Here is a 133,992-nt window from a genome sequence, read left to right as displayed (position 1 = left end):
TCGTTTACCATCTAATGCTGCCCGGTAAGATGTAAACAGATAATCCGTCCGATGATATCAAATCTTGAGCTGTATCTTCTCTTTTCTTCATTGTAGATGCCGAGACCAACGATCATTTCAGCTCCAGCATAATTTTACGTGATAACTGATGAAATTTCCTATTATGATTTATTAAGATTTGAAACCTCTTTTGTTTAACACTATCACAAAATTTCACAAAAAAGTTAAATATCTTCATTACGGCAACAAAAGAGCAACAAGTGATTACTGAGCTGCTAGATACAAGAAAATCACATAGTAAGACACGCACGCTAGCAGTAAAATTTATTATACAGAAACTTATACAATTATGCAGCGAACGATATCGTTTGAGCGCGAATTTCTATTTTTAAAACTACTTCATTGTACGCCTATTGCATTTCTGGCTCGCACATACAGGCTTGCTTTTTTCTTTCATTCGTTTTCTTTCTTCCGCACGCATGCATTTGCCTTCCGGTGCAGCGATGCGAGTTGAAAAAAAGCAAAAAAGAACTAACGACGTGAAGCACATGCCATATCTATTCCGACTGTATAAATTGTATAAATAAATTCGTTCGAAGAAAAAGATATCTCGTCCATAAATTCCAAGATTTTGTGAATATAAAAAAAATTAAGAAAAAAAATTTTCGATCGAAAACAGTTTTGTCTCATGTGGGTTTAAAAATATAATCCATAAGGCATATTCGTTTATACACATACAAGAGACTTTTTAAGTATGCGTGAAAGGCAAGCGCTCGTTTCGAAAATGACTTTTTTTGCTCTTCCCCTCGCTCATCGTCTCTTTCAGATTCTTCCACTTTTTTTTCTTTAAGAATGCGAGATACGAGTCCGAAATAGGTAAGCTTCAACTTACGAATCGCAATCTGCTGGCGTTAATTTTGGGTATGAGGCGTACATTTCTACTTTTTTTTCGACATAAAAGTCGGTGAAATATTGCCGATAAATTTCGATGAATCGCGAGAGATTCACGATAAAATTATTAATCAAAAGTGAGAAAAGGAAAAAGTTACCGAATGACTGTTAATGAGAGAGAATAATATTTGAGAACGTCGCGAGGGCAGAGCAACGAGCGCTTGCGGGTACAAACGGGTGTGCAGTTATTTCGGTAGTCGAGAGTCGAGCGCGCGCGAGAGTCAACGACCCTTTTCAAGGTGATGCGCAGATGAAAGCTTAATACGGTCGCCGGTTAACGTACAACTCTTCTACGACCAGGCAGACGCGTCGGCTTTGACGAGACTTGTTTAAAATTGGAAAAATTCACAAAAGTTCATTGTTGCTCCGTCGTATCGCAAATACAAGTAACAAAGGAACGTAATATCTAAATGCACTGAACGAAGTTTAAAAAAAGAAAAAATCTGAAACAAAATTCAACAAAGAACTACGAATATTCCGGTTCTGTTGGCAATAATAGATTTCCGCCGAGCACGCATTAGACCCAGAGCAAGTTGCTCGTCGAAACCGGCTTTGTAGAAAAACATGCGAGAGGGGTCAAGGTACGACCGACTGTTTAAGATTCGGTGAAAAATCCGGAACATTTTTCGCCAAGACGAGAAAAGCGTAATGCGCGATGTGCAATGTGAGTATGAAAGGCGTAATTTATGTATGCAGCGAAATGAGAGGGGCCCTGGTATGAAGACACTACAGCAACTACTGCAGAGCACAAGTTCAGAAAGGTCGGCGTTGAATAGATCTTTGAAAAGTACCACAGTGTCGAAGAGGGGAAAGACAGGTGTCGGGCAGAGGATAATGCAAGTATTCACGTTGAGAAAAAGTGCTGCTGTATGTGTCGTCTAGTAAAAGAGAAATTTGTCTCTCTCTCTCTTCGAGCAAGAATACGAACATATATCCATGCGGAGATTCGCGAGAAACCAGACGAAGAGAATCGATAAATAAAAAATAAGAAATAAAAAACAAAAATTGCGATTTCAAAAGCTCAAACTGTACGAAAAGACGATAAGATTAGTGAGAGGTCGAGATTGCTCAAGAAAAAAAAAGAAATAAAAAAAGCGATAGCCGAGAGCGAACGCAAGCATTATCGCGAGCGGCCAATGAAATACCATATATCATCCTTCTATATATAATAATTCAATGATAAATTTCTTTTAGCCGTTTCACTCGAAACTTCGAAATCGATGAATTTTTCCACGCGCGCTTGTTACTGATTATTTAAACGCGATCGGTTACGCAAATTTAGAGAATTGACGATTGTATCTGTAGCAGCTGCCGATAGATAACGACTCTCAGTTGGTCAAACAACGAGCGATATTTTTGTAGCAAGAAATAAAAACTCGAGTATTTTTTGCGCCAAGAAGCAATAAAATGATTTCAAAATATATTCGCGACCGACCAAGTTCAAATCGTCGACCTGTAATTTTTCACGCACGCAAATACATGCACAGCACAGAGAATAAGCTTATAAATGTGACACGCGATGACTTTGCACATACATGTAACAGCAGGCCAGAAATGAACAGAAAGCAATAGAGAGAAAAGCCTTGACTATGTAACGAGTTTGTGACGAGTATCGGGGATTTTTGATGCACATTACGCGCGTATTACAGCCAAATCGTTAGATAAATTATGGCAAGCAGAATGAAAAATCGTGTCATCGTAAAAACGATAAACTGTAGAGAAAAGCCGTCTTTCGAGGCAACGAGCCAAATATGGCGCGACTTTGCAGAGTGATCGACCTTAATGAATTCTCCTCTTTTGCGCGCACATATGCACTCACATCCTCGTCCGTGACCAGGATGGATAGGCGGTTCAGCGGCTGGAGAGAAGATGGAACTTTTTATTTCGAACGAAAATTACTGCTGCATCTGTCCGATGCTTTGAAAATTGAACCTTGCTTAAAGAAGCGTAATCGGAGGGGTCCCTCGACGCGCGTACCGGCAATGACCGAGCATGTGCAGAATTAAACGATGATTATGGGCTTTTGCCGCTTGTGAGCAGTCCAATTTTGTTAGTTCGTTAACGATATGATCGATGCAACGCGCACCACACGTTTAGCACCTCGAAATCGTACCGAGTTGAGAAATAGTCAAATAAGTAAGGCAGGAATATTTTACTCGATTCTCAGCAGGCGAGTTCTCGGTAAAACACGCTCACGCGCGCGTAGACGAGATGGAAACAGAAGTAAAAAATATATACTAGACATGCAAAGCGTATGCAGAGAGTGAAGCCCAAAAAACGCTCAAAATGGCCGGCGTTCGTTTCCGAGTTTCTTTCATACCGCGAGAGGCCATAAAAAATCATTTACGAAATCGAAAATATTGTGCGAATTTAAAATGAAAAAAAAAAAAAGAAAAAAAAAACTTTGAAAATAAAAAGCGCGGGAAAATCGCGAATGTCTCTCTATATTAAATATAGGATAGATAGAATAGAGGCCTGTATTTTTGGAGATTTGAACGCCCGTATGGTTCTAATTTCGGCACTGCTAATTCACGGCGAATTAAAAAATTCCAGTCCATCGTCCAGAGTTCTTCGTATAAACACATATCAGCACGCACGGCATAGAAAATGAAGGCAGAAAAAAGAAACTGAGAACCGGCTTTCGCTTTTACGTAATATAACTCGTTGGCCGAGACGAACGATAGAAGAGGAGACGAGACCGCAGCGAAGAAAGCCGAGACACACGTAGAGTTGGTCTCATGCTATTAATAGTCTTTGAAAAGAAGCATGTGCGAGCGCGATCTAATAAACAACGAGACGCTATTTAATCATTAAAAGAATCGTATCGAAAGTGAGAAAGTTATTTACTTAACAAAACGGCGAGTTGAGATAGGATTTTCGCGTAATTAGGTGAGAAAAAACGTACCCAAACGCTGGTCGGTCCGATGCCAAGAGTCAGAAATACGTCTTGCACGTGTCTGCTTCTCTCAACGAGCGAGGCAACACTGCTGAAATCGCCGTATGGCATGGCGCGCTCCAACTACCTATATATCGAAGCGCCGGACGAAGCGACGAGCAGCGGCTCGATATATACGCGCGTTGGGCATGTGCGAGGCGACGACGACTGCGGCAGCTGCAGCCACGCTCGCAGCGAAATAAAATTGAGGAAAAAAAGACGAGTTGAGAACGCCGTGGAATTCGTGAGCTCGTGCGTGTGTGTGCGAGTAAGCTGGCGTTGCTTTATATGGAGAGAAAGAGATCGCGATCGACTTGTGCGACGACGAAAGATGCTTCGCACGCCGCAACAGATCGACAAGTTCTCGGGTGAATTATTAGAATAGATCATGAGGGATAGGATAAGAGAGTTATACTATAGAGAAGCCTAAAGCTGAAAAGAATAATAAAAAGTACGTAATGAGTGAAATCGTATACCTTACACTTCTTATGAATGAAGAAGATAGTGCGAGCTAGAATTATGTGGCACTTTATTCGCGTAGCACACGGGTATTATTTTCCGTTTTTCAACGGACACTCGTGATTGCGATATCCGATGCGATGATCGAATCGGCCGGCGACGACCGAATCTGCCACGTGTCAAGCTGCGAGGAGTAACCAACATTGCTTTTTGGTTACTGCGAGTTCGTGCGAGTTGAAACTCTCTTTCAAAGTTCAAGTTGAAGCCGAACGTTGAGCCGAGTTGAGTACAACACTCGCGAGTGAAAATAAAGAAGCAAAAAAAAATTAGTCCGAGTTTAACCCGATCCCGAGCGAATTGCTAGCCGAGCAGAACGAGTACACGGCACTGAGGCTGCCGGAGAACTGAATTGACTGGCGACCCGTCTGTAGCTTGCTGGCTGGTTCTTGCCTCTCCCACCTTTCTCCCTCTCCGTGTCGTCCCGGCCCGTGTGTAACGTTTCGCGGTGTATACCGAGAGCGAAGAGGGGGTCCTGTAAAAGACAAAATACAAGTATAGCAGAGAAGGAGGCTGATTAATTATAATAAAAAACATATCCATGTAGCAAGCATTAAATTCGTAATTATATGAAAGTAAGCGCGTTGAATGGAAAAAGAATGTGGCCAGCTGGACCCGCTTAAACGATGCGTTAAATTTTGTATTTCACCAGTTAGGAAAAATTTCCACGTGTTTTTCGAAATTTTCGTTTAAAACTCACCAAGCGGCAAAATATTAATGGAAGTTTTGGAAGATACTTATGGTGGTCGATAGAATATGGTGACAAAAGTGGGCAGAAAAGAGATAATTTTGATTTTCTTTTCTTTTTCTATTGGTATATCACTTTCGCTACTCGAAACTTTGATCAACCTGTAACAGAAAAATAGAAAAAAAAATTAAAATGATATCTTGAGTAATATTTAGGTGGTGAGCTTTGTAGAAAAATTGTGGACGATTGCTAACATGACCAGGAACATTAAAGATGTATGACTCTACTAAAATATACAGAGTGATTTCGAGTACATAATAAATGACAAAATAAGTGTAATTATTTTTCATCGATAAACACGGCGTTCTATTATTGTAACAAATAGTACACGTAGCAACGCTTGCAACGAATCGATAATAAATGCGGCAAGCAATGATAAAATGTTACTTCGTTCTATGAAAATAACTTCAAAAAGGTGTATGGTTTTTGGTTTTTAATACTAGAAAAGATCGGTTGGGAACCGCAGTATGCATCCGCACAGAGCCTGCTCAATTTTGTAATTAATTCCGTGTTTGAAAAACGCCTTAAAATTCAAATTTTGAAATTCAAAAGTGTAATGAATTTAGGTGATTCTCAACGAACAAGTTTCGGAAAAATTTGAAATTCATTCAGACTAAATGTCAATAAATGTATGATGAATGTATTTAGAGAAATAGTATACGTGGGTATCGGTGTATCAATTGGCCAAGGGATTGGACAAGGGATAGAGTAAAAAATGTATTTGTTACACAGTTTTCCTATGGGCAAATGACTTACGTGTTCAACAGTCCTGCACATATCCGTTAAAAATTGACAAGACAGTAGTGATAACCTTAACAATTTTTATCGGGCTCTGAACAAGTAGACGTGCAACGGAGTTGACTCAAGACATCGTTTTACAATCGCTTTTCGAGGATTTTGAATTTAAAAAGGTTAAAAGCAACTTTATTGACACGTTCACATCAGAATCGAACTGTATCGGTGGAAAATTAATAATAAATTGACTACCAATCCAGTGCTTCGCTACCGTGTCAACGAGAAACAGGAAGGTATAAGATTATAGTAAGTATAAGTATAAGATTTATAGAAATATACTCGGAAACGAACTGATTTTAATTCATTCAATGATGATGATGAAGAATGATGAGTTGTGCTTGAATTCTTCAACGGCTGCAAGAAGAGTTTTTAACTTGGAAAATGAAATTTAAAATTTTACGTGAAATCGAATTACTTGGGAAATTCTCTTCTTTGCGAATGAAAATATTCATTTCAGAGTATTATAAAAGGGTGCAAAGGGAATATACCAGCGTGCATCGTGATTTCAAATTAATAATTTTAATAGTATCAAACACAAAAATTGTATAAAGGTTTTGAAGTTATTATCTTATGCACAATAATTCAAAAAGACTATCACGAATTTACTAAAATAGGTATCGAGAAAATATGATCAGGGCCATGAGGACGACCAGAAGTCTCAGAAGTCTCGAAATAACGGTAAGAACACGTGCTTGCAAAAAAACCGAGGTTATGTAAAAATAGTACGTCATTTAAATTGTTAAATAATCATGATGCCTAATGGAGCATCAATTGAAATATGAAATAAAAATTTGAACTTACATGAGTGAAACGATTTTTGCATGATCATCTGAATAGAAGTAGTATTCAAATGATAATTAGTCCAACTCAGTCTCACATGAAAGTTGTTCGCTCACTGTGCGTGCTTATACGTTGTCGGCTTTCAAAAGAGAAGCGTAAAGGACAGCAACCTATGTCTCTGGAGTCTGAGCCGGCTTCCTACTCTTACTTGTTTGCCGCTAGAGTTCGCTATTGTACACAATATACACCAGAATTATACATTGCTCAATTTCAAAAATATATTTCGAGAACTCTGAACATAAGGTATTGCGTGGCATGAAGCAAGTTAGTATTGCGGGATGTAGACATCTAATATCGTGTAATTCTTTCATTTCCCAATAAGAAAATTCCATTTCTTTGTCCTTTACTCGAGAATATATTTACAGAAAAATTAGTATTTTTACTAAAGTCGTTATGAAGAATTAATGATGGGATAAACATTTAGTCCGAGGGCTCAGAGGATTATCGTAGACTAGAATCGGATAGATTTTATTTTTACATGTTTATTCACCTCAAAGTGAATGTTCCGAGTGAATTTGCGTGGAAGGGCCTAAATATTTTCTATGAAAAAAAAAATTATTTAAACAATCCAAAATTTTCTTTCGTTACTTAAAAATCATTTCCAGGTTCCTTGAACGATTCTCAATAAAAAATTACTATTATGATTTTTTCGCTTGAGGCTTCGTTTTAGCCCCGTGTGGACCCTGTTGAAAAAAATCAGCAGAAAAATCAGCAGAAAAATCAGCTGAAAAATCACGCCAAAACGTCAGCTGATTTTTTTGAAAATTGGAAAACGCTCGTAGATGACATCACTGCGGCCATTTCTAAAGACTAGATAAGATTTTATATTTTTTCATGGTAATTTTGTAATTTTTTGGACTTCATGAGAACTTTCATGAGAAAGTTAGAGATTCGATATTCAATGTAAAATTGAATGAGGAATTGAAATTTGTTGTCAAAAATCATATTCATAAGCTTCTGCTCCATTAAAAAGTGAAAATGGCATAAAAATCAGAAAATACATGTGTTCGTCTCCAGCGATTGGACCAATATTGCAATATGTTCATCTGTACATCAAAATACAACTTCTGATAAATTTTCAACCGATGATCAAAACTTGTAAGAGGTTGAATTTTGATGCATCAATGTACATATTACAATATTAGCCTAATCTGTGGAGATAAACACATAAAACCACATTAACACATTAAACCACATAAAACCAAGTAGATTGATGTGATCACTTGGAAGTGACAACCGGTTCCTTAAATGTATCAAATGCTTGGCGTTAAAGGTCTCTAGTCTTATAACATTTCAATTATCTGTTGTTATATATCTGACTGGACAAAGCACTTTTAATTGATTATTCAAATAGACTATTATGCCTGTTTTTCAGAAAATAATTTCAATAACTTTTACAGCCTAATAAATAAAAATACTAGGTCATATTATAAAAGTGTAGATGGTTCCAAAAGTGAAATTGGAACATGAGGAATTCAGATTTGTTGTCAAAAATCATATTTATAATCTTTTGCCCTATTATAAAATCAAAACACCATAAAAGTCAAAAAATAAATTTTTTTATCTCCACAGATTAGGCTAATATTGTAATATGTTCATTGATACATCAAAATTCAACCTCTTACAAGTTTTGATCATCGGTTGAAAATTTATCAGAAGTTGTATTTTGATGTATAGATGAACATATTACAATATTGGTTCAATCGCTGGAGAGGAACGTGAGGAGTGTGTATGTATTTAAAAGTTTGACGCTTTAATGTATTTTATGAAAAAATAAATTCATGGAAAAACGTCTTATGAATAAAATTAATTATGAAAAATGGTTTCGGAAAAATGTACTACAAACATTTGAATGACACCCAAAGAATAACTGTTGTTTTAAATGTTTCATTTTTAAATAATTAGAAGTTTGTATGTCTGTTGCTTAATTCCAAAGAGAATGGTACATCTCATTTTCGCCTAACTTTCAGATATCGACAACAATCATGATACCCTATTAACATTCAACGTTGTCTAAACGTTTATTAAAAGTTTAATTTGCAACCTTTGAACGTTTAAGAGAAGGGTTGAATAGACGTTGAAGCAAAGTTGTATAAATGTTTAAATGTCCGCTTCCTAAAATCTTCTAAACGATGTATCAACGTTATAACTAGGGCAGTGCGAGTACTCGAGTTTTTTCGAGTAATCGAGTTTTTTCGAATACTCGCAATATATTTAAGTTTTGAATGAATAAATGATGAATTAACAGTCTCTAGACCCCTCCTTTTGTGTGTACGTGCTTGTAAGTGTGATGAAGTGCGGTACAATTAAATTATTTTCTTCTTACAATCCAATCCGCTGCGAATATCACACTTATAAGCATGTACACATAAACAGAGGTGGTCTAGAGACTGTTAAATCACCATTTATTTACTTAAAGTTTAAATACATTGCGAGTACTCGAAAAAAATCGATTACTCGAACAAATTCGAGTACTCGAATTTTCCCGACTCGACTCGAACTCGAAAAATCGGATACTCGCACAGCCCTAGTTATAACAACGTTGAGTAAACCTTAATTAAAAGTGTTAATCAATCAACTATAGTTTCAATCAACTATAGTTTCAATCAACTATATTCAACGTATACGCGTTCAGAAAATTGCAAAATTAAGCACTTTTTAATTATAAACGTGCTGACTCCTTCAGAAACTGTGAACTGCTCGGTGTACCTTGACCAACGCTTTCATTAAGTACATGTATGTGTACGTATAAATTTCCTTAAATTACTTTTTGTGTAAATCCGAATCAATTGATTATATCAAATGGTTTTAAGAGGAGAATTTGATACCATAAATACACTATTACCTAAAAGATGTCTCGTATTTTTCAGTTAAATCAAAAAAATCCATTAGCCGAATTTTTAATCTAGATTATTTGGAAGTAACGAATTATGGTCATAATTTAAAAGTGAGTATTGATCATTTAATAATTGCAACCACAAACACTTTCCAAACATAGAATAACAATACCTAAACTACTCGATATATAGTATCAGATGCTCCTCTAAAAGTCCAACTACTCAATTGTATAATCAATTGATTCGGATTTACACAAAAAGTAATTCAAGGGAAGTTATACGTACACATGCATGTACTTAATGAAAGCGCTGGTCAGGGTACACCGAGCAGTTCACAGTTTAAGGAGGAATCGGCACGTTTATAATTAAAAAGTGCTTAATTTTGCAATTTTCTGAACGCGTAGTTGATTGATTAAAACTTTTAATTAAGGTTTATACTCAACGTTGTTATAACGTTGATACATCGTTTAGAAGATTTTAGGAAGCGGACATTTAAACGTTTATACAACGTTGCTTTAACGTTTATTCAACTCTTCTCTTAAACGTTCAAAGGTTGCAAATTAAACGTTTAAAAAACCTTAGGCAACGTTAAATGTTAATAGGGTAATGATAATTTGAAATTTGAAAAAATATAAACATTCTGTACCAAAGAAGGGCATAGTGGCTTGATAATTTTTCGATCCTGCTATCTTAGCATGCCATATAATTGAAAATTTACTGATCGATTGATCAAAAACTGCTGTGAAATTTTCATCTTAATACTTCAAGAAACACAGAAATGAGTTAAAAAAACTATAATTCAGGACTTAGGGATCCAGTCGTTTGTATATTATACATTTCATTACAAAATGAAAAGTTGTCAATGAATCAAACTGAAATTTTTCCAGTTAATCTATCACACTGAGTAGCATTTACTGTATGAATTTCAGTTGGAACGCCTAAAAAACCCAGGAATAACATCAAAAAAAGTATAATGGAAAATTTACTGATCGATTGGGATGAAAAATTTGAGCCCGGATTCTGAAAGGGCATTAAATTTTACATAAAATTATGTATGCGCAAAGTCTTTTTGCGTCTCAAAATATGAAAAAAATCGCGTCGATCGCGAATGGTTTCATCATCGTTTAAATGGTCTTAGAGTCTAAATGGCTGCCTCTACATAGAGCGTTTCGGCTGTGTTTTTGTGCGTGGCGCAAAAACGCAGAGTAAATATCGTATGCGCAAAACGCGGAATTGGGAGATACCAAATTTAAAATAATTCTTCAGAACTTAACCTCATACACGTTCAATATAGGGTAAACCAGCCAGTTACCGGACACTGCTAGTTTTCGGACACTTTCAACTTTGAGTTAGAATAATAAGATAACGCCTACTTCTAGCGATGCGCGGTTTTTTTTAATGAATTCAGCATGCAATTTTCTTCAAAATGACATAGATTAATAAAAGATTGGTTCATTATATCAATCATAATTTAGTTAGATTTGCAGGCTACTTTAACAATGTATGATAAATTGCCAAAATTAACGAAAATCATTTAGTAAGTGGTTTTCGTAAATCTGACTTAATTACTTGAAATGTTAATTATTCATAAAAAAAAAAACTATTGGAGCATGATCAGAAGCCTTTTTTCAACAATTTCCCATAGTTTTATTATTTTCAACGGGTCAAATTGAATAAAAATTTTGGTGTCCGGTTATTGACCGAAGAAAATGAAGAAAATTTAGTTTTCGGACAGGTGTCCGAAAACTAGATTTAATAATTATTCTAATATGCTAGTTATCGGACAACCCGAAAATAGCGTTTATATCTATCCTCGCAGCATAAACGTGGGTCCCCAAGTCATCTTGTCATTCGACAACTTTGGTGAAAAATTGTAGCGGTACTTCCCAATGCTCTAGTACTCTATTTCCATACCTGCTGACTAGCTAAACCTCGAAAATTGCGCACTGCTTTTCCCTTATGCATTTTGAATGAATATTTTTTTAACTTTGCCAATAGTTTTTCTAAAATATAATATAAACATTTTGTAGAAAGATGTTAATTTTTTTTATAATATAAGAAAATTCAAAAAGCTGAAGACCAAATTGAAGCAGAATTATTCAAAAAAATTAAAAGGAAAGTAGGTCCAAAGCGACAAAAGATTCAAAAAAACCATTAAAAAATTTGAAAAAGTAAGAACAACGATTTCATCAAGGGATCAATTAGTAGTATGTACATGAGAAAAAAATTAAAAGGGAAATTATTGATGAATTTTAAAAGCCGAAAAAAGAAGGATCGAGAGAGAGAAAAAAAGTTGTAAAATTAAATTTGTAAATAATTTTTTATTGTTAATAACATAATAAAATGGTTCAGTATATAATTTTTTACCCTTTTTAGTTTATTAATTTCATTTCTATTACTCACATCAACATTATTATTGATTTACAACCTAATTTTTAGGGTGTCCGAAAACTAACATTTTCGGTTTTTTTTAGAAATTCCTCTTAAAATAGCTGAAAAAATTATTTTAGGTAAAAATAAACATATGCATTAGAAAGAGCAGAAAATTTCCTAAAAGATGGTATATTCAAAAAAAATTTTTATCAAACGAGTAAGCTCCCCCAATCGATTATAATAGGAAATTTCCTTAAGTGTCCGATAACTGGCTGGTTTACCCTATATTGGAGTTTGAGCTTTTCGTATCTCCCAATTCCGCGTTTTGCGCATACCTACGATATTTACACTGCGTTTTTGCGCCACGCGCTAAAACGCAGCCAAAACGCTCTACGTAGAGGCAGCCAATGAATTGCTAAAAACTTGGTCTCTAAAGTTTAGTAAGTTTTTATTGGCATCATAGTTGATATACATTGCCATAGCGCTAACTTGGTCTCTAGTAGTAGTAGTGTATTTTTTTTAACACTGCGTGCGCGAAACACGGGCTTTCTAACCTTGAAGCGTCAGAAAACCCTAGTTTCTCGCAAGCAGAGTTAAAAAATATCGTTTGCAACTAGTCCGCGAGGAAGTTGACTCACCCAGGAGTCTTTGCACCCTCGCTACGCTCGGGTGAAAACAACTCCTGGGTGAGTCAACTGCTTCGCGCACTTGTTACAAAATATACTATATTGGACTTGATCGTATGATGATACATTGCCAGAACACTATATACAGATGGCGCTTATACATATAATACATTTTGGTGGACAAAATTTAGAATTCAAACATATCTGAAACTTAAACTATAGTAAATCTGAGGTGCATCTGGTAAGATGTCAGAGAGAATATGATACTACACATTAATATGTATTCAATATGGAATATAAGGGTATTAATAATGATAATTAAATTTTTAAATTAATATGGCACAGAAAGTCTGTAATCGGAATTAAAGTTTCGGCTTTAAGCCTAGAGATAAATGCAATTGTAGAGTAGGGTTCGTGATAATTGTTTTTCTTTAAGTTATCGATCAATTTCAGTCTTTCTTTGTCAAATTTTTTACATTTCCATAGAACATGGTCTATGGTGTCTTCAGTTTGACCATGACAGTCACAATATTTGGTATTCGTTATTTTAAACCTCCCAAGACTGCTGTTTAGTGACGTATGATTAGATCTTATTCTATTTATTATTACAATGGCTTTCCTAGATAAATTTTTAAAATCGGTGAACCACAACTTAGTGCTAGCTTTATAGTAGTTTTCAAAGAAGTGTTTACCCTTGTCGTGTGAGTTGTTTAATATGTCGTTCAAATCGGCTCTAATGCACTTAAGTTTTATGTCATTGAAAATATCAGAGTACGGAATCTCTGTTTGACTGTAGGCTATTCTCGAACTCGCCCCCGCCCTCGCAGCAGAATCTGCATGTTCATTGCCGGTGATGCCAGTGTGAGACGGAATCCAGATGAAATTTACTATCTTATTTTGTATGTTTAAATTGTAAATTTTTTCTTTTATTTTAGTAATCAGTGAGGACTCTGTTTTTGAACTAGATGGCGAGGACAGTGCTTTCAAAACAGATTCTGAATCGGAAAAAATTCTAAAATTGTAGGCGTCACAGTTACTTATTTTGTCCAATGCGGCAGAAATGGCAAGAGACTCCGCTGTGAAGATTGAGGCGAGATCGTGAATCCTGAAAGCGAACTGAAAGGATTCGTGTGACGACCAGGCTGCAAAACCCGTGCAACTTACATTGCCATTTTCATTTTTTTCCTCCAGAGACAATTTTGAGCCGTCCGTAAAAATATCTATACAATCGTTATCACAGTTATTATTGAATTTACTTATAAATGCCATATTAGGGTCATCTGATTTTCTTATTAATTTTCCAGAAACGAGGTCTATTGGTGGGTCGACGAATGCGGACTTGAAGGGGCTGCAGTAGTGATAATGTCGATCAAATTGATTAATAGAGAGATTGTAAAACCATACGTCGTCATAGCATTCCGAAAGCAGCGATTTTTGGTGATTGTTTGAGTATATAAGGGTTTCGGAGAGATCTTTGATACTTTCTAGTTGATCAATTATACGATTATTGTACATTGACATTTTTTTAAGGACGTAGTTGTATCCAAGAGTTTTGAATCTACAAAACAGAGAGGGAATCTTAGTTTCGGCAGCAATTACGTTCAGCGGGGTGCTATTTCGATAGCCCATTGCAATACGCAAGCACACGTTTTGCAACTGTTGCAGCCTGTCAAAATTGCTCTTTGAGCACGGCTGTGTCAAAAATCCACAATATTCAAACCTGGAACAGACGAGAGATTTGTAGAGCATTAACAGGACTTGTGGGTCGGCACCCCACCAAGTGCCTCGTAGGCAACTGAGTATGCTCACTGTGTTTCGCGATTTCATTATAATTTGATTGATATGGGCCTTCCAATTAAGCCTCTTACCCCGACGGAAATTTTTCTCACGAGAAAGTTTTACAAAGTCTAAAAAAGTCTAAAAATGTCTTAAAAAGTCTTACAAATGTTCAGATTTCGCACACCTGATTGATAATTTTAAAGAGTTAATAAGAGTTTTTGAAAATTCATAAAACCTTTTGGAGACTCAATTTTTTAGAAAAAATGTTAAGATTTTTTTTTCATTTTTTTTTTTCTATATTGTTCATATAGTTGCTTGTATAGTTTTTTCACCGTGACTTTTGGTGAGCGTGGATACCGATCAAAAAAGTCTTTAAGAATATTGAAAACTTTCATCAAAACTATATAACTCTTAATAACTCTTCATAACTCTTTATAAAAATTATTGTAACTTGTAAATATTTTTTAAAATTCAAAAAGGGATTGCCTTACCCGTCTGAATATTTCTATTTATATCATTTAAAACTCTTATAAAGTTTTATTAACTCTTAAAAATCATGGTACGAAATCCGAACATTTATAAGAATTTTTAGTACTTATTTAGACTTTTAAAGAGTTTTTAAGAGTTTTTAAGAATTAGAGTGGCGCTGAAATTTTCGTAGGGGTATCTAGGGTCACTCCTAAAAACTTAACAGATTCCGATGGGAAGATGGTGGAATCATTGACGTTAAGTGAATGGAGTCTTATTTTTTTCGAGCTTTTATTGAATATGAAACTTGGTCTCTTGGTTTAGTAAGTTTTTATTGGCATCATAGTTGGTATACATTGCCATAGCGCTGCTGAAAACTTGGTCTCTGGCACAAAGTGAACGTCAGTGACATCTGCTTGAATCTGCTCGTGTTTCAATTGAAGTTACCATTCATCGCTCCATTATCGATCGAGTATAAATATACAAATTAATGAACCATAGTATTTGACTGTCACAGCAGCAATGGCCGCGGCATGTCTACTTGTAATGATCACTTAGCTAATGAGAAATAGGAGCGTAACTAAGTACAGATAAACAAAACATATAGTTCATTAAGATTTAGAGAACCGGGAAGGTCATGTTTTGCATCTTTGTTTAGTTATGATCAAATGATAACCTGAAATGGGAATCATTTTAGAAGGGCTTCCAGTAAGTCAACAGAGTTGTAATACTTCGTATCAAGACATGACATGCAGAAGCTAAAAAAGCGACATCTGCAGCAAAAATAGCAGCTAATTTAAAATACTGTTCAAATTTACTAGTATTTTAAATTTTTAAATATCATAATATAGCGTATGGTAAAAACATGATTGCCATACGCTAAGTCAGCTTACCAAAGCTAAAAAGTTAATTTCCATTTCTTTTAATCACTCTCATTATGTTTCTACTTAATGATCAATAACTTAATGACCAATAATTGGTAATTGTATAGTGGTAATTATTATAAATTCAATTTACGAATTATTTTAGAAAATTGATTAATAAGTTAATTAAAAAAGAGCCAATGCATGCCGTAAAATTTGAAACTGTCATGTGCTAGGGGGCTTAAAAAGATTCTCGAGGAACTCGGTTAATGATCCAAACTCTCCGTAAAATTGGAGAATGAATGACGAATGAAAGTCAAGACACGAATAAAATTCGAAGTGTTAATGAGACGCCTACACTATTTCAATGTAACAATAGATAAGATTTAATAATACGTAATACATAAAATTCTTCAGATCGTACAGGTCCACTCAAAGAAATACGCCATTTATTATCAAAACAAGCTCTGACAAGTTTGAGCTAGTTGCGCGATCCCGCGATTTCGCACTTCGCATTAGAGAGGCATCATATGAAATTTATACTGGTGCAAATCAGCTTGACCATCCGATGACTGTATACAAGACAGACAAAGCACGATCAGTAAAACTCGAAATTATTGTAATGTTTTTCTGTCATTCCAAGCAGGGGGGGGCGTGAGGAATTAAGTTCAATCTAGTAGTGATGAATAATTTGTTATTTAAGGCACCGCGATCATGAGCCAGGCCATCGGAGAAAATTCTCGCTCACCAGAGGGCGCTGCATTCGACGGTACTCCCACCATGCGCTCACCCTGCTTCGTCGTCTAGCAATCCACTAAACTTGTCTTTAGTAGGCAAACCGTCGAGTCGAACGGACTGCCCAGCGCGAGCGGCTGCCAAGCTATCCCGTGCCAAAAACGACTGTATTGTCAGTGGCGCTAGTGCATCATCGCCAAATATACGTATAGATATACACCTAGTACATCTCTCTGTATGTACACAAGCGTATGTCTATATACATACTTATGTACACAGGTATATAAAAGTATACATATATATATATATATTCGCACAACAGTGCGTCGATAGAGCCCCATCGCTTCAACATAGCCCTATACTGGACTTGTATTACTGCCGAGGTTGCAGCAATTAAGTCTTTTTATCACGAGGTAAGTGCAATTATCGATTTTTTTAGCCCATTCATATATTTAACGTCATTTTTACGTGAAATTCGACGAATGGTTAAATCTATGTGTTATTATATGACAGACAATGACTGAGACATGTTTGCAAAATCGAAAATACGCATGCGTTTGAACGCTAAATGGCGCTGTGTTTAATTAATGTTGCTTTTCGGGACAATCGTTGCGTTTTGTTTTTTTTTCTTTTCAAATGTTCGACCTGATTTCTTATAGTAAGCTTATTTTTTCGCGAATATTTATTTTCGATAACTATTTTATTTTTTTCCCAAATTTTTTATGCTTCATTGTATTATTTTCTAAAACTTGATTCTCCGAAAATTTAATCGCTATTTTTTTCATTAGAAATTTCTCCCTATGTGTTCTTTAAGAATCTTAATTGATATTTTTCCCATAAGTCTTATGTAGTAACTATATCTATTTTATTTTATTGTTAATTTCTTCTGCTTTCGATATTTCGTTAGAAAATATGCATATCAAAAATTTGTTGGTCAATATTTTAATCATATATTTTACATATTTGTCCTTAAAATATGTTCGAAACAATTATTACGTGATTATGAATCATTTTTTATTTTTCTTATTAATGACTATCAAATCCTTAAGTACTAATAGAGAAAAAATTTTAAAATGAGTGAAGCATAATTCGATGCTGTTAAGGAAAAGTAGCACGTTTACATTTGAAAATGTATAGAAACGTGCTACTCTTCTTTAACAGCGTCGAATTTTCAATTAAGCAAATTTATATTTTTTTGTAATAATATATGGGCTAAATCGCGTCAACTGTCCCCCCCCCCCTCATTTTGTTTTGATTTTTCATATGTTATTCTGCTTTCCAAGAGTGAATAAGAAAAAATGATTGAAACATGATTTTTGACATCAAATTTGAATTCCTCATCAAATTTTACATAAAAATCATGTTTCAATCATTTTTTCATATTCGCTCTTGGAAAGCAGAATAAAATATGAAAAATCAAATTACAACTTTGATCCAAGGGGGGGGGGGGGACAGTTGACGCGATATAGCCCATATATACTTATATTTACATATTCTAATTTTATTTATTATTTTTCAGATTTAAAATGTCAGTTTTGGCTCTTGATATTTCTACAAAGATGTCATTACCACCAACAACGCCTACCAAATATAAGAAAAAGAGAAACAGAAATAGAGGCCAGAAGGCAAAAAAATACAAACCTAGTTGTGCACATGTTACACCAAAAAAATTTTTGCTTGGTGGAACTATTTCAGATCCTTTGAATTTAAAAGGATTGAGTAATACTGATGATCAAAAAGTTAATAATACCTCTTCACCAAAGTCCAGTCCTTCAAATGTACAGGGTTCCAATACAGCAATCAATTATCAGCCTTTACCAATACCAATTCATCAAAGTGATCCTTTAAAATTAATGAGTTGTCCAGACGATGAAGAGTATCGAAAACATCCACCTCTACCTCTGCATGATAATCCTCCAACAAGTAAGAAGAAAAATAAAAAACGTAAAAGGGTAATGAGTACTTTTGAAGAGAATGAATCCAATTGTAATGAACAGGTAAATAATGAAAAAACTTTTAAAGAGCCATCAGAGGAAACTCAGGAACTTCCAGCCCAAGTCATTTGTACTCAGTCCAAAGCTTCGGCACCTGAAGATGAATTTAATCGAGCTAAAAAACAAATAAAGCGATTAAAAACACCAATGCCAGAAGATTATATAGTGAGCCCTGTTGTTCCTCAACCAGGGGCTTTTCTATCCAGAACTGTGAAATATCCGAAATTCAATAAAAAAAATGAAAAATTTGAATATGGAAACTATAATAAATACTATGGGTACCGTAATAATTTACAACCTCATGATATCAGGCTAACTGTATTTAGGCAAAGACCAGATTTATTTTATGACAAAGATATTTTAGATATTGGTTGCAATATAGGTACCATCACTGTTGGTGTAGCCAGAACCTTTTATATCAGAAGTATCATGGGTATTGATATTGATAAAAAGTTAATCGATATTGCTAAAAAAACGATCAAAAATTATATACAAGTAAATCAACCTGAATTTGAATCTAGTTTATTTCCTATTTCTATGAGTTTAACTTACGGACCCATTCATCCTCCTAGAATATCTCACAACAGTGGACTATTTCCACATAATATCAAATTTAGTCAAGTAAGTGTTTTCATTTTTTAGTTGATAGATTCATAATTTTATTAAATGATCTGAATAAAAATTAAAATGTGAATATAATATTGATATATTTTATTTTTCAGGGTAACTATGCATTGGAAGATGATTCTGGACTTGAATATCAAAAACCTGAGTATGATACAATTTTGTGTTTATCGGTCACCAAGTGGATTCATCTTAATAATGGAGATGAAGGTTTAAAACGATGTTTCAGGAGAATGTACAAACAATTACGGCCTGGTGGAGTATTGATTCTTGAACCACAAAGTTGGTCTAGTTATGGACGAAAAAAAAATTTAACCGTAAGTAGTTGATAAAAAATGTTCATTATTAAAGAATAATTGTATAATAAAAGTAATTAATTTAACTATTCTCATTTAAGGAACGAATCTATCAAAACTACCGCAAAATTACATTTTTACCGGAGAAATTTACACCGTATCTTCTGTCTATTGGTTTTGAAAAGTGTGAGGAACTTTCCACACCGCCACATCCATTCAAAGGTTTCCAGCGACCAATTTATCTTTACACCAAAAAGAATGAGCCGGAAATGGCAGAGGATGCAGTAGCTGGTCCATCTGCAAAAAGGATATCTGAGGAAGCGGGGTAAGTAGTCAATAGGATCGCAAGAGAAAAATAATTATGAATCAGTAGAGTAAAATGAAAACAAATAGTTTACATATTGAAGTCGACGTTCAGCGCCAGAGCGAGAGAGAGGTTTGTTAGAAAGAGCGTTTCGCGCCAAACTTTCTTTTTGAAAGAGCTGTAATTGTATGGAACAGCGAGAGTCACAAATCACTCTTTCGATCGTCATAAATCACTCTTTGATTCTGAGTGCGCAGTAATGAATGTAAAACTTTTTCAATTGCTTGAAAGGTTAATATTCGGAATAAATTCTTAATAGAATTATTTAAATTTCAGATCTCCTCAAAAAATTTTCCCAGGAAGCGTGCAAAGTGATACTACATCCTTCTATGATAATTTGCCATATATGTATGCACCGGGGATGGGAAATGATAGTCCAATTTACTCAAATTCTCGCATGATGGCGTTTCGAGGTAGATACGATGGTTATTCACCAGATTATTCACCTTACATTCAAGACAGAAGTTATGGCATCATGTCACCTGCACCACGACGATTTGTTTATGCATCGAATGATTCCCCACGTAATAACTGCCATCAATTTCAACCACATACTTCAACCATCGAAACCGATGGTTCTTCACCGTATCAACCGCCCCCATTCGGTATGTTTCATATTTACTTTAGATTTTCATTAAATTTTTTACTGTACTGTTAAAAACAAAGAATTCGTTCAATCTATGCAAAAAAAATTATTTTAATCTATTTTCTTTCCAAAGAGTTACCGAAAAAGGAAGAGCGGGCTCCTGGAACCTCTTCAAATTCTCCGAAAATTCCAGAAATGGAAGCAGGAGCGACCAAGTGTAAGCCACCAAGTCCAGAAATGGAAGGAGACGCGGCCAAGTTTAGTCCACCAAATCCACAAATAGAATCAAGAGAAATGATTCTTTCAAGGAAATCTACCTCTGAGAATCAAACGAACAAAGATGAATCATTCAACGCTCTGAATGAAGTTGAAGATCAAAGATGAACAGTATGGCTTTTATTCAAATTAAAAACAGTGAATCCCTATTTTACGTTATTAATCTGCGAAAGTGAATTTGTAAAATATATCCGATATCATAAACATTGAATCGCAGTTATCGGGTCTCGATAATGATCACTATTGTAATCTTTATTCCATAATCTCGATTATTAACCCCTTAGTTAGTTCTTTGTTGAAATTATTGAATAGTGTAACTAAAATAAACTCCCTTTGATTATAAATGTATTAACCATTACAGATAAATGTACACAAAGCAAACACTTATTAGATGTAAAATGAAGAATCCTTCAGTAGTTATTCAGTAGTTAAGATATTTAGTTCTAAATGAGATACGACTTAATAATTAAAGTATGAATGATACACATTACTCCGTCGTTTTTTTCTTTGAGTTTATCCATTCGTTATGTTTGCTATATTTTGTTTACAAGAATCGAAAACATTCCTGTGGAACAGAGTTTGGCTAAATATATAAGTAATTCACCTTATTTATCGATATAGTTTTTTTATTTTCATTTAAGAAGGCTTATGCATAGTAATTATATAATAAGATTTGGATTATGAGGTGCATTATTTCAGAATGTATGGATGTGTTAGTCTAAGTTTGTGTAGATATTAGGAGTACATCATTTTGCTCGACGTAATTGTGAATATTTTTTATTCTCTGAGTAAAATTATTTTTAATCGTCTATCTGCGTTGACCTGCAACAGCATGAACACATCTACATTTTCAATAATAATGAGTGCTTTTGCCAAAGAATAGGGTTGAGTTTGAGAATTCAACAAAATTCTTAATTTTATTTTTTAATTATAGTAATTTCATGAACAAAAAAGTTTCTTTAAATGTGATATAATTTTAGATGAAAGTTGGCAAAAAAAAACATTAACGTAACATCAAAGTCAAGTATTAGTTTAGGCATGTGAGATGTAAATTGAAACTCAACTCTATTCTTCACTTGTTTCATAAAATTGTCACTATTAAAGTATTATACTAATTTCACAAGATATTATCCATATGTTTGAATTACTATTAAAAAGAGACGCCAGCGCCTCGAATTGGAGAGGATTACTCTTTCATTTTATTTTACTGCTGATACAGTCATTCTAATATTTTTAGCGTTCATACAATCACATTTGCTTTGTAATGATTTTTCTGTATCAATTGTACAAATTTTCTCATTACTAATGCCGCTTATTCATTATGCATTTTTCTAAGTTCAATAATATAAATGAATTTTTAGTTTTTTTTTTTTTTTTTTAACGTTTGATTTTTGGATTATGATTTTTCAAATCATTCATCTGCCCGAATGATTTTGCAATCAAATTGTTAAATACTATGTAAATTTTAATCTACGTTGTACATTAAAATAAAATATATAAAACATCACAATGTATTTGGAAAAAATGTATATGCGGCAAAATTTAAGTAACCAGTACTCTAAATGATGTCTCTCAGTACTGTTCGTAAAATAAACATATTGGAATACAAGATTTTGCTGGTATTTGATGACTTGATATTTTATTTAACCATGACCGACTAGATAAACAATGGAGGAACAACTAATATTTATTTTGTAAGTTTTGCAAAATATAAGTTATAAACATCAAACTTTCAACCGTTGAAAGAAATTATGATCATTGTAAGTATGTACAAAATTACACAGCGTCTAAAATGGAAAATATATAAATATATAAATAAGTTAATTAGTATTTAACTACTCAATTTTGTTGAGTTTTTCGTTGCAATAATTGATTGGAACTTATGTTTTAAATTTCATAAGTAAACATGAATATTAAAATGACCTTATGTTTGTATTCGCTTGTGGTAAGTTTGACAATTTTTATGATATTTTTAACAAATAAATTCGCAATGTTTACTTTGGTTTATAATAAAAATACTCGGAGGGTATAGATGAAAGAGTTACACGTGGTTATTACACTTCGTACAATCATTATGAAAGTATCGAATACATTTTCCTTTTTGCTGTTTGTATGCAAAATACAAGAAAGACAAAATAAAAAAATATTCTTATAAAAATGTTCGAGCATCGTGCGAGCATTTTTATTGAAATTCATATTATTTATTCGATAGCGGATATTCGCACGAACTTTTTCGTCTTGAATTTATTTCATTATCTGTTGTAGATGTAATGAATGTTGAGAGGAGCGATAGGAAGAGAAGGGACTTGATATTACATTAAGAAATACTAGGACAGTATTTTAATTTGGATTAGTGGGCACTGGAATATTTGAAATTATGGTGGGGACCACAGGCGGTGCACATCAATTATCTCGGCTAATCAAGTGGCGGTAGCGTATAATACACCAATATGTATACTTTTGCCAGTCAACGCGTTTCTAATAACAGCTTCACGCAATATCGATCTATATAAATATGGGTGACTTTTCACCCGACCTCAATCAATCGCTCGACCAATCGAACAAATTGCTTCGATATTTTTTTTACACAAATTATTGTTATGACGCTCTTACGATTGACAACCAAATATTTTACACGATTGAGTATTCCAAAGTACATTCATCGAAGCCAACTTTGTAATCGAATTATTTACACGAAAAGAGGCGAAAATTAATTGCATATAAAAACGAAACGACGGCTGAAAAGTAATCGGTACGATCGAGTCCAGTTATTGTCACTCGACAGGCTCGTTTTTAGCGCTGCACAAATTAATTCGATAAAGTTAAGCAGCCTATCTACGCGTGGTACAATAACATGGAGGATTTCTCGGTCTCTCTCGCGAGAATTTATACACTTCAGGGACATATGTATACGGGCGAGTAGCTCGTGGGCGTGGTGCGCGACTCGGGCTACTCGTCGACGAGCTCCCAGAGCATGAGGGCCGCGTCTGTTCCGCCGACGGTCACGACGTTCTGGTCGTTGTAGAGGAAACGGGCGCAGGCCACCAGCGAGCTGTACACCTTCTCCTCGACGTACTCGCTCTTGGCGCTCGTGCACGGGTAGCGGAAGAGGCGCAGGTAGCCCTCGGCGTCGCCGCTCACCAACATGTCGTGGGCCGCGGACCGGCTCGAGGTCGTCACCACCGTCGTTAGCGGATAGTAACGATTGTTCCACATTCCTGCGACGACAAATTCAATTGGGTTACTCTTCGATCTTATTTTTGTAAGGCAACACCGGGGCTGCGGCTTTGGCTTTACTTACCGGATACCATGTAGCCAACTGTGCAATTGTGCGTGTACCACTTTACGTCTTTCATGATTAAGGGACTCTTTTCCGAGGATAAGGCCTTGACATCCCCTACGAAACGAGATTAGATTGTAGTGGTTAATTATCGTTGGAAAAATAACGTATAGACTTACAGAAAACGAGGTCGTAGTCTTGAGTGACAGTTTGTAAAAATCGACTGTCGGAGCTCCAGTCGAGCTGCACAAGCGGCTGCGTGCCTCGGATTTTGTTGCTCTTTTTGTACGAGAAACCGTCTCTCGACACTCGGAACAAATAAATACTTCCGTTTTGCGAGCCCATAGCTACCATCTCGCCAGCTAAAAAGCAGCAAATATTTATCGCCGTTAAAACAATTTTTCAAAGTTATTTGTGGTTTATATGAAAAAATAATATTTTCCTAAAGAATAAATCAAAGCAAAAAATTTATTTGCTTATATTAGGTATTTTAAAATAAAAAATACTCATGAAAAAACATAATTAATATTATCTCATGAGTAAAGCTATTGTGTGGTTTGATCAAAAAAGATGTTTGAATAGAAGTTTAATGAGCCAAGATCATCAATCAAGTCCACTCAACACCAAAGAAACATAATAGGCGCATGTGAGGCATGTAATAGATGTAACAGATGCCGACACTTGAAAAAGTGAAAGTAGGTAAAATGTTACACTAAAAAAGTGCTGATGAGTAATTACTTTCTCATTATTACAATCTGAATAAGGTATTTATGAGTGGGCGTGGCTGGTCGAGTGTGAACAGGATATAATGTGACGACAGCAACATCATTTGAATAAAAGCATTAATACATATTGTATTGCATTGTAATGCGTAGCTTCTATTGTGGCTGCGATGAGTATCCAAATAATACCTAATACTTCATTGATTTATGAGCAGATAAAAACTTTCAACTTCTATAGGGTACTTATACCATTGATTGACCGCTTTCGACCAGTAAATGACCACTTTTGGATGTGCAATAATTATCGTTTTTCCTTATTAAATTATGATCAAACATAGAAAACAAGATGCATCGTTCACTAAAAAATTGAATTACAACCATACAAATATATTTTAAATTGTTTTTCTTTTGATATTTTCCAAAATGGTCATTCACTGGTACCCGGTCATTGATTAGTCTGACTACCCGATTAGTATAACGACGCTTTACAACTAAATACTACATGTCTCAATCTGCTTTTATTTAAAAGTTATTTAAACAAATTTGCCGGGAAACTTTAATTTAAACTTTTACGCGTTTTTCGATGACATGATTTTTTTCACGAGTAGAAGTTAGTTTGTAACAAATAACAAATATATCAGTTGGTTTGAATCAAATTTAGAAAAAACAACTCTTAACTTTGTGTAAGTACTCTTAGTCTATCCACGAATCACTGATCATATTTTTATTACGCAATTAGTCCTACTTAATCTTTTTGCGTTGCTGCTTTTTCAATTGCAGGCCCAAACGCTAGTATATCCCCCCGAATGAAATGTTGTCCCAATAGGTGCAGATTTCTCGAAAAGTCAAAAGAAGCTTCGGTATAGATAGAAAGCTGCCGAGCTCACTTGGATTGTAACCGATGCAGGAGAGAGGCGAGCCGCAGACGCGCAGCGTAGCCACGGCCGCGCCGGTATCGGCGGCCAAGACCAGCAGATGACCCTCGGACGAGCCGGCGGCCAGCGCCACGCCGAACGGATGGAAGGCGATGCAGATGCACTCGAAGCCGACCTGCGTCGTCCACAGGAGCTTGTGACGGCGCCACAGGGCGATGTTCTTGTCGTGGCCGGCCGTGGCGAAGACCTCGTCGTCCGGGTGCACCGCCAGGCCCCACAGCTGACGGCCGTGGCCGAAGACGACCTGATTGAAGCGCCGCTGCAGCGAGCCCTCGAGGATGTTGTTGCGCGTCGTGCCGACGTAGATGTTGCCGTCGTTACGGCCCGGCCGCTGCGGGTAGATGCTTCGCACTCCGCCCGCCGACTCCGGCAACTGTTGTTTACCAAATCAAATTACCAAATCAAGTACATCGAATTACCGAGGCGAGCTGGATCATTGTTAAATCGGATCACGAATTCGTACCTTGGTGTCGGTGATGCGCTTGTAGTTCTGCAGCGAGTCCCAAGCGGCGATTTTCCGATCCTTCTCGCCTCCGGACAGCAGAGTGCCCTCGGACAGCATGACGAGCGAGCTGATGCCCTTGTTGTGCGCCTCGAACTCCATGCGTATGAAGTAGGCGCCGTCCGCGTCCACCGAGTAGACCGTGATGAAGCCGTCGCTGTCGGCCGTCACCACGTCCCCGTCCTGCTCGAACTGGACGCTCGTCACGTGCGTTCGAGACGGCTGCCGACGCAGAACAAACCAGTTTTTCATCCTCCTGCTTAGCTATAAAATTACCTCCGTTCTCTACTTACAGGTTTGATGATGTCCGTTCGCTCGAAGAAGCCGTCTTTGCGACGATTCCAGAATGTCAAGTGTCCTTTGCCGTGGGTAATGAGAAGATTATCGTCGAGCGGATGAAACGCTGCTCCCGTCAAATCCTCTTGAAGAGTCTGCAGAAATACAAAAATCGACGCTGGAGAATCGGCTGCGATAATAACGCGAAAATAAGCGACGCGACTGTACTTACGGCAACTTTGCCCAAGAGGTGGCCCCATTGCCATTGCCAAACGGATAGAATAGCTTCCCTGCCCGCGTCCACGACCAGTACGTAGCTGCCGCCGTTCTGTCGATAGACGAGCGATTGAATTTCACGCCTTCTTCGCGCGTTAAAAAATGAGCACTGCGTACTCACCAGCTGGGAGAAGGCGAGCGCCGAGACGCCCATCTGGAACTCGGTCATGCCGAACACGTAGAGGGTGAGCAGAGTCTCGGTCGACCAGATCCTCACGTGGGGCTGGGCCTTCCTGTGGCGGCCGGCCCTCTGGCCCGAGGCGACCAGCTCCCGGCTCGGGTGCACCTCCATGCAGGTGATGTCCTCGGTGTGGCCCACGTAGTGGCGCTGGGCGTTCTCCTCGCGGTCGTACAGCACCGCCACGGCGGCCACGTAGTAGAGCAGCTCGCCGCTCGGCAGCACCCACAGATTTCGCCGGGTGTCGGTGCCCCGATAGCCGTAGACCCACTCGAGGGCGAGCTTCTTGTCCGGGGGCGTGTTGTCGACCGGCGGCAGATGCGACGGCGGATAGAACGAGCGTCGCAGGCCTCGGATGGTGACGCGGGCCGGCTCTTCGCGCAGCACCTCCACCACGCTGTAGTCTGTAGTCGTGCAAAACGTCCAGTAAATACTCGCTAATCGCTCCTCGATAATACCATTTTCTCTATTTACAAATCAAGCTGTAGTCTTTTTACACGCATCAAAAATCAGTTTCTGTTTTGTTTTTTTTTTTTTTTTTTTTTTTTTTTTTTTTTTGGCCTATGGTTGCACACACATGTATATTTGTACAGCAGCATCGTCGTAATGGCAGAGTGAAGAAAAATTAGCACATTCGAAGTATATTACACCAGACGTAGTGGAGTGATGGAACGAGAAAACCAACAGAAACCATGAAAAAAAAAGTGAAAAAAAAAATGGAAGAGAAAAAGTATCCCAAATTGGCAAAAAGCGGTAAAAATGCGACTGCGCTGTAGCGGCAAAAAACACATTATATGCATGTCAAAAAACAAAAAACCAAAATTGGTCGGATCGTCAATAGCGTACCGTTGATTGTGTACAAGGACGGCGAGGATGCCTGATATCCTACACGTCGCAGTACGGGTTGATAATTTGGCCTGATTATGATTTCGCGATCGTCGATGCCCAAAATACTCTGTACATCTATATCGTAGGATATTTTCACAAAATACAATACAGAACTCTATGTGTGACAAAAAAAAATAAAATGCTGAAAGCGCCCCGAATAGGGCAAAACACAATTGGAGCTTTCAAGAGGGACGTTGATAAAAAAAGTCAAAGCTCTCGTAAATATGTTCAGTCCAAGATTTACCAGTGGCGACGGGTTGGATCGAAAATTTTGCAGATCGACGCCCGAGACTCGGCGCTGCAGCTGTTCTCTCTATATACGAAACGTTGTACGTTTAGGTAGGATAAAGACTTACCGTTGACTCGCACGACCTCGGAGTCCGGGGCGTAGAGGGCCCGGGGTCGACTCTTGCTGCGGGCGCGACGCTGTCTACCGGCCACGTCGTCGGACGCGACGGCGGCTGGCGGTCCCCTGGAGCGCGACCTGCGCGCCGGTGAGCCCATGATGGCCGCAGCCATACCGCCACCCGCCGTGCCCGTGCTCAGGTAGAACGTGTCCACGTCGGCGAACTCGTTGCGCAGCTGCGAGAAGCTCCGCACCTGTTAACCGCGCAGAGTCGCGAGGCGAGCTCGTCATTATCATATTCGACTTTCCTTCCGCCTATGCGTGCCCAATTCCGTGTCTATTCTTAGTTATCGTAATTGCTTCTCGATAATGATGCTACTTGTTCGGGGGATATTTCGTATTGGACCGGCTTAATCGACTCTACTTTTCTCTATTCGATGACGTTGTGCTTACGCGAGTATCCATCTATAACTCCGATCGAGGATTGCAGTCGTGCAGAGTTGTGACGGGCTCGATAGGGAAAAAAGGATCGTGTATTGGCTTGGAGTTTTTTGCCAGTTCTTTTCATAAATAAATTGTATGCAACTGTAACGGAAGTCGGAGGAAAATATTGCGCGCACACACATACACAGTCTAGTTTTACGTAAATTCCAAAGATAAAAAATCGCGCACTTTGTAATCCGTGCCACAAAGAGGGGCTGAAAACATCGGGGGCTATATGATATAGTACGAAAATTGCAACTGCCTTACAAGTGGCTATAGGACACGTATAATACCAGAACCGCTCGAGTCCATTTGAAATTCATATGCGGTCGTGACCTGAAAAAAGCTCGACACGTACGGCAGGATCGTGGCGGGCTCGAGAAGCCCCCATACGCTGCTGCTCTCGGGCTCCTGCGGCTACTTACAACTTGTACCGTTACTGCCTGCGACTCGAGGCGGATCATACGAGAGGGATCGAAAGATTGTCGAGTCGAAACGAGGCCGCGCATAGCTAGGTCAATTTTCGTCCGATCGCGTGGCCGAGGCGAACGAAAAGAAATCGCTTTGGCACGTCATTTCAACATTACGTCAGATTCCATTGTATATAGCGTGCGCAGATAATATTGAATACCACGCGCGTCTCACGACTTGCCAATAATTCAACTTATTTTCATCGTCATTTTTGACTTTTGACTCATACCTTTTTTTTACTTCCTTTTTTTCAATCGAGGGAATTTGTATTTTTTCGCGCAAAAACCCTTGAACTTTACGTATACGCGAGGACTCGAAGGAAATCTGCTCGCACAAAGGCGCATATACACGTTTACTGCATGGGTCGCGATGACATAATCAAAGTTGTATACTATAATATATGCGGACCCATCGATCGATTCTCGGCCAATCGATTTTTATTCTCGCTCGTGTCTGGCGTTGCGGCAGACACTAAGTTTCCTAATTATTCATTCATTTATGCAGTTCGATCCGGAAGTGGCTGTAAAAAATGATGGCATCGAGTGTGTACGTGTGTGCTCGTGCACACACATATTTGCAGTGAGCCAATTAAAAGTGATAGATAAGTTTTTTTTCTGTTTGCCTGCATTATTATGTACCGAAAAGTACGCATAACGGACGGAAAATATAATAAAAGAAAGGAATAAAGGCAGTCATTAAACACTCTCGGCGCGGTGCTTAATCATCCGACAAAACAACTCGTATTTTCATCCCAACTGATGTGTTTGTATGTAATAAATATTACAAGTACTCGGGTTATGCATACAATATGCAAGTCGTGTTGGGCCGTGTTATTAGGTTCATCGCGATAAAAAAAAAGGTAAACATGCTTAAAAGACTATTTATCTTGTGACATTTTTTTCAGTCCGAGCAATGGTGTATGGCTCGCGACACGGCCCGCTTCCACATTTATAATCTCTAAGCATTACCATATATCTTATTTATAAATATGCAAATTAGCCTGTGCTCGGTCGCGATGAAAAAGAAAAGATGAAAAAAATTATCGAGAGCTGCATTACTGGAAAAATTTGATTTTCGAACGATAAACAGTACAAATGCATAGTTTAGTGGCTCTCGCGCGACCTTATTACGTCGTCGCTAATTTTTACGGGCGTCGTGCTGCCGCATACATACATACTCACACACATACACTCATTGGCGTGTTTGATTCGAGCTGATTCCTTTGGATTGTCGCAGCGCAGCTACGTACTACTACGTATTATACATTCGCCCGAGAAGGAAGTGAACTGCCATTATAATATGCGCCAAAGTACACGAAATCTGCAGCTTTTTCACTCGCACGCGCCACAAAAGTTATTATTCGATAAAGAAAATGTGTAATTTCTGCGCCGCAATGAATTACGTACATACATGTCCGACGCGTGCTTATTTCACTTTCGAGCTTGCGCCGCAAAGCTGCCGTAGTCGAACCGCATTGGCCCGAGCCGCGCGAGTAGCTGCTTCCGCATGGCATGCGAGTGGAAAACTTGAAAAGGCCTGCATGCACTAATTGCCCAGTCAACAGGGCTAATCGGCGCGCTCGGCTTACTTTCGAAAATTATATATCTAGGTCCCGCCAGGAAAGCTTCGCGCGAAGGGTGGCTCTTTTTTATTTGTAATTTTATCGATATTTACCTCTTGTCCGGATACGGTGAACATTCTCTTGGCTCCGTTCATCTTGAGCACCTGGCCCAAGTCCTCGAGGACCTCCTCGAAGGGCTGCGACGTGCGCAGATTCAGTAAAACTCGACACTGCGCTCGACAATTTCACGCGTAAGTATCGAATAATAATTTGTCTATCGAGTGCTCGTTTTTGTACATGATTTCCTCGTACCTGTACGGTGTGATCGAGGTTGTTGACTATGCGAATGACTCGACCGGAGGAGGGCTTGGCGCCACCCGCGGCCGGTACCTCGTCGTTGATCGAGGCCTTCCTGCTGAGGCTGGCCACCGCCGGACTGCTGCGACTCTGCCAGCCGCCGAGGCCACCACCGCCACTGGCGCCGACCCGACTCGCGCCTCCGCCGCCTCCGGCTGCTCCTCCCGATGTGTACCACTGGTTAATGCTCTTCTTGCCGTAACTCGCCGGCTAAAAACATTTCACGCATCTTTCCATCAGCTATCTATCGATGAATTAAATTATTCGAGTAACGATTGCCTCAAGAATTGCTATTTTATGATAAAAAATATTTTCCAACGTTACGTAACTCGATAATAAGGTAATTTCCCCGTTTGCGTTCGACAGTCGTTGAGTGCCCTACAGATCGCGAGCGACGAAATCACAAAAGAGGGAGGGAAACGGGGTGATTTGGATGCGAAAGGTAGCCTAGATTCGTCGCTCACATCGTACACGTACCTATACAACGCATAACATATAAACGGGGGGGATTTGACCAGTCGGCCCATTTCTCTCGTTTTGCGGTCGCGCATATAGCCTACTTTTAAGCCTCCCTCCCTTCAAAGACTAATGTCCTTTGCCGGAAGTTAGAGTAGCAATTCTACTTGTAGAGACTTTTTTTTCGTTCATATAATCCTCCCCCCTTCAAGTCAGCCGCCGACCTGACGGCTCGTACAACCTCGTTCAACATATTGAATGTATTTAGGAAATGTTACGACGTGTTGCCGTGGCTGACATTGTTATATATCAAGCTTCCCTCGCTAAAATGCTTCTATCACTTGTATATCTTGCAGATTTATGTATATCACGCGTGACGCGTTACATGTTTGGTGAACGATACATATTTTTTAAATTTATTTATTTTCATGAAAAAAGTTAAAAATGTTATTGGGACTGCCAGCGAGTGTTGGTGTCCATCGAAGAAAATGATATACCTGCATCATGTCGGCTGGCAAAGATATAACTTCGAAGGAGTCGCTCATCAACACGACGAAAGCCTCGTGACTGCAGTGCTCACCAAAGTGTTGATCAGGTCCGTAAGGTAGCGGCTCGCCGTCGTAACTGTTGTCCTCGTAGTCGTCGTCCAGTGGGAGCTCGTCCTCGTCGGCCTCGTCCTCGGCTGCGTCGGCCTCGCCCAAGCTCAGCAAAGTCGTCGCGGAGCTGCGCCGTCTCAAGTTGCTGGCGGCGCTCAAAGTGGCTGCGGTGCTCGCGGCCGAGCTGCGACGTCGGCCCGTCGTGGCAGTGCTCGTCGCGATCGACAGGACCGTCGAGCGGCGGCGTCTCAGGCGCGACGTCGTAGTAGTAGTAGGCACCTCGAGACTGTTGCAGAGCAGCGACGAGGAGCGACGCGTCTGCGGATTCCGATGTGGCTGCGAGCGACGATTGGGAGCCTCGTCCGCGCCCGAGTCCGAGCGGCAAGACGAGCTCGCCGGCGACTCAATGGTGGCAGCGATGCCCTCACTGCCCGCTGCCTTAGATTTGCCGCGAAATTCTTTTCTATCTTAGCTCGATGCGAGGCTCCAATTTATCGGGCTTTCGCTTCGATTGATATCTCTTTCCGGGAGCTTTCCTGGAGAGAGACTCGATTTGCCTGCACGAAACAAAATTTCATCTTCGTACAGGCTAGTCTTAATTGTTGTAACTCTTTATTTGCGAAATCATCGCTACTCTTTTCCAAACAACAAGTAAAAGATGTGTTCAACGTTTAAACGAAAGAATCGAGTTTCGATTTTTCCAGAAGCAAGGCAGTCGATAGCCATTCAAAGTTGTTCAAAATAATCGCAATAATTTACGTTAAAACGTGAATAGTACGTATAGGAAAACAGTAGCATAAATTTAAAATCGCGCTGTTTTACAAGCTCTGCGATCGTTAAAATTGACTTTATACGACTCTGCACCGGGTAGAATCCGCATACCGCAGCGCGCCAACTTTCAAGCAGAGATTTCAATGCAAGAGCGAGCGCGTCGAGACGAGCCTTGGAAAAGGAGCCACGTGAAATAGCTGCAACTTCTAGCGTACCTGCGTGCAGAGATGCGTCAGCAAACAACTCCTCCGAAGCGCTTAACTTTTAAGACTACGTTGCGAGCATAATTGTGTCAGTTCAGTCTCGTTTACTCGTGCGGATCGCCACTCGGATAATCACATTGGCTCGGTTGTATCTGGTTCGGCGCGACGAATCTTCCGAGTCGCGGACGCTTATCTTTCTTCGGCACTCATCTTCTTCTCGACTTCTTGCCTGTGGCAGCTCAAACGCGCGGCAGCAAAAAACAAACTGTTACAGGACGGAGCAGCGACACGGATCTACCGCGTCTCGTTCGATGATCGACGAATCGACGTCGAAAAAATTGTTACGCGCCGCACGGGAGATGAACGAGTGATCACGAGGTAAAAATCCAGAGGCACGGCCAGCCGCGCTCGATGATGATACATATGAAATAGAAAAAGGATGAAGGGGACGAGTGTCCTGCGCGAGTGAGCTGCCAGTCTTCCTGCGACTGGGCCGAGAGTCGAGGATCGCGTCGCGCTTCGCCTCCCGAGCACACACAAAGAGGAAGAAGAAGAAGAAGAAGAAGGGAAAGGGGGTCGCCTCGCGCGCCCGCGCCAATGGACGGGGCAAAGAGGGTCGCTGAGCTTTTACCCCCAACTCGAGCCAGCTATCCTCTACATTTCGTGCACACCCGTGTTCGTGGTAGACTTCCACCCCCCTTAGGGCCAACATCTATATAGCCACTCTAGCTGTCTATATTTCGTTGACTTTCAAGGACGACATCTCTCCCTTCCTTGTAAAATCCGATAGTTTGATTGAATGCCTTCTTCACTTATGCAAAGAGTTAATTTCCTCGAGATCGTGTCGAGAAGCGAGGTTCGCCCAAAGTATCTGGGTGTGATTTTTAATTTACCCAACAATCAATCCAATTTCTAAACTTTCAGTTCTCATATTTTCGTAAAAAAAAATAATAATTATTCAGCAGAGCCTACGCTGGAATAAATTTGAACTTTATAGTAGCCGACATTTTACACGAAAAACATTTAAAATGTACCATGTAAAATAATTATTAAAATACATATATCAAATTTTTTGGGTCAAATAAGCGTTGGGGTATAACGAGCACAGTTGCATGCCACTGGATTATATAAAAGAGCAATAATTAGCCTAGAAAATATTCATAACGAGTAGGGAAGGGAGGAGTGGTCATTTTTTTTTTAGAGCGTAAAAGGAACTCGCGAGGGATATATAATAAATATATATGTGTACGCGGAGAACACGAGAACACATGCGGCACGTAATAATCAAACAGCCGAGATTCGAGGCATGAAAATTGCCGCATAGTACCCCACACGTCTGACCGTGTTGCAGACCTGCTCTACTCGCCAATCCAGTTGTTCATATATACATATGTCTCATATTATGTGGAATACTGCGTAGGTGGATAATGCAGATTTTTTAACGGCCTATTTTATAATCTTGGCTCGCTTAAATAAAAAAGAAACGTTGAATGCAGAAAATTACTTTCACGTAATATTCCACGAATTGCGTAAATATGGCGTTTTAAGTATGACGAGTAGAGTATCGAGAAAGTCGACGAGATCGAAGTTCGTGAATGAAGTCATGATGCTTTAGGGGTAGGGCCAAAAAGCGTATACAAAACCAAGCGAAGAACACATTTGGGCAATGTTTATGCGTAGTGCATACATAAGATATGTTTATGTATACTTTGGTAACGCTGGCGCAGGTCACAGTCAATAGCAACTCAACACACATAATGTACATAAAGCGGCGGGGCGAATGAAGTTTGCAAACGACGACGACGACGGCTTTCGCGTGCAAACGAGCCGTCGTGTAGGACACATGATAGACCCCTCGAACGGCACCTATTTCTCACTCGCGCCACTCGAAAATCTTCGTATAATCCAAGAGGCCTACACAGCTGTATTACGCACATCTATATGAACTCGATATATCGCCGTCGTGTATGTGTATGCGTTCGGTACAGTAGTACGGCGCTCTTGCTGCAACCACACGCGGCGTTTATGTTTATGTAATATATAGTGGGCTCGAGCAGGCTGCAAGAAATAAGCGTCACGCCACTTTGTACTACGCAGCTTCATTCCATTTTATTGAAACGGAGTGAGTTATCGGCCCAATTTCATTAAAGCTAGTGGTAAGCAGTAACATTTTGATTCTCAACAGTTTAAATTTTTATGCACAGAAGATGGTAAAAAAAAGTTTTGATAAATACCGCGGCCGTGCCAAATGCAACTCAACCATTTTGACCTTTGCTCGAGAAATTGGATTCTTCTAATCAGCTTTCAGGGTTTCACAGCATGTACTCGATAATTTGATTGGCTATCAAAAATATTACTCGATTGCTGTGATTAGTGTTTAAACTTTTTTTTGTAAAAAAAAGAACCTTGCCTTGATTTTAATGAGTAACAGGCAAGGTGCATGCAGCATTTTAAAATGAAAAATTGCTGATTTCAATGACGCTTGAAATCTTTAATCAACCTATGAAATCAAATTGAAAAAGTGAAATCTATTAATTTAAATTAAAATTTGATAAGTTGACAAATAGCAATTGCAAAAGTTACCCCAAAAACATCTGCCAAATTTGTGAAATTTTCAATTATTAAAACTTAAATGTATTATATAGGTCAGATCAAAAAAGAGTTGATGGTTCAAAAAATAAAATTAAAATTACTCTATAAACTAAATGTAACTAAATATTCTCTTAAAGAGTGCATACTTAGTTTCAATTGCATTTTTTAAACTATCAACTTTTTTTATGTAACTCATACATATTAACGTATTATTGTCTTACGCAGAGAGATGACCGAAATTCGAGCGCAATAGCTCTATGTCCGCAAGAGCGCAACGGCGTAAACGGAAACTGGACTCTTGCTCTACTGCCATCAATTAGCCTGATTAGATTTTGAGACAAGCTAAGTGATGGATTATGCGCCTCATATGGATAAGCGGCTAGTTTCATTGGCAGCGAAAAATTTGAAGCAGAAAAATTATTACAGAGGGCTGACCAGGTGCGCGCGCTACACAAATTTATTGGTCTTCGTCCGCAGTTCGGCTACATTATATGCGACTTTTAATCGACCCGTACTGCCAACGGCATGAAAGATGATCGAGTCGTTAATCAACGTCGATTAGGATTTACTTATGCGCGTGTTATAACATTGCAGCCTGTTACTTTTATTCAGGTACTCGCGCACGAGAAAGTATAAGGAACGAGTTTTTATACCTTCACGACAATTCTTGCTAAATCACGTAACAACTCAAAATTTCTGTTGAGAAACTTTTAAACGTCGACGTGTCGATGTGCGCAAACCGCCAGTGAATGCATACGCCAATTTGATAAAAACACCAACAATTTCACAAAGTTAATGTCTGTACATTAATTGTACAATACTTATATTTACTGAACTTTACTTTTCCTCTTGCGGGATTTAAATAGTCATGCCTAAGACGTAGACGCATTTTGAAGAGGTCGCGTAGCGGCAGATGAGAGTACTACGTGCTTGGCAGTCGAATATCCGACTCGAGAAAGATCTAGAGAAGATTGACTTCAGTGTCAATCGGTTTTCGCTGCGAATAATATTGATAATAAAGGATATTTATAACGATTTTACCTACACGGAGAGAAAAAAAGCGTAATTTTTCACCTTGGGAGGGTAAAAATTACCCTCCCGTGAGAGTAAAGCCCGTCCAATTGATGTAATGCTATCGTAGTAGTGTCTCATCAATTTTTATAGGCTGTTTGTTGCGTGGATAGGTTTAATTTATTAGCATAATTGGGTTACGTCGGTTAATTTATAATTTTTTTTCTAATTCGAAAAAATTTTTTTGTTTTCATAAATTTTATTAAATTATAAAAAAATTATAAATTAACCCACGTAACCCAATTATGCTAATAAATTAAACCTATCCACGCAACAAACAGCCTATAAAAATTGATGAGACACTACTACGATAGCATTACATCAATTGGACGGGCTTTACTCTCACGGGGGGTAATTTTTACCCTCCCGAGGTGAAAAATTACGCTTTTTTTCTCTCCGTGTAGATATTAATTATTGTGGATCTCGAAATTCGTGATTTTGAAGGCCAATTCAACGAAATTAGTTACACATACATCTGAACTGAGGAGATTTGTTGGAAACTATAATCATAGAAACTAAAAATTGTTTTCTTTTTGTCACCCTGTCTATTATATAAAGTTTTCGCTGCAAGCCGTCGAAGATTTAGAGATTCAACGAGTCGAAAACAAAGTAGATTTTCGTTTATTATAGCTCTGCCTCGAAACATCGAAAGCTGTACTCATTGCCTTGGAAAAGAATAAAAAGGATATTTTGTCATTTTACAGGAAAAATAAAACGATGATTACTTCCAGTAAAAAAATAAAGCGACTTTATAAGCCATAACGATATTGTGACAAAAGTGCCTTTTTTCTAATGCCATGACACTTTTAGGACGCATTTTTATACCTCCTAGTAGTGTTCAGCGTGTAACAAACATGAAATTTTCCTTGGAGATCATAGAACGCATTATAAAGCGGGTGAATTTAGACGAATCTTGGCACGAAGAAAAAACAGTTCATGAGAAAAGCGAAAAAGATAAAGATAAGTTCGAGTCTATCGCTCTGCGACGTAATCCGGCTATGACCCGAAGAGGAAGAAAAACTAGTCGCGTATTCTACATTTTTTTATGAATAATTTTAACGATTTCTGACTGTTGTGAACCAAATATGAACTTTTTACTCCTATAAGAATAATAAAAAAAGCAATGGGATCTATGGGGCTTTTTATTCACTTTCAGAATGTCACAATGATTTCAAATTGGTTAGCTAAGTTCAAAGCTATCTCAGTCGTTCCAATACGACATTGTTGAAATTAAATACAACTTTTGCGCGAAATGATTTACGTACGCTAAATATTGGTACATGAAAAGTATAATACGTGAGTCAAGGTCAACAGTTTCGTTTGGGTCGTCATATAATTATTAACTACATTCATAAACTTATAAATAATTATTTTATGACGTTTTTCTGATTTATGGTAAGTACAAGAAAATACATCTAAAGTGTATGTTAAAATAAATAATATTAAAATAATAGAAAATACATCTAAAGTATGTGTTAAAATAATTTTCAATTGCCAGTATGATATTGGTAAAGATTGTTTACAATACATAAATTATAAAGATTTGGAAGTAAACACTGAGGTTTATTTTGTACACTTCATCTGAATAATAGTTTGATTGATGTATAATAAAACGTCAGTAAATCGGTTAATATTTCTGACTATATTTTAAATGATAAATAACTGAACAAAGTTCGAAATCAGAACCTTTTATTTCTATGACAAATTTTTCATCGTCATCAAGAAGCAAAGTGGTAAAAATCACGATCACGATAAAATGTTCGACGGCAACAAACTCAAGTGGAAGGCATGTTTGTTTAGGTAATATTTACACCGGAAGTTAATGTCGTTTGCTCGTCGCTCATGAATTTTCATCTTGCATATGCATGCATTAAACTCGCTTACATTTGTAAATTAAATGATCTCATTTACATTTCGATGTTTACATATATAATGTCATTTGTATTATATGTGAGCGACGAGAATAATATTCGATGGAATCGCGAGTACACATGCATACTTTTCCAAGTTTCTTCGCTTGCTTTGGTGCAATCGACGCGAAAGATTCCTCAGTCGGTCCGATATCGTAATCTTTTGTAAAGATCAAATCTCTATCGGGACATTTAGTGAGCTACAACGAACTGTTATGCATATAATATGTCAATATCGCATCTGAGCCAGTGTAATTATAATAATGTATTTGGTCTTCTGTTGAAATTACTGGCAACACAAAAGCTCACAAGCTACACACTCAATACTGTAAATTATTTTATTGCTCTGCGATTATAAGTTCAATTATTGCATCGATAACAAGAAAAGAAGCAGAACGCGAGAGAGCTTGCACAGATACAACTACAGGAAGGTTTATATCTTTGCCAAGTTTGGCGATCCGCTTGTGTTGGACTAGCCCGGCCCGTGTGAGACGTCGCAAGCGAGGCCGTGAATCAGCTCGAGCTTTCAAAGCTGTGCGCCACCCAAGGGTCAAGGTCACTTTCCATATTATGTACAAACGATCATGTGTATGTGTGTGAATGCGGCTGCACACACCCACCTTTCGATTTTTGTAATCGTCCCTCTTCCCCGCAGCCTATATAATACATCGGCTGGTTCTCTCTCACTTATACACGTATTAAAATGTGAGTATATTATATTGCATACAGATATTTGTCGCGCGCAATAGCGGCGAGTTCGCGAGCACTTGCCGCTGCAGCCACGACCGCGGCTGACATTTATTATGTTTATCGTGCGATTGTGTGCTCGGCTTCGAAGACTTAAATCTCTTTGACATGCGATTCTTAGGTGTCTTTATTGTATCATATGAAATAAACTCGATCGGCGAGCTTTGCTCAAGAAGACGACCTCTACGACCTTTGACCCTCGTACACACTTACACATATATTATGCGCTTTGCTACTTTGTACTTGACTTCTTGTTTTTTTTCTTCTTATACGCAGGAAGGTCTTTTTTCCCTCTGTAATTTTTTGTTTTGCATAAGCAGGTTATGTCTTTTTTCCAAATATTTTTATTTCACCTCGTCTTATATTCAATCTCCTAAATTACTACGTACTCTACTATTTGCTAGAAAATTAAAGGCCATAAAAATTTCTTCCAAGCTCTATTAGATAAGAACTTTTTTGTTTGAAAAGGAAGTGAGATTGTTTAGATTGTTTTTTTTTGTGCTAAGTATAGTGTAAAATGAAGATATGAAATATCTACAGAGTCATTTCTTTCTATAAGGAAATAAAATTTTGAGTATGCCTAATAGATGAAGCCACAACGTGTTATTATCTCATTAATTAACAAGTTTTTTAAAGATAAAAATGCACTGGCAGATATTTTTTCACTCTGAATTATTTATGTTCAAATGTAAATCGCATTCCCTTTCATATTCGCTTAGCATGATGAACGAAAAGAGCAAGATGCAAAAGATATCAATTCGTTAAAATTATTCCTGAGTAATGAATTACTTTACTTAACTTTTGTTACTATCAAATTATATCCAACGTCTTTATTCAGACTTTTTTACCTTAAATGATTTGATGTAAAATGAAAAAAAGGGGTTTCGTTGATCCCTTCTAATGGTCTGACAATAGAGAAAGATGAGAAATGTGTATTGTGCTACCAATCAAGGTTTTCTAATCATCTAGTAACATCGAAAATGGTCCTTGGGTACACGTTCAGCTCACACATAATTTGGTCAGAAATAAATTTGGTCAGAAATAAATTTCTTTGCTTCAACTTTAATGAAACAGTTGGGACTTGAGCAAGCTAAAGTTTATGGCACTTTGATGAGTTAAGTGCACGGTTACAGTAGCCACTCTGTAACCAAAGAAGATCGAATTCATCCCGGAAAGCAAAAAGAATATTTTGTCTCCCTGTGCAGGGAGTTCCTACATTTTTTTCAGATTCTGATGGGCATGGAATCGTAGAAATTATGGGCTAACTCGTCGAATTCGAGTCAAGTAAAAAATATTCTTTGAATTACGTACATACTATAATGTTATGAGTTTAAATTTGTCATTACTGGTTTATCCTTAATTTTTAATGAAATAGTTTTGTCCTGAGCTCATAAGAAACGGCTCAATAATAACAATAGTAATAATATGGAAAAATCGAACAGCTCGCGTGTATGTGCAACATGGAAGAAAGGTGAGGAAAAAAAGACGATGTGGAGTGAGGAAAAGTTGAAACGAAATCGCACTTGTATTACGACTTTGATTGATCGCGTACGATATCTCGCGTGGAGCATCTCGTCGGCAATAATATTGTGGTTGCTTGGCCCTATATGGTTGCTTTGCATATCATTTTCAAATCGTCGCACGCTCGACACTGACGTGGTAATTACTCCCGCATGTTTGCCGCCAAGCCTATATTTGTGGCCATATTAACGTGACTTGAGGGAAAAATGCTATGCTGTTGCGCAAGCTCAATAGCGTCGATATAGCCGAGTAGAGAAGAGGTGACTGGCCCACTCTTGGGTCACTCAGTCAAATGCCGTTTTTATTACTTAGAAATATATAGCGTCAGAAGCTTGTTGAACTTTTATGTGCGTATAAACGTATGATCATGTTGGTTACTTTGTCATAAAATCGAATACAAAAAATAATATAAATATGAATATTCACCATAGTAAATATAAAAGTATTTAACTGCTTTCCAGCTAAATAAAGATTAAAGTATACAATTTACTTCATAAAGATTTATCATAACAAAGTTAATTTGATTGAGAAACATTAATATGTCTTATCTTATGTCATTTTGAATGACAGAACATGGCACTATTTTATAATTTTTTAACGCAAATTGTTAAACGAAGCTTAAATATTATGCAGTTTTAATGTAAAGTTTTTAATGAAGGGTAAAAATACCAGTGATGACATTTATAGTTTCTTTTGTATGGAATTTCATTAAAAATAAATTTTCCATTACTTTTTCTGTAAAACAAGTTCTGTAAAAATTCATGGAATTTTAATCCCAACTACAATTTTCAAGGTAGAAAAGAAAAAAATTATAAAATTTTTTTTACATTTAAAAAATATATTTCAAATATTTTAAAACTGTTTATTCTTTTCACCTAATGACATCAAATATTTGGGAAATTTAAATTCTCAACATATTTCTCAGTATAAAAATAAAATAAATGAGTTTTTCCTTTCTATTTGAAATAAAAATTCATGTTTCTAGTACAAAAATTTGATGAATTTCAACGATGACCGAAAACGACTTTCATCGTTAGGTGGTGAACATCATTACAAGTAATTCTACCCGTGTCAAGTAATAAATAATGGTAAAAATAGCTCCTAAAAACTCCAAAGTGAATGAAGTGTGACTAATAGAAAGGAAAATACAATTATATTACACACTTATAAAAAAACACTGCATTTTTTATTTGTCTAAAGTACAAAATGTAGAACTATCGAGTGGGCTCACACGTTGGTTGTCCCTGCACATTGTCGTCGAATTTTTCAATCGATCATGATAAATATTCATTGAATTTTCACGATGCTTCCACAGATCAAAATATACAATTGGCTGCACTGCCCACCATTTTAGCATTGTCGCGCCGCCCACTCGATAACAGAAGTACGTGGCATGTACGCTCATATAATATAGATCCACAAAGGGCGCATCAGGCCGTTTGTCTCTATAGCAATGAAGCATCGATGTCTCTTATAACCGGAAATGCGCACGTTTTCGAGCTTCGGTATAGGCGCCGTCAAGTTGCATATATGACTATTGGATGTATGTAACATGCCTACTTCTGTTGAATCAGTACATACACTATTTGTAAGTATTTTTCAAGATTCGTAGAGGTTTAAAAACAAAACTTAAAATAAGAATTAATCGACTTTGATACATTTCTTTCATTTTTCTCATTACTTTAAAGTATTAAAAATTTAAAACTCAAACTCAACATCTTATTGCAAAATTTAACAACCTATCAACAGTCAGTATCTTTCAAATGACAGTTCAATTTTTGACAAGAATCTAACTGTAGCTATTAGAACGACGTGGTTAGTGTATTAAACAATTTCATATGAATAAAATAGCTTATCTTTAGCCAAGTAAATATTTCTTCTACCAATTTCACACACTTTTTTTACTTATAAATGTACAAACTATTCTAAAACTATTATTAAACATAAGAGAACACAATTTTTTTCTCTAAATGTCTATTTTGCTCAAACTGACCATTAAAGATCGATTGAAATTGTGATTCAATCAATACATTTATTCTTTTTAGATCTTATCAAGAGAGATTCTTAAGTATCTCTCGTTTAGGTCACTCAAAACTTAATTAATAATAAAATATTACGCTACGAATGGGATAGCCTTACTAGGACTCCCTTTGTACACAGCTTTGTTGCATTTACAATGCCTGAGATACGGGGTTCCCGTTCCTCCTGAGCAAAGAGGCATAACGGGAAAACAAATATGATCTCCTCTCTCTATGTGCTCAAGAATTTCTATCTGTTTTTTTCTGAAGTCCTCGCCTGTTAAAGAAAACAAATGTTGTAAAATAAGCATGTTTTTTCAATTTTTTTACTATAGAATTTAATTAGTAAAATAACTTTCATACTTTGTCGTAGTGGGAAGTTGCAATCGCAAAAGAAAGGATCCGAAGAACCAACTCCTCCTGAACAAGATACTGTGTAAGGTTTGGGGCAGTGTTGTGTTAACAAGTCTCTGGATTTCATTTGAAACAAACGAAGTTTCTTGTTGTTCAGCCCTATTTCATCTAAAAATTAAACAAAAAAGAGTTTTTAACATATTTTAACACCAATTTGAAGATGTAATGAGTTGTTTGATAAATCAATGCTCCGTTAATAATTATATACCGACCATCGGCTGGTTTAGCTGCTTCCATGTCGCAACGACAGTATAATGGATCTGGAGTCCCAAGTCCTCCTTGGCAAATAACATGTTTAGGAAGTTTACATGTTTCTCTCATAAAGTATCTAGATTCTTCTTGAAAAAATCGCAGTTTCTCAACATCTACATCAGCTAAACAAATACATAATTTACAAAGTTAGTAACAAGTAATGAAAAAAATATCAATTAATAGTTTTTAATTATTGCAGGTAGGAATATGTACGCTTAAAAATTGCAAATGTATTATTTTTCACGAAACGTATTTGTATGAAAATTTTACACATAATTTTTTCATGTTTTCTACTTTAGGTTCTTTTCAATATATTTTGAAGTATTAAAAACTATGTTTATATCTTTCTTATACATTAATCTCATAAAAAATAACAATCATGTACGATTCTTGAGTGTACTACGTACATAAGTGTACGTGTAGTGTGAATAACCGACTTCAATTGCATCTACGTAGTGTGAATGATATTTACACCGTTTTGTTTTTTTAAGCAAAATATATGATGCCTCCAAAAACATGTTATTAATCTAAAAAATCAATGGCATAGTGTTCTTGTCTCATGTCAATGAATATTTGGAATTAGTATGATAAATATGCAGATTTCAAGAAAATTACTCATAACTATACGATAATATTCCATATGCACACGACATTAGACAGTATGACTTCCTTCATCTTGTTAACCCGTGTAAACAAATGACATCAGGCAAAAACAATAAAATTCTATAAGAAAGAAATCGTAAATAATCGATGTTTAAGTACTTACTTTCAACTGCGTCAGTTGCACTCAATAGCATGGATAATGCACAGAAAACAAAACACACTTTTTGAGATATCATGTCGAGTATCGATTGATCCAAGCCAGCGAATCGAACTTGACTGAGCTAATCGTCGTGTATTTATAAATTTATCTCTTTGAACCGTCGACTACTCCCACTCTTATGAAAACGTTTCAATATGAAATGAATTTTACATAAAGATCTCGGAATTTCCGTCGTAAAACGACCGGCCAATCTACATTGTATATGTGTATCAACGTATACGTCAGAAAAGTAAACAAACTTGCTTGTGGTACCATAGAATAGATTTAACTTTGATCAATGATAATACTTTTAATCGTAGTTTTGGTAATCCCGGTATTTTTTTAATTTCATTAATGTCTCTGTAGTAAAAAAATTTTAATTGATCAGATTTCTCCCAAAAAAAATTTTTTCAAATCCCAAAATATTCCACGTTGGATCGGTTTTACCAGCATGGTATACGAAAATCGCATGAACAACGGTTATAATCTTAGGTAATCGGCATGATTAGCCTCGATTTTTGTGGGCTAGTTTTGCATGCAGTTAAATCCACGAAGTCCATAGCAAAAGGGCGAGACTCGATGTATATTTAAGCAAATAAGCTCTTGTTCCCTTAGACATAGGCCGTAATTTAATTTTTTTACTCAAACTCATATTTCATAAAGCTGTAATGACATGAGCTTTATTTTTATGCACTCGGATGCACCAGATTTTTCAACCTTGTTCAATAAAGTGATTATTAAAATATCTTAGTGATTCAAGAGCCTCGAAAATAAAATTCTTTTCATTAAAAAATTGTTGCCTTTTCTATAAATATCAAAAACGAAAGAATGCTTAATGTCTTGTGTAAAATGAGTATTATTTTATAGTTAGCAATTAAAAACTCAGTAAGTATATATGAAAAAATCGATGCGATGTAGTAATGTTATTCATAAAAAAAGTAAACATATTAATTAATAATGAAAAATGTTTGAAGATTTCTCAATAAATTGAAAAACCGGTTTTATTGGTTTTGTATCTAGTGAATCACGTTTTGTTTTGAAATTCTGTGATTGGCGAATATATTTTTTTAAATTAAAAACCCAATGTGTAAAGATGTAAATATCATTTAAAAGTTTAATTTTACTATTATTTATATTCATTTTTTTTTTTTTTTTTGTAATTTTTTGTGGTAACGATTCAATCATACAATTCGGCAGGCAGAAAGATCAAGTCTCAGCGGTACTCAGTCCGTGTGACATTTGTCTTCGGCAATGGTAGCGTCTATTTTCTCGACTCGAGCTGCAGAACTATATGCAGCACTCGGCAAGCCGAAGGCGTAAGATTTATGATCGAGCGTGGCGTACCCTAGGTAGGCAGACGCCGCCGCGGCGTTCTTAGCGTGTGTGCAGCTGCGAAAAAAATTAGCCCGTGCGGAAATGCAAATGAAAGTTCGCAACTGCGCGGAGGGTCTTTGCCGCACGGTGCGCTACAGCGACGTAGTTGATCGAGAGTCGAAACACTCGAGTGCGTCGTCGAACACTACTTAAAATATCGAGTAATTATTCATACATTTTTCGTCAAGTCATAGAATGATCGATCTCTACGAATTTGGCTAAAAATTACTAGCACTAGTTGAAAAATGACTGATTAGTAGAAAAATGCATAAATTGAAAATTATGAAAACAACGTATCGTTTAACTTTTCGCTAGGTAACGTTGAAATCGTCGCTAGAACAAAAAGAAAGGACCAAGCTGGCGAGGTTTTGGCGTGCAGAAAAGTCGTTTGCGCGCCGACAGAGAAAAGCAAAGACAAAGAGAAAGGCCGAGATACTCGGCAATAAGGCGCTTCCACATGCTTAGCTTTGCAACGAGGAAAGGAGCATCGAGGGCTGCTCGTCGTACCTACATATGCATGCATTAAGCTGCGCTATCACACAAGAGCTGCGCCGTTATAAGCTGGCCGCGCGTATCGACCGGAGGGCGCGCTGACCGCCGGTCAATGAGATACGCTCCTTCTCTCTCTTTCTCTTCCCCTTCGGACGCGAGTGCAGAAGGCGGAAGTCGCGCCGACCTCGCCGCCGAGCCCACTGCGCGTTGTGAATCGTGATTCACCGCCGCCGCCGCCGCCACCACCACTGCTACACCACCTTCGCGGCTGCCGAGCTCAACGCTATGTGTAGTACATGGCCACTTCAAAAGTCTCGGGCGGATCGCGAAAAATATTATCGACGGCGCTGCGCGATAGTATTCCGCCTCGCGCGCTCTTATTTAGCTATATAGAGCTAGCTGCACCAAGGCAGATGGGTGCTCGTTAGTCGTACTTTGCAAGCCTCTTTGGATCGGACTCCGAGTTACGATGAGCTCTTCGATTGATTCTCACCTAGATGCGTGAACGATTTGCGATTCTTTATACAAAGCTGTAGACTTGCTGCTTTATCGACTAAAGTCTATTGATCTCGGAGCTTTGTTATTCTTTTTTTTATTTTTCTCCTCGGGATTTAAAAAAAAAAAACAACAAAAAATGTAATTACATTTGTGGATCCATGAATGCGTATATGCGCGACACACGTGTCACAAGTCGTACGACCTCAATAAATTCTCGTGTAAAAAAAAGCTGCAGTTTCGTGTCGCACGAATGTCAACTGTTTTTCTCCTCGCCCCATTAACAGGGCCGCCTGTATGCTTTAAAACACTCGGTGAAACAACCACGAGTTTTTCTCCTAAATCTTTATCATGAATTATACAACGCCATGTGCTCTTACTTTGCGAAAGAGAAAGAGAAATCCCAAACGAACCCCACGCGTATACTTACATTATACGCAGTACGTGCAAAAAGAACAACGTTGCATGTAAATTGCCACTATATATTCGCAAGGTCATTCCACCCCATCGCGGGCGGGATCGCATTCCAGTATTTTCAGGAAAAAAAAATAACGATCACTATAAAAATTCTGCACTCTGCGGCCTTACCGTAAAAAGAACGAAACAATAAAAAGTCCGAGGAAAAGATACAAGTTGCCAAATGCGTTCCTCGCATTCTTCGTAGCGTTCGCAGTACGAACTGCGGCGCAGTAGCGGTGAAGCCATAGTCCCGTGTTTCGCGCCTACATCGAGGAGCGACATGCAACAATGGCCCACTGCTTCAGATCCATTAGAAACAAATAATATTTCTGCCCGCTGGGAATTCGTTACGTGCACGCGGGAGCAGTCGTATAATGACGCTTATTATGGTCAGTAAGTGCATAATACGCCTCGAGGGAGATTGATATTTTGCGCAATTCAGACGCAGAAGTTTCTTATGTATTTGAATTTGAAATTTCGCGAATATTCGTAATTATACGTCGAGTTGTACAAGTATGCTGATAAATATGACTAATGTGCCTCGATTGCGGAACGGCCGCGCGTTCATTTTCTAGATATTTCCAGAACAATGAAGCTTCATTACCGTCGTCCAGCAAGAGAGAAAAAGAGAATAAATTTCGCGAGCCAAAGTGAAATTCAGATGTGCGATAAAATTCACGCAATAAAGCTTCGTTCACTATCATTTTGAAATTTGCCCATAAGACCCGAGCGATTAAAAGTAAAGTCTGGGAAATAACATTGCGGCTTTGCTTGAATAGCCAACCCGAAAAATAATTTTTTTCGACACCCTAATTATCTTGTCCGAGTATGCAGCCGTCCAGGGGTACTTGCGACAAAAGTTCATGAGCGTACAGATTTGGCGCGCATATATACGAGATGACTCGCCGACCACGTGCTCGAGCTGTTCTTTTGGAAAAGAGAGAGAGGGGGAGAAGTGTGCGCCCGTCTACACGATCGAGCTTTATACACGTGAATTCATAAAAACAGAGCTTCTGATGACTCTTCTTTTTTAGCTTTTTCCCTCGTCACCTCGATGGAATGTTCCAAAAATAATTTGTATAGCTTATTTTAAATTCCAATCGTATGAAGCTTAAGGATGCCGATTTGGTGTTAAATCGACGTTTACTTTTTACGCGAAAAACGAGAGCAAAAGGTAATCGTCATTTTCATTTGATCTATTTTTAGGGCTCTACGTTCTTATGAAAAATAATACTTATATACGCGCGTGATTAAGTGGATAAAGCTCCAATTACTGCACAATGAGAAATGATTTGCCGATAAGATCCGCTGGCACGGCTTAATTGCTGTTAAAAATAACCAATGAGCCGCGCAGCCTTGCAAAGAACTCATTCGAAGGATCAAACGTAAAAATAAAATCTTAAGATATTTTTCACTCGTGTTTATAATATGTCTAGGGTCAATTTTGTGCGAAATTTCGTAAGCCGCGAGAAAATTAAGAGCCGCACGATGCAAATACAGAAGCGACAAACGCGTTTACAATAGGCATACACGTATAGGAGCGAAAAAGGCTCGAGTTCGCTTGATCTATCGAGCCGAGCCAGCTCGAGTAATAGCCGAGGGTGGACGTTGCGCGACGCGTTGCGTGCACGCGGCCGATCTGGGCCAGATTTATGCACGCAATTGTTGTTGGCCAGCCGTCTCGAGTAAGTACCGTGTGTGTGTACTGTTATTATACACACATAATCCCCCTCGTTTAGCTCCGGCCGTACGTTTACCTTTTCTCACTGACTTACTTTCTTTGTCAATTCCTCGTGGCCGATATGTGCGGCTACATGATCTTTTTTGCGGGTCAATTTATGTAATAGAAAAAAATAATAATAATAATCAGCAAGGAGCTTTTGCGCCATTGCAAGCGCGTGCCAAGCTCATTGCAAGCTGACATTTTTGAATATTTATAGAGCCGAGGCACACGATCGCTTCATAAATCTGTTTAAGCCAACTCTGTACTCGATTTGATTTAAAATTGTAGAAATAAAGAATTTGGCCTACGTCGCGCATTTAGTCGAGAGAGAAAAATTCGAACGAACGTGTAGGCGAAAGATTCTCGCTGATCGCGCGCCGCATTGGGCCATTGAATTTAAAATTCTAAACGGCGGCTCAAAAAAGCCGCTGTACACAGCGACCCACATGGGACATGGAAAATCGGTCGGAAACCAAGAACTGAATGCATACTCGAGTGTCAAAGTAATGCACCCTGGTCCGTGGGAAAAGATTTATTCGCTATTACCCTTAATTTCACAAAGGAACTGGTCATTCCTGCGTACATCGGGGTTGGAATCGCAAAAAATTTCTTTGTTTTCGAAATTGAATCAGTGGTCCGAAGCATCGAAGGTTTATTTTAAAATCGCAGCGTGCCATCGTCGTTATTTGGCAAACACAAAAGAAAAGCTCAGGCCTATGTATACAAAATGCAAAATCGATAAGCCGAAGCTTACGTTACGACAGTCGCACGCATATCGCGCTCGCGACCTTGGGGCTGTCGAGCGCCTTTAAGGCTAGCACACGTCAAACGCGCGATAATCGCTGCTGACCCCGAAAAAATGTAAGCCTATGTGCAAGGACTGGGTTCAATCATAAAGTAATAAAAGTAAAAAAGAAGTAAATAAGGCGAGGCGCGAGCTTCGGGCGGCTTACCTTGAATGATTTGTAACTGGAGACGACGTAGGAGGCGCCGTCCTCGAGCTCGTCGAGATTGAGCTTGCGGTCGCCGTCCATGGAAAATATGTGCCTGGCGCCCCTCGGCAGGTCCAAGCGCTGCGACAGCCGATCGAGCAGAGCCTCGAGCGAGCCGATGTCTCGTCCCGGTTTGAACCTGCGACACGTCATTTTCCAAGTAAACAAAGCATTCGCGTAGAAGCACGACCAGCAGACATGCATCGGACCGTTGGAATACATCAAAGAAGTCATAACCGATCCTTGGCGTTCTTTGTTTGTACTTAGCAGCAAGTTAAGGAAGCCGTGGCGGTCGTGTATGAAAGCCGAGAGAACCCTCGACAATTGACATTGATTTTATGAAAATGTCCGGTTAACCGCTCCTACACATACTCTCTCTCTCTCTCTCTCTCACTCGCTCCCTCTTTCTTCGCTCCTTCTCGAGCCTATACACACGTATACGTTGCGTGCAGTGATTTTGCTGTTGTTGCCGCTGGAACGCCATGTGCTATATACGTGCAGTGGTATAGGTGTTTGTGCGCGCGCGTCAATGTGTGTTAACGGGGTTAAATGCATGGTGCAAAAACGATTGCCATCGTTGAATCGCATAAAAAATAAGTCGCGCAGCTGGCGAGTGAAAAAGCTCGTTTGGTTCAGAGAAGAAAGCTGCTCACCTGAACTCGACGCCGGGAAAGTACGGATCGCCATTTCGGTAAAAGGTGACTCTGCGGGCGCGCCAGTAGCCGAGATTGTTGTACCTGGATGGCGGCTGGAGCTGCTGGTGCTCGTGGCGGCTGCGGGGCCTGGCGATCGTCGAGGCCTCCTCGGCCAGGGCATTGGCCGGGAGCAGGGCCGCCGAGGCAGCCGCTCCAGCTCCTCCTACTCCTCCAGCAGCTGCTAATGCCTGCTGCTCCGGGGGCGGCATGCAGCGGGGACTGGAGGCTCGGCTCTGATGATGATGGCGCAAGCTCCAGTAGCCACCGCCGAGCGCGCCACTAGCGCCACTTGCCCGACCGCTGCTGCCTCCTCCTGCGCCTCCCTCGAATCCTCCTCCTGCCTCGGCTGCTTCGGCTTCGGGGTAGTCGAGTCGAGCTGGTCCTCCCGCTGGCGCCACCGCTTGATCGCGCCGCGAACTGCGCAGCCCGTTGCGTCGAGCTGCAGCGCCCCGATCGTGCAGCCGATGATCCCTGTGATTGTGCTGCTGCTGCCTGTCGTAGCCGCGTCGTCCCTCGGACATGGCGGCCGCCACCTCGCCGTCTATCCCTTCCTCCTCGTAATCGTAGTACATGTCCTCTCCGGCCATTCGGTGCTCCTCGTAGTCCTCCTCCGCCCCCTCGTCCTCGTCCTCTTCCTCTTCCTCCTCTTCGACGTCGTCCATGTCGTCGGCCGTTAACGAGCTCTGATCTTCCAGCTCTCTGTCTGGAGCTTTGCCAGGGCCGCCGATCGCCTTGCTCAGGCTCGCGACTGCGCCCTTTACGCCCTCCTAAGTGCAATACGAATTCTTTACCGAACCTGTTGAAAAGCTCGATCGCGATGCGCTCGGACCGCCCGATTAATAGACATGTTTTCGGTGTTCTGCCTTTGTGTATGCGCTCGTCCACGTCCGAGAGCTTCGATCGATCTTGGCAATTTTTTCTTCCGCTCGCGCATTTTTACGTTTCTCGCGCCACGGTTCGCGGGAAAAATCGATTCCCTTTGATTCTCCGCTCGCGGCGTGATACCGATGACCGAGCGATAAGCTCGCGAGCTCCGACAAATACACTTACCCTTGGATCGTAATCCTCGTTGTCGTTATTGTGATTCATGTTATTTATGACCATGCGCTGAGCCGCCGGCGTGGGCTGGTGCCCGTTGGTCTGCCTCTTGGGCGAGCCAATCATCACGGCGCTGCTCATCTTGTCGATTTTGCTCTCCACCGAGGACACGGCAGAGTTCAGAGCTTTATTGACTATAGCGCCGTTAGTCTGTTGCTTCTGCTCCTTCGACGACGCTTCTTCTTTCGTGCTCTGCTGCTGCTGCTTCTGCTCACCGTTGGCATTCGTCGTTGTGCTCGTCGTTGTCGACGTCGACGTAGATGCCGTCGTTGACGGACTAGCAGTGGTCGGGGCCGCGTTGTTGTTGCCACTCGTGCTGGTAGTAGTAGTATTGGTAGTAGCGGTCGAGGCAGTGCCGTTGGAACTTGACGTATTCGCGAGTGCAATGGCCTCGCGAGCTCCGTTCGCTGTTAGCATGACTCGCTACTAAAGGGTCTGGCCGACCGATTGCCTTTTTCTCTTCAGGCTGCTCAGATTTCTTAGTTGACTGGAGAAGCGGATTATCGACACCGCTACCAACGTCTCTATCGCCTCTCGTCTTTATCAATATGATTTCTCGATTTCGAGTACTGCTGTATCGCTGAAACTATCAATCAGTGAAAAGAAGGATCTCAATTGCTCCGTTGCATTTTATTTCTGTATCGGATTCTTCGCCTAGAAATCCAACTGATGTCTTACGGGGTTGAGATTATTTCGTCTTGCAACTCTGAAACAGTATCTATTCGATACTTATTCGACAAAATTTGCACCCTGAAAAATATAAACGATGCATTTTCAAGTTAAATGAACAGTATTATAATTTTTAGAAATTCAATGCGAGATAGTTTATTTAACTTGCGATTATGCATTGCCCAGTGGGTTTATTGAGTTACTGCTATAACTGTACATTTTATCGCTTAGATTTACTGTACTACAGAGGTAATTTCCTCTCCTCGCGATAAATCAAACTAATCTTCGTTATAAATTATAAAGAAAGATGTAAAGTGCTACGGCGGTAGCGAGAGCTTTGAAATGCATTCAAAAGTAATGAACATGATACAGCGTGAGCTTTTATTTTTGCACAGTCAGGAAAAAAATGACTATTACATTTGTTACGTTTGATTAATAGCCGCTTTATATGAATTAGCCAACTCACAAAATATGATGATTCAAATATTGAAGAGAATAAGAATGCGCAGTTAAAAAAACAGATCAATAAATTACTATATGCTCACTCTTAATCGTGACTTGATATCTGATGTATGGGAAATATATCAAAAGTCAAATCTCTTGCTTAATCCGAGCTCAAACAAGCTTGATTATTAAAAACGAATATATTTCCATTTGAAATGTCACAATGTGAACATAACATGACTTTTTTTAGGTCATCAAATTACTATAGAAATAATCGTAAAAATATATACACTCGTCACGCATCTTGGCATGAAGTTTGAGCGCGGTTCCGTGCTACACGAAAAGCTTGCTCAGGTGTATTTCACCTTTAGCATTTAGAGCTTGGCCTTATAACAATCTTTTAATGGTATATTTTCAAATATGTCTGAATTTGAAATATCATTTTTACATTTTTATAACTCCTGCCATTAAATTTTCGTTTTCAAATAATTTCACATAAAAAAATTTAGCCAATAATTGAATTTTTGATTTTATATTTTAATTTGGAACTGGGGAAAAAGTGGTGTGGTCTGTTGTAAACATTTTGAAATAATAAAAATTTGCATGAACAAATACTTGAGATGTAGGTACTACGTAAGATGCAATCTTTGACGAAAGCTAACAATATTTCCATATTACTGTAATTTTAAAGTTTTTTGCAGATTTGAGCTTGCAAAATACATGTATATTTATGAGTGTACTAAAATGTTTTGAAGCTATGCTGATAAGTTACCTAGTACTATGTTCTTAACTCAATTTTTTAATTGGGCTTCGAAAAATTTTTTGTTTGTAGTCGTTAAAGTAAAAAAATGTAACAAGTTTATTGTGCTTGCTCTATTTTAAGAAAATGATTTTGAGAAAAAGAATAATTATTCTTAAAACTTATTCATCTAAACTTAATAAAAATATTTGATTTACTTTTGTAAATTAGATCGTTTATTCTAAAGTTCGTAATTAAATAAAATATACACTTTACAATAATTCAATATGATATCCAAAAAGTCGAATGCACGAAAACAAAATTTATTGAAGGCATATCTTTAATTTAAGGTTAAACTAAAATTCAAAGTATTCATTAAAAATTATAAAATAACGCACATCGAGATTCGCAGTTATCATTATTCATTGTCTAAACAATGAAAAAAACAAAGAAACCAAATTATTTAGAAATGAAAAAATGTTTATTTTTTGGAATAGCAAGAGCATTACTTACCAAAGATTATAAAAAAGAGTTCCATAAACAGCGCTTGATCGTGCCCCTGCTTAAAATAACAACTAACTATAGTCAAACTTCCTGAAAGCTCTGCAAGCACGAGTTAAAGTATAAGAAGCTTATGCATGCGCCTGCTTGCTTGGGGGTATGGCCCCCCTACCACTCCTTGGATTTATTTTCCGTTAATGACCGCGCGCGCTTATGATTAACTCGGCTTGGCTTCGTAATAGCCATCGATCTTTCACACTCTATTAATTTTTTTATCGTTTAAATCGCAGAAAAACCTCAAAAATCACAAAGCAATTTTCAATTATTAATGAGGTAGTGTGCGTCATTGATATATAAATTAAAAGAAAAAGGAGAGTTTGCGATCAGTTATCAAGTACTTAACGATGATTTGACAAGTCTTTAAGGCAACTGCTACGACGAACACTATGGTAATGATCATTATTTCAAATAAATTTCGATTCAATTTACGTTACGATGCGAGGAGAAAAATGACTTTGTCGGGAAAATGCAGTTTCAGAGTGTCATAGTCTATTTCACTGGCACACATCACAATTGATAATGAACTTTTCCAAAGAGCAGAGACAGCAGCGAGATACTATCGAAGCGGCCTTGAACGTGTCTCGGCAGCTGATACCGCTGGCAACGCGACGAGTTGCCGAAACAACCCCAGAGAGTCGTCGCACTACTACCGACACTCGGCACAAGCTCGCACCGCTGCCGATTTTCCGACGAATAAACAAACAAATAAAACCACATTTATCAGTCATTTGAATGGAAATTCAGTAAAAAAAAGGCGTTCAATGTATGCACGGCTCGGTGAAAAGCGTATACGAGAGTGTCTGTATAATGTGTCTTTCGACGCTGGCGTCCAGGCATCGAGTGGGTAATGTGCAATAGGAGCGGCGGCGGCGGCGGCGGCGGTACACAAGGAGCAGAGTGTCGAGTGGCTCGCGAAAGCGCTGCCCGCTGCCAACGTCTGATGGTGGTCAGTGAACCTCTACGGTCTGCACTCATACACACGAACGTTTGGTATACCTATATATTACACTAGTCGCTAGGGCGCGTAGTCTAGCGTCGATCCGCTCAGACTTGTTGCTGGGCTTGCTTATATCAATTTCTCAATTGCATAAACTTATTTGAAGATGTAACATTTTCTCTGTACTTACTGAAATAAGTTACCAACAATAATGTATGAAGTAAATAAACTATTCAAAGAATAAATAAATATAAGATGAAAATGTCCAAATTCCCAGGAAATAAAAACATTTTGCCATGAATGTTAGAAGCAAAAATTCATTTGACTTTCGAGTATTCAAATTTCCTTCCCCCGAAATACGTATCATCAACACCCGTGTGTAGAACATGTTGTTTCAACTGGGTGATAGCTCGCATTTAATAACGTAACGTTACAATCGAATAAAACCCCGTACAGTCGTTGTACTAGGCGAGCATACTGCAATCAAGCGAAATGAAGAAAGCTACACACATGGCCGGAAGTTTGTGGCGCAAGCGGCAAGATGCCTTCCTAGCGATAAGCTCGACTTTTCTAAAGACGACGAATGACTCTCGCATATGCACACTACGTGCATTTTGCCTTCGGGATTTATTGCGACGCGCAATGATTTATTCAATGATCATCGCGGAGAAAAGCTCGACGAGCTTTTTACAGAAAACGTGTGGTCTTTTTTGACAAAAATTTAGGCTCGTCGATCTCTTAATAGAGCAAAAAGAGATGCTCTCGATTTTCGGGCAAACTTGCGACACGAGGCAATATAATCTGTCTGTGCAATGTTTGCATACAGCGTAGAGCTTTACGATCCTTCAAAGCCCTTTTAGCTAGCGCTATTTACTCGGATCGTTCGCCGCTACGCGAGCAGGCCTATAAATGCAGCACAGAGTCCTCGTGCGCATAGCATTACACGATCGCTATTACCGCAGCGAGCATTACGTTAAACAGCCAATTACGATGTACGGCGTTGCATATATATAAAAGACCGGCATGTGCATAGCAGCTATATAATATAAACATATAGAGTACTCGTCGAGAGGCGAGCGCATACGGAATCAGCGCCGAGCAAGCCATCGAAAGCACTGATTAAGCGGCTCCTGGCGGCAAAGTAGCCTGTTCATCCTGCTCGTACCTACATATATATAGACTGGGCTGCGGCAGAACGAGGCGCGGTCGCGCAAGCCCGACGAAAGCTCGCGTTCGAACGCGATTGGCCGCGCCTCCCCCGACTGCGAACCTGCACTGCTCGCCGCAGCTTGCGTATACCACTCCTGTGATTGCGCGCACACACACGCATACACAACACACACATATATTAGTTGCACATTGATATGGCTTCCGGAGATCGTGCAATGGCGCTGCGTCGCGCTAACCGATCGAAGTCCACCCACCACCGCGGCCAGCGTAATTCCACAAAGAGCCACGCTTGCATTTCACCAGCTTGCAAGCTCGACGTATAGATTTTGGCTCTGACTGCGTGGCACGCGCCAGATCTCGAGCTCGATGAGTTGCCACGCGAGCAGATCGGATTTACGAAGAATTTTTTAGTCATTGTGAATAAAGTTAAAGACATCCCTCTTTGGGTAATAAACGAGATGAAAAGTATACAACAACATTTGTAAATTGTACTCGAGTTGAATAATTCAGGTTCAAGAGCTTTTTACACATGTATAGTCTTTATACTTTGAGTGGCTCTTTCATTAATATTAGATTATTTTCATGTGGATTGAGAAACTACGATATAACTCACACTTTTTCAATTATTGATAAAATGATCATAAAAAAACCTTAAATAAATAAAGATTTTTTTTTGTAAAAATAAATATTCGTTTTCTGTAATTTTAAAAATTGTATGCAAAATACTTCTTATAACAAATTTCACCTTTATTCAATTTTCAAAATCTGTTTTTAAATTATGTAACAATTTTAATACGATCTAACTAAAAATTATCAAATCCTGCGACTGGTTTCATAAAAAAATGTATAGTTTGTGCTAAATTTTTTTTATCAGATGCATCTTTCATAATAATAATACTTCTAAGTCTTCATAAGTATTGATCCTCTAAAACTATGCATATAAAAAAATATATGAAACTTTAGTTAACAGTTTCGTGCGCGATGCATGCGGATTATCGCGTAAAAAAACTGGTATCACGAGTTTTCTCGAGGTAGTAGGCGGTCACCGTGTATGTACCGAACGAAAAGTCAAGATAAGCCGCAGCTATTATAAAAAAAACTCGAGAAAGCGCGGCCAAATTAGTATACAGAACATTCTGCATACACGTATGCATACGCGTATTTCACATATAACAATATGCATGTGTGTGCCGTACATGCGAGAAAGTATGGGTGTATACGTTAAAAAAACGTGTCAGCGATTTTAATGTAATTTAAGTCATGTATTCAATTTCCATACATAATGCATAGCTTGAAAAATGTATAAAAAAGATGTTTAAAAAAGTTTCAGTTTTTCTTAGAAAATCGTTGTTAATGATTTTCTGATTTTTCATCATTTTTCTTCTTTTTCTTTTTCTTCTTATCTTTCACAGTTACTTCATCATGCTCCACGATGTTGTCTTGTTTTAACTCAGGTAAATTTTCGTTTATATTGGTAGTGTTATCTGTGATTTTTTTACTAGATTTTTTCTTTTTTTTCTTAGGACTTTCATCAGTGACATCTTTTTCAGTATTATCAATAGCTGATTCATCGAAATTAGTATCAATTTTGTTTTCTATATTATCTTGATCAGCTATTTTTCTTTTCTTTTTTTTCTTTGGAACTTCTTCAGTAACATCTTCTTCGATATTATGAATTACAGAATCATTAAAATTAGTATCAATTTTGTTTTCTATATTATTTTGATCAGCTATTTTTCTTTTCTTTTTTTTCTTAGGAACTTCATCAGTGACATATTTTTCAGTATTATCAATTACTGATTCATCAAAATTATCATCAGTTTTAATTTCTGAATAATCTTGATGATTGGATCTCGTCTTATTTTTTCTCTTTTTTTCTGAATCTTTACTTGTATCTTCTTGTTGGTTATCCAAACATGTTTCAATTTCATCATTTTCAATTAAATTTTCCTCCACTTCTGCACTAGATTTTCTTTTAAAGACAGCTAAGAAAAATCCATTGCAAAGATCTTTTTCAGGAAGAGCATATAAAGATTTCCCATCACTACAACTGTACCTACTGTGCTGAGCCCCGAAATTATTCCACTGACCATTCAATTTTTTTTCTAAGTTAACTAGTTTAAATTTGTCACTAACTTTTCTGAATACTTCATCTACAACCTCTTCATTTTCTTCAGGATATAAAGAACAAGTACTATAAACAACTTTCTTAACGTTTGGAAAATCACAAAGAGCGTGTGTGAGAATCATGGCTTGGAGATTTCGAAGTTTTTTCAAACGAATGAATAGATCTCTTCTATCTTGGTTCATGAATTCAATTCTAGCCATACCTGAACCAGAACAACTGGGATCTACTAAAATGTATTCTACATTTGGATATTGCTCAGGCGTAATTGTCAATGCATCAGCTTGAATAACATCAACGCATTCAGCACCAGTATGACTGACAAATTCAGACAGTGTTTTATGTCTACCTTCATGCAATTCCACTGCATAAATTTTCCTGAAATTTATTTTTTTTAATTAATTATTTCCAATAATTTTATATAAAATAATTTTAATTTTAAAAGTAGAAATATATTATTTTTACCCAGTATTATTAATAATGGCCGCCAGATGAGTAGTTTTCATTCCAGGAGCAGAACACATATCCAAGATACATGAATTTGGTTTCGGGTTCAGTAAAAAAGCAGGAAAACAACTAGCCTGAATAATAAAATAATGTTATCGCTAATGATTATAATAAATGCATCAAAGTATGAAATAAATATTATACCTTATCTTGCAATAAAAATTTTCCCTTCAAGTATCCTGGGTGATCATGAAATTTAGTTCCTGGAGGAAATGCAAAAACTTCTGGTATGTGAAAGTCTTGAATATAATCTTCTGGACCCATATTTGATAAAGTTTCCAAATGTGATTTGTAATCTTCACATTTTGGCAAAAGGTTCCAACCATCGTTGTAAAATGCTTCAAAGGCCTCATCAATGCTCATCAACAATGTATTAATACGTACATATCTGGGTAAGTCAACTATAATAATTTGTAAAAATGAAAGGAAAAATTATTTTAGTACAAAAATGAATCCAGTTTTTTTGTAATTTTTTAAGTATATTTATTAATTCTTAAAATTAATTAAGACAAAAATGTTGTCATCATTATTTTTAAAATCATTGAGTATCAACATGCACTAGTCAGTTTTTTTATCAGTAGAATCACTGACAGGGTCAGAAGCATCAGAAGAACCTTTAGATTCTTCATCTTGCTCATGTAAAGCTTTGTAAGCATAAAGGCCTATAATCAAATTAACAACAATAACAGCAGATACAACAGAAACACAGTTAGTCACAAATATATCTGCATGGAATTTAGTATTCATTATGTGTTGTGCAGTAAAAAATGCTATAAAAGGCAATGTGAACATTGCTAAACTGTACAGAAAGAAAGTATTTACAACAGTTGTAACTCGAGACATGATAATTGATTTTTTATCTTCACTCTCAGTTTCTGAATTATCTTTAGAGTTTTGTTTTGACTTATAAACAGTCTTTGACAATAAATTTATTCTAGAATGACGTCTTGATTGTATTCTGTTGTTACGAATTATCAAAACCATTGGGTTTGATGGTAGAAGCTTATCTGGAAATTACAATAAATTCATATAAAAAATGTATAAATTACCTTTTTTTTTGTCAGAGGGATCTGCAACAGCATCGGAAATTTGCTCAAGTGCCTTCAGCAATTTTTCTTTGTAGCTCAATACAGTTACTATAGGTATGGCTTCGGATTTCAAAACTTTCTTTCCCCATAATAACTCCGTAATCAATACTCTTGCTAACCAAGGATCAAATCTTGGATTTTCAATAAGAATTTTAGAATAGTCTAGAATATATTGCAATTCTTTGCTATGTCGCAAAGTCTCCGAAACCAATGCATAGATCCCTTGGACATTCTATTATTTACAATAGTATTTATTAATAGATGTCTCATAATTTTTTTCAAAGAACCTCAAATAAATCTCAAGTACTTACTGGATGTCTTGGGTTGGCCGTAAGACTTTTGAAACTAGCACCATCAACAGCAACTTTTTTAACAATTTTCGTTGCTTCTTTGAAAAGTTTTGGAACTTTGATAGAATGTACAAACTTATTGGCACCAGTATGATTCATTGATCCTAAAATTAAAATGAATTTAGAAAATTGTTTTATTCTTAAAATTAAACAAACTTAACAAATCACATTTCAAACGTAAAAATTCAAATTATAGTTAATGTTAACACAAAAACACGTGACTACTTTCATGATTATACACAAATTTTATTTGTTTTGCTTTATAGGTTAAGATTAGCTTGTTTGCTTTTTTTTAATGAAATGATAATTATAGAGTTAAATAAATTATAGCAAAATATGAATGGCAATATACCCTGATATTTAATATGATGTAAGCATAAAAAAAAATTTCACGAGTGAAAAATATAACTACTTGTAACAGTTATAGTGGCGCAGAAACGTGGTCAAATTCACGACACGAACATATAGTCATCTACTGTGCACTGTTACAGTCTGTTTTATCTTACGATGGCTCTTGGATAACTTGGCCGTTGCCCCGAAAATTCCGGCACCAGTCATATCAAGTCAATGCGGCCTCGTCAGTCATATGAAACCCATATAAAACCCCTGAGAAAAATATCTTAAATAAAAACTTTCCGACACATTAATGATTTTCAGAACGATTCGCTCAAATAATATTTGTTTTGTATTCTATTGCAATCAACTGTTTATCAAAGTCCAAAATTTCATAAGAAAAAAAACAACAAACATTTTATTGATAAAAATAGATATAGTACCGACGATCTAAAAATACACTCTTAAATTATTATCATAATAATCGTGTTTTTTTCAATACTGACTACAAACACAGGACGAGAATAGATGCACCGTAGCCGAGTAACGAGAGACAAGTGAAAAACGAGTAAAGTTATTTGTCTTACAAAACGTTAATACATAACTATATCATTTCTTAGATGTTCAAGATGAAAAATCAATACTGAATCATTGATTATACAAAAATTTCTTACAACACTCGCGTATATATTTGCTATTTCGGGCCTTTAATGATTCAGCGAACCTCGACACGAAGCGATCCGTGCACTGAATAATAGAATCTCACAAGATAATGGCAACGTTTACTTTTCTCATAATCGAGTTACAGAACTACTCGAAAAATTTTAGTGCAAATTAAGTTTAAATATTCTTCATTTTTAGTTGATACGATGAATGAACGAATGAGTTAGCCGTATATTACAAAATCTTTTCTCAAAATCCTAAAAATTCGTAGAAACGTTTCAATATTTCACCAAATCGATTATGTTTTTGAGACCACGACCTTTTTATTTCACTATCAAATATAAACTAAATTCAGAAACGTTTTTTCATTTTTATGAAATAAAGTATAGTGATTTTAAAATAATAACATTTTTTAATTATATTTTTATGATATTTTGAAAATAAGGGTTTGCATCATTATTATTTCGACTCGCGAACAACGCTACTTTTTGTAAGCAAGAAAAATTACCGTAAAATGTCGATGTAATTCTTTGCGCCTGGTAAAATTCTCATTAAGAAAAAATCGAAAATCAATAATGATTATAAAAATATTGTTTGAAAATAAATTTGTCTGGCCACTCTACTAACTAAATTTACTTTTGATAAATTATTTTTAATTTTTATAAAACCGACTAATTAAAAAATTAAATAAAATTTTATTTATTGAGCCTTTTAAAGAGTTTCGTTGTTGTGCATGGGAATCAGGAAATCAGTGGAATACTGAAAGATTGTTCTCCAACAAATTTATTATCGTCAAAGACTTTACTTTGGAATTTATATTTCATGAAATATATCCGGTGCTTGTGTTTAGTTCATTATGATTACGGAATAAGTTCATGTGTGATGCATGCATATAATTTCATTTTTTTTCTTACATCATACTTTTGTAAATGCAACAGATGAAATATGTTTTAATGTAATATCAATATACTATAATATATTATATATTTTTATCAGTCAACATTACGCTTTTTTATCATTTTCTTTCCTCTAATGTTTCTCTTTTTGTACGTAAGTGTAAATACGTCAATGGAACATCAATTGCTAGGTACTGTAGAAATAATCATATAGTTATTGATAAAAAAATTCAAAAAGCGTAATAATATTTACTGCACACACCAAGAACATTTCTCGAAAAAAAATTTCACGATCAAATCTGATTCATAAATTTCACTATGAATGAATACATTACTTTCATAAATAAAAATATCACTGCATTAACTAATTAAATATAATAAAAAGTTATACATATTTACAAGCATAATTTATGATCTATCAAAATGTAACTAAAGCAAAGTATCAAAATTGCTATACACTTCGCGAATACTTGAGACGAATTAAATCATCTCAAAAATCACAGAATTCAGTAATTGCGAGCTGCTGTTAATGTTAAATATGTTCACATTTAATATAATTACCAAAAGCTAAAATGACCTATTTTTTAACATTAAACCACTTTTTATCTAGCGCGATTTGTTCATTAATTATAAATCTTTTATTAGAATCGTAATTTCAATTGCAGTCTATCAATACTATAGTTTTTTCAATATAGTTTTACTATAGTCCATCGAACGATGTAAATATAATATTTCAAATAGATTATAACATAATATTACAAAAATAACAAATGCCCTTTTTGACATCGTTAGTGAAAAGACTCGACTGGTCGAACTCTCGCAAAAGATCTTCAAAACATGATTATTTTCAAATGTCGTTAAAAATTTGTTCAATTTTTTAATTACGTATATAAAAACGCGGCAATATTTCCAATGTCGCTGTTTTTTTTCTTGTACATATTCTAACAAAGAAGTTTAAATTTTATTCACATAAACTGTGAAACATACAAAATTGACTGTGAATCTTATAGCATAATTTTACAAATTTGCTATATCTTCATAAAGTACACCATAACACTATTGAAGAATCAGTTTATCCGAAAACCTCTAGTAATATCGTCGGACTACATTCCTCACTAAAAAAACTTAATCAACAATCTTGTTACTACTCTATCAACACTTATGCACTACTTCGCCGCATATTGCGTTTTTTGACGTCTCACGTGATATGGAAATTGGCTAAATTTTGTAATATCAGTGCTAAATACTTTCGCGTATTTATTTTTACGGAAATAATAATATTATTATTTTATTGACTGTCTGGTTGTGTCTTTTTGACTTCTTCGGTTGTTGCGTCAGGTAATTCCGCCTTAGCTGCTAGTTGTAATACATCCAACCACCTGCAAAAGAATATTTTTCAAGGCATAAAAATATGAATGGATGATTTATTCCAGAAACATATAAATTATCATAGTGGAATTTCCTTTGTTGACTAAAACTTTAACAAGCTTAAAATTTATTCGAAATAAAAACTAGCTTGGTAAGAATAATGAATGAATGAATGAAAATATTTTTGACCCGTTGAACCTTTTATTTAAAAAGTTCAAGCTTTGATTGAAATAATCTTCAAAAAATGATGTTATGAATATGTAGATTAAACTATAATTAATAAGCTACCTTTTTTTATCTTCTTCCGTTGAAGCTTGCAAATAATAAAATCTGCGGGAGTGATGAATTTTAATGGCTCTGACTCTATCCTTGGTGTGAAGAGGATCATCATCATCAAGACAGTCGGCATCCGTGACCGTAAAGCCGGGCATGGGCGTAGCCGTAAGTGCAGCCATCTCAGCTTCCGATTTAAATGTGTAGAGTACAAAATCATTGTGAAGTGCGAACCAGCGACGCGTCCAATGCTTCCCGGATTGCGTTTTGAGCAAAAGATAGCCTGACAGGACGGATGCTGCACCTGCTGACACTTGAAGCAGCCCCGGTGCAGTGGTGGGTGCAGGCGTTGATTTACCCAAAGTCTGTGTGAGAGCCGCGTAACACAAGCGACAGACGCGCATACTCTTGTTGTCTTCGAAAATGAGCTTCTGGTTTGAACATTTTCCACACACGATCTTGAAAGGAAAAATCAAATCTCAAGTATTCGAAGTATTTAAAGATTAAAATTATATAATGTGAATAAATGGAAGATTTGAATTGGGAGCGATGTTTATGCTACTTTCGACCTCGTACAATCTGGATTAACATACCAAAGTGCTTGAATGGTGATACGAATTGAAAAATATTCTATAAATTTAGCCACGCAGCGTAATAAACGCTAAAAATTAATTACGCCCGGCATCCGTTTCGATGGCCGGCCGCAGCACAAAGAGAGAATAAACGCCGATCTACGGATATAGAATACGCGTAAGCGTACGCTGTGGGCTGCACACACGTGTATGCGAGGGTTTATATATAGAACAATTGTGAATTCGTGCAAGTGCATGGGATGCGAGTCCAAGAGTTTAAACTTACAATGCCACAAGCGCGGCAGGAGTGCTTGCGCTTCATAACGGAGAATACTGTTTCGCAGACCATGCAGCGCGTTACATCGTCAGCCTTGACCGTTGTCGATACCGATTTGGCGTTGCCGTTGCTGTCGCTTGAGCTCGAGCCATTGACTTTCAGGCTGGCTTTGCGGCGCATTATTTCCTGCATCGTCTCGAACAAAGCATCGAGCCAGGCGGCTTTCTCCGACGCCGAGTGCGTGTAAAGCTCCACGCTTTTATTTCCGTCGCGCAGATAAAATGTATTGGCAGTTTCCAGATTGTCACCCTCGATCACTTGCAGATTCTCGATCATGAATTTGGCACGCAGTCGATACAGAGGTCCAGGTATAAGGCGCAGAGAGCATATCAGCAGCATGTCACTAAACTGTTTAAACAAAAATTTCATGTTGTTATAAATAAGGATGAGACATGCGTAGGAGTTATTTAATGAAGCAGTTTTGGTAGTAATGAGCTGTCAAATTGCTTGGAACATGATTCATTTTTAGAACACAAACAAACAAAAATTGTACTAATACAAAACAATATCACGAATTGTCAAGAGATTTTGTATATTATGTCAACTTATTACTTATTGCTCATTAACTTACTAGGAACATATGTCTGTCTTGATGATCACCGCTTCTTGCTGAAATTTTAACGATTTTCCCTTCTTTTACGAGCTCACGCGTCGCACTGACTAGATCGGTAGAATCGTAAATACTTTCTTGGATTTCAAGAAGCTTTTTAAACTTATCTATTTTCTTCATAGCTTCATTCGTGTGATTAGCTGCGGTTGAAACTAACTCTAAAGCTTCTGTAAATAGAATAATTTTTTAAATTTTAGACTTTAAATCCAAAAAAGTCTTTAAAAAGATTCATTAGGATCAAACTCACTTTTGGTATCTTCATAATCAGGGTTATCTTTAACAAGGTTCCTTAAATAATCTTTCAACAATAGCTCATATCTAGGTAATCTCTGGATAGGGCCAAGCATATGATGGGCAAGTGAAAGTTTTGCACATTCATCCATTTTTTGTATTTCATTTACAATAGCTGCAAACCTTGGAATTTTTTGTTGCAAGGTACTTATAAGATTTATTGCATAATCAAAATTCTTAACATATTCAGTATACATTTTTAAAAAAGGAGCAAAATTTTTCATGATATCTCCTATTCTCGGATCAGCATCCCATGCTTTTATTCTTTCCTCTAGTTGAGGCAGCAAAAAGTCATTGTGAAACTTATAAATAGACTTGATATTTGAAAACATGTGTTGAACGGTGTCTGGTGGGAACATTGGATGAGCTCTATTTTCTTGATCAACCCTAAACTGAAATATCTGGTCTATGAGGTACAGAACATTAACATAGGTTTTTTCCGTAGATAGTATTTCATGGGCAATGTGTCTGGCTTTTTTGGTTTTCTCATCTATTGAGTTCTTTTTAGCCTGTAATTTCTTTTCTGCTACTAAATCATCAACATGATCTGCTACAATGGCAGAATCAGTTTCAGATGAACGAGTTTCTTCTGATTCTTCATCACTTTCAGATTCACTGTTAGCATAGCTATCATGAAAACTATTTTCAGTGACCACATAACTATAAAAATAAAAAAATTTGTAATTACTTGTGATTATAAAAATTATAAAAATTACACATTATAAAAATTTAATTTTACCTGCTGCTTCTATATTCCAAAACACTGTGTGACATATTAGATAACGTAGCCTCATACATTGTTTCCTTAGTTGTGCTATCTTCAGAGTGAACAGCAGAAGCTGATGTTGACATAATAAAAGGCCTAAATCTTGGAAAGCCACCAAAACTAGCAAGTCTGTGGAAGGAATGTCTAGGAAATTGGTTGGTTTCTTCTGTTCCTCCAAGAGAATCAGAATCCTGTGAGTTTCCATCTTCGCTAGCTGCACTTTGTAATTCTAATATTTTTGAATTCCTTTGAGCAGTCTTGTCGTTATCACTAGAGACAGGCTTATCCTCATCCTTGTCATCTGTGATATGTAAATCAGTATAAAATGTACTTGAGCCACTCGTTTTGAAGCCAAACATTTTGGTCTCGAATGGCTCTGGAATAAGGCCCACCATCCAGGATGTCAAATCTTTTAACTGACCTCGGGCCATTCTGTATAACAACGGAATTAAATTAGTGTTAACAAACTCTCATTACGGTGGGGATGGTACTAATAGTATGAATGTATCTAAATGGTATGCAATTTAAACAATTGTGACACACTGACTGCGTTAATTATCAGTAAACAGCACTTTCATTCTAATAAGCAATATTAGGTCAGTGACACCTTTTTTCCAAATACATTTGTCTACAAGATTTATAGCATAAATTGCACTATTTATTGAACATGATCTGGTTAGATTTTTGTTTTTGACTTATTCAATCATTGGCTATTCTAAAAAATATATGAGGGCCCAAAATATGTTGAAAATTTTGGTTTTAAATATAAGAAAAATAAAATGTTAGTAACAGATAGTAAAAATATTCATTTCAGTTAAAACAATGGAATAGAACATGAAGCATAACAAAACCATGTATAACATTGATAAAGCATCACCTTCAGAATAAAAGCTGCAAGAGCTCAATTGGCGATGATTCATGTTACAGTAGCACTCAATCATAAAAACATATTCTACATCGAATACAATACTAAGCAGTGGACAAAAATATATGTAAGCTCTTCTAGAATTGTTAGTATTATCATATGCATAACCTTGAATGATTTAAATCTTATTCCCTCATACATTGCAATTTAAAAATTAAGTACACCCATCTACAAGTACTTATATTATTAAAAAACGTTAGTATTTGCTCTGATTGTCCAAATCAAAGATTCAGAGCTCATGCGTCCGTTCGTCCGTCCGTCTTTCACCCACTCTCACAATTCTCCTTAAGATTCAATTACTCAAATATACATAGCTGAGGGGCATCAGTTGTCGAGCGTACTTATAACTCGTAGGTGTTAGCTATGTACTTATTATTGTACATCCTTTTACGAGTCGTGCATAAGGCGTTCGAGGTGTTAAGTCAAGCGAAGAAGATTAAATTCGGCGAGCTTACCTATGTGTACAATCGGAGAAGCATTTCGAGCTGTCGCTTTCATTATTTTGAATTGTTTGTCACATAAAAAACAAGCGCACCTGTCCTGCCGACTGGAAAGTCATCGAGTCACTAGCACGCACTCACGCACGCACATACACACTCGAAAAGCGCAGGCAGGTATAGGCTGCACTACGGCAACGTACAAACTGTCAGTTTTGACTGGTATTGTTGTCGAAGAAACACTGGGACTCGCTGGAGAAAGGAAAACACGGCAGAACACGACGAACGAGCGTAGCGGGCAGCAGTAGAAAATCAGTAGCTGCGTCGTCGTCTCTACGACGCGGCGGCCGTACGCGATGCACTCGCTAAGGCTGGCGTGCGCGCACTATACATGCCTACCGTACAACTCAGCGGGACTCTTTCTCTCTCTTTCTCTCTCTCTCTTTCTCTCTCATTGGGACAGTCTTCGATTTTCCACGCGCGACTACCTATTGCGCATAGCAGGCACTCTTGCTTGACATGTATGTATAAGCTGCGCGTCTGAAAATGTGTCTCTGCGTCTCTGTGCGCGCGTGTGGGTCTCTCTATAAACACAATCGTAGGTGATCTGTTTATTTATTTACTCCGGAAACATGCAGCGTGCACACGACGGCGGCTGGTGTCTGCGGCATGAGTAAATGGAAAGTTATGACAGCACGTCTGCCTATAACGTAAATATATACGAGGCGTGCTTAGTTACTCGTGGCCCATTATTATTTAGCTCTTGTAATCGATGTGGAATTATGGGTATATACATACTGCAGAATCGAGTATACAGGCCACATAGCACAATAAATGTATTCGCATATAGTATACATATACACGTACGGGTTCATTGAAACATATCATAAAAAGCTTTCGATTTGTCTCGAGTGGGTCTCGCTTTCTTGCCTCGCTATAGTCTTACGGCGCCGCTCAATTTTAGAATATCTTTATACCATACACCGTTTTTATAAGAATATAAATCGCGCCATAGGTGAAATTCGCACAGTCTCGAGTTTGCGTATCGTAGATAGAAGCACGTCGCCGATAAGAGAGCCTCGCAGAAAAATAATGCGTGCCATCGCGTTGACGAATGACATTTTTATCAGCCTATTGGATGTCAACGTGAAATTCCCGACAGAGTCTGTGGCCCTATACCACTTATTACGAGAGCAGGCCCTACTCTCGACCTGCAATCCGCGGCTATTCGTATACAAATGCACAATGTATAATCGTATAATGAGCGTGAGAGAATTTTCATAATACAGCTGCCGCGGATGTGTAAGATAAATTGTGCCGAGTAATGTGTACACGCGGTACATAACGTTATGGTCTCGACGGGGCAGGGTGTGGGCGTCCCGCCGTAATGTACTCGAACTACGCGTGCGCTCGTCTATATGTACGTGTGTACGTGTGTATGTGTGTCTGTGTGTGTATAAAAGCGCTGAATGTTTTATTTATAGATTACGACGATAGGAGCTACTGCTCCAGTGCTGCGGTATATCCTCTACGCATTAAATGTACGATACGAGCAAGTAAGCAGTCTTTCGCGAGCGTCGAGTACATTATGATAGCTCGGTCGAAGCGATCATCTTGCCTCCTCCTCCACGATCAGAGTCATTGCGAAGATGCGCGCCGGACATCGAACAAACGCCCTAATCGGATAAATACTCCTGTACCTGAATGATAAGTCACACGCGACGTATTTCTCGTGTGCAGGCCTGCAGAGAATGCGGGTCGAGGCTCGATTAATTTTTACAATTTATCATCGGTAATTATTTGAAGAACTTTGGTCCATAATTTAAATATGAACTCAATAATTCATGTTGAATTCAAAGTCTTACTTGCTACGAAACATCGTCAACAAGGCACTTTTTTCGATTAATACACTACGCACTAATGCGAGTGGCGACTTATTCAAATGACTCACTATACGTAACGTAATTACGCAGTTAGAATTAACGTGACTCGTGGCAAATTTTTTCATTGTTATCTCACAGTCTTGAGAACTTGAGCGGCTACTATAGCCTCGATTTCTAAGAAAAACGTGCGACATCGCGATGCTGCTTCTACTCGATTAAAAGGACAATGAAACTCTTTGACATTTTTCAACGTTTAAATGCTGCCTTACGTGCAGCGATTTGAATTTCCGCACGTTTTGTCAATTAACAGTCTGCCACAGAGGGCAGTACACTGCAGCTATTGATCGGCGACGGTACATACACATAGCACGTATCCTAATACACAGAGGCAGGAGCAGCAGCAGCGGTGTGGCGGCGACGGCGGCGGCGTCGCGACGACCACAATACTACATCATATATACGTAGCAGATGATATATACCATAATATATACGCGAGTGAATAAACTTGACGTTTCGCCGATCGAATGAATTGAAAAACAACGAAAAAACGACGCTTAAATAAGTGCGTGACATTTCGGAATTTGGTTGTTTGAATCGACACACGCCGAGAGTCTGTAACGTTTTTTCGCGATATAAACAGCGAACCTGTTGTTTACGGAGCTGAGACTCGATTATAATAGTAACCTTGCGAGTAGCGAGTCGCCCCGGTAGTTTGGAGCGTCCTACTTGAAATACAAGCTGAGTTTTACATGTGAATCGAGCAAAAATGCAGAGCAATATGACTTCTCCGATTTTGGACCTAAATGTGGATCCCTCGAGGCAGCGGTATCCATTTTGCATAGTATGGACTCCGATTCCTGTGCTAACGTAAAGAACAATTTCACTTTTGTTTACCTTTCCTTGTGCAACTTAGCTAAAGTATGATACTTTTATATTCTAGATACCTGTTGCCTTTCATCGGACATATGGGTATTGCTAATTCTGGTGGAGTTATAAGAGACTTTGCTGGTCCCTATCATGTTTCAGAAGATAACATGGCATTTGGATGGCCTACACGATATTGGCAACTTGATTATACTAAGGCTAAGGGTAGAGTACAAGGTTGGGATTCAGCTGTACACGAAGCCAGTGAAATTTATAAAGGAAGAATGGTATAATATTTGTTGACATTACTCAATGTGTACTGAATATACAAAGTCTAATTATAATCAATTTTTAGCACAATTTACTATGTGATAATTGCCACTCACACGTTGCAAGGGCTTTGAATTTAATGTCTTATGACAACTTAGTCAATTGGAATATGGTCAAGCTAGCTCTGTACATGCTGATATTTGGCAAGTTTGTTAGGTAAGTTTGACAAAAAAATATTTCAAAATTGCAATATGATGAAAGTTGCATGATTATTAATACAAATCATTTAGTTTTTCAGCAATGGTCAAAACCTGGGCTCCATTTATAGTTATAGTTACTATTATTAGTTTACTATGTACATTGACTTGAAAGACTTATTAAGAATTATTTTTAAAATTTTTTATTTAAAAAATCTTGATGTACATACTTATGTAAATAAATGGCTGTTTGTAATCTCTCACAAGTGAATAATGCATGGCAATCACAAAGGCTTTTATAAAAGAATAAATATATTATACTTTATACAAAGATAAACGAACAATTTCATGTGTACAAGAAGAGGTTATAGTTTACAAGTAGTTACTTCTTCATAACTTTAAATTATGTAAGCACTGCAACATAAGTGTTCATATAACAATCACAGGTGTAAAAATCAATGTATGTATATATAAACGGTAGAGCAAATTATTCTTCCTCGTTTTGACTGTCTAACTCGGAGATGATGTCTCTTTCAAGGCTGAATGTATACTCGTAGTCCTTAATATTAATACGCTTAATAAAAGATTCTATTTCATCTAATCTTAGTTTATCAATTATCAAATCTTCATTCATATTCCTCTCCAATTCTCGACAAAATCTGAAAGGAATATTACTAATATCTCCTGCCGGATTATCTACAGAGGCTTGTTTAGGCACATGATGACCTGCTACTTGATTAGGCAAGGAGTATGACGTCGCAGGTTGATTACCTATATTATGCAGAGAAGGATACATCCCTGGGTAAGGTGTCACGTTAGGAGGTGGGTCTTGTTGTCGCCTTTCAACGAATATGTAATCGTCGGAAGGTGGCTCGCTTTCTGTTGGGGTTTCTGTCGGGGAATCCCGATGATGTTTTTTTTTGCCGAAAAGCCACGACATTTTCTGAAAATAAACAAATTTCGTTTAAAGTTTCAAATTTCCATCATTGAATTACTCATTACATGATGCAACATTACGTACGAAGTAAGGTTACAATTATAATAAGTAAATGATACTACGTTTAACACTTCAGATCAAGTACTAGAGTTTAAAAGCGCAGGTGACATATCAGTTCTAATGTCACAATCTATCGTGATGATAAAAAAAATTAAGCGTCGATCTTACACTTGTCGTCGTCACTCGTAGCAGTAGCAGGTAGCAACTCACTGACACAAACAAAGACAACACTCGCGTTGCGAATACTAAGTGTCAATTGTGCAGGAGCGATATATGTAATGCTCTATGATGTAGTAAAATTTTTCAGGTTAGGTTATTTTCGCGAATTTGTGCACAATTTCATTTTGATAGTACCCGATCAACTCCAACTTCAAACACTTAACGTTGTGGGTTAAAACTAAATTAAAGCTTAGCAATTTGAAGCTGAGACATGATTATTTATCAAAGTTAAATTAGTATACCTATAAAATCGCTATCTTAACTTGTATTGGGATTGTTAAATTTATACTATGATCGTGATATTGGTAGACGAGCAATTTTTAGAATGATATCTTACGACGCTAAATGAGTTTTACTTTTCGTCATTGTATAGTCTCTGATTATAATAAACGATTTTTGTATTATGTATATTAGCTACTAGGATAAAATTTACCTGAGATATAAACATCTCGTTTAAATAAACTAGAATATATTTTTCTCGTTGAAAAAGTAAATAAACTTGTTTTTAGAATCAATAATTGAATATATCTATGAATTAAAACGAAAAATCAGTTCACACGATCAAAATTGTTGACTATTATTTTGGACAGTTAAAAATAATTACAAAAATTTACTATTCCTTGAGTTGAGAATTAATTCCCAACTTTGCAGCGCATTAAAAGCGATGAATCGCTAAAATTGAATCGGTTAAATTTATACAGACGAAATAAACTATTCGTACAACTGTTCGTTACAATAAATTGTTGGCCCACTACAGAAAGAGTTTTTCATTCCAATTCATGCCTTTCAAATCGAATGAATACATTTCGAACGTTGGCATATTGTTGACAAAACCAAACTTTCACTTTTGTTCTACCCTCTGAGCAAATTAGCGTAAGCAAGTAAAAGATTAGAGCCTTGTTTGCATTGAAGATTTGATTCAAGTCTTTTCGTTTTTTTGGCAGCCGTGATAAGGTCTTGATAAGAAATTGAAATATTTGGGCGTTGGAGGCGATAAGATTCAAGTTCTATTATACCGATAGAGATATTGCTCCGATCGGATATGCGCGCGATCCACAAGCGTGTAAAGTTTGGCATTATCGACGGGAGATGGCAGGCTTGTGCCGGCGTGATCCGCGGCATACCCAAGTCTTTGAATCGAATTCGAAATGCATAATGCATCGTACATCGTTCTCGACTCCCTGAGTTCCGAAGAGTAAGAAGATAGATGCAATCGTTGCGGGAAGCAGTGTCAATAGCAACACGAAGCAGATCTTATTATGAACTGTATAGCCTGTAGCAAATGTGCACGCGTGGTCGAGGGCGCTGTCGCGGAGACATTGGGAAGTTGGCGTGGAACTCGGAGTTTGAGCCTCGGCGGCCCGCGAGCGAATCCAAACAGAGCGCAACGGCTGCACAGGTGTCTTGTATGCACGACTCTGTAAGTCTGTATATTGTAACGTATACGTGTGCTTCTACGTGTATGTGTATGAGTGCGTGGCCCTGACGAGGCCACCGTACACGTACTAACGTATACAACACTGCAGCAAAATGTCGTGGATTCACGAGGCTCGACGACGATTCCGTCGACTGCCCATGTAATGCGCGCGCAGAGCTACTGCTTGCGTCGTCGGTATGTGTAAATATGCACCGACACAGGCGCGCACGAGCTTTAGCTCGTCACGAATCGCATGCACACGAATTCATGCGTCTAGCTTGGCGCAGCCTCGCAGTTCCTCTTTCTCTTTTGCTCGTGCTCGTCCTAACCTATGAAAACTCGCAGCAAGAGTAGAGCGAGAGATCGAGAGTTAAGTACATATAGCAGCGCAGCCGCCGCCTCTTTTCATCGTCGGCCAGGCGCATATACACACGCAGTGGCAGCAGCGCCTCGACGATGATGTGTGTGTACAATAATGATGCAGAGACGCGCGTGCCTGTCTGAGCTGTGCAGGCAGCAGCAGCAGTTATGTCCAGGCCGTGGTTCTATTTATAAACATACACGCTAGGCGCGCACACACACACATACACAGAGTCAGCAGACACCGAGCGATCGAGCGATCAGACGACTCGCGGCGCACGCTGCCACTTAACTCGCCTTCTGCAGCACTAGTTAAACACGACTCGTCAGTGTGTTTGTTGTCTTGTTTTTGCTGCGCGACCACAACAATAACAACAACAATAACAATAATACGACGAAAACTGTGCTAGTAGTGCGCGTAAACTTTAGCCTGCAGCTCGATGGCCTTGATTTCATCGAAAATCGACAACGTAAACAACAACAAACGTCGTGGCCTGTGTCGATGAATTGCAGCAGTTGTTGAGGTGCGGTTTACTCGCTGCAGCTTTTCAGACGAGGCTGACGAGTGTGACTGTGCTCGACGACGAGACTCGTCGATGTGGGCCCCTCGCGATCGTTCCGAGACTTTACAGCGAGGCTCTCGGGCGGCGTGTTGTATTAGTCGTCGCACGGGCATCGTCATCGCGCCACATACGTAGATAGTAAAGTGTCACTTTTACAGGCGTGCACATACGGGGCTATACAGAGAGATCAGCGTGACGCGGCGATGTTTGCGCGACAGCGACGGCGACGACGACGACGATGATGACGACGACGATGACGATTCAATTGCTTCTGCTCTCATAATGCACGTCGAAGCTGCATGAACGGCAAACGTATATAATATAGTAAAACTCTCTACTCGACGATGCACGACTCGACTTAATCGGCATTATACACGTATAACATGTGTATTGATACGGAGTCGAGAGAAGAACGTTTTGAAGAATAATATTTGTTGTTTCTCGCCTCTCCGTTGCCTCGAGTGTCCGTGCTGCTGTGCGCGTATAAAATAATACATATCTATATAACGCATGTGAATGTGCTGCCACTGCTGCGATAGTATATAATAATAATAATAACATATATTTGAGCTTGAAAACTCGTCGTCGACGACTGTACCGTTTCATGTTGTGCATCGTTTTAATACACACACACGTGCTCGCTGCTCACACATTCGCGCGCGCCAATACTCGTGCAGCAGCAGTAGGCGTCGTCTATACAGGTATAGCGAGCAAGCTATGACAAAACATCGCACACCAGTGACGACGACCTGCATTTACAGAGCCGTGCGACAGGTGCCTCCTAAATGATGCAGCTACAGCTTCTCTCTGGTTCGTATACACAAATCTATACGACAATTATCGCTTACTTTTCTAACACAATGTCGCTCTACTCTCTTCCTCGTTTTCACTCTTGAACTCTACTTCGTTTGACATCAGTTTCTGAAAGTACATATATTACGAGTTTGACGTTCGAGCGAGGAGGAGGCGTCCAAGCCAAAAATCATATTGCCGCGAGAGATTTCATTTATTGCGAGTCTCCTCCATCTCCGTGGCATCCCGATTGAACGTTAAACAAATCTCCGAGTAGACGTCGTAAGCCAAATTGCGGAATAAAACTGCTCGCTGCGTCCGACATATTAATAATTGTCTGTGCCGTGATTAATACATGCTCGTTCCTCCGTATGCGAGTCATATAGATATATCGATATGCACATACACAGACTCATCTGACACTTGCTCGAGTCGTGTTTTCATCTCTTCTCCCTTCTTCCTTCTGTGCTCCTCTCGCGCTTATGTAGCTTCATGGTCTACGTTGTTATTCAAGCTTTTGGGGGATATTTGTATTTTACGAGATTTGCGCGCAATTACGCAACGATGCGTGAACTAGCGAGCTTGCAAGCTTCGAAATGATTTTGAAAATTTATCATCGATAGAGAGGATTTTTTTGAGTTTCTCTTAAAATGTTCGCATTATCGAACGTGAATTCGAGTCCGCGACACGAAAAAGCGCTTGGAATTCAGCAGACGGGTCTACCCTCGACCATCGCCACTGTGTTTATATTCACGCCCGCGGCATGTGCACGCGCGAAACTAGTCGAGTCACGAAAGTATGCATGCACGAGGCTACCTATATACCAATGAAAACGGCTCGTTGTCTTTTATATTTGCTCCGTTTTTGGTATGCATACATCGATAATTGAACGGAGAGAAATGTAACTTTTTTGATTCCGATTCATAATAATTTGTTAAGAAACTCGTAATTGATATAGAAGTTAATCTCGGCGCACGCGAGCTACGAATTTGCGCAATTATAATATTATATTTATTCTTATTCGGCTTCTAATATCTTTCTGTTTTGTACTAATAGTGAGATAGCACGCATCGGGTTTGCGAAATGCTTGTTTTGCACAATTTCTCGTATTTTAACGCGCATACGCGTGCATATGTGTGTCTGTTCGTGTTCGCGTCGTCCGACTCACGAGTATCGTCACAGGCTGAAAAGTTGCCACGTGTACACAACTTTCGTATGACTTAAAGGCAGAAAATAAGTTGCATATAATACGTCGCGAGCTAGCACATATTACAAATGGGCCTTAAGGGTTCGCTGCACTCGGCCAAGGTCCATCCGTGCGTCCCTGCGCGCATTAGTCTATTTTTTTCTCTCTTCTTCGAGCGCCAAGCTGTTTATTCGGCCGGCGAGGCATTCCATCCGAGCTCGAGGTCCTCCATCGGCGAAACCAAGGAGAAAACAAAGTATACTGCGCGCGCGTGCATGTATGTGTGTACGTGCAGCATCGGCAGTGACTGTGTAAATTCAGGATAAAAGAATGCACCGTCGAGAGAAGAAGCAGCGGCGGCGGCGCGAATAACCCACCTTCTTTTCGACGTATTTCTTGGAATCAGCGGGCTTGCGCCCTTCCAGTCTTTTTCGTTCTCGTTAAATGACTATACTGTGAAGAACAATGCGGAGAGACTTCCTGAGACCTCAGGATGTCTGAGCGAGCGAATCTTCGAGCCACTACGGCATTTTTTTACACAAGATGACCATTTTAACATGTCTTGTGATCTCGAAAGCGGAGCTTAAATATTATTTCTCTCTAGCAGCTTTTTCATTTTGTCACATTGATAATTTTTAGATGCGACGCTAAGGATCTTACTTATCAAAAATCCATACATAAGTAATTCTAATGGAAGTTACGATTACTTTTTAAAATGGTTGTAAATTATAAACTTCATTTTAATATTTCACGTAAATACATTATTTGAATTAATTTTTCTGTAAATTGTATCTTACTCGGAGTATTTTTTCAACCAACGAAAATCCAGCGACGAAATCCCATGCATTAACTACGTTCGTATTTATGTACAGCTCATATGTTTCGATAGTAAAAGTCCTGCTGCATAGAAGGTAGTTTAATGAAAAATTATCCTGTTCTGTCAAACGTCTGAAAGTCCGCAAATATGAAAACTATTCAATGCGATAAATTAGAAATTGAGCACTCAAGCTAGGTAGAAAAATACAGCAAATTATAATTTCCCCGACTGTATGTTCACGTATAGTTGTTTCCATTAGCCGAACAAATTCAAACTGAGACATGCCATTTTTTTTAATGAATATGCCATACTGCACATTTTCATTAAATTTATTGTGCTCTGTTAAATTTAGATGAAAAATGAGTTGGGTCTAATAGAAACCATTGCATTAAAATTTAATGTATTGACTAGTCACAGCCATGTTGTTTCTATCCAATTAACGTGATACCAAAAATCTTTCCTTGCTCTACGAGGAACAGTTCGTAGGATTAGTCTAAAATGAGACTAGGAAGAGAAAGAGAAAGAGAGAGAGAGAGAGAAAGGCAGCGAAGAACGTATAAAATTAACTCATCACTATTTGACAGTTCAGACGATAATTATCGAAAATACTGCGCAGTTCGACTCGGCCGTTGCAACTGTATTTATACACGCTCTCAAGAGATTAATTTGATTGTTCTTTACTTCTAGTGGGAATTTATTTTGCAATTAAAATACATATCAATTCAAAATAGTACTTTTCACGATTCTACTTGTATTATCACTTGCTTCATTTACTGAAATTAATATTTGGTCGTATGTTGGAGTTTTGAAAACTATAAAAATGAAAATATTTTTACTTTGAGCGAACAATTGACGTATTTAGCAGATTTTTCAGTATATATGAAGTACATATTTCATAACTATCCAAAAAATGTTGCACATACAAATTAGCTTTTAATTCTCATAAATTAAAATTGATATTGTGCAGCCATAAAACGCTATCTAAGGCTTTATTCTAGTTTTTTAGACCATTTTAATAAAACAATCGATGCAAATAGTACATTTTTCATGTCTCATAATATTAATTAATTTTTTTCAGTCAATCTTCAAATACTCAGGTGATAGCAAGCGAGAAAAAAAGAAAATAAGTAAATGCAGTGTACAGTGCGTTACAAGAAGCCAGAATGTCCAGGAATTGTCCACCCAAAAAAGCTATCCTAGCCAAAGGTTTGTTTTTTTTTATTTAGATGAATCACCATTTTTATCATGTAACTTTTGTTACCTTTTCCAATTAATCTATTTTAAAAGTATTTTCTACCTATATAAAACGCAGCTTAAAACGCGCATAAGTTGCACGGTATGATGAACAGAATCTGAGAATGTAGGTGAATTTTTTGAAGCGATCGAGCTCGTCGCATTATTGATAGCCGTCCAGTGCGAGCCAAACCAAGTATACACGTAATGTACACGCGATCGAGCTATTATCGATACTTTGTGCATGTTAAAAGTGCGACAATACGTACATGATACGATGTATCATATGTAACGACAGAATACACACGAGTGATTTCGGAGAAATAAAAAGACGAGCACTCCTCGAAGGTTGGACTAATTTTAGCGGGTCATCGCGGAATAAGCCAAGCGCAAAAGGGCTTTCGAGACTCGATTCTTTCATCGCCAGCGAATTCACTTATTACGCGTCCCAGTTACGCATTTCCAATCAGTGAAAAGCATGAGGAACGCATCGCCTTGTCACCTCTTGCCTTAATGAGCTTTATACTCAATTAAATATTCAGATAGGGGTAGGAAAAAAATTCAAGTTGATCAAGTATATGATTTGACTACGTGATCGAAAGAAGATACTTTATTAGAGTTTATCAATTTTTATATCGTTAAAGGTAAAAAAATGAATACAATGATCTTCTGAAGTATTTCTTGATGTTATAAATTATAAAGAATAGAACAAATTTCAAATAGGTTTTCAAATACAAAATGGACACTTCAATTATAGATGCGTAAAATTGTAAAAAAATTTTAAATTAGATTTAAAATTCGATTAAAAAAACTAAAACAAACCGCTTGAAAGATTATGTATCAATTTCATCTCAGTAGTTTTAATTTTTAACGCGATAGACAACGTTTTTGATTCCATGAGTGACTTAAGAGAGTGTGTTGAAAATATATAATAAAAACAATAAAGTTTTTTTAATTTGATTCTGAAACTTAGTGAGTATTGATCTAAAACTATTTTAACTCCGCGAGTTTTGCATAAATCGTTAAATCATATTAAATTGAAAATTTCTATGCATTATCTTACACCATATTAAAGTCTCGTTGGCGCACGTTTAACAATTGATTGACAAATGAAATCGCGTCAAAAAATAAATGTAGATTTTATTTTCCTTCTAAAAAATATTGATTGTATTAATGTTATATTTTAATCTAAAATAGTTATTGTTTGATAAATTTTATCGCCTGAATTAAAAAAAATAACTTCACTTTTAAGGTCAACCGACAAAAAGTATGGCTTATCTTTTTGCAATAATGATCCGATACTTTTTTACACCTCGGTACCAAAATCTTTCTTTGATATTTTTACAGTTATCTAATTTAGAGCAATTAAATTTGAATTCGTGTACAGATTTTTTAACCGAAAAAATAGTTAAAATTAGTCAACTCTTTAGCGAAGATAAGCGTGAATGAAGAGAACGTCAATGAGGTAGCCTTCGTGAGATTTGGCATTGGCGTAAAAAAAATGAATATCTATAAATATAACATATCACATGATGAACAGTCAAATTTTACGAAAATTTTTCAACACTTTATAAAAATTTGTCTTTAATTTATTGAGTGCTAGGCACTAGGCTGTTCGTAGCTGTCAACATCGCACCATGTCACGATCTCAAAACGATTTGGGTAAAGTAAATATAATATTTCTTGACGTCCTTGCCTAGAAAAAAAGACAAAAAGTTAGAAATAGTGAAAAAAATCTATAATTTAGAAAAGTTAAAAGAAAAATGAAAATACCTTTGCGGACAGTGTCACAAATTTTCTGCTGCGAGGCACATTCTCAACAGATCCTCGTTCATCAGCTGACGGATGATTATGTCGCAGCAGAGAATCGGCAGCTGATAGCACGTCAGCGACAAGAAAAATTCCAATGCCCATCGCCGGCAAAATCTTCTGTAAATTATGTCGCGCAGGTACTTCGTACACGCGTCGAGAAATTCCCACGTGATAATACCTTTATTCAAGTCAATGAACGACATCCAATCTGTAATGATAAATACTTTCGACGCCTCTTCGTATGGCAACCGAATCAGGTCGTAAAGCGACAAGGTAGGATTTATCTTTAGGTTCTTCACGAAGCTTTCATCAGCTTTATTATTGTTCAAGTATTTGTCGAGATTTATTGGCTGATTATTCACTCCGCACTTAGCGAACAATTTCATGATCGTAAGGGCGCCGATTCGGTCGAGTTCGTAGCCTCTTTTTTCGAGGCGCTCGACCACGGCCAGGGTGCGAAACGCTCGATCCAATTCGAACAAAATTTTTGCGGATACGAACTCGTTAAAATCATCTTCGGTGGGAAAAACGAAGTTGGACAGATCTGCGCCACCATCCAAAATAACATCTACCACATTCAGCAAGGAATTCGCGACGGCCAATTGGAGGGGTGTCCGGCCCAACTTGTCCCGAGCATCGACCTGCACAGTCTGTCCAAGTTTTTGATTCATCCGGAAAAATGTCTTTGCCACGTGATCATCGTCGTATCTTTTGCAAATGATATGCAGAGGAGTTAAGCCATCCACGTCGGCCATATTCTGGTCGGCGCCTCTTTTCATCAGCAATTCGGCTATCACAATGTAACCATCATCCAGAGCCACGTGCAGCGGCGTCCAACCTTTCTTGTCCTGGGCGTTGACCTCTATCGTCTGCTGCACGTAGTCGATGGTTTTTAAAAACGTCCATGCCAAGTCAGACCAGCAATAAGAGCAAGCAATGTGAAGAGGAGTTTGTCCGTCTTCGTTGGTCAAATTCGCGTTGGCGCCATATTTCAGCAGTAATACAGCCACCTTCTTGTTATATTTTCCCAAAGCCAAGTGTAACGGTGTATTGCCCTTCTTGTCCTGGACGTCGAGCTGCACCAGCTGATCAAGTTCTGCATTGATGTCAAGGAATATTTCCAGAGTTTTGATATCGTCGCCGTATCTCTTGCAAATATTATGCAGAGGAGTCGATCCCTCCTCGTTGGCCAAGTTTGCATTGGCGCCTCTTTTCAATAGCAATTCGACGACCTTGAGGTGTTTTTTCTCCAGAGCTGCGTGTAGCGGTGTATTTCCCAACTTATCCCGAGCGTCGATTTGCACCGGCTGCTTTACATCGTCGCAGATCTGAAAGAATAACTGCATCGATTCAAAGTTGCTGTCTTTTCTTGAGCAAAGAGCGTGCAGAGGCGCGAATCCGTCTTTGTTGGTTAAATTGGGACTGGCGCCGCTCCTCAGTAGCAATTCGACTATCTTCTTGCGTTCGTGCTTCAGAGCCAAGTGCAGCGGCGGATCAACCGAGCTCGCGTCCGATTCTTGCGACAGACAATTCGGATCCTGTCCGAACTTGAGAAATTCCACGACTTCGTCGTAACAGTCGTACTGGCAGGCCACATGGAAATGAGTGAGTCCGAAGTCGTCGGTGTAGTTCACGTCGACTTTATATATTTTCAAGAGGTCTCGAATTCTGTACTTCATTAAAAAGCTGTATTCGCCTCGGGCCGCCCAGTGTATCGCAGTGGTTCGACGCAACAGTGGCTTGCCGTCTTTACCTACGTCGGATTTGTCTTTGTAGCCGTTATTGATGAAAAATTCGATGATTCGATCTACATCACTCATGTCGAGTACTTCCAAGTTTTTTATATTCTCTATGAGAAGCCAATCGATTTCTTCGCGCTGAAAAATCTCTCGCAGTTTCGGACGTTTGCCCGACCACTTTTTGGTTAGATGATAAAGCTGTTGGAGAAATGTGCGTCGATCTTCTTCAACCGACCAGTTGACCTGCTCACGCAGAGTTTTTAATCTTTGCAAACTGTCCTGCTTGTTATTGACCATTTTTCTATACACAGACGCTCACACAACAATCAACCGCTTATAATTTCCAATTTTTTCACTTGTCACAAGAATCACTCGCGGCAGTCGATGCGACGATACCTTTGTTTGCGCGGTGTGGTATTGAACTGAAAGGTGTACTGTGTAGACTGGACTAAACGTGCGGCCGGCGGCGTGACATTGCCAACTGCGCGCCACCACTGTAACCACCACATTCTTCAAACGAGTCAAGACTTGAGCCGCGCGCCCAAACGATATTGTAAACATCTTGCGCGACAGAAAACGAGGTACAGATGTCAGGCATACGAGGGGTATGTCTCTCTCGCGCTTTATGCAAGATAATACATAGAAATACGTATGTGCTCACAATACGTAAGACTCTACGCACTATCATGCATGTTTTCAAATCTGATATTGATTTATGAATGTACACTTGGTGTAAAACGATTCGTTTCCCGTCAGGAAGCGTAAATAGAGCGAACGAGGGGCTCTGCCTATGCTGACCCGTGTACTATTGTTATTGTGGCCGCTTATGTTATACACGCAGGCGGCCCTCATTAGGCTTTGTTTAAGTTTTCTGACGGAAAACGAATCGTTTTACACCTAGAGTAGATATATTGTATAGGTCAATACGTGTCTATGAGTATGTGTCTTCTTAAGGGAAGTCGACATTTTTATTATGTTATGTTACATTAAATACACAACGATGCCCGCTTGATCGCACTATATCAATATCTTAATTCATCAATAAATGATTTAAAAAAAACATTAAAATACTATTGCTCAAAATTTATCTAAAATAAAAATAAATAAAAAGCTATAAAAATTAAATGATCATACCAATCAATTAACAAATCAATTAATTTTGATTGGCACTCGCTCGTACTTATCAACTTTGCTTATCCTCACCGAGATTTTCAAATTTACTTGAATTCTTTGTAATCGTTGTTTTCTTAGTTGAATATCAATAAATATTAGCTTTTTTACGTCGATACTCGTCTCTAGCCATCTACGGCAATTTAATTATCGATAAAGTTTTCATTTTAACAATTACTTTCAAAAAAGTACTTTTAAAAAAGTTGTCATTTCAATCGCTATTTTATCAGCTTTCTCGACTCGAGTCAAAAGTAACTCGAATAATTATAATCTTTTTAAGCGGCTTCATTTTTCGGCTCATCACTTTTTTAATAGTGAAAAATGAAAATGAAATTTAGAAAATGAATGAATGAACGAATGAAAAAAAAAATGAGAACAGAGAAAAGATTAAGAAAATTGCGTGTTAATTAATATATTTTGGCTTTATAAACATTTTTCTTTCCAATCTTAACATTTTTAAATAACTTCTGAATATACAAATTAAGAATCGGATTTTAGTATTGCAACAAAATAGAAATCATTAACAGAATAATTCTTATTTATATGTAAAAATATAACAAATGCGGTTCTTGTATTATTATTATGATTCTCTTGGCACAGTATGCACACTAACACGCATTAGACGCAGGCTTCAGATTCATTTATACATTTTATTCTCAGAACTCTCTACAGGGTTTATTTAATTTTAGGTTCATCCGGCGTTAAATGAATTTCAATGTTTCTTGTAACAATTTGCTATTTCGGTAGAGTCATAGGTTATGTATGACACTCGAATTTTATGGTCAAATGACTCAACTAAAAAAATTTTTAATTCTCAATCAATAACGTGTAACATGAGAAATAGATCGAATTCATCAAAATAGAAAAATATTGTTTGATTAAAATTTAAAATTTTTCTAATGCCCGATGGACTAATCTTAAAATTTATAAATTTTCTATAATTTGAAAAATGTATTGTTATTACTTTCAAGAATCAAAATGATCATTTTTTGACATCGAACTTGTTATTTTGATAATTTATGTGAAAGTTATAATTGTAAATTTTTTAATATAATTTTAAATATTTCTTAAGTAAACAGCATTTTCTTTTTTTAACGCCTCAACTTCTCTCTTTGTCTTTCTGCTTTCGTAGAACGATCCGAGTCTATATTTAGACTAAGTCAGGAATAACGCCAAGGCCATCGCAATTGCGAAACAAACGAACAAGAAAGCTAATTATTAGTTCAGTTTAGCATTAATCAACAATATTCGGTCTGACAGCTCATCAATTTGACGTGATTCTTAATTATTTGTAAGTTGTGACTGTCCGTGTACTTACCAACTCAATGTTCAATTTTATTTGAAATCGGTAGAATTTCGATCGCACGCAAAAGGTTGTTTAACCAACGATCGTCTTATATTTAATAATAATATGTACCTGGTGTGTTGTAAAAAAAAAACATATAAAGTACAAAGTGAGTTAAAATTAGTAGTGATAAAATAAAAGCTTGCTAAAAACCGATGCATATTAAGTTTTAAAAATAACACGATCGAAGGTCAGTCGGTAGAGCACCATTCTTTTTATAGCCGATCCATCAGATACAAAGGTACAGTTATGTTCGTCAAAAGAATGCAGAAGGTATTCCATGACGTTAAATGTATCTTCTTGTTTTTTTTTTAAATTTCCAAGATTTTATTATTTAATTTTTTAACCACTAAGCCATTAAACTGTAATGAACTATAAAAATATTCTTGTTATATATTGAGTAAAGTTATGACACTTTTATGAAGCTATAATTAGAATATCTATTTACGACAAAGTCTATTAATCGAACAAACTCTAGGATATTGGTAAAATATTTTGATGTACCGCAATTGGTGTAAAAAAACCACTGAAACCGTATTGTCTAACACCAAACAAAAAACAAACGTCATTCGTTTTCTTCGAGAAAAAAAAGCTAGCGCACGACGTCGATTCGTTGTGAGTTGGATCATTTTTCCGTGCAGCTACATCGAGTGTATCGCAAAAATAAAAGTGCGAGCTTGAGCGATTTTTTTTTCCAACAATGAAACAGTAGCTAAGTCACGATGTAAGCGCGTATTTCCGCAGCGTTATAAATAAACTTTGCTTCTTGTTTGCAGGTAACTTGCTGTGCCGTTGCATTATGCATGTGTGCTGTATGCGGCACGCTATTATGCATTGTATGCGCACAAATTTACACGCTTCAACTTATAATGATGTGCAAGTCTATTTATTCAAAAGTGCAGTACGCTGCTTATTATCCATTTTTTCTACCCGCCTGTAAATTGTTGCATTACGGTGACATAATTGTTTTGTCAATTGTCAGAGGCTTAGAAGTGTTCGGGTTGGGTAGGCGCAGATTACGCCCCTTATGACTCACTGAATCGTAAATAAGTTTCCAAAGTATGTATTGATTTTCACTTCACCTTACAACCAAAGATCCTTCGTAAATTATTACTGCGTGGCAATCGATTTTATTAGTACATTTTCATCAGGAGATTTTTACTTTTATTGCGTAATGGTTCTTTTTTTCTTGCGAATGAAAGGGAAATAAAGCCAGTAGATGATGTGACATGCTTATTTTGTTCGGATAATTCACGAGTTACTTTATAAGAATTCGATATGTATAAAAGCTTCTATCGTATTATGCAAAGTTAAAAATAGATCGGGCATAAGTCGATTGAGTAAAGAACGATTTACATTCAAGGCAGCACAAAATGTATGAAAACTTGTCTCTAATGTTTATTTAAGCTTGCTGTACAGATGAATGGTGGGTTGAAGTTTTTTTTAATACTCATATAAAAGTTCAAATTTGAAAATATCATCTTTGAATCCTTATTAAAATTTTTCCTAAATTTCACATTAATAGACTTTTAATAGTTTAATCAAATCAATTGAAATGTTAAAAAGTATATTATAACCAAATTACTTTTCATCGGTATCTATTTAAAACATATCTACAAAAGATCAATTGTATTATGAATGACATGTAGTTTGAATTATGACAAGCATTCTAAATATAGTCATTTATCGAACGGTATAAAACAAGAATGAGCGTAAAAGAGAGACCCCTTGACTGTAAAAGCTCGATTCCTTGTACGTGATGTTTCAATGCTTCGAGCATACGCACCCTATAACTGTAAATATTTGATGATAAAAGGTTCGTTTGCGGGTAACAAAAAATTTACATGGAAGTTTCGTCGATATTTTGCTGTGTCATTTTTTGACTCTGAATTTTTTGGTGCCATGAAACAAAAATCGAGGTAAAAAAAGTCAGCGATGAATGCTCACTGAAACTTTCTGCTTGAAAAAAATGAAAAGTAAATATAGAGGTATTCGTATGCACGCTCGCCGGACGCTAAACCGAATGTAAAAATTCTGGAAAATTCGAAGCACTGCGGCGTATTCTATATTTCCATAAAAAAAATTCAGAGTCAGAGGTGAAACAATGATTGTTCCTCGATCGAGATTTATCCTTGCGTACGCAACATCAATGCGTGCGCGATATGAATTTCAATAAAGCTCCGACGCTTTTCGCGCGGAATTCTTCCATTCGCAATTTTTCAGAGTTTCGCGAAGCAATTGTTACGATATCGAGCGAGAATTATTTATAACGAATCGCAAGGCTATTCGAGAGATCACGCATGCGTGTGTGTAAGCCTCATTTTATGAATAACAAATGTGCCGCGCGCTGGAAAATTATATGGAAAAATGCGTCGCGCAGCGAGTACCATATTCGTTTTGCGGAAGCCCGCACCAGATATAATATGCACTTTACAATGGTACTGATCCAGTCTCGATGCGTGTATTATTATTATGTACGTACTCGATCGAGCGCTTCATTTTGAGTTGACACTACTTACGTTGCATCTCATAAACGTCGAGCGTAAGCAAATAAATCGTAGAATTTTATGATTTCATTTGTCACCGCACGAGTTTCATTGTCAATGTCACGGGGCACACTCGCACGCACGCACAAGCACACGTACATAGCCGTAGAGATCGAGATTACATATTTATGCATTCATAACGCTGCGTATGCATTTCGCGCGATAAGCAAAAGCGAGAAATGAATCAAAGCTCGGCGAAAAAATAAATATGTACGATATGGTAATGTTATATCGTTCTGATGTCATAATCATATTGTTTGCACGTATAGCAATACTTAATTTATTTCTTTGGAACTTAGCAGCGTACAGTTATGAAACATAGAGACAATACATTTTGATGCTTTTTTTCTCGTAAAATTGTACCCTTTCGAAAGATTGAGAAAAGTCAATAAAAGAACTTTATCATTATGTGTTGTCGAAAATCATAATCGTTACGATTGTTCGTTGATAATTTTATACAGTCTAAAATCTGGAAAAATTCTCAACTATACATTTATACCGTTGCATCGTATTGACTATTGGTCACGCTTTTTGGCTTCATGAGGTAATACAAACGTATAGAGAGCAAAAATAAAGTATCGCACAACATCTACGATCGTGCGACGATTCATGAATGTTTGAATTATCCTACGCACGCGGGTACGCATAAGCTTGCGAGCGAGCTTAAATAAAATATGATTCGGGGTGCTTATGTGCGGCAGCACATCGAGGAAGCTCTTCGATGACAAATTGTCATGCGGAGTGGGTATAATTATTTGCATGAAGTGGAGAACAAAACCACCTGTTCCGGTTCGTATACTTCTATATACGTGCTTGCGCGAAAGTGCACACGCGTGACAATTGGCGTACTGCCACGCTTGTTGCGCACTTCGTCATTCCGTTGTTACACTGCTGCAGCTTATTACTAGCTCCGAGTGCCTTTTCATCAATTTTCTATACTTTATTTGACTTTCAGTTAAAGGCTCGTTAAAAAAATGTCTTTATCATATTGTTGAATAAATACTTCAAGTATCGATTAAAAGGAGCATATTTGCTAGGTGTAGGACAAACCATAAGTTTAACTTCGATTTACATTTATCTGTCTATGAAATATACATTGGTATAGTCAGGTAATTAACTTAGATAATATATATTATTAACTTTTGAAGTCATTTATCATTTATTGATACTTGTGCATGAATAGTTGCCAACTAAAGGTAGGACCATTTCGCGAGTACTTTGGTTATTTGTAATGTACTTGAATAAAGTTAAATAAAATAATTTTTCAAGGACCTTCATCATTGAGTTTATAGCTTTGAAACTATTGAGGGAACGAAATACATTTACCTTCACATAAATCGGCTTTTGATTCAAGTGGAACATTTTATTAGAACGCGCTTTTTTATTGAGTGCTTGATCGATTGAGCTTTGAATAAATTTTCCATTTATACATTTTCCAGGGCTTTTCAATTTTCATGTATTTTAACTCTGACAAGCAGTTTTGTCCAACAGTTTTTCGTGAAGAATAATATTGACACGCCTCGACAAAGTTAAATCACTTGAAAATTATAGCCGAATAATGTTTGCCTCATAACGAGTGATAGCTCGCATAAACATATGCACAATCATGCGCAGAACTTGGAGCGCAACTCGTACAGTATATCGTGTCGCGCTCGCCTATATCTATACAAGTATAAAATACAGAGTGGGGACCATGCAGTCGTCAGGGCCGCGTGTTCCCATAGCAGCATTGACCGATTCTATTTATAAAACCACCCCTTTCCCCCTCTTTATATTATCCTCCACACTCTACCTAAGCATATGATCTGTGAATTCCTGGCGTATTTGGCATTTAATTATTAATGAGATTCTTATTACTTCAACTACGTTTTCCAGTCGGAGGGTGAACAAGAACTGTTTTGTAATACTAAGTTTATATTATACGATCAATCTTATCGTTTTAGCTTTTCGAGATTTCGTTTTGAAATGTATCAAATTATATTTGACTGAATTACATTGGAAGAGTTCTAATTTACAAAAAAACTAATTGAATTTACTTCTCATGAAATATCCTTCATTCCGTAATGTAATTTTCTTACTTTTTAACTTCTCTTAAGAATAATTCATTGCAGGACGCTTATTTTTTTGTTTTGTGATTTAGTCAAGTCCTGCACTAGTTTGTATGAAAATAATAAAGATGGCAAAAAGTCTCGCAGAAAATCGATCGAGCTTAATTCTGTTATTCGCAATTGCCTAGGCCTTTGGCTATACAGTATTCATCGAAAATAGACTCGCCGATTCTCGCTATAGCTAAATACATATATTTTCTCACCTTAATTTCCACGCCCCCGCCAGTTGATTATTTACTGTAAACACGCGGAGCGAATGTTGGCCTTTTTGTCTATCAAGTAAAATATCGCGTAATTCTTTGATATTAGCTGGGTCAAATTAGTTTTACAAAATATTACCGCCGTGTAACTTGTTATCTTCGATAATCAGTTATTTATGTATAATCAGCCTTATTTTCACATTACTATATGTTTATACAGACAATACATTCTAGTGACGTTCAAGTTTCAATACTTTTCAAATATTGTATCTATCTTCGGTTTTGTATCTTACCAAAAAGAAAAATATACTTCGGTTCAAAGTTTGAAACAATTTGAAAAAAAACATTTGATTTTTTTTGAAAAATATTGCAGTATTTACCATGCAAAAAATCTTTTTAAAACTTTGATCTATTTTAAAGTTTGTTACTCATTCATTCATTTTCCTTTAAATCTCTGGGTTTTTTTTGCTTCTTATCGAATTTATTCTCAGTATTTTTTCCAAGAAAACTATAATTTGCTTTTGAAAGTAATAATATATTATAAAAAATTTACTTATAAAACGATTGTGCAATTTAGTCGAAAACTAAATAAATTTTGAATAATCAAAAAAATTAATACGATGCGATAAAAATGAGCTTCCGAGTTCTAAAATATAATTAATCGTAAGACATCAAGCTTCAAGTTCAAAGACACCATTAAGGTATTTTGTGACGCAAACTTTTAGACATCCTATTTGGCTCAGTAAAAAAGCAAAGGTAAAATTAAGCCTCGCTGACATAAACTTTAAAACAGTATAAATGACATTTAGCTTATAACTCTTTGCTTCGAAAAGATAATCAGATCGTTCAAAAAAATTATAATTTACTAACAATCCATGTGACGAAAGTTTCAAGTATTCATTTCATTGGAGCTTATCAGCAATAATTTAAATTATTCTTGACAATCATTTTAATATATGGTCGATGATTTCTAGCTCAAAAAAATTTTAAATACAATTTTCATTCTCGCTAAAATTATTTACATTTATTATGGAACTCTTCAAAAAACTGTTTCTATTATGGAGCAATCTTAATCAAATGGATTCAAGCAGTGTTTCATAATAGGAACATCATATTTTGCTACAAATGCTATGCCTCCATCATGGAACACAATAGTTGGAAAAGGTTAGGATCGACATTTGATTTACATTGTTCAATAATAGGGGCATCGTATTTTGGAACACAAGCCAACGAGCGAAAAAGATGTTCCATTATATTTACACTCGTTCGACTTACTTCAAACTCTAATCATTGGGCTTTTTACTGCAATTTCAATATATATTTAACGCTAATTCAGATTCAGAAAGTCAAACTGTATCGATAAAACCACATATGAAAGGTTAAAATCGGTTCATATGGAAATTATAGACTTCTTTCTTCAGTTTATTCGTAAATTACGGTTCATAATAGGTGTCTTTAGTTCAGCTGTTTGTAACTGACCCACACCTTTCGAAGGTGTGACAAAAAATCATAAATTCAGAAAACGCATCGATACAGAGCATAATAGGGTTAACTAATCATGTGAAATTTGTTCAAGAGAATTCGAAAATAAGGGTAGTGACAAAACACGCATTGATTTGGTTCATAATGAAATCTTAAATGCATGTCATATACTACGAAAGACATTCTCAACAAAAATGCGTCTTAAAGCCTACATTGATTCGATTACTTACGGAATTACATGTTAATGAGTGTACAACAAAATTTTGAGTTCCTCCAATGTTATCTCAATATGTGTCAACTACAATTAAATTTTGAAACAATCAATAAATATTTGAAGGAAAACGAAGCATTTTTAATTCTAAACTAATAAAATGTTAAACCCCTTGATTTAATGTAAGATTTATGATGTCAGTTATTTTTCAGCATGCTTCGATCATCCTAAATTTTCCGCAAGCTTTGTTTCGTGAATAACTAAGTCTATGGAAACTGATTCGCTTCAAAACTGTTTACGCTATTTATCACATCAAATTTTTAAAAGAAGATTATGTACTCAAACATCGATCATTCTTAAACGTGTCAGAAACCGATTCTTTTTGAATAAATCAGCCAACTGCCAAGGGGGCTCGTGATACATTAGCGACAGGGCTCGAAAAAAAAATGATTAAATGACCAACACAAAGAGTGAAAAAGGAGACAAGAGAAAGGGTAATTGTAATGGGTACATCATCTGTGTGGCTCGGGTTCTATTCACGTCAGTTATGTATTGGTCGCTTGCCAGGAATCTATTTTCGTCAAGGGAGGCAAACGGTGCGAAGGCGGCACAATGGAGCTTTTGCCCGTACTAATTTTGTTGTATTTCAATAGATATAACTTCACGTGAGTGCGAGTCATATGAGTCTGTGTGTGTGTTTATGTGCGAGCGTGCATCAAAAGGGTAACGTAAAGAAAATCGGAGAAGCGATGGTATGCTTCCAAGAACTCTGAAGTATATTTATTTTCAAACTTCATTTTCTGTGCGCGAAAAATCATTATTTTTGTATCTCATGTGTAGCTTTCGTTTATATGAAACGAAACAGAAATAATTCGATCATAGATATTCTGACGCTCTGAATTTTGCGACGCGGAAAATTTTTTTGCGCTTATTCAATTTATATTATACGTATCGATTTTTAATTTCGGAAAAAATGTTATTAAAAATTATCGAATTAATCGGATTACCATGTGTCAATCAGTTTGGCAAACCAGTAGAACATATCAATATCCGTGCCAACGGAAGCGGCATTCTATGTCAAATTTCAAATGTACCCGTTACTTGAAGGTTTCCTGATGATCCATTTTTCGGGTTTATAATTTCGTGGAATTCGCATTGAAATTCTTGGATTAATAATTTGGAAAAATACAATAATTTATAGCGATATAGAACTGTTTGGAATAAATTTTCACTATAGTTCAAGTAGCGTCACAATTCAAAGGCGAATCATGATCGCAATAAACTGAAGCACAAAATCTAAGCAATTCTTAATTTTTCTGGTACTTATGCACCATTTTTTTGTACATCTGTACCATGTATTTTGTATATCTGTACAATATACTCATATTGTAAACACCATTTTACAAGTTGTATTTTTTTGATAGCAGCAACAGAAAAAGTTTAACATTCATATTCGATGTTTGGGTTTTCTTTAATCCATAAGATGTTTTACGATATTCATTAATTTGATATATTATTCCTGGCACTCTCTGTTGCTCTTCTAATGTTGCTTGATGAAAATCTTGTTTGCAATTCAAGAAATTTTGTTTTTTCCAGTCGGTATCATAAAAAAAGTTTGTTTTCGATCGCGCCTTTGTTTGTGAGACATGAATTTTCATGTCCTATGAAATGAATTTATCTTGATTCAGTCGACGGATTCATCTCGGTGGCACATAGATCTATATTAAGGCGTTTAATAAATATGCCGTACGTGACGCTTGTAGGCCAATAGGTTAAAAGTGCGGGCCACGAAAAATGTTTCCCGTCGGCATCGCTACTCCGCTCTGTCGCTGCGGCTGCCTGGGTGCGAAATGCCACCATTAGTATGTGTGCGAGCGCGCGTTATAAAGTCGGCCACGCCGTGTCTTGTTTACCAACAACTTGGCTATTTTCGAATCGTATATCTCGTCGCATGCACGAATCAAGCGATCGCGCGCTTATATATCAAGCTCTGCACTGCAGCGACTTGACGGCACGCTAGCGACAAAAAGCTCGGCTAGCGAGGGTAGAGGTGTTTATTTTTTCTTTTCTTCCAGATAGCGATTGCGATGAGTTTCGCGCATGCCGCCGATGTGCCGCATTTAATTGACGATTTAACCTTTATAACGATATTCGCATAAGGTCACCTCGGTTTCTATTGTATGCGTTATATGCGGCGGGAGTAGGGTACAGAGCGAGAGGTAGGGAGGGAGGGAGGGAAAATCACAGAGACGCGGGTTTTTGCGATAAAGATGCGGCAGTAGTGGTGGTGGTGGTGGTGGTGGTGGTGGTTGTAGTGCGTCTATTAATAGTCCAACCAACTCGGCTAAGCCCTCAGTTACTTGCCTCGAGTACGCCTCGTGTATGCGCGACTTCCCACCTTTCGGTCTCTACTTACGTTTGCTAGCGCTGCATGTGTATGTGTGCGCATGCAAACCTCCTGTTCTATTAATAGTACCCACGATTTCTCCGTTAACTAAGTTGCTAAGTGTATAAATATACATATCCAAACATTCGAGCGACGCAATACTGCGAAGGCTTTGCGCCGCATGGAAATTAGTGAACGATCTCAAGGATCTTATGGTATAATAATGACTCTTACTCCGATATAGCAACTGCACATTGGGCTCTTATGATTATTTTATGAAACTCGAATATAGCTACCTGCGCTGCTGTGACTCGAGACCTGCCTCCTCTTGAGAGGCTAACGTTTTATCGCGTATATACCCGTTCGATTGCTGGTCCAATAACTCTTGTGTCAGATTATTTTTTAATTGAACGTATACGCTTAGCTTTTCATATTTTTGACTTTTAGACAAAGGAATGGAAGTAGTCAAGGTTGAATCGTGAATTGTTTCGATATTTGTTTTCCCTTAAACTTTGTATTGCAGCTCAATTCGATCGTGAATTTGATTTTGCGCAAATAGAAATAAATACAAGCGACGCCGATGTATTATGTAAAGAGCCGATAAAAGAATCCTCCTCTTTATTTACTCGTACTCGAAAATTGTCTAGTTTGACTCGTGCTCGAGTAAAATTCTTTGTTTCGGATGGGTTTTGATGGCGTTGAACTATGTCTGAAAATAGCCCTCTTAAATACGTATATACTCGAAAGTCAGCCACGAAATTATATTTGAATAATTTACAACGCCAGAAGCTCTCTCCCCTTCGATTTGCTGATATTTCGGTCTTTAGGAGTTGTCACATACACACGCCGAGAGGAGCAGCAAACACACACACGTGGTCGTCATACCGCCTGCTGCTGCTGCAAAGCGTACACGAGAACTCGACTCTAATTCTGCAAGCTCATTTGTACAAAGACACGAGAAACTCTCTGCTTCTTTTTCACTCGATGATGTGTATCTCTTTTGCTCGTTGCTCTTTGGCGATGCGACTACTCGTCGGTTTTCTGTATTTTTTTTTCTTTTTTTTTTATTGTTCCTCCTCGCAATAGACGCGACTTCCGACGAACATTTATAGCTCTGCATGAGGTCGAGCGATCTATAAATAATTTAACCGTCGCTCAAAATGCAAGTCGCAAATATAGTTGCTTTATATAGGCTGCGTCTACTGGCTATACGCGCTTTTCTCCTTCTGTTTTTTATTCTTCCGCGCCTTCTTTTCTTTTCATCAAAAGTAGCTCACCAATTTCGCTTCATTGATCGAAAAAGTGCGCGACGATCTTGAGAGCTTGCGGGCTTTTTCTCACGAATCGAGAGCTGCAGCTGTGGCACATGTGCACGCGGTGCGAGCTTTTATTTATACAGGCTCGTCCGAAAATGGATCGCGCGCGCGCACGCGAAGAAGGAAGAAAGCGTGCGCGCGTTCGAGAGAGAGGGACAGAGAAAGAAAGAAGAAGCGCACGCGTACGTACGAAACTTTTCGCACGCATTCGTCATCGTCAAGCGGCGAGAGTAAGGAGAGAAAGAAAGAAAGAGAATAGCGTGTGTGCACTTAAAAATAGTCCGGCTGCGATGGCTGCTTGGTGTTCGAAAATAAGACGCCGCGGCTAAAAATACGCGCGGCGCGAAATAAACGCGCGCTCGCGCACGTGCGCGAACTTTTCGGCACTCGCACGCACTGCACACACGGACGCGACTAGCTGGGCTGTGTGCGCGGCATATCCTATAGAACTCGGCAGCCCGATGCAGACACACAAGTTCGCGAGTGTGCGAGGCGGTCCAAAGCCAGCTTATACATAGAGAGGGAAGCTTTATTTAACACGATGTTTCTTTGTCACTGCGCGCGGCTGCCTCCTGTATACATATAGTACTACCTACACCGATGCGAGCTTGAAGCTCGGCACAAACCACGCAGCAGTTAATATATGATATTATGATACTCGAACACGATCTGGCGTTGTTCTCGCGCGGATGTTTTGCCTTTGATTTTGTAAATTATATGTATATGCGCGCACGACGAGTCGCGTATATTACGCTCATCTTTTTTCTTTCTCCCGAGTGCGTAATATGATGTATTAACCAGGAAATATATATAAACGACACGTCGGAAGGATTTCATGCGCGGCTCTTACGCAATGGCTTGCGAACTGCGGCTCGCTGAGCTTTTGTTGTTGTTGTTTATCGTGCTAAGAATATAACTATTGTTAGCCGCGCGCTGCACGTGTAATTTCATATAAATACGTAAATATGCCGACTATACTCGACTAGAGCTCGTAACGAGTGGTTGCGTACTGGATGCTCGTGCAATTATCATGCGGATAATACCTATAAATGCCATTGTACTCGTGTAATGATTTATTGATGAACAAATAGCTAGATTATACTCTGCTAGCGAGCGACTGCCTACAGTACATACGCGAGCTGAGGCATCTCGAAAAGCTCGTCGATATTCTTTTTCGATGAGCTTATCATCGTGCATTTTCAACGATGCCCATGTTTTTATCCATTTTTTCATGCACTTAAAGGTACAATTTAGTGTAAACACTCATTGTTCTTTCTTATAGCGAGCTCGATCGTGCGAGCTTTTTTCTTTCATTGAGCAACATGTCTCTCGAACGCAACGACACTGTCCTCGCTCGCTTATGCACGTCGATGAGAAAAGCTCTTTATACCCACCCCCTGTAAGAAAACAATGAAGCGCATCTATACACACTTATACATGACTATGTGGTGCAATACGTGTATGTGCTCGAATATATATATATAATAAAAAAAAAAGGAACTTGCGCGGAGCTGAAAATAGCTTATCGCTCGGAAAGCGTGTACACATCATATCGAGCGGCTCTCTATAAATAGTCCCGCAATCATTCGCTAGAGAGCGGCGCAGCGTACAAACAAAAAGCCAAAAAGTAGATAGGAAATTTTTTTATGTCGTGTTCGTGATATGGAATCGAGTCCCTGAATGGTCAGCTTTTCTGTCGTCGTGTTATTCTTTCACGAATCGATGCGCGACTGCCTGCTATATATCAAATGGTAAATACATGCCCGATCTATTTCTGGCGCGAATGAATCGGCGAATTTTTCGTACTCGTCCGAGCTTTCATACTCGCGCGCGAAAAAGAGAGACTTTAATGTTTATATGCTTATATACAGCCTTTTATATATAATGTCGTACAAGCCGATGGTGAGAACGAGTCGGGCGAGCTTTTATAATCTTCGACGGCGCACACGTGCTTTATCGTCGAGTGTCACATGTATAAGCCAGATTTTTTTCTCCAAGCTGCCTGAAAATGTCAAGACGATCGCTTTGCTCGTGCTTGACATTATGTATGTACGTGTATGTGTGTGTAAGTGAGGGCGCGGTTAAGAATGTAATTTTAGAGACTTATTTTGTATCTGGGGATCAATAAAAACGTTCTGTATGAAGCAAACCAACGATTGGCCCTTGCCTCAATTATTCACATCATTGCAGTCGAGCCAGTTTTTTCCGTTTGTTTTTTTTTCAATTGCATTATAATGTAGAAATAATTTAATTCGACTCGACTGAAAATTCAACTCATTTATGTAGCCAATGGAAAATAATAAGTGCATAATTTGGAGATATTCTCTCTTCGTAAAATTAAAATTCGGGTGGCAACCGTATAGATTTACAGTTCAATCAATAACAAAAAAATCTCATAATATTTATCTCAAAAATATAATGAAATTTTGTTTGTTTAGAGATTATCGTCTATGATTTCTTAACTTATGCTATATTTCACAAATTTTTACAATATTTCAATAAAATTATTTTTCTGTTTGTTTTCAGGTAAGTTCATAAAACCTTATTCGTGAATGGAATCCTGTCTAATATAGGTATATATCGATTTTTCATATGATTTAAATCCTTAAAATAGAAAATATAGTTATCGAAAATCACTGACGAATTGAACCTGCGAAAGTCATCGTGACTCGTTACAAACGAACCTTTAGCTCGTGATATCGATTATTATAATCTCTATTTGTTTGAATTGAAATTAAAAATTGTTTGTTAGATCAAGACGGATATTAAATTGCATAGATATTAAGGCTGGTATTTTTTCATTTTTCGTTTAATTTAGTAAATTTGACAGCAGCATATATACATCACAGCTCGAACGAAATTAATACATTCCTCCCCCAAAAAAAGATGATGAAAAATCGAACGGACATATGTAGACGCGTGATAAAAGTCTATTTGACGTGTACTAGCCTGACGGAAAAGCGCTCGTGAATACAAAATTGCGACGTATCGTAAAAAGAAGGTCATGAATGCCTTCGTAATATTGCATTAATCCAACACCGTCTCCAATTATGCGTTATATAGTATTACGATTAGAGTTCATGCCGCTCATAACGTTCGCGTAAGCGACATAAATCGGCTAATCGATCCGTGCGTGTTTATGCAATCGCCGGGCACAAAAAAAAAGCAGATGCAGCACTTATGCATAAACATTTCATCGCCATTGACTCGTCGCAGTTACCTGTGCGAGAACAAATTCTTCCGTGAGTACTAAAAAAGGAAATCAATCGATTGTGCTTTTTTGATATTACAAGGCAAACAAACAATCAAGCACGGTCTAAGCAGCTTGCGAAGCTCGTTACATTCCAAGCTGGAACGAAAAGTATCGAGGGGTAGTATTGGGCACACGCGTATAATGCTTATATTGAGCTTGTTAAATGACATAAGAGCAGATCGAGGCGCGTTACGTCTGCCTTGGAAACGGTATGACGTCGGTGAATTTCTTCTCGTTGTGTATTTGCGACGATCGACGCGTACCGTGCATAATAGATACATAAATATATGAAATATGAAATGGGTGTAGTGCGCGCGACACGTTTCACGGATTACGCGTGCCAACCGATCTCGGGTACATTACATATAGCATACACACGCAGGACGAACCAATTATTGATTTATATTCGCCTCGGCGTAATCCAATTAGTAATGCGCCAAATTGAATCGTTAGTTTAGTTCGTCTCTTTGAATAGCTGCAGCGCCTACATGCATATTATGCAGACACGTGACATTCGTGTATAAGCGGCTCAGCGCGCGAGGCACAGTGTCGATTTTTTACAATTAATCTTTTATTTTCCATCGACCGGCCGATCGAACGTATTCGTCGTGACCTTGGAGTGACAGTACGGCGTTGTCGTCGAATTTGCCGCCTCTCGTTGTCGATATAGCTTTATTTTTCCTTTCTTGACCATCTGATGTATATATATAATAGAGAGAGAGAGAGGACGATGTTTCGAAGCATTAATGGTATTGCCATCGTGCTCTCGATGTAATTGCCGCACTCGTGACTCACGTGAAATATGCGCACGTGTGGTGAAAAAATGTTTCACCGAATCAACAATAAAAACGCTCGAATCGCTCGACGTGTCAGCTGTATTTGACTTGTCGAGAAATATATAATCGTATATGTGTATTCGCAACAAGAACTTATCTATAAAGCCAGTTTTTCTTAATTACCTTCCACGCATAATTCGCGTACATGCATCGCGCAGACTATTGATTTTTAACACTCTTTTTTCTTCTTGGCATAATTTGCATATCGAAGACGGCTGCGATCTGTCAGAGCCATCTTTGCATTGCCGCTATTTCTCTAATTAATTAATAAATAATCCGTACGAGTGCGTGCGATATTGCACGCGATGCCAACTTTCACCTTGAAGAAAAACGCCCGAAATCCCTTTCTCTTTTGACCGTGCGAGCGCGAACGATTAGCAAAAACATAATATTTTCGTCCTAACACAGGATTAATGTATGCGTGCCCAGACAATATTTATAAGCACGTGCGTGTATGTGTGTGTGCGTGTGTGTGCGTCGTTACGGAATCGGAACCGGTTTTGGATTAATTCAAATTCTTTTACTATATGCTTTTGTGCATCCTCCTCTCGACTATATAACGCTCGTGTGTACTGTATACATACACTCGACTTTCGCACTCGCACTATATAGTTTGCGCGTGCTAAAAATAACTCGGAAGCGATGCACACGGACAAACTCATACACGTACGTGTGCTGTAGTGTAGTACATAACGCGGTAAGACGAAAAGTTGTCGAGTCGGCCCACGGGTGGCGCTGCCTGCCGCCTCTCGACTGTACCCCCTCCCCGCGAATGTGCCAACTTCGTTTTGGCGTGTGTGTGTGCACATTGTACGCACCGAGCTCGTACGCACGACTGTGTGCGTGTGTGTATTTAATAATGCGAGAAGCCTGCGGTCTGTGTTGAACAGGCGCTCGCTCGCGTGCGTGTGAGTGCGTGTGAGTGTGAGGAGGGAGTCGGAACTCGGAGTGACTATACCGGAGCCGAGTGCCGACTGGCGAGTGGCGCGCTTTCACCGCACCGCGAGACTTGATTTTAGTTATGTCTCGAATTTAGCTGTCAGTGCATGAATACTAGTCAAAGCGCCTCGTATATTTATGTTTTTTGCAGAATAAAAACAACGCTGTGCGACGTCTGTTTTGACGATGAAATTAATCCACTGTGAAAGAAGGAAAACTATTCCTCGAGGAACATTGTAATATTCTGTGTGAACAATGGTAGCATAAATCACTGGTGAATAGTTTGTGAACAGTTAGTGCAATTAACCGAATCTTCGAACAACACTAAAGCTACAAAAAATCTATCTTCAGCAACAATTGCAGAAAAGGTTCTTAATTGTGAACTAGTCTACAAAAAACTATTCAGTATATCAAAGAAAACATGAAGAATTTCGCTTGAAAAATAGCGTCATTAATTCATTTCATTAATCATTTGTCAGATAAAAAAAAACAGGTAAATGAAAATAATTTACAAGTGTGTGTAAACATTTTTTTAAAAAGAAGAGTGTTAGTTAGGTATCCAATCGGACTCAAACGATTTGACTCGAACAAGTTATCACGACCGTCGTGTGAAAAATCTGCCCTCCGCGTAAACGATATAGCTTGTCAAAGTTGACTCTATTTTCATGTTTACGTTTTATCTATGTCCAACAAGTGAAATAATTTGCCGCAGAACATCAACAAAAGTTTTACCTTCGGGAGGCTATATTTATTTAAGCCTAATGCCATTCTATACTTATTGTATCGATTCATATCGAGCGCTTTGGCCGTAGAAAAATTTCAAACAATGAAGCTCACTTCTGCGCAGGCCTGAATTCGTGCATGTTTATATTCATTATAGCTGCGGCGTATAATATACACAAACGTATGCGTTTACTCATACATACGTAAGTATATGCATGTGTGCGTATAATATACGTATGCACGCGTGTGTAACCTCGTAAGTCTCGATTTTATCAAGAATCACATAGTGTGGCGGTGTTTTTTTCTTCTCAATGTGCATTACGCTTCTCTCTTGTGGGCTGAATTTTCCATCTCGCCGCGACTGTATACGTGCGAAAACAGGTTCGCGAGATTTTCGTTTTGTTTCGTTTTTTCGTCGGCTGTATACACTTTTTCGCGTACGTGCACCGCTGATACAATATAAATATAAATAAAAGTAAAACGAGAAACTGTCCTCGCGCATTTTTATGAGTAAATAAATTTTTTTGAAAAATCCATGCCCCGCTCGAGTATTTGTTGCAATGTGTGTGGTATATGATTTTTTTTACGATCGGAGCTCGCCTCGAAACACGTGAATAAATATATAACATACGAATTAGACACGAGTGAAATGAAAGATCTGCAAATGTTTTGCAATTTACTCGGCTAATAAATAAAATAAAAAGATTACGAGTATTTATACTTATGACGGAGCGAGATGTTTCTAAATTATTTGATAATCTGGATATTCATTTAAATATTCACATGTGCTACGCCAGAAGCAACATCAAAATGTGACGTATCGATCGGGTGAAAATCAATTGAATTACTTAGACGTACAGCCGAAATCGTTATCTCGCTTGTAATATGATGATTAACCATAGAGCCAAATCAATTGTTGCATAATTGAGAGAAAGAATTAATTCGAATGAAGAAGTAATTAATAGATGATCGTGACTGAATTTGAACGACGAAAATTCAACTTGATGCATATTGATGTAAGCCAATCTATAAAAGTAAACGTCCTGCTCATAACCTATTGTTCGATAAATACCGGATAAGGATTAAACAAATTTGGCCGAATATCCACGTCTGTGTCCATTTAAATTGACATTTCTTTTCCGCTTTAAAGCTCGGTTCATTCCTACTCCATGAATGATAAATTGCATAATGTAATACAAAAGCTTGATTGATACATCGCAGACGTATAAAAAATTGAGAGATGATAGATTGCTTAGAGTTGTAAAAAAGCTACATTTTACGTACATGAGCAATCCACGTGTCAACAATATACTTCCTAAACAAGGTATTTTAGAAATTCAAGGGAACCTTTGCATCCCCTACGCAGCACCAAAGTATATTTCAGTAAACTCCCAGTAATATGAGATATCATACGCAAAAACTCACACCTGTTGTGTCGGTGTAAGGTTAATTTTGTTACAAAAGCGATCGATTCCCTTCTTAGCCAAGTTGTCTGCGTATATCACGCATAACATGTATTATACTTGAGAAAACGGACGTATAAAGTATGCTTTTCGATAAATATTATTCTTTCTTTGCGCTGTTTTTTTCCTCTTCATTACTTATGTACGGTAGCGCATCGTCATATCGTCGAAAAAAATTTCATAATGCAAAGTGATAATTCTGAATTAAGTTTTTCACCAAAAAAGATGTATCGTAGGGCGTGTATTAATTTTCTTATATCTTTTCTCTTTTAAATTGATTTACGTACCGTTTATAGATGAATAAAACTTGAATGCATTTGTTGAACGTCAAATTCAAAAGTTTTATATTAAATGTACTCAAGTTCTGTAAAAAAAAAAAGAATTATGTGATGAGAAAGCGTGATTATCGCAGTATAATAAATATATGTGCATATTCGTATGCAGTACATGCTGCTCGATTAACGAACAAGGATATTGGTACATTTTCCTGGGGATTATTTATCTTGCTTGCCCCAAGGCCTGCTGCTGATGTATGTATGTATTTTCAGGTACGTATATATGTATGTGTATGTCCTTAGCTGATGTGAAATTTTCTTGGCTTTGTAAAATTAAAAGGAGTATTTCACGTATAATATTCACGCGAAGAAGTAAAAATCGAAAACATTAGGGTTAGTTCAAATTTTCGTTTTGTTAAGATTAAATAGAAAAAAAATGCTAATGTCTTTGGTTCTTTGTTTACTTTTGTACTTTTATTTCACAGAATACTCGTGTGTCATTTAATTATGTTTTTTAAACTTTTCAAATAACTGAAGACCAACATATAACTTGATTTAACGCTAATAAAACACTAGGCCTATGGGCAAAATCATACAAAACTTTTACCGGTTATTAACCTTTCCATTGATATCATTGCTCCTCTATAAATGACAGATTTTTATTTCCGCATTTCTTATTGAAAGCAGCAGTAAATTTCCTAAAACGTGTGAAATATCTGTTCGGATGATATTATGTTTAGCAATAAAAATTGTTTGCTAATAAAATCCTTAAATTAGCAACTAATGCTAATACACTCGTTTGTGTCTGAAGCATAGCTGTACTTACTTTTACATTAATCGATGATTTCTATGTAGATAGGTAAATGAAATTTGCTTCAGAAATAGCCACTTTGTCATAGTTGTTTCTTGATCATTGCGCACTCTCTTGTAAAATATTATATGTATTAAGCGTCATAAGGCTCTGTTATTTATATTTGCTGTGATACATATCAAAGTAAAGGAGCGTTTTTACTTAAATAAAATTGAAAATTATTGCATTCCAACATTTTTGATTGCAAAATTTAATTCTAGAAAGATCATTATTTTATCGGTTTTTACTAACATCTTTGAAAATTTTATATTATTATTATTATCAATCGAATATTGTAAATTTTTATTGATCGAAACAAAAATATGTTCATAAAGACTTTAAAAGCACTGAGAAATAAAAGAACATCAATTCAATTGCATTTATTTTAGCTCAGTAACATTTTTGGATGAACCAGATTCTCTGATCATGTGAACGAGTTTGAGCACAATTTTTTTTCGGATGTATCCCAATAATAAACTACGGGTGACTGTCATATTAATATATTATGATTTAGCTTGTCAAGTATGAAATCAAAGATATTTTAAGTTATACTTCCCAGTTCAACAGTAATATCGAATAATAAAATAGTATTGATCACTTTAAAATAAATACATCTCGAAAAAAATTTCAAATGTTTATGTTCATTTAATTCGCGTCACAATGTTTGTAAACATACAAAATACGCAGGCACAAATACAACAACAAAACGAAACTTTTACTGAACTCCTCATCATATATTTTATTAAAACTCGTTTCTTTACAATATTTTAAACTTATCTTAGCAGACTTATTGCCAATACATATTATTACGAAGTGTTCAATTTCAATTATGCTGGGTACCTTATTCACTCGTATTAAGATTTTTATAGGATTTTCAAATCGACATACTACTAAAACATAAACGAAAAAAATCGTTTTCTTGGACACGTGTGTGGTGCGTTGTGATCATTTAAATTCGAGGATTCTTTATACGGGTATAACAAGTTTCTACTTCGCATATAAATACGTGAGAAGTTTGAGTCATTTATGCGGAATCCATCCATAATAATAATAATAATAATAATAATAATAATAATAATAATAATAATAATAATAATAATAATAATTTTGTGAATTTTAATTTAAATTAATAAAGCAGAAGGTACCCTGGTAGAAGTTAAATTCCTTCAAATCATAAGGATATGAAAATGTATAGTTTTATTGTCAGATTGTTTGTGGACCCCATGGTTTAATATAAAAATTAAAAATTTTTTTTTATAATGAGGCAAATATAATATTTGAAAGACTTTTCTTGTGTAAACTTAGTTTTTCTAAAAATTTTTTCAAACTTTCAAAAGAACAACCCAGCTGAGAAGTTAAAAAATGTACATTAGTACGATTACAATTTAATCAATCATACGCATAAAAACTTGAAAATTTAATAAAATCTTCCTTAATATTTCAATCAATAAGAACAAACCAGTTGTGCACACAATCCCTTTTTTTGAATTATGAGTTGTGTAGTTTTCATTAGGTGAAAATACGATGAATCTCTTGTCCTTATTGATGAAATCTATAATCACAGTAATTTTGACTAGTTTAAAAATATAGTCATCCTGTGTTACGTAATAAACTGTTTTTATTACCAATAAAATTTCAAGATAAGTCACTGCGCTTGCAGTTTTATCTTATTCAAATGTGCAATATTTGAGAGAACATTTTATAAAGGTACGAATAAAATCTCACATTTTCCTTTTTTAGGTAATAAGTATGTTAATCAATTTTGTAAATGTCCAATTATAAATAACAGTGTTAAGGAGTTTAGCAAGAAAAAGTAATACCCTTGAATCGTTTATCGAGTTAGCCATGCAGATCAAAGTATATTTACCCTTTTAAAATTTAAACAACAATGAAGTACGTACAAGTCTTGAGAGAAGATTACTTGAATTTTTTTACGGTGGTGAATAATTTATACAAAATGAAACTTACTATTATACATTTTCGGTATTTTGGATTTTAATAAATTCATATTGAAATAAACATGAGAGGAGCCACTCAAGGGAATTTTTCGTCCGTTATTATGATTATTTTTATCATTATTATCATATTAAATTTATTTCTGCACATATGCTTATTGTAGTTTCTTCGTAAAGTTAAAAATATCTTATTTTTCGACGATACGTCAATGATAAAAGCTGATTTTTTGACAAAAATTAAAAACAACCAATTTTCGGAAATTTTCGGATAGATACAAATTTCAATAATAATTATTTTACTTTGTGTCTTGGGTGTCGATATATTGTAGAGACAAAATTGAATAAACAACTTAGATTATGCTAATAAACTAAGGATGTAGGAAAATAAAAGGATTACTAATACAATAATATTTACAAATGTACAGTGAGTCATTTACACAAAAAATAACGATAAAAACTGCGTAGAAACTTCGTATTCGTGAAAGAAAATTAAAACAAATCAATGTCGGAATGGGTATGTGTGTGTGTGTGTGCTCGAGCTTCTTATAAAGTTCAGTCGTATAAGCCAACACACACATGCAATCAGCGCTCAATAATATTGCGATCATGCTCGTCTCGCTCTTGAACCGTCGTCGCTGGTATCTGCATTAAGCACTGACGTCATGGAGATCATTTGCCTTCGTTTATTTTGTGTATTGTAGTGCATACCGAGTCTGGCAAAAAAGGATCACTTTCCGCATCGTGACTCGCATTATACACGTGTGCGTATTAATAATCGTGTATATAAATCGCTCGTATGTCCGTATCTTAGAGAGGTAATACACCCATCGCGTCGCTGCGATTTTCGATTGCTTTTCTTTCTTTGTGCGTCCAGAGAGAAGTGGGTGCGCAGGTCGATGATCGGTGCGAATGAATATCAGTCAATTTTGATTGATTCTCGGAAATAACGTGCCTCGGCCGTATTGTTTGTTCTTGCATTAATCGGGTTTTCTAACAATTATCTTTAACGAGCCACATTGTACACTGATACGCGTAATTATTGGAAATCTAAATATAGCAATTTAATCATAGGCCTGATCTTCCGAACACTGATGAAGAATATGTTTTGATTGTGCATTTGTCTTGTCATCTTCTTTTGTGTTTATTCTTCACCATCCAACCTTTCAAGCTCTAATATAGTAAATGTTTTTCAAAATTTTTTTGCCCGAATAAAAAATCGAAAATGATTCAAACGTCGCCGAGAGTAGCATCTTTTTTTATGCTCTTACAACCGCTCGTCAAATAATCATTGGACTCAACACGAATATGCATGAAGCTTTCCTTCTTGTTTAATATACCCTTCAATCTGTTAGGAATTTCCGCTTATAATTGAAACCTATATAGAAACGGGTGTTGAAGTAAGTGAGTTGGGTGAGCAAGTTTTAGGTGAATTACTCGCGTGGCTTGGCTACCAAAGAGGATGACGATCATTGCATTGTTTATAGCTTTGAACAGTTTTCCACACTGAGTATAGTAACAATTTGGCTTTCTCTCTTAAAATTTTGATGTTCTTAGTTCTCTCACTCGAAAAAATAGATCATTTTTATAATTAAGCATTGTAAAACGGTTCGAAGATGGAAAATAGTAAATGTGAGAGTTTGGAGAAATTTCCATCTTAAAAACATTGAATTCTTCGCGGGGTTAATTCTGACATTATTTTCTGAAACCTGTAAAATATGCAGATATTGCAACATTTTTAGACTCTAACAAAATATATGGCCGTAATTGAAGATTGAATTGATGCGCAAACAAATTAATCGAATTTTACAGCTACGAAGTTTCGAAAGAAGCATGCACTTAATTTAAATTTCATTTGATGAACTTCCAAAAATTCTCTAATTGTACCGCTGAAAATTCATTAGTTATCGTTACGAACCTGTGTATCAGCTTGCATTTAGATCCTCTTTAGTTAGACGTCTCGTTATATAAATTGAAATGAAAATATCTCAGACAAAACTGACGATGTCTGGTTAGCTTTAGCCGGGCAATCAATAATAATAGTTAGTAAGCATCGCGTAGCACTGCTCGAATGTACATCTCGCTTTGCAAGTTATAAGTTGCATCGTGTGTGTTGTATTACACGGACCTTTTCAATCATTCTATTTCAAGAAAAAGTCATTGCAGTATTTTATTCATCGAATAGAAATGAGCATCTGTCAAAGGCCGCTACTAGAATAGTAGGTCTGTACACAATTAAAGAATCTCTCATATTTTTTTTTCACCACCAGTTGCATAATTATGTTGGTGTAGCATATTAAAAACTATAGCATTGAAAGAAAAAGCTAAACTTTTTCAAGATTGAAACAAAAAGGAGCAGTACAAATAAGCTAATTTTTACATATTTTCATTTCAACTTGAATATTTGAATGATTCGATGACTATTCATAATATTTTTTTAGTTTATTATCAAGATTTAGGTTATGATCATTAAACATAATCAAAATTTTGTATATTTTCCTATGATTTGAAGATCAATTAATTCATCAAATATGCAATGTATTTTTGCGATAACATCGACCAGATAGTATGAACATTTATAATTCTGCATAATATTCTTAAAACTTGATTGTGAGTGTAATACTGAATTGTTATACCTTTTTTTTGTAAAATTGTTGTGATTTACATTTACAATTGATTGATGAATAAAAACTTTTTGAATCAACAAAAAATTACAAAAAATTGTATAAATGTAAAAATTTTACATTGTGACTAAAACTACTGTTAGACCAGAGCACTGTAAAATTCCACACTTATATAAAGATAGCTAACTTCATTGTTTATTGTTAAGTAAACATGAGTTTCCGGTACACGAATATACATACAAGGTAGAAATTAATAAAGATGCAGATTACAAGAGCCGATTGTCACATCGGACAAAAAGAATCGTCAACGATACATTTACGCGAGCAGATGAGTTTGAGGTAGCCGTGCAATTTTCAATCTATTAATAGTTGTACTAATCTTGGAAAGTTTCGGCCAGTCGCCAAAAATCAAAAGCCGAGAGCATTTTAAAATCTATATATAATGTGTACCTGTCATTATGTTCACTTATAATTTTCTGCATTTAAACGTCGTGATTCAACGGAGAAAGGGTATCAGAATTTGATGTTAATTTTTTCAATCAATAATTACATGTAGTTAAGTTGTAAAAAAGTATTATTATTTTCTGAACTTTTGAATGTAATCTTTTTTTTAACTACAATTACGAATTACACATATTTATTTCAGTTTAAAATTAAAAAACGGTATCGGTACAATAAGAACATTTATATTTAATCGTAACTTATACACTATTTAAAGATCAATAACTTGAAATCAATTCGAGAAATAACTATACACATATTTCCATTAATTATATAAAACGACGAAAAGCACACGATTCAAAAATCTGAGTAATGTAACATCGCATGACCTATTGAACGAAAATATTTTTTGGGATAATCTACTTAAATACAATACTCACCCTATATGTAAACGAAAAAATAAAACTAAATTTAGATTTTATCTCAGAAATAAATTTGACGAGTTGTTGGACTTATTGATATAAAATTTCGTTCTGACAAATATATTGTGCGGGAGTTCTTGCTCAACTTTCGAATTCGAGAATTCACTTCGTATTTATCTACCTTAAAATAATGTACATTTTCAAGCCAACTGTGATTTCAAGATTTTTGTAAAAAGAACAATGTGTTTGAATTGATAAACGTTCATATTTATTTTAAGATCAATCGATTTCATGAATAGTTTAGATCTGTTAATTTTTTTTATAATGTCATCGTGTTTGTGTAACTATTAGTGAATAATTCTATCATTAAATAAGATAAAAAGATAAGACGAACAATTTCTCAGACCTCCAATCTGTCAGTATAAGTATTTAAAATATATTTTCAGCTTTAAAAGTATGTTTATTAATTTTTTTATCAATTCCAATATGAGCCCTGCAAATAGTACATTTTATCAATCGATCATCACTTTGTTCATTCGATTGTTCAATTATGAGCGTAATTTCATTAGTTAAATTTGAAATTCGCTATTCCTTATTGAACTGATAAAATTGCTTTTTATAACAAGTTCATACTTCCAAATTCTCCAAATTCCATCATTTTGAACTATTCAAACGACATTTGTTCTTCATGAACTTTGAACTCATTGCCAGTGTAATTCTGATAGTACATTTATATTAGATAATATCGTCATTTTTTGCCAGTTACAAGCAATTTTTGATGGTTAGTACGTTGATACAGCTGCGACTTATTTCTTTCCGTAATTTATCATTAATTTATTATACCTTTATGAGAGACCTTCAAAATTCGAAAATGAGATGATTTTCCATTTCAAATCTCTATATTGTAGATGCCGCTTATTCATGATATTACAATGTATTGTTTACCATTGAATCAATTTAGTATCAAAAGATTAGTACTCATTATTTTTGGTTTTTTAAATTAACTTTATTTTTATATTAATATTGTATTCTTTTTATTATATTAAAAAATCTATTTTTGGTTCTTTTAAACATTCTAATTAAATAAACACATATCACTGTTTTACGCATCTTGCGTAGTTAAATATTTCAATATCTTTTAAATATTAGCGATATTGCGTAATAACATTTAGAATTCATTTCTTTTACCAAAGATGATATTTAAGTAGTTTTTTGTCAGTGCAAAGTCTGAATAAAAAATATCGCTTTTATTTATAATGTTAAAATATCAGTAATGATCGATTCACTCATGTTTCAAAGCACTTGTTAGAAATTTAATTTAAATAGATAGTATGAATTGATCTTGTGAATTTTACATTTAACAAAATGAAAACTACGATAATTTTTTATTATATTATACAAAGTATTTTTATTATATTATTATAAGAAAATATTTTTCCAGCATGAATGAAATAAAAAATATTCAACTTCAATGCTTTTTGTTATAAAATATCGAGTCGTTATAAATATCTTTCCATCAAGTATTAACACGTGTTCGTGCGATTTTTATGATGATTATGTAATTTTTTCCTCTTTACATTTTTCTGGAATCTATAAATAAATAATAAAAGTCGTTCATCAACTTTGCTGCACTCGTTGGTAATCGGAAATTTTTTTAATATCGACGAAATAATCGCTTCAGATATAAAGTAGATTTTATCGATTGTGACGTTCATCGTTTTACTCTATATTATTGTGTCATTAACTTTTATTAACAAAACAAAAGCAAAAAATACCTTCTGTCAGCAAATAAGAAAGAGTTGAGTTGCTAGACGAACACAATGAAAATGAAATACATTTGTGTAATACATTTGTTGAGGGTGGAAATTTTTAACAAGCGAAAAATAGAGAAAAGAGAAAAATCTTTGAGTGGCAAATGAGCGATTACTCGCACCAATGAGAGTGCAAAAATAGTTGACAAAGAGCAACGCCACACGTGTATTATATGATAATAACATTTGCTCATAAGCAAATTATCTTGAACCAAGTAAATTTCACGAATTTCACGCTACTTTTTTCGTTACTTAAAAATTATTTTTAAGTAACGATGATTTATAGTCGATGACAGCAAGCCTACAAAGAAGCGAACCAGTCAACTGTTGTTTCACTCCGTTATGTCTTGTGCACGATACCGATCGAACGTGCCGTTCATCACGCCTGTTGTGCAGTTTATGTTACAAGACAATCAAGCGTTATTAGCGCTTAATTGAGCGATATGCATATACGCCGAGAGCATAAACGAAAGAGAACGAAAAAGTAAGAAAGAGACCAAGTCAAAGCGACGAATTGATTCGAACGCGTTGATTTGTGATCTCATTGAGAAATCGAATGCTTGGACTTATTTGGTTCTCGCGCGCTCGCGTGACACGAAGCTTTGCTGATCGCGCATGTACGAATTATTCGCTCGGCTTTTTATTTTGCCTCTTTTAGCAGCTCACAATAAATAAGCCCTCGTGATACACGAGCGCGTGTATACTCACCGATGAACGTTTCATTCGTTGAAATTTTGATGAATTATCTAGATTAAAAATGTAGAACGAAAATGTGACTTCAAAACACTTGAAATACACGTGGACAAAGAAAAATGTGAATCCATCAAGCGATCTTACACTGCGTGGGATCAAATTCAAGTTCATGCTATTTCTGGTTTTCATTTTATAATTACTGTATGGTCTGGTGTTTTTGTATACATCCTTTTTTTATTCGGTCGTAAGAACGGGTTTGCATATACAAACGCGAGCACATCATAAGCAGGCGGAATGAGCCAAGCTTGTTAGTTTATTATAGCTGAGAAGGAAATGTGCGATATGTGATACGCTGCTTAAAGACATCAACGCGCACGTGATGTAATTTTTCAAGTTAGAAATGAGATTCGAAATGGAAATAAAGTGCGGATAAAATTTGATTGATATATCTCGATTCTACCATCAATCAGTCAATTTTTGAGTAAATCATCATTATTTCTCAGTATTTTTAATCAGTATCACAATTGAATTCTTTTGGAAACCGATCGTTCTTTTTTTCGCGAGCAGAGTAATGGAAAAAAGTAGAAAAATAGTTATGCAAGTCAAACGTTATGCAAGCGCGCAAGTTTATAAATATGACTTCTTAGAAAAAATGTATTTTTATCCTGAAACAGAGAAACAGAAAGAGAGAGAGGAGCATACGCGAGGAATGCATTATGCATGTATTGCGCGCCACATAGCACACTGTCCGCGACGCGAGCAGTAGTAGTTTATTTAAAAATTATTCATATAAATTCTGCTGGACTCTCGCGGAGTGCAATTCTTTATAGTTAGGCAAAAGAAGTAGCTTGCGCTGCTAACTGCTCGTCACGATAATGCTGCGCATGAGCATTTATTTTTAGCCTGCAATTTTGCGTCGTCGTTATCGAGCACTAAAAGACAATTGTGATTATCTGGCATATTTTAATATTATTTTATTCAGACAAATAGATTCTTATCTGCAAGTGTAATTCTATTTTTGATGCTTCGCCGTGTATACACTGTCAACTGTTAAGTAATCAATAGTTGACTATCGCTATTAATCCGGCAGATTCGTAGTCTCCAACCGCGATATACCATAGAAGTCATCCAATGTGCTTCGAATTTTCGAGCTCGACTTTTTCACGATGAAGCTTGCGAGATTAGCAATTATGACGTCACTAGATAACGATTAAGGAAGTCGATGATCGATTTATTCATTATATACACATATACATATAAATAAAAGCGCTTATACTTCTCGAAGTTTCTGAAAATTAAGTTATTCCATTGCTCGTATGTGCATGCGAGTGGGCATATGCGATGAATATATATTTGTTATCGCGCCGTTGCATTTTTTGTAAACATACGCTGCTCTTACGTCATCTTTGCAATGATACTACTACGTTCCGCGCGCTTCTCTGTATAAGTGTGGATATACCAAGGAATTTTTAATGTTACGTAAGTTAAAATGCTTGCTCCTATATATACACACACAATAAGAAAATCTCGAATTTTTGCGCGTATACAATTTTATTAAATGGCCGATCCGAATGAACAGAAATTAATTAATTTCATTGTAAATGGAAAAATGTTGAACAGGAAATTTCCGTTTGTTTCAGGAGTCGCTATCGTCGACATCCAGTCCAACTCGACAATTTCGCCGCACAGAGGTAAGACAGTAATTTTTTTATAAAATATCGCGGCTCGATTAAACAAAAAAATTGAAAAAAATGTTTTCGATCACTTACAAACATGCGGTTTCAGTATTCATTATTCTTTATTTAAAATGATTATGTCATTAATTATAAAATTAATAACGGCATACTTACATGAATGTAAGCACATTAACTCAAATTTTTCCCCTGAAAAAATTTCGAACATACAATTTACCGCAACTACTCTGTTTCGTGAGTTTAAAAATAGCTGCTGAAACAAAGAAATGATTCATAGATAAAAGAGTTGCATTAAGCTGCTCAATGTCTCAAGATGTACGGAATGAAGGTTTTTCGACACATCCCGAATTAGACATAAAATCGTTGGATTCAGCGATCGATAAAATCCGAATCATTAGGCTAGCTAGCGCGCGAATTTCATCATGTGACTCGAAGTGCACTCGCAGCGGCGAGCTACTGTTTTTGGAATTTTTTGCAAATTTCGTAACTGCAGCGGCAGTTTCCTCAAGAAATATGCATATATGCTCGTGGCGCATTAATTCCACTGTTGTCGTTTCTTTTTCATTCAGGCGCAATCGAAAAGTTCGTTTTACACGTCGGATTTTTCGTATGTCACATCATCAATTACGGCGGCTAATATAGCTACAGACTCGGAGCGAAAATTTTCCGTCATCGATGCATGCCGAAAATAAATTCAAAACAGCCGGTAGCACGTGTGTGGGTTTTTGGCATTGTTTTCAGCGATCTATTTAAAAAAAAAAGCTACAGTGACGCTGAGATCAGATAAAAACAAAAGTTTTATATATAAACGTTGGAATACGTGTGTGTATGTGTTTGAGATGAATGTATGCATGTTTAAATGTATGAGTGTATATATACGAACTTTGTTATATATATATATTCTGGTTTTACCCCACTTTTTCAAGCATCGCGCATATGCGCGCTCTTCTCCCACTTCTGGCAAAACAGACAGACGAAGAGAGAAAGAGACAAACATTATGTCGCGGTGGTCGCAGTTGCCGCTACCGCGACGCAGATTATTATAGACCGGCGAAGTTTGATACGAAAGATCGTGGCGTAGCCACAGCAGTCACTCTGTGATGCTCTCAAGATGAACATTGTGTGCAGTTGCATCGAGCCTTAACTCAAGAGTGTTTTTCGCGCGCGGCAATCTGCCGCAGTTTTTGGTGCTTTTGTTTTTGTTCAATGTGAGCTTTGTGAACTTGCACTGCTACTTGTGCGCCGCTGGCATTTTGTGACAACTGTTGGAACGAAGCGGCGCGGAAAAAAAAATTAGTGGCCCACATGTGCTCGATAGTGCCAAACGATGAAAGTCCAACTGCCGATCGATAGGCCTTTGAAAGGTAAAGTCCCGCTCTGAAATCCGGAGCGTTTTTGCCCAAAAAAGCTCGCCTTGCTATAACGGCGTGCAAACGATACTTGTGCATGAATAATGCCGAGAGCGATGTATCGCGAAACGCGACCGATGTTGTCTATATGCACCTCGGAGTAATTGTTTCTATGAATAGACACGCTTGTGACATAACTTTCGAGAGACGTGTATATGTAATCAACTCGACGTGTACGTGCTGTTGACGCTAACTTTATAAAAGAGACATATTACGTACTTTATGTCAGTTTTTTCCTCTCGCTCTATCACTCTTCTATCTCGACTCTTTTTTTCTTTTTTTCTTTTCTTTGCATACCCGACGGTACTATAAAAAGCAAAGTTAGCCAAAGCCTACGACTTGCGGAATTTAATCGATCGATCGTCGATAAATTTTATTCCCCATATTCGCTGGCATTATTCATGACAATTATTCGCTCCTGACATGAACATACTGAGAACAAATGAATTTTCACAACAACAGGAAGACAAAGATCAAGTTGAGGAACAGTTCGCAAATCAGCCGAAGAGCTTGAGAAATTCTTCCATCGTCGCCGTCGTCGTCGTCGTTGTTGCCGCCGTAGCCGCTCGCAGACGTCGCTAATGATAAAATTCCGATAACACTGCGACCAATAAACACAGCCAACAGACTTTGTCTCTCACTCTCGCTCTCTCTCTCTCTCTCTTTCTTCGTCTCTTTCAATCCTTTCTCTCGTGCATCGAGTATTTTATACGTGCCATTATAAACCAAAGGCGAATTTTTATTTGTGCCGGTGCGTATGTATGCGTACATGCTCGCAAGTATATGTACAGAGCATCAGCAGCGCTGGTAAAGCACCAATTGTCAGTTTTTCGTCTTCTTTTTCGCCGATCGCTGTAGATGCGATCTTTATTATTGATCGTTTCGACTTTTCGATCGGTCGAATAAGAAATCTTTTTCCCCTCGCGCATCTCTCTGTCTGTCTCTCTCATTCTGATCGTTTGCTCTCTGCGTACGCGTCTCGTTATTGCGGAGCGAATCTCGCCAGCATTGGAATTGAGAAACGAGTCGGGAGCGAGCTCGGCGCAGCGCAGCAAGTTGTCGTGTGCTGTGTGTGTGTGTGTGTGTGTGCGCGCGTCTCGCGTCGGTGTGCGAGCGAACGAGCAAAGCGAGGCTTCGTTTGATGCAGCGCAAGCGGCCAACCTGTTGCCCGAGAGAAAGAAGCCACGATATATACATTAAATACTCGCCGGTGGAGTGCGACGAATTCGTTTAATAATTCTCAAGGCTGATGGTTTCGTTAAAAAGGAGCAGGAGGCGTACGATATAGGCTGCGTCCGTATAAATCGCACAGAGATATTTATTTATGCCTGGGAGCTCGGGTGCCGGGTCGTTGACTTTGATCGAGAATCGCGGCGCGCGTCCGCGTTGCCTTTGTCGCGCCTCGACAAAATAAAAAAATGCGCGTATCCGTAGAAAGGGGAGTTGGAGGCCACCACCACACGTCAGCCTTCAGTCCGTATATCAGCAGATCGTTGAGCGGCAGCAGCAACAGCAGTAACGAGAGCGACGCAGGCATGCTCTTGGTCGGGCCTCAGCCACTGCCCGCGACACCTGCCAGCAGCAGCAGCGCCTCGCGCTCTTACGCGAAAATAATCAAACTGTCTCCCACGTCGCTCGGCGTCGCGTCTCCCAAATCGAGCTTTAATAGCAACAACAACAACAACCTGTCGTTCACGGGCTCGGCCTCGTCCTCTGTTTGCGCAGAAATGGCCAGAGACACGCCGGCCACGGCGATGTCGTCAACGTCAGCGGTCACGACGGCCAGCAGCCGACGGCCCAACCTGCTCTCGACCTCGTCCACGTCGTCCACGTCGTCGTCGGGCTCGGCCTCGGCCATGGCGGCCGTAGTCGCCGAGGAGCGTCGCGGGGGCGCCGGACCACTGAGCGCGAAAAATTTTCACGCTGTCACCGCCACTGGCCGCGTCGTCGAGGCAACCAACGTCACTGCCAATAATGTCGCTGCCGCTGCCGCTGCCGCCGCCGCCGCTGCGGCTGTTGATCCACGCATGCCGTACACCGATATATTACAAGATCGCATTTTTGAGGTAAGCTGTAATTTATTATTTGAGCAAATTTTATCGATATACGTGCACGCGCGCATCAGCGTTACGCATAATATAATACATATATACACTCGTGACGTAGCCTACATCACGAATGTATATTATATTATGCGCGCATACGCTTTGAGCTTCGCAAGCTGAGTCAATCGACGACTGCTACACGTGTGCGATTCAATTTTTATACTCTGTACATATTTGTCAACTAATTAAATGGAACTATACATCGATCGACAATCAGGATGCACTTGATGTTCGCTCACGTACACGCGTTAGGCGCAGAGCAGAACGGAATTCGAGTAACTCGAATTCTGGTTAAATCGACTTTTATCTCTGCGACGCTTCTGCTTGTACCGCGCAATTGCGCAAAAGTGCTACATTTCAACAAGCCGTACGTATCGCTACGGAAATAAAAATAAGTTCCAAGTATATTTTTTCGTCGAGAGAGAGAGAGAGAAAAAAAAGTTCTAACAAATAAAAGTGCGCGTGTAATATTTTTCCCCGTCCCCGTCCAAATCGTGCAAAATTCAATTTACAGAAAAAAAGAAAAAAAATTGTGCCACCGACAGCAACACACACCGCGTGGCGTAGCGCGAATATACGTGTGCGCGAGAGCGGGTTATATATTAATCTAAAAATAAGTTTACTGTCTGCGCGTTGTATGCGTTTGTCTGTATATATGTTCGCGCACTGCGTATACGATGTGTTTTTATACTCAATATCATAAAGCAAATACTTATGATTTCGACCTTCAGCTGTTTCAATCGAATAACGCTCGAATTATAAAAAAAAAGAAAAAAACTTGTGTTCATTTATAGTTTACTGCGGCTAACGAGCGAATATTGCACTTCGTAATCGATTCGATTCGTGAAAATGTAACTTTGAGTTAACTTTTTTTTGGCTCACGAGCAAAAAGGCATCACGTGTAGTTGGACGATTAAAAAAAAACAAAAGAACCAGTGGTTGGCCAAATCCGATTTCTCTCTCCGTATCTCATTCGTTAGATTCTATCCTCTTATCATTGTATACACATATCAATATAAACGTGACAAATACAAGTTAAAGTTCAACGGAATTTTGTCGGAAGCTATATGATAAATAATCAAGTCAAATAGTGCGTTAGAACTAAAACGTGAAATTTCGCGAGGGTCGCTTGGAAAATTACGTATAAAATACATGTACGTGGGCTACGTACGAAACGAGTGTACATAATGAGGAATCAAACGTCGACATCTATAGAGTTTACGCTTTGGCTTGTTCACTTGCTGTTCCGGTAATGGAGTACATGCATTATAGTACGCTGTTTATATATGTGTGTGTGTTCAAGTTCAAGGCCAAACAGCTCCGAGCTCGCGGCGGATGTGCGTGAACGCGACGCAGTATAAACTTATAGGTATACACCGAGTGAAAGAGGAAAATTTCGAGGTCAGATGGGACTTTTAATTCGCGATTTTGTTCCGATTTATCAACTTTACTACGAGCTAAAGATGTATTGCTTTGTGTATCGCGTGCTCAGATTTTATCATTTTTAATAATAGCTCATAGATCTATTTTTGGAAGAAAAAATTTTGCTCGCTTAGGTCGGCACTGTCCGTATTTACGCGGTGGCGTCGTAATGAGGCGCCGCCGACTTAACTGACTCTTGAATTCTGATCACTTGTAGAGCTACGAGTAAGTACGATCGGGTATTTATAAAATTCCTAACCTTACGATTAAAGAGAAAAACTCCTTCACCTCCAAAGTCAATAAATTTATAATTAACAGCGTTAAAAATGTACCTATATTTTTATATTTCTGAATCATGCAGTTCATTACGTTTCTTAAGGAAAAAAACATGGACTTCCCCAAAATCACGTGTTTCTATATATATACACCAAAAACTCGCGCACTTATATACTCACTGATCTTAAATTAGTTCAAAAATTAACAGATGTATACGGTACAACTGAAGTTGTTGTATTTTTAGGTTTTGCTTTATTATCGTTCTAAATAAAACCTCGTTTATTTTCAAGAGCTACTCTAAATCATTAAAACATTTTTTTGTCATAGCATATACGTTGCCGCTTAGGTGTGACGCTGTAGAAAAAACATATCAATAGATTTTGGTTACCCGCGGGCGCACCGCTAGATAAGTTGAGATCTGTGTATTATACATAGATTTCGTTTCGCATTATTATATTCTTACGCAAACGATGCTGATTTTTTTTATGATACTGCACTGGCTTTAGTATTGAAGTATAAGTATTTATAATAATTAATAGTTTCTTTGAATTTTGAAAAGATTAAAAAAAGTATCACGCTCATAATCTTTCTTATTATTTTTTTAAATCTACAGTGTTATAATTTTAAAGTTATTTTATAGGCTTTGAAACCTCGAGTAATTGATTTTTTCCATTTTACCACAAACAATTTTTTCGCAATTACATTTTTTTATTTAGCTTCGTTTCAATAGCAATATTTGTAAGATTTTGGAGCCAAAATAAATCGATAACGTCATCGCAAAAATGATGGTGAAAATAAAACCGAGTTGAAATTCAATGGATACCGCGTAATTATTGAATTTAGCGGGTAAATATTGACTCGAATGTTCAAAAATGCCTGCTCATTTGAAAATACATTCAGCGAGTTTAAATTTACAATATTTATTTTGTCTATAGCGCGTAAAATTGTTGCCGTGAAATTGGGTAATATTGTTAACAGCAAATAATTAATCAACGAAATTTTGTCTAACATGTATCAAATTATTTTCACATAATAAATAGAATTTGAAAATAACCCAAATCGATCGTATTCATATTTTCTTTCTCTCATATATAAAACTGAAATCTGGCAGACTGATAAAGTTTATATTCGTCATTTCAATATTTGTATTACGAGAAACGATTCCATATTAATTCAAATTTTTAATACTATATAGAAGTATATATTTATATTTTCATTCAGTACTCCCTCTCAATTTTGGAACATTCCATAGTTGTTTATTCACCACAAAAAATGTATAAACTTATTTCTACGATGTATTTAAAGATTTTATTATTTAAATTCCTAGAATCCTATTGAATTTGGCGATCATTAAACATCAAAATTTAAATTGTATAAAATCTTCGCGTGAAAATCACCAAGCCTTATAAAGTTTCATTCGTTACATTCATTCCTTTTTTCTTTTCATCAGTATGCAAATTTTTTAATATGCGTTAACTTTGTAACCCAAGGATGTGGCGATAATTCAACTGTCTTCAACATGTTTGTCATTGCTATATTATACAGTATTGATGTATTTAAAAATAGAAATCTAACGAGACAAAAGTCTAATTAGTACATATAGAACATTATTCATGATAGCTAATTTTCGGACATCCTGTGTCTGGCTTGAAAATCAATTTTATCGATAATTGTAAAACAATGCCACTCGGAATTCGTTCTTACGATGCATAATAAAACGCAATTTATTTTTAAAATTCAAAAAACACTCATACTGATTCATTAAAAATTGAACCGTTCTTAAAGGAAGGAAAGTCATTTTTACAACAAGAAATTTTAAAATTAGAACAAAAATCCTGAAGAGTAGTTATAAGTTCACATTCTTATTCGTTCAATAATCAAAATATTACTCTTAATAAAAGAAAGAGGTTTGAACCTGATCGAAATGCCAACTAAACATGATGGAGAGTATTCGGTGCAAGAGATAACGCGCCTGCTTGTCCTGCTTCTTGTTTAATGATCGGTCATACACAGTGAAGTGTTCTGTAATCAAATTCACACCTCATCCCCGGCCTGAATGACGTCGAAGCTTGTACTATAATGAAGTCAGTAACACATTTTTCTACCACGACGAAAAATTTAATTGTTAACAAGTAATCACGACCTAATATCTTATTAAACAATTTTCGCACTTATGTTTCATAATGAAATCGATATCTTGCTACACGCGAGTCTTTTATTCAAGTCTGATATGAATATTGTAATGAGCATTGAATTTAGATAGATAATATCTGCGCTCGTGAGATAAAACGTTTAGTATCTATAGAGCGGTCTATTGAAAAATCGAACACCTACGCAGATAGATAATTACACTTTTTCATTTATTTTGGGTTTCTTGGTACTTGAGCCTGTAGCTTATACAACATCGATATTGAATACGTTAAAGCTATTAGAAAAATAAAACAGAGATATATTTTTTTAGATATTTTGTTTTTATTCAGTTGCAGCAGCACTATGTTATTCAACAGCAGGTTTTACATCAACAGTTCAAAGAGCAAGAAAGGAAATTGGTCGAACTGCAACAACAACAACAACAAATGCAAACGATGAGAGTTAGTAATGTAATATCTTTTTTCAATGTAAAGTAGCAAAATGTTTCTGTATAAGTAGAAATATTTTAAAACTAAAAAAACTGATAATCCAATAAACATGCCCCGATAAGAATATAATCGATTGAATTTCCAAATTTCCTTAAAAAAGCTCGCTGCATAAAGCTAATGAATAAGCAAATAGAATAGTCAAGTTAAGAAATGATTCGGATCGATCCCAAACTCATTTATTAATTGAAAGCGTCTGGATTTAATACCTCTGAAAAAATCAATAAGTCTGATGCTATTTTATCGCAATAAGTCCAAGTCTTTTCGTTAAATCGCACGATTATTCAACTGCAGTCACTTCTCGATCGAAAATGTTACGCCAGATTTTATAAAGGATATTTTTACCACAATGGTTTGTTATAAAAAAATTGGAAATAAAGTTGTTTCATCGTAGTTCTGTTAAAAACCCAGGAAAAAGTTAGCGTTTCTATTATGGTTTTGAATTTTTTCTCATGATTCATAGTCAATTATTACGTAAATGATCACGTGATTGGGCGCATACACCGAGAAAAAAACCTTTATAACGCGGCTACATCATGGCTATTAATAGGAACTCGTTATCTGGCGTATCAATATCAGCCACTTTATTCTTTTTTGCCCTTGCGTGCGAAAACAATTTTTCTCAAATAGATCAAGTCTCTCTTTCTTTATCCTGTTCTCGAATTCTATAAAAATTTGTACTTTTATATGATCCATGAAGCATTCGTATTAGTGAACTTTTTTTACATGTATTGAAAAATTAAAAACATTGATTTCTGAAGATCATTGGCGATATCGTCTGAAAATATATGTTCTTTGTTTAAAAAGTCCAAATTGATTACTTTAACGAGTATAAAATTGTGAAAACTGTAACAACCGAAAAAATACAGTTCAAGTATAAACCATTAAATCTATCTTTCTTCCATTGTATTCTCCTTAATTGAAATAAAAAATAAAACGAATTGAATCTTGGAACCGAATCTCCTTCAGGAATATTTTACTTTGTATCTGCTGGTACGTTCGTCAAGATTATCAAAGCCGGTTTCTTATTTTTAGCGAACAAAGATTGAAAATATAGGGAGCATGCATGAAAATCGATTAACTGGTTTTTTATTGCATATATTTTTTTTACGGCGAGTTGTAACATCGGTATTTTTAACGATTCATAATGAATCGTATTAACTATAAATGTCTTAAAAAGTTTATTGTTTTTAATTAATCCATCTCTTTTGAAAAAATTATTTCATCATTCATAATAAACAATTGGTTTTTTTTTAGATTTGGCAGCAAAAGCAAATAAAAGAACAGCAACAAAAAGAGCAGCAGCAAAAAGAAAAAGAACGGTTAGAGGGAATGCGGAAAAAAGAAAATAAAATTCCCCACGGTGCAATAGCATCTCCTAATGTCAGGATGAAATTAGCAGTAAGTTTCCGTTCAACACCGACGCTTATTACACATTAATTTTAATCCATGAATTAATTTGTCATTTTTTTGCAGCATTTTTTAACTAATAAAAAGAAATTACAAGAGCAGGCTGCGGCCAATAATGGAACATCACACGCCCAAAGCAACACCGATCACAAAAATTGGTAAGTTCACGTTTGTGGCACACTGAATCTTGGTAAAACAAATTCAGCATAATCTCATTGTACCGAGAACGTTTTAATTTTCAGCACTATTGGAGATTAATAAAAAATATTTTATCTTTCGTTTCAGGCAACAAGACATAGTTTCAACTAGTTTAGTAAATGTCTCAGTGGTCAATCCGTACGGCTTACAAACAATGCAAAGAGAAAAATTAGAAATGCAGTTACGTAAATCAGGTAATTTTTATGGATTGCTCATAAAAATTAAGAGCTACTCCTCAATTATTTAACGCGCGTGTGCAACGCGATTTTTAATGAAACTTTAAGTTGATAAAACCCTATAATAGTGGGTCAGTTTTGAAACTTGCCATGTTATTAACTTTATAATAAAGCATGTTTTTTTTAGTTTTGCTTTTACTATTTATTGTTATTTATTCGTTCGCTATTTTATTTTTATATTTTTTCGCCTTAAAAGATGTAACAGCTAATATAAAAATGAATAGAAACACTTTTTTTGTTATTTTCATAAAATAATTTTAAAAAATGTGTCTAATAAATTTCATTTTTAATGAGCTCTTGCGTCTCGTTCAAATCAAGACTGCTGACTTTTTGTGTGCTTAACACTAGTAATAGTTAACATACTTTGAACTAATTGAATAGGTTTGAGCTCTATTGAAAAATTTAATTAATTCTTACATCAATGTCTTAAATTCACGATAATTTAGCGCCATTTTAATAGCTATTTATTTCTATATTAATTTAAACTCATGTGATAATGTAAAGCTCTCAAAGTAATAAAGTGCATTAAAAACTGTGGATTGACCCATTATTCATAGATCGTTTACACGCGATGACATAAACGATTTTTGTAATGAAAACGATGTAAATTCGAAAAAATGTACACGCAAGTTATTTTAAACGAGCAAAATCAACTTCATTAACCCTGTCCTAAAATTTTCGGGTAGCTTCGGAACCTAACATATTGAACAATGTCCGGGGGACTTTGAAGGCGCGAATTGAGAAAAAGATGACCAATGTTCGTCATTCTCCTATGAACCGAAGGAAGGAGCCTCATCAGCCACTTTGGAAAACATCGCTTACAAGTACGTCCTCACTTCAAAACAATCTTTTATTTTAATGTTTATTTAATTAAGTGAATCAGTTTTCATTTGATTTTTTACTATAATGTCTCTGTTAAAGACGTTTCTAAATTTCTCACTTGATTTACAGTAAATACTCAATTAATATGATTTATTGTCCAATTACTCCATTTTAATTTCGCGATCTTAGTCCGGTCAAACGTAGTCGCATGTTGAGTAACTATTCATGTTTTGTTAATTTATTCAATGAATTGATAAAGATTAATGCGTTTTTTTTAATAATACTTGTTTGACAACTAACAGAAAAGTACAATAAGCAAGTGGACATTCATGTCCCGTGATTTTAACACTTATAATTTTGATGTTCTAAAATATGATAATTAAAGTAATTAAGCTTTTTAGTGAATTTTTGTTTTTTATTGTTCGTAATAACTAACGAGTGAGAGTTTGTGTAAAAATTTTTTCATTTAATAATTTAATAAATATATTTTTATAAATAATTCGCAGTGGATTTCCGTAATGATAATATTTGAGTAAATTGAAGGCAGATGATAAAATTTGCAATTATAATAAAAAGTTTAATAATAATCTAGGCTAATAATTGATAAAATCGAGGCCAATGAAAAGTTCGTGGCAATTATCAATAGGATTGCATTGCAGATTCGGGTAGTAATTCAGATTCCGGGCCGAATTCACCTCCGACTTTAGGCAACTCGAGGTTCTCGCCGACCATCAGCGCCGGCTCGTGCAATTCCATCCAGGAGGAGGGCCGAGTCGCGACGTCTTCGTACGGCCAGCTGAACAGCGGCAGCAGCAGCGCAGTGCCGCAGATCAGCCCCACGGATTACCCGTTGTTCAGCTCACCATCGATGCCAAATATATCCGTGAGCAAGTCGCAGCTGCAGTCCGGCTCAGCGGTAAATTATTTAAAGTGCCGAATTATCGGATAAAATTTATCTCGCGAACGCGTCGAGTTTTAATTTTGGCCACCGCCGATGAATTTTGCAGAGGACGCCGACTTTGGCGCCCGTCTCGGAAGCCGAGGTTCGCGCGGCCTACACGGCGCGCTTCGGCGGCCCCTTGACCGGGCAGATATTGCCCGACACCCTGCCGTCCTATCCATCGATATCTCTGGCGGAGGGCGAGACGATCTACCTGCCACAAGGACACGTCGTGTCGATGTCGGGCGCCACCCCGACGGCCCGACTTTCCCAATCATTCCTTTATCGTTTGCCGATAACGGACGCACAGGTGGCTCACACGAGGCTCAATAGGACGAGCCATCGGCCGTTAGGTAGTATGTTGTCTTTTTTACTCCTACCTTTTCAAACGACCAATACTTATTTCGGCTTCACTGACGCTCGATTGAACTGTTAAAAAACAACAGCTAGGACACAGTCAGCTCCATTGCCGCTGAAGCATCCAGCTCTGACTGGAATGGTGATGGGCCCACCGCCACCGGCGACTGGCCATCCGTACGAGGACTACAGGGTTGTCACGAGATCACTGGACGAATCCAAGCCCTCGCACATGCGCGTCAAAGAGCATGTGAGAAATACGGTACTGATAAGAGCCGGATCGAGAAGTCAACTTCTGGACGATTCGCCTTTGGAGTCGGAAGAATCGGAAGTCATTGATCTTACTGGAAGAAAAGATCATCCCAGTATGTATGGCGAAGTTAATATAAAAATTGTAGTCGATTTATAAAACGTTGAATTTTTGGACTACATTAGGCTCCGCAGAAAGAAAATTAGACAGTTGTGTTAATATTCGTTTTGTATCCACGCAGGATCTGTTCAGACGGTCGCGATTGACACGCACGCTCAATCGAAGCCGGAGCAAAGCATCACCACTGGCCTCATTTACGACGCCATCATGCTGAAGCACGGTTGCACCTGCGGCGAGGCCGTGCGAAATCATCCCGAGCACGGCGGACGGCTCCAAAGCATATGGGCCCGACTGTCGGAGACCGGCCTGATGGCGCGCTGCAACAGAATCCGGGGCCGCAAGGCGACCTTCGGCGAGCTCAAGTCCTGCCACGACGAGGATCACGCCTTCCAGTTCGGCACGACTCTGGCGCCTCGTCAAAAGATGGACGGAATCGGGATAAATTTCGTCAGGCTCGGATGCGGCGGCATCGGGGTCGACAGCGACACGACCTGGAGCGACATGCACACCAGTGCGGCCGCCATCATGGCCGCTGGCTGCGTCATCGAGCTGGCGTCGAAAACTGCCAAGGGCGAGGTGCGAAATGGCTTCGCCGTAATCAGACCTCCGGGCCATCACGCGGAGCCGAACCAAGCGATGGGCTTTTGCTTTTTCAACAATGTGGCCATAGCCGCCAAGCAACTTCTAGTCAGAGGAGAAGCAAAACGAGTACTGATCGTCGATTGGGTGAGAAATCCTCCAAAGCCATTTGATTTTTAAGCGATTGGGCTCGAATGATTAAAGATCAATTTCGTTCGCAGGACGTGCACCACGGCAACGGCACCCAAAAAATATTCCTCGATGATCCGAATGTTCTGTATTTATCGATTCATCGCTACGACGATGGCAATTTCTTTCCGGGCACCGGTGGACCCACCGAATGCGGAGTCGGTGAGGGAACGGGTTACAACGTAAACATAGCCTGGTCCGGAGGCCTCAATCCGCCCATGAGCGACGCCGAGTACTTGGCCGCGTTTCGCACGATAGTCATGCCCATTGCGCGCGACTTCGATCCCGACGTGGTTCTCGTATCGGCCGGCTTCGACGCGGCCAGCGGACATCCGGCGCAATTGGGTGGTTATCACGTCAGCCCGGCTTGCTTCGGACTCATGACGCAAATGCTCATGACCCTGGCCAACGGCAAAGTCGTGCTCGCTCTCGAAGGTGGATACGACCTGGCGACCATCTGCGACTCGGCCCAGGAATGCGTGAGGGCGCTCTTGGGCGACAAGACTATGCCCATCTGTGAACAGGAGCTGTTGAGGCTGCCGTGTCAAAATGCCATTGATACGCTCCAAAGGACCATCGCAATTCAGGTACTTACCCATTGTTTCGTTTAGCTTAGCTGAAACAGTCCTTTTTATCTTATATTCGTGCTAAATTATACGATTATCTTGTAGTTGTCTCATTGGCCATGTTTGAACGAGTTTTCTCACATGGTTGGAATGAGTGCGGCTGAGGCACGACTGATCGAGGAGACCGAAACTCTTTCTGCCATGGCATCTTTGTCCATGAGACACCAAACTTCTTTCAGGTGAGTTTTTGATTATATTTAGTTAGCGTGACATGCACTCAGTTCCAAGATTAAATTTTGAATATTTTTGCATTTACAGTACCACGTCAGAACATTCCAGTATAGAGGAGCCCATGGAACAAGATGAGGCCAAGTAAATTTAATTATTATCGTGTATGTGTAAACGGTGACATTAAGAAAATTATTTTAAAAAAATAAGAAGGTAACATTAGTTTTCTCTCTTTTTCGATTTCCTTGGAAAACTCACTAGAAATTAAATTTATTTTTCGTAAAGTGATAGTTTGAATAGAAAAATATAAATTTATGTATATTATTAAAAACGATGTGATTCTCTAAAAAACAATTAGAACTAAAATGATATTAATTTTCTATCATTAGACATTTTTTTAAGGAAATCAAAAAGGATTTATTTATAACTTATTTTCAACTCTCCGACGTTTAGGCTCTCTTATAAAAGTCAAATCATCCATTTTGTTTAAGTGGTTAATTTTAAAAACTGATTGTCAAAAATTGTTATTATTATTTTTTTGTCGATCCAAAAGATAATGATCAAATGTTGACATCAATAAAGCGGGAGTCAATTCATAAGACTTATGAAAGTTTCAGTGAAAAATTATCTCTCTATTTTATACTTGTTATGTAACGTTACTTTGTTTCAAGGAAAGTAATTTTTTTAATATGGATAAATTAGAATCAACGAATGACAATTTTAACGTCCAGTAAATAGAGAGTGACTATTTTTTGTACATATAGATACGCAGACTGTAAAATATTTGATTAATTTTAACGATATAATAATAACTTTGACTGATTATTATTATACGTTATTTATGATTATTATAATTAAATCTATTATTGTAAATTTTCGTAAACTACACAATTACATGTACGCAAACGCGATTTTGTTAACACTACACTATTAAGCCATACTAACGGCGGTTTATTGTCGATCAAAACAACCTTGCCGTATCAAAAATATGTAATGTATTTGTATTCGTAAATATCACTATATTCGAATTTTAAGATTCTTTACGTGACACACCAGCGCTGGTCGCAGGTGCGCTTTTTTATCTTTAGTATTTAACCGAAAATTACGAGAACGTATAGCAGGTCAAATACTTGTTTATCATAGTCATCTCGAAGAATTAGTCATTCTTCAAAAATATAAAAAATGTTTGCGTTTATTATAAGTTATTTTCTATAATATACCGTTTTCAGCTATGGTGCAATTTTTGTGATATTTTGTGCAAAAACCCGTTGATTAAGTAAAAAAAGTTTAAAAAAACTAATCGAGATCATCATGTTGACCTTCAGATCTTTTAATCGGCATGCTAGACCATGAGTAGTTCGAGAAGATGAAACATGACGATGCACTTATAAAAGAAGCATGTGTGAAATTTTGCGAAAACAATATATAACAAGCATTTATTTTTATGTAATGCATTTTACAATGTTGTCGAAGTTGAGAAGAGAAATTATGAAAACGATATGTTGATCGATTGTATGATATATTATATGTATATGAAAAATTTATGGAACGAAGTGCAAATATATGATAATATGAATGTGTATATAATATATGTATTCATGCGTACCTACTGACATGAATTTTTTTGTGGAAATGAAAAAATTATGTGATACAAATATGTGTTGTATTGAAACAGTGCTATTAATTATTATTTGCGCGTCATGAATATTCTATACCAATATATAAATACTTTTTAAAGCAGAAATGCGCTTATGAATCTCAAATGTTTGATAAATATTAAGCATGTTGCTCTTAAAAGATTTTAAATGTTTTACGTCATATTGTATGAAATTATTATGTGAATGAAAAACAAAATTTTTACAAGAAATATCGGCATACTTCACATATAAATATAACAAATCATTGTAACACTATAAAGTTCAAAAGAAAAATGTAAACGCATGCAAAATAATATGCTCATAATCTGCAAGTGTAACCTCATACTTATGCTCTACGACCATAAATGCTATATTTGTGCCCTTTAGAGTCTTCAAGTATTTTATAAAAAAAAGAACACACTTCTTTTTTAAAAACTGTCAAAATTATTATATTATTGCACATCGAAACCATAATATTTTTTCTAGTTAGATGTTACGTACAGCGAAGGCCTATAAACCACGTTTTTATAATTGTTTTATCGTTTTATAACAATGATGACAAAACGGCTTCCATAAATCGCAACTTTTGTAGAGCTCTGAATGATGGTTTCGAAAGATGATGATATTATAATTTCTGATATAGTAAACTTCCAACATTCCATTAAACAATACTTGCTAAACTGAATAATTAGTTAATTAAGTTTTAAAATTATGAATGCTAGTGCGTGGGTGATAACTATGTGATCGATGTTAAATATCATTGTATAATATTATTAACAATATTAATAACAGCAGTGCGCTTGTGCACGAGTGTTGTATGCATATAAAAAAATTAAGTATCGAATGTATATGTTGACTGTTAAAAAACCAATAGGTATCACAAGAACCCAAAATTACTATTGTATGTTAAATTAATTGTGCACAAGATGTTGAGCACGATATGACGGTATTTATATGTTAAACATACCACTAATTGAAATAGTCATACTTTTTTATGTATATAAATGTACGCCCTAAATTAATTTTGAAAAAAATAAAAGTATAATGATTGTGTTATTAAAGCGATACAAGTTCTTCACTTTCTTCCGTATCTGTATACAATTTTGATATTTTTTTAAATTAATTGTGAGTATAGTGTACTCAAATCACCGATTTTCTTTAAAAACTTAAAAATATCTCAATAATAGTCCAAAAATAAGCAGGTATAGTATTAAAAATGTTTTGTATTTATAATATTTTATCTTAGAGATTATTTATATATCAAGTACCATAAACTTAAAAAAATATATATGAACCATATTTTTCCAGAAGTAATTTTTACCGAGATAAAGATTTATTTCCAAAATTAAGATACTAGTAGAAAAACCTCTGGAATGTTTCCTGGAATACACGATACAATGCTCTGATTCAATCCTACCTCTATAAAGGCAACGATTTCAGCGGACTCGATTTCAGTTAGAAACGGCCTACAAGATGAAAAAAAGCATAAATAATTTAAAAATTAAAAATTTTTCTTACGATAATTTTATTGCTGAGTGTATACAGTTTGGTTTGGTTAAAAATAAAAAGTGTGTATGCAACTAATTCAGATGTATTTTGATCAACTTTTTGTGAGGTTTCGGGTAATATAATTTTCTAATTGGTAAATGGAAACATAAAAATTGGCATTAAAAGGTAATCATTAAATACACAAAAATCGACTGCTAAAACTATTCATATCGAAACTCATATTTATGAGTGAAAAATCAGTGCGAAGCAATTGAGAGTGATTTTAATTTTTCATGAAACAATATTTCATAATCATTTCTCGACACTGTATCAAACTGAATTTTTGGGTGAACTACCTTAAGGATTATATTTTAAGGTAGTTTCTCATGGAAATTATTTATCCATCGACTGTGAAAGTCGAGTGAATAACTGGTAATTTTGATCTAATTCACTCATTAAAAAAGTATTTCTTGAAGCTCGAAAGATTCTCTATTGACAATTAATTCATTTTACTGCATGAACGTAGCTGACAAACGCTTAGAAAAATACCAATTTGAAGATTGATGGACCTTTTGTTTTATTTAATCGTTTTAATCGATTATCTTAACGAGGCGGTTAATCGCTGACTCAAAATCGCACTTGCCTAAGCGTTTACTTTTTGAAAGAATTATATTTTTGAGAAAAATTAACAGTTTTTTAAATAATTTAATTGAAGAAGGAAACATGATACATATGTATAAAAGGTATCTTTTAGAATAAGAGTAAAAGAAACTCTAGTTATCTTGTATGTCTTGAAAAATGAGCAACTTTATATATTATATTGAAATAAAATTAATTTACATTAATACAGTTTCATTCGACAGTTTAATAATCTACTAATAAAAACAAACCTCTATAACAATCACAAATAAACGAACTCGGTTAATAAAGAAAAAGAATGAGTTCGAGTAAGCATCAAAATATTTTTATGTCAATATGATATTTTTGTGGCTTCTGTGTGGTTTCTGTGAGCTTGGATTGAATTTGGGCAATGCAAAACTTATTATATGAAAATCTATTTGGTCGAACGTTTCTCAATTCATAATTCTGAATTGATGCAGACAGTTTCTCTTAGTTTTAATAAACACAATAATGAGTTTAGAGGGGATGACTATAGACTCATTTCTTATCTTACGGACATTTAGTTGACGGTAGCCGGCTTAATGAATAGGAATGGAATTATAATTACCCGATCTCACGTTAGTGTATACGTACACATATAGCCCCAAATTTTTGAATCAGTGTCCAACAATCTAGCGATCGACTAACGTCTCGGAGCGAGTTCCTTGGGAGATTGGTATTACGTCAGTTGTATCAAAAGACAAGGTAATTTTTTAAAATTGTAAAATTTTGTAAAATTAGGTGTTTTAAAATAATGTTCAGTGTATAATTTTTTTGTTATAAAATGTAACAATTGATTTTGATTTTCATTAGTATTTTGCATATAAGACCGACGAATAAACGAAAAATATTTGGTTATTGCTTACAAACAAACTTTTGTAATTATTGAAGCTGTGTACTTTTGTGCGGACTCCGAAGCCAGTGTAAAAATCAAAAGCTTAGTTATCATTTCTAAATGTTTATTATATATTTTCTAAAAACCTTCATGGTGTGTTAGAGGACATCCAAATGTAAAAAGTCATATACATGTCAGGAAATGGGATTGAAAATTTAATACTTACACTGGTTTCCAAATCCTCTTAAAAAGTTGATATAACAAATATGTTATATTAATGAGTTTCACAAAAAATAAGGGGTTATTTAATTATGTACAATTTTTATTGCAGAAAAATAATTAAAAATCAATATGAGTATCAACTTAAATATGGACACAGAAATGATCGATAATGCAAGAAACGACGAGATCGAGAGAAATATGTTGAGTGAAATAAACTTGGAGGAAATATATCCTGCTTTTGAAGATCAGGATAATTCAAGTAAACTGGGTGAAGCGGAATTCGATCGTTTAGCTCAAATGACAGTGAGAAATATCATGTATGGAACCCAAGAAGATTATAATGAAGATTTACTTGATTTTTCTTTATCTGACATGGCTGGACTAGAACTTGACACGGAAAACACCCAAGTACACACAATGCTAAGTTTTGATCACAATTATAATTATCACGAGGATAATAGAGAGCTAACAGTAGTGGACGTATGGGCGGTCATTTCTAAAAAAGCGATTGAATCAAGTTTAAGCACTGCAGTTCTAGCTTGAATATGATCCCTCGATCTTGTCTGTGCACTTGCGATCGCTAAACACGAGTGCTCGAGAAAAATGAAAAGTTGATACTTGGTAATGATCGTATAAAGAATTTTTTACCCATGAGAGATGAATAAAATCGACGTACAGAAGAATATATTGGGTTACATAACTTTTATGTATAAATTAGCTGCGCTGCATTATATGATATACTGAATGTATATCATATAATGCAAAATAGAAAGCTAGCGCTTTCTATAACATTTGCCAGATAAAATGTGATTTATTTATACAAATTTAAATAATCAATGGAATAGGATCATATATGAATTATAAACTCTGAAGATATAAAATTATGGAAAAAAGAGTTACTGATTAAACAATCAGTGAATTGTTAAGAGATTCTGAGCAAAGATAATGATAATGAAATATTAATAGAATGATTCCAATTTTAGAAACTGTCAGAATGATGGTTGTAGAAAAGACGAATATTTAAATCTTTTGAAAAGTTTGACTGATGATCGATTGGGAGATTATAAATTATTTGTAAAAAAATTAGGCCTACAAGTTAAAATAAGTATATAAATTTTGAGAGAAAAAATGTTCGTCATTAATACATTTACTCCTCTATTTTTCATATTTAAAAAATAAAAAATATTTCAAAATTAAATTAATTTGACAGAACATAAAAGTTTAATAAATAAACATTTATAAAAATGATTAATTAATAACTATCCATTTATTCAACAAACCTTCCTAACAACTATTAAATAAATTTTTATAATACAAATAATTTTGAGTTTTTTGTCCCTTAATGTAGGCGAAATTTCAATATTATTTTCAAATATACATGACTGCTACATATTTTTAATGCCCGTGTAATTTTATTTGCAGTATTACATCCAAAGCAAATTTTCTTAGTCTTAGAGCTCATAAACATCAATTTACGAGTTTTACCTATTGAAAGTAAATCAAAACATTGCGTGATTAACTAACCGTTGGATAACTTACGAATATTTGGGATGTACGTTCGTGTGACTATAGAGAAAAATTATCTAAATATTATAACGAATACAAGTATGAACACTTAAATGAATAATTTATTAATTATAATTTTTTCTTATAAATGCTATACATAAAGTGTGAGATATAAGTACATGGCTTTTTGTCAATCAATTTATTTTAAGTCTAGTGATTTGATATTTACTATAAGTAGTTGAATATTGATACTATTGTTTTACTCGCTTTTGTACTTAAAAAGACCTTTAAGAACTTGAAAAAAAGTTCATTATGGGTTAATCGTGATGTAACTCATTTATAATAAAAAAATGATTACTATTTATAAGGCGTTACTTTTAAAAAGGATGAAATAACGCAGTATTCACCCAAACTTTTACATCAGAGGGGAATTTTTGTATTTCTTATTTGTAAATTTTTTTTTCACATTTTAAAAAATTTTTTAGAAAGATTTTTTTGATAATACATGAAATTTACGTATAAAATTAGTATTTTCAATTCTTTCATCTGTGTCAGTATCGTGTTTCCGTGGTGTAGTGGTTATCACATCCGCCTAACACGCGGAAGGTCCCCGGTTCGATCCCGGGCGGAAACATTTTTTGTAAAATTCGACTCTAAAACCATGAAACAACTGTTTGATTACATAATACATCTATGTCAAGGAATACTTTTTTAAATTTTATGTTTACATTTTTGTTTGCTTGTGAAGTATTTAAAACAATCAGATTTTTCCTGAAAACCAATTATTAAAAACTTTGCAACTAAGGTGGGAATGATTTCAAGGTGGTCTAGTCCAGGCTGCGATTATGTCAAAGTTTTCAAACCGCTTGTGACTATGTGATTGGGCACTCGTTGCGAAAGTGTAAATCTAGAACGATTAATTGTGTAATATCCAACTTTTAGATCAATATTGCAATTATTCAAGGAGAAACAATAACTTTACGGTGTACAATTAGCAATAGTGTCGATAATCACTATTTTGGGTGGTCAATTATTCTTATAGCTTTTGTATAGTTATGATAAAAATCTTCTGTTAGAGAAAAAATTATTATTAACGGAAAATCGAGAGTAATATTAATGACACTTTTCAATAACTTTTACATGTATTCCCTGCTTATATTGAATCGGTTAGTATAACATTAAACAGAGA

At 36.9% G+C, this 133,992-nt stretch overlaps 11 protein-coding genes and 1 non-coding gene across 30 annotated transcripts; 5 read left to right on the top strand and 7 right to left on the bottom strand.

The window, feature by feature from the left end:
• Positions 1-16,569: 16,569 nt before the first annotated feature.
• Positions 16,570-22,215, top strand: LOC106659022 (7SK snRNA methylphosphate capping enzyme-like). 3 transcript variants are annotated; one of them, XM_014381294.2, is made up of 7 exons: positions 16,570-16,879; positions 17,986-19,081; positions 19,183-19,232; positions 19,314-19,401; positions 19,482-19,705; positions 20,021-20,349; positions 20,464-22,215. In XM_014381294.2, the coding sequence occupies exons 2-7, from the start codon at positions 17,993-17,995 to the stop codon at positions 20,712-20,714; spliced, it is 2,031 nt and encodes a 676-aa protein (XP_014236780.1). In that variant the 5' UTR covers positions 16,570-16,879; positions 17,986-17,992; the 3' UTR covers positions 20,715-22,215. The 3 variants fall into 3 exon arrangements, with proteins under 3 accessions (XP_014236780.1, XP_023318992.1, XP_014236779.1); XM_023463224.1 differs by having other exon boundaries at positions 19,183-19,401; positions 20,464-20,525; positions 20,568-22,215; XM_014381293.2 differs by having other exon boundaries at positions 19,183-19,401.
• LOC106659021 (echinoderm microtubule-associated protein-like CG42247) lies at positions 21,212-50,663 on the bottom strand. Of its 2 annotated transcripts, none has more exons than XM_014381291.2 (14): positions 50,423-50,663; positions 49,731-49,908; positions 30,837-31,091; positions 30,638-30,754; positions 28,020-28,263; positions 27,622-27,738; positions 26,719-27,179; positions 26,554-26,649; positions 26,339-26,476; positions 26,007-26,267; positions 25,496-25,916; positions 24,066-24,248; positions 23,908-24,003; positions 21,212-23,824 (listed from the first exon to the last, which is right to left on the bottom strand). In XM_014381291.2, the coding sequence occupies exons 2-14, from the start codon at positions 49,809-49,811 to the stop codon at positions 23,556-23,558; spliced, it is 2,739 nt and encodes a 912-aa protein (XP_014236777.2). In that variant the 5' UTR covers positions 49,812-49,908; positions 50,423-50,663; the 3' UTR covers positions 21,212-23,555. The 2 variants fall into 2 exon arrangements, with proteins under 2 accessions (XP_014236777.2, XP_014236775.1); XM_014381289.2 differs by lacking the exons at positions 49,731-49,908; positions 50,423-50,663 and adding exons at positions 31,835-32,490; positions 32,920-33,378.
• Positions 41,916-45,296, bottom strand: LOC106659023. Its single transcript, XM_014381297.2, has 4 exons — positions 44,199-45,296; positions 43,393-43,554; positions 43,130-43,288; positions 41,916-43,043 (listed from the first exon to the last, which is right to left on the bottom strand). Exons 1-4 carry the CDS (start codon positions 44,269-44,271, stop codon positions 42,862-42,864), a joined length of 576 nt encoding a protein of 191 aa, XP_014236783.1. The 5' UTR covers positions 44,272-45,296; the 3' UTR covers positions 41,916-42,861.
• On the bottom strand, positions 50,419-51,979 carry LOC106658476 (suppressor protein SRP40-like). The gene is made up of 2 exons (XM_023463161.1): positions 51,515-51,979; positions 50,419-51,231 (listed from the first exon to the last, which is right to left on the bottom strand). Exons 1-2 carry the CDS (start codon positions 51,977-51,979, stop codon positions 50,419-50,421), a joined length of 1,278 nt encoding a protein of 425 aa, XP_023318929.1.
• Positions 51,980-56,911: 4,932 nt separating this feature from the next.
• LOC106658730 (probable 28S rRNA (cytosine-C(5))-methyltransferase) lies at positions 56,912-61,416 on the bottom strand. Of its 2 annotated transcripts, none has more exons than XM_014380817.2 (6): positions 60,505-61,416; positions 60,114-60,256; positions 59,764-60,034; positions 58,859-59,115; positions 58,673-58,788; positions 56,912-58,585 (listed from the first exon to the last, which is right to left on the bottom strand). In XM_014380817.2, the coding sequence occupies exons 2-6, from the start codon at positions 60,249-60,251 to the stop codon at positions 57,433-57,435; spliced, it is 1,935 nt and encodes a 644-aa protein (XP_014236303.2). In that variant the 5' UTR covers positions 60,252-60,256; positions 60,505-61,416; the 3' UTR covers positions 56,912-57,432. The 2 variants fall into 2 exon arrangements, with proteins under 2 accessions (XP_014236303.2, XP_014236304.2); XM_014380818.2 differs by having other exon boundaries at positions 60,565-61,416.
• A 456-nt stretch (positions 61,417-61,872) lies between these two features.
• Positions 61,873-68,669, bottom strand: LOC106658711 (FYVE, RhoGEF and PH domain-containing protein 1-like). The gene is made up of 7 exons (XM_014380792.2): positions 67,642-68,669; positions 66,235-66,693; positions 65,452-66,155; positions 65,166-65,371; positions 64,544-64,942; positions 63,701-64,143; positions 61,873-63,423 (listed from the first exon to the last, which is right to left on the bottom strand). The coding sequence occupies exons 2-7, from the start codon at positions 66,690-66,692 to the stop codon at positions 63,333-63,335; spliced, it is 2,301 nt and encodes a 766-aa protein (XP_014236278.1). The 5' UTR covers position 66,693; positions 67,642-68,669; the 3' UTR covers positions 61,873-63,332.
• A 403-nt stretch (positions 68,670-69,072) lies between these two features.
• LOC106658948 (transmembrane protein 222) lies at positions 69,073-71,062 on the top strand. The gene is made up of 4 exons (XM_014381157.2): positions 69,073-70,373; positions 70,447-70,657; positions 70,726-70,856; positions 70,931-71,062. Exons 1-4 carry the CDS (start codon positions 70,273-70,275, stop codon positions 71,007-71,009), a joined length of 522 nt encoding a protein of 173 aa, XP_014236643.1. The 5' UTR covers positions 69,073-70,272; the 3' UTR covers positions 71,010-71,062.
• On the bottom strand, positions 71,025-73,549 carry LOC106658949. 5 transcript variants are annotated; one of them, XM_014381158.2, is made up of 3 exons: positions 72,658-73,549; positions 72,487-72,581; positions 71,025-71,780 (listed from the first exon to the last, which is right to left on the bottom strand). In XM_014381158.2, exons 2-3 carry the CDS (start codon positions 72,499-72,501, stop codon positions 71,325-71,327), a joined length of 471 nt encoding a protein of 156 aa, XP_014236644.1. In that variant the 5' UTR covers positions 72,502-72,581; positions 72,658-73,549; the 3' UTR covers positions 71,025-71,324. The 5 variants fall into 5 exon arrangements, with proteins under 5 accessions (XP_014236644.1, XP_023318981.1, XP_014236647.1 ...); XM_023463213.1 differs by lacking the exon at positions 72,487-72,581 and having other exon boundaries at positions 72,658-73,548; XM_014381161.2 differs by lacking the exons at positions 72,487-72,581; positions 72,658-73,549 and adding an exon at positions 72,296-72,469.
• A 214-nt stretch (positions 73,550-73,763) lies between these two features.
• On the top strand, positions 73,764-126,712 carry LOC106658946 (histone deacetylase 4). 11 transcript variants are annotated; one of them, XM_014381150.2, is made up of 16 exons: positions 73,764-75,203; positions 78,267-78,394; positions 112,659-112,709; positions 115,847-116,187; positions 120,405-120,524; positions 121,818-121,961; positions 122,037-122,128; positions 122,256-122,362; positions 123,091-123,228; positions 123,886-124,142; positions 124,234-124,522; positions 124,613-124,888; positions 125,015-125,619; positions 125,694-126,248; positions 126,333-126,466; positions 126,546-126,712. In XM_014381150.2, the coding sequence occupies exons 2-16, from the start codon at positions 78,352-78,354 to the stop codon at positions 126,601-126,603; spliced, it is 3,210 nt and encodes a 1,069-aa protein (XP_014236636.1). In that variant the 5' UTR covers positions 73,764-75,203; positions 78,267-78,351; the 3' UTR covers positions 126,604-126,712. The 11 variants fall into 11 exon arrangements, with proteins under 11 accessions (XP_014236636.1, XP_023318978.1, XP_014236639.1 ...); XM_023463210.1 differs by lacking the exon at positions 78,267-78,394 and having other exon boundaries at positions 73,765-75,203; XM_014381153.1 differs by lacking the exons at positions 73,764-75,203; positions 78,267-78,394 and adding an exon at positions 99,840-100,257.
• Positions 78,964-82,973, bottom strand: LOC111694569 (ankyrin-3-like). The gene is made up of 2 exons (XM_023463211.1): positions 80,195-82,973; positions 78,964-80,117 (listed from the first exon to the last, which is right to left on the bottom strand). Exon 1 carries the CDS (start codon positions 82,267-82,269, stop codon positions 80,209-80,211), a length of 2,061 nt encoding a protein of 686 aa, XP_023318979.1. The 5' UTR covers positions 82,270-82,973; the 3' UTR covers positions 78,964-80,117; positions 80,195-80,208.
• A 3,990-nt stretch (positions 126,713-130,702) lies between the features above and the next one.
• LOC106658860 lies at positions 130,703-132,521 on the top strand. Its single transcript, XM_014381000.2, has 2 exons — positions 130,703-130,945; positions 131,407-132,521. Exon 2 carries the CDS (start codon positions 131,427-131,429, stop codon positions 131,838-131,840), a length of 414 nt encoding a protein of 137 aa, XP_014236486.1. The 5' UTR covers positions 130,703-130,945; positions 131,407-131,426; the 3' UTR covers positions 131,841-132,521.
• Positions 132,522-133,364: 843 nt separating this feature from the next.
• Positions 133,365-133,437, top strand: Trnav-aac. The gene has a single exon. It is a non-coding gene; the product is annotated as a tRNA-Val (tRNA).
• Positions 133,438-133,992: the final 555 nt, after the last annotated feature.

Source organism: Trichogramma pretiosum, unplaced genomic scaffold, assembly GCF_000599845.2.
Source record: "Trichogramma pretiosum strain Unisexual culture from Peru unplaced genomic scaffold, Tpre_2.0 scaffold28, whole genome shotgun sequence".
Taxonomy (NCBI): domain Eukaryota; kingdom Metazoa; phylum Arthropoda; class Insecta; order Hymenoptera; family Trichogrammatidae; genus Trichogramma; species Trichogramma pretiosum.
This window is presented reverse-complemented; position numbering and strand designations above follow the sequence as displayed.

Bases quoted from the DNA above. Each gene is read 5' to 3' on its own strand.
- LOC106658946 (XM_014381145.2), top strand. From the start codon at position 115,540: ATGCGCGTATCCGTAGAAAGGGGAGTTGGAGGCCACCACCACACGTCA. The intron at 124,143-124,233 runs GTAAATTATTTA...TGAATTTTGCAG, and splicing joins AGCTGCAGTCCGGCTCAGCG to AGGACGCCGACTTTGGCGCC. The intron at 124,889-125,014 runs GTATGTATGGCG...GTATCCACGCAG, and splicing joins TGGAAGAAAAGATCATCCCA to GATCTGTTCAGACGGTCGCG.
- LOC106658948 (XM_014381157.2), top strand. From the start codon at position 70,273: ATGCAGAGCAATATGACTTCTCCGATTTTGGACCTAAATGTGGATCCC. The intron at 70,374-70,446 runs GTAAAGAACAAT...TTTATATTCTAG, and splicing joins ACTCCGATTCCTGTGCTAAC to ATACCTGTTGCCTTTCATCG. The intron at 70,857-70,930 runs GTAAGTTTGACA...CAAATCATTTAG, and splicing joins ATATTTGGCAAGTTTGTTAG to TTTTTCAGCAATGGTCAAAA.
- LOC106658730 (XM_014380817.2), bottom strand. From the start codon at position 60,251: ATGAATCATACTGGTGCCAATAAGTTTGTACATTCTATCAAAGTTCCA. The intron at 59,116-59,763 runs GTAATTTATACA...AAATTATTATAG, and splicing joins TCCCTCTGACAAAAAAAAAG to TTGACTTACCCAGATATGTA. The intron at 58,586-58,672 runs GTAAAAATAATA...AATAAATTTCAG, and splicing joins GCCATTATTAATAATACTGG to GAAAATTTATGCAGTGGAAT.
- LOC106658476 (XM_023463161.1), bottom strand. From the start codon at position 51,979: ATGCTAACAGCGAACGGAGCTCGCGAGGCCATTGCACTCGCGAATACG. The intron at 51,232-51,514 runs GTAAGTGTATTT...TATTGCACTTAG, and splicing joins ACGAGGATTACGATCCAAGG to GAGGGCGTAAAGGGCGCAGT.
- LOC106659022 (XM_014381293.2), top strand. From the start codon at position 17,993: ATGTCAGTTTTGGCTCTTGATATTTCTACAAAGATGTCATTACCACCA. The intron at 19,402-19,481 runs GTAAGTAGTTGA...TTCTCATTTAAG, and splicing joins GACGAAAAAAAAATTTAACC to GAACGAATCTATCAAAACTA. The intron at 19,706-20,020 runs GTAAGTAGTCAA...TTTAAATTTCAG, and splicing joins AGGATATCTGAGGAAGCGGG to ATCTCCTCAAAAAATTTTCC.
- LOC111694569 (XM_023463211.1), bottom strand. From the start codon at position 82,269: ATGGTCAATAACAAGCAGGACAGTTTGCAAAGATTAAAAACTCTGCGT.
- LOC106659023 (XM_014381297.2), bottom strand. From the start codon at position 44,271: ATGATATCTCAAAAAGTGTGTTTTGTTTTCTGTGCATTATCCATGCTA. The intron at 43,555-44,198 runs GTAAGTACTTAA...GTATTTGTTTAG, and splicing joins TGCAACTGACGCAGTTGAAA to CTGATGTAGATGTTGAGAAA. The intron at 43,289-43,392 runs GTCGGTATATAA...TTTAATTTTTAG, and splicing joins AGCAGCTAAACCAGCCGATG to ATGAAATAGGGCTGAACAAC.
- LOC106658711 (XM_014380792.2), bottom strand. From the start codon at position 66,692: ATGGCCCGAGGTCAGTTAAAAGATTTGACATCCTGGATGGTGGGCCTT. The intron at 65,372-65,451 runs GTGAGTTTGATC...TTCTATTTACAG, and splicing joins TGATTATGAAGATACCAAAA to AAGCTTTAGAGTTAGTTTCA. The intron at 64,144-64,543 runs GTAAGTTTAAAC...TTTCCTTTCAAG, and splicing joins CCTGCCGCGCTTGTGGCATT to ATCGTGTGTGGAAAATGTTC.
- LOC106659021 (XM_014381291.2), bottom strand. From the start codon at position 49,811: ATGGACGGCGACCGCAAGCTCAATCTCGACGAGCTCGAGGACGGCGCC. The intron at 30,755-30,836 runs GTACGAGGAAAT...TGTCGAGCGCAG, and splicing joins ACCTCGATCACACCGTACAG to TGTCGAGTTTTACTGAATCT. The intron at 25,917-26,006 runs GTACGAATTCGT...GGTAAACAACAG, and splicing joins AGCGCATCACCGACACCAAG to TTGCCGGAGTCGGCGGGCGG.
- LOC106658860 (XM_014381000.2), top strand. From the start codon at position 131,427: ATGAGTATCAACTTAAATATGGACACAGAAATGATCGATAATGCAAGA.